This window comes from Bos mutus, chromosome 19 (assembly GCF_027580195.1).
Source record: "Bos mutus isolate GX-2022 chromosome 19, NWIPB_WYAK_1.1, whole genome shotgun sequence".
NCBI lineage: Eukaryota > Metazoa > Chordata > Mammalia > Artiodactyla > Bovidae > Bos > Bos mutus.
The window spans coordinates 27,304,894-27,446,295 of record NC_091635.1 but is presented as its reverse complement, the minus strand read 5'-3'; the positions used below and the strand labels follow the sequence as shown (position 1 = coordinate 27,446,295).

General features: G+C 48.8%; 4 protein-coding genes, 1 non-coding gene and 1 pseudogene across 11 annotated transcripts; 4 read left to right on the top strand and 2 right to left on the bottom strand.

The window, feature by feature from the left end:
* Positions 1-18,183: 18,183 nt before the first annotated feature.
* Positions 18,184-44,502, top strand: TOP2A (DNA topoisomerase II alpha). Its single transcript, XM_014478879.2, has 35 exons — positions 18,184-18,340; positions 19,199-19,354; positions 19,553-19,643; positions 19,908-19,971; positions 21,405-21,550; positions 21,738-21,835; positions 22,326-22,538; positions 22,868-23,041; positions 23,239-23,340; positions 23,448-23,585; positions 24,619-24,757; positions 25,739-25,896; positions 26,194-26,319; positions 26,579-26,689; positions 26,836-26,941; positions 27,033-27,142; positions 27,618-27,710; positions 28,101-28,215; positions 28,306-28,427; positions 29,889-30,037; positions 32,044-32,275; positions 32,453-32,587; positions 32,704-32,904; positions 33,080-33,275; positions 34,794-34,885; positions 34,989-35,153; positions 35,280-35,363; positions 36,325-36,507; positions 36,827-36,917; positions 41,329-41,481; positions 41,721-41,841; positions 41,962-42,005; positions 42,406-42,546; positions 42,988-43,187; positions 43,518-44,502. The coding sequence occupies exons 1-35, from the start codon at positions 18,320-18,322 to the stop codon at positions 43,644-43,646; spliced, it is 4,599 nt and encodes a 1,532-aa protein (XP_014334365.2). The 5' UTR covers positions 18,184-18,319; the 3' UTR covers positions 43,647-44,502.
* A 3,796-nt stretch (positions 44,503-48,298) lies between these two features.
* Positions 48,299-48,544, top strand: LOC102275809 (cytochrome c oxidase subunit NDUFA4). Its single transcript, XR_001351525.1, has one exon. It is a non-coding gene; the product is annotated as a cytochrome c oxidase subunit NDUFA4 (transcript).
* Positions 48,545-51,482: 2,938 nt separating this feature from the next.
* LOC102283872 (large ribosomal subunit protein uL15-like) lies at positions 51,483-52,311 on the top strand (annotated as a pseudogene).
* An 11,776-nt stretch (positions 52,312-64,087) lies between these two features.
* GJD3 (gap junction protein delta 3) lies at positions 64,088-69,673 on the top strand. The gene is given in 3 exon segments (XM_070389809.1): positions 64,088-64,209; positions 66,239-66,598; positions 66,600-69,673. Coding segments are annotated over 3 exon segments (912 nt in total). The 5' UTR covers positions 64,088-64,153; the 3' UTR covers positions 67,096-69,673.
* Positions 69,674-76,929: 7,256 nt separating this feature from the next.
* RARA (retinoic acid receptor alpha) lies at positions 76,930-121,091 on the bottom strand. Of its 5 annotated transcripts, XM_070389807.1 has the most exons (10): positions 112,050-112,258; positions 100,745-100,844; positions 99,972-100,499; positions 85,749-85,897; positions 84,276-84,417; positions 82,172-82,332; positions 81,676-81,852; positions 80,258-80,462; positions 79,069-79,227; positions 76,930-78,490 (listed from the first exon to the last, which is right to left on the bottom strand). In XM_070389807.1, exons 3-10 carry the CDS (start codon positions 100,147-100,149, stop codon positions 78,273-78,275), a joined length of 1,389 nt encoding a protein of 462 aa, XP_070245908.1. In that variant the 5' UTR covers positions 100,150-100,499; positions 100,745-100,844; positions 112,050-112,258; the 3' UTR covers positions 76,930-78,272. The 5 variants fall into 5 exon arrangements, with proteins under 5 accessions (XP_070245908.1, XP_005898095.1, XP_005898096.1 ...); XM_005898033.3 differs by lacking the exons at positions 100,745-100,844; positions 112,050-112,258 and adding an exon at positions 120,949-121,091; XM_005898034.2 differs by lacking the exon at positions 100,745-100,844.
* A 3,532-nt stretch (positions 121,092-124,623) lies between these two features.
* CDC6 (cell division cycle 6) lies at positions 124,624-137,544 on the bottom strand. 3 transcript variants are annotated; one of them, XM_070389805.1, is made up of 12 exons: positions 136,933-137,544; positions 135,907-136,097; positions 134,846-135,127; positions 134,522-134,721; positions 134,095-134,267; positions 133,629-133,735; positions 132,485-132,624; positions 131,322-131,422; positions 130,072-130,136; positions 127,747-127,949; positions 127,165-127,305; positions 124,624-126,850 (listed from the first exon to the last, which is right to left on the bottom strand). In XM_070389805.1, the coding sequence occupies exons 2-12, from the start codon at positions 136,082-136,084 to the stop codon at positions 126,761-126,763; spliced, it is 1,680 nt and encodes a 559-aa protein (XP_070245906.1). In that variant the 5' UTR covers positions 136,085-136,097; positions 136,933-137,544; the 3' UTR covers positions 124,624-126,760. The 3 variants fall into 3 exon arrangements, with proteins under 3 accessions (XP_070245906.1, XP_070245905.1, XP_005898094.1); XM_070389804.1 differs by having other exon boundaries at positions 124,625-126,850; positions 134,095-134,270; positions 137,045-137,541; XM_005898032.3 differs by having other exon boundaries at positions 124,626-126,850; positions 134,095-134,270; positions 136,933-137,540.
* Between the last annotated feature and the right edge of the window lie 3,858 nt (positions 137,545-141,402).

The following is a 141,402-nucleotide window of genomic DNA, read 5'->3' as shown; positions in this document are numbered from 1 at the left end:
TGGGGTCTCTTCTTCCCCATCTGTCTTGGCCCAAAGGGGGCCAGGCTCCTCCATTCCTGGGGGAAGCCTGGCCTATCCCCGATTCAGAAAACTTCCCCCAGCTCTCCCAACTCCTTCATCATCATGGGACCCAGTTCTGCCACCAACTCACTGTATGAACTTGGACACCACCCCTTAGAGCTTGAACGTCCCTAACTAGAGTGGAGGTAGATCATCTCCACCTCGCCTACCTCTTAAAGCTCCTGTGAGAATAAACCGGGACCAGGAAGAATAGTTCTGATTGCAATGCTGGACCTGTCTCCTGGATAGCAAACCTGGGAGGGATAATGGTGCTGGGACAGAAGGAAGGAGGGCAGAAGAGGCTGAGCTGAAGCCAAGAGAAGTGCCAGGGGATGAAGCATGAGTGCCGTGAGTGTCGGAAATCTGGACAGTTTTCCAGGTGAGACATGTCCACATCTCTACCCCAGCAGCTCCCCCCGCCCCAAGTCTATCCTCAGCCTTACCCCCATCGCTATCTGGGATAATTCCTAGGAGGCAGGAAAACAGATATGAGAGCTCTTCCAAGCACCTCCCCCATCATACATGCAACCCACCTTTACTGAACACCTACTGCGTGCAGGCTTTGTGCTAATACAGGGTATCCAGACACGGCTGAGACCACTGCCCACCCTCAGGGAGCTCACTGCCTAGTGAGGGGAGACAGACATATGAATAAAATAAGGGCAAGTGCCCTGGGAGTGTCTATATGGGGCATGGTGGGGACCCAGATGCACAAATGGTCACTTCTACATCCAGGTCAAGGAAAGACTTCATGGAGGAAGTGACTCTTGAACCAACGGTCTTCCATCCATGCTAGAGGGATAAACACAGGTATTAGCATCAGGGGGACTTTCCAGGTGGCGCTAGTGGTAAAGAATCCACCTACCAATGCAGGAGACACAGATTTGATCCCTGGGTCGGTAAGAGCCCCTGGAGGAGAAAATGGCAACCTACGCCATTATTCTTGCCTGGAAAAATCCCATGGACAAAGGAGCCTGGTGGGCTACAGCCCTCGGGGTCTCAGAGTCAGACACAATTGAGCACACACACATTAGCATCAGGCTGACCTGGATTCTATCCCGGTTTTGTCACCAGTAACTGAAACAAGATACTCTCTGCATTTCACAGTTTCACAGAAAGAAGGGTAGGGAGGGAAGAGATTGAAAAGTGGCCCAGCACACATATGCTCCTCACCTCCCCTGCTAGAAACTAACTTCTCCACCTGGCTGGACATTCCCTGGTGGTAGGAACTGGTTCTCCTCCCCTAGATTAGAAGTTCCCAGAGGACTGGCTTGGGTGTCCCCTTCCCCTGTAGCCTGCTGGTATCCGGGAGAGGCTGTATGTAAAAGACATGGGATTTGGAGTTACCAGACCTGGGTTTGAGTTGCAGCACAGCCAACAAAGAGCTTTGTTATACTTGAAACTAACATAACATTGTAAATTAACTATACTTCAGGTTTTACAAAAAGAGTTTTGTGACCTTGGACATACACTTAATGTCTTGAAGGGTTATTTTCATCCTCTGTTTAAAAAAAAAAAGGAGAGAGATAATAGTTGGGAATCCCCACAGTTTTGTTGTTGTTGTTTAATCACTAAGTCATGTCTGACTCTGCGATCCCATGGACTGTAGCCTGCCAGGCTCCTCTGTCCATGGGATTTCTCAGGCAAAAATACTGGAACGGGTTACCATTTCCTTCTCTAGGAAATCTTACTGACCCAGGGATGGAAACTGCATCTCCTGCATGGGCAGGAGGATTCTTTACCGCTGAGCCACCCCAAAGCAAGGTTGCAAGAAAAAGTGAGATCATGGACAAGAAAGGGCTTTGAGGAATGAAAAGCAGATGCTGTGTGTGGGTTTCCTCCACCTCACTGCTGCCTCTGAGGACTGGGAGCCCCCCAGAGACAGAAACCCAGTTCTCCTTCCCTGCAGTCTTTCCCAGCCCAGAGCTCTACCAGAAAAAAGAAAACTCCTCTTCCCCTCAGCATCCTTGTCTGTCCCTCACCTCCTGGGAGCTGGGGGGTGGGGGTCAGGAAGAGACTCCTAGTGGACAGGTGGAAAGCCTCACTCTCTTCAGCCTCTTCCATCCCACCCCCTCACCAGCTTGTTGCTTAGAAAGAATCTCACTGTGTAGCTCATTGGTCTAGGGGTGTGATTCTCACTTAGGGTACAAGAGGTCCCGGGGTCAAATCCAGGATGAGCCCCCCGCTTCTTGGGCTTCGCTGGTGGCTCAAATGGTAAAGAATCTGCCTGCAATACGGGAGACCCAAGTTCTATCCCTGGGTCAGGAAGATCCCCTGGAGAAGGGAATAGCAACCCACTCCAGTATTCTTGCCTGAAGAATTCCATGGACGGAGGAGCCTGGTGGGCTACAGTCTATGGGGTCAAAAAGAGTCGGATGTGGCTGAGCAACTAACACTTTCACAACTCCCTTGTTAGCTCAGTTTCAAATTTCTATTGTACGGCTCCAGCTAGGCTTCTTAGAGAATCAGTAAGAAAGAGAGCTCTGTTCCCAGGGGAAAGAAACAGTCCTGCCCTCAGGGAACACCCACTCTGCTGGCTTGCCCTTGGGAGCAGCTCATAGGAGTAGGGTAGAATATACATCCATATATATATATATATATATATATATATACATACATATATATATACACACACACATACACATCCTATATATAGGATGGAATATACATAAAAATGAACGTTAACATTTAATGAGCATAGACCATATGCTAGACATGTTCTAAGTGCTTTACTATGTCCCTTTCACGACAACCTCATGAAGTAGTCCCTATCATGATTCCTTTTTAAAATGGTGAAAGTGAAGTACAGAGAGGCATGTGACTTACTCAAGGTCACACAGCAAGTAAGTGGAAGATCTGGCTCCAGAGTCTATATGATTAATCCCTGTTTTACAGCCTTCCAAAACAACTGTCAGAAGCATTCTAAGCAAATTTCAAGGGCAAAAAGCTATGGTACAGAGTCCAAGCTAGGTGCACGGGATCAGAGCAGAGGTGGCATTGCCATGAGAAGGAGACTGACCCATAACTCTGGCTTCCTAGCCCCTCCCTGGCTGCCCCAGACTGTCCACTGTGCACACACTGAATAGGGAGCTCAGTCTCCCTCCATATTGGCTGATGTCTGGGTCCCAGATATGACATCCTCTGTGGTCATCCCAGGCATGGGCTGAGCAACGGTGCCCGAGTGCAGCTGCCTCCTTGACTACCAGGGCCCCACACTTGGACAGACCAGATCAGGAGAGCGAGGATCTCCAAAAAGACATTACAGTGAAGAGGGAGGTCTGGTCCAGAGGACAGAGCCTGGGTTCTTCCCACAGGACGTGCGGCTCCAGAAGTGAACACCCAGGCAGAAGGGGAAAGGAGAACCCATGTGGCCCTGGGCTGCCCAGAATCTGGTTTCATGTCTCCAGTTCATCCAGCTCTACCACCTGCCAGTTCTTCCCCTTCCTCAGCTTCAGGAAGGCACTTCCCCTTCCTCAGCTTCAGCTTTACCATCTATAAAATAGGGGAGGGGAACTCATGGAATTGTGAAGCCCCTTCCAAACTGGAGTCATCTAGGAATCTAGAACCTCTGGAGTGCTTTTACGTGGTCCTAGGCCCAAAGCTGGCGTGGCCTCCAACCCTCCAAACAGAGTGCACACTGTTTCCAGGCCAACTGGCACCAGCAGAGTCTCTCTCTCATGGCTCAAGAAGCCTGCCCAGCAGAGGAGCCAAGTGAGTGATGTTGGGCTTTAAGAGAGCACTGTCACTACCCTGAAAGGTGAGGAGGCTCACCCAAGGGCACACAGCTAGGAAGTAATCCAGCCAAGACTTAAGCCAGATATCATGACTGTCTGCTGCAGACTTACTCCCCTGCACCATGTTGCTTCTGCTGCCAGAGCATCTCTGGTAAGCCATGGGCTCAGGACTCAAGGGAGGCAGAGATGGGGGAGCAAAAGCAGGTGCTACCCGGGAGAATCTAGCAGAGGACACTTGCAGAAGTAGAGACACAGAAGAGACTCTGGGTAGAGAGAGACAGCTGCTAGGTGGGGAAATCATTTCTCCCTGCCTGTCCTGACACCTATTATGTCAAAGAGCAAGGTGTCTGCTTGCCAGGTGCCTTTTGTCCTGATGGCTTAGAAGCCCAGAACTGGAGCAGACCCCAAGTCCTTCCCCCACACTCCCTGGAAGACCTCCAAGCCCTGCCTCCTACCCTCCTGGCCTCAGAGAACAGAGTGCTACCTACCCCTTAGAAAATCCCAAAGAGATATACCAAAGCACCACGGAACCCAGAGAGATGACCCCAAAAGGGCTCTAGGATTAGAAACCTCAGATAAGAGTCCTCAGATTCAGTAAAATCCTGGAGAGAGGGTTCCAGAAAGATGCCCCAGCACACCCATTCCTGCCAGCACCGAGAATTCACAAATACCCTAGTCGTGCCTTCTGCTGAGTCCCATACCTCTCGTCTGGCCCCATCGCCCCATGCCCTGAGTCAGGATCTGTGGTCCCTCACATCAGGCTTGATGTGTCACTCTTTCTCTCCTCCCCACCCCTGCCCTCTTCATCCCAGTCTTCCTCTTCTCCCCACCCAGTAAAGCATCCTGGCCCGAGGAGCTTCCCAAGCTGACATCCCAACACCACTGGGGAACAGTAGGGAAGACCCCCCCAGGGAAAATGAGTGGATTGCAAGTGAGGAAAGGGAGTAACTATGGCCTCCATTTCTTCATCTGCAAAATAGGGATGATAACAACACCAGCCTCATAGGATTGTCATGAAAAGCTGTGCAGAGTGTTGCTTCTGATTATACCTCATTTAATAAATACATGTGGAAAACATAATGGGATACTACACATCCAGCAGATTTGGTAACAATTTTAAATGCAATACCTGAATGTGGAGTAAGGGGACTCTTAAACAAAGTTGGCAAGAAAACAAATTTGTACAACCATATGGAAGCAGCCAACAGTCCCACCCCAAGAATATACCCAATAGAAATGTCTGGGGACTTCCATCATGGTACAGTAGATAAGAATCCACCTGCCAGTGCAGGAGACATGGGTTTGATCCCTGGTCCAGAGAGATCCCACATGCTGTGCAGCAACTAAGCCCAGACACTGCAACCACTAGGTCTGTGCTCAAGAGCCTGGAAGTCACAACTGCTGAGCCTGCACGCTGCCACCACTGAAGCCCATGTGCCTAGAGCCCGTGCTCCGCAACGAGAGAAGGCACTACACTGGGAAGCCCACACATGGCAATAAGGGAACAGACCTCACTCGCTGCAACTAGAGAAAGCCCGTGCACATCAGGGAAGATCCAGCACAGCCAAAAGTAAATAAATAATTAATTAAATTTTTAAAAGAAATGGCTGTGGGGGGGGGGGCGGTGTTCCAAAACACATGTGCAAGAGTATTCACAGTGGAATTATTCAGCCAAACATTGGAATCAATAGTAAAATAGGTAAGCCTACAGTTGAATAAACTATCACTACTCCCAACAACATAGATGAATCACATATTGAACAGATTACTACAGTATGATTCTATTATTCAAAAGCAGGCAAAACGAATCTATGGTTTTAGAAATCAGGATAGAGGTTACTTTTGGGGAGAAGGGTGGGAATAATCACTGGAAGGGGTCTTATAGGGTACAGGTAATGTTTACTATTTAGCCACATAGTGTATTAACTAGGTGAATTCATTAAACTAAACATTTCTTATTTCTGCACTTTTCTGTATATATGTTACGCTTTAATTTTAAGAAAAAACACTTTTATTTTTTAAAAGAGCAACAGGCTTTCAAGTTGGCCTGCCTGAACTCAATTCCTGGCAGTAGATTTAGGATAAGTTAGCTCACCTCTGTGCCTAAGTGTCCTCGTCTTTCATCGTGAGTGACTATTAGAGAGGGTGGCTATAGTGATTAAACGAATAAATCTGTGTAACATGCTCACAGTGATGTCTGCTCCTTGTTACGCACCCCTTGAGTATTATTAGCCATAATCAGCCCAGTGCGTGAGATGAAGAGCCTGAAGCCAAAAATGCCTACACTGAATTCTGGATTTGCCATTTACTAGCCCTGTGACTTTAGCCAAATGACATCCTCCCTCTTATCCTTAAATGCCCTCTGTTGTAAAAGAGGAATAGTGCCAGCCCAGATTGACAGAGCTGTGCGAGAACCTACAGAAACTATCCGTGTAAAGCGCTCAGCACAGTGCCCCGCAGATTAACATTAGCCGTGATGATTATTGGGCACCATGGTAATCCTATAAACCCATTTTATAGATGGGGGCCCAGGTAGTCAAAAGGTTGGCTTAAGGTCACATGCAATTAAATGTGATTTAAACCCATTTGGGGGATGACAGAGTTCCAACTGGCACCCCCACCACATTTCCCATCCACATAACCACCATCCTCTTCTCTCCTGAGCCTGTATTCCTCCCACTCTCGGCCCTCCCCATTCCCAGAGGCTCGATATTTGGAGCCAGGAATCCTCAAGATCTGTGCAGTCTGTTCCTCACCCCCACCCAGTCATGATGATCTAAAGCACAGCAGAAGCTGGGCCCGAAACCAGGGGAAAACCAGGCAGCCCGTAATGGAGAAGAGCTTTGCCCTCAGGTTGGGGTGCACAGGCTGTAAAGCAGAGAGCTCCTATAGTTAAAACTAAAGATTCAAATCCCAGCTGTGCCCTGATTAACCCTGCATTGTGGGTTTGTCTCTTCACCATGGCCATCCCCAGTTTCCGCATCTGTAAATTGGGTACACCAGTCCCTACTTCACTCTGTAGGACTAACCAGAGGCTCAAACAAGGCTATCTGTGTAAGTGAAAGGACATATTTCCCAGAGAACAGGCTACAACTAGTGACTTCGTGCTCTGTCAAATCACATCAACACTCCTCCTCTACTCAGGCTCCCCTCAGCACCAACCAGGAAAACATGAATGGATGGGGGAGGGAGGGGAGAACTTGGAGCCCAAAGAGATGAGATGACCAGGGAAACAGATGGATGGGGTAGAAATGCACAGGCCCACACCCCAGCCTGCTCCTTCCTTTCATGCTTCCACCTCAATGCCTCTTGCAATTCTGACACCTATTCTGATGTGTGGGTTTTCCAACACCATCAAGCAATTCTCCAGTACTAGCTGGATGCCCTACAATTTAACCCAATTCTGACTGTCTACCTGGAGACATATCAGAGCCCCAGGTAAAAGACTCAGTCCTACAAGACTGCCGCCCCTCACCTTCAGATGCCAATTGCAAATTCAGGTTGTTGCCTGAACTTCTGACTGATCAGCTCCAGCTGTACATAAGAGATTCCAATGCCCACTTCCTTAGGTTTAATTGGTTTGCTAGGACAGCTCACAGAACTCAAACATTTTCCGTATTAGAAAAAAAGAAAGTGAAATTATTAGTCGTTCAGTCATGTCTGACTCTGCCACTCCATGCAGTGTAGCCCGCCAGGTTCCTCTGTCCATGGGATTCTCCAGGCAAGGATACTGGAGTGGCTTGCCATTCCTTTCTCCAGGGGATCTTCCCAACCCAAGGATCCAACCCAGATCTCTGCATTGCAGGCAGATTCTTTACCACCTGAGCCACCAGGGAAGTTCCTTACCTACTAGATTACCCGTTTATTATAAAAGGATGTAACTCAGGAACAGCCAGATGGAAGAGAGACATAGGGCAAGATTTGGGGAAAGGTAATGGAGCTTCCACTACCTCTTCCAGCAGCTCCACGTGTTCACTGATACACGAGCTCACCGAACCCAATCTCTTTGGGTTTTTATGGAGGCTTCATTACATGGACATGGTTGATTAAATCATTGGCCATTGGTGATTGAACTCAATCTCTGGCCATTCTCTCCTCCCTGGAAGTCAGCCAGAGGTTCTAACCCTCTCATAACTTTCTACTCCTATCAGGGCTCCTGACTGCGCCCTGCTGCTGTTCCCTACAAAAGTCCCTTACTCCAAATACACACACTTCCCTTCAGGGGTTCGCCTTTGCCCCTCCTGCCTCTCCTTCCATATATAGGATAGAATTAGACCTCCTGGTCCCCTGGCTGCCAGTGGTTTCCAGAACCTCAGGGATACGTTGGCCATGAAGGCTTCCAAGACCACCTGGATATCTAGGAACTGGGACTTCTGGGTTCCCAGGAACCCTGGGGACACTGGGCCTTCATGGCTGTCCAAGTTTGCCAGGCCCATACGGGCTTGTGTGGAGTTCAGGAACCAGTAAGGGCCCTCTGGGCAAGAGTTCCCTCCAGGCCAGACACGCCAGCCAAGTCCTCAGTCTCCTCTATCCCATGCCCTCCTGCAACCTCCCTCAGCACCCTTTTAAACTTCCTCTGGGGCCTGCTCACTTATCACTGAGCTTTTTAGCCATCCTTTTTCTAGTTGTCCCATTGCCACAACTAGAATGTGAGTTACTGGACATCAACAACTAGGCCTTTCTCCGCCGCTCTTCCCTCTGTTTTTTCCTCTCTCTTCCACCCTCCTCTTTAGCAACCCATATCCATCCTTTCCTTACACTCTTTCCCACAACAAATGCTATTCACGTGTAAGACACTGTGTCCCACGCACCCCCTCCGTGGTCTTAGACCAGCACATAATAGATGCTCAGGAATATTTACTGTTGGTTCACTGATCCTTTGTCCCACCTCTGCTGATGTCGCTCTCCCCTTGGGGGTCTTCCCCAGGACTGGGGAGCTCATCACATCCAGTGTCCTACCCTACTTCCCAGTTGTTGTCGTTCTTCAGTCGCTAAATTGTATCTAGCTCTTTGCGACCCCACGGGCTGCAGCACGCCAGACTCCCCTGTCCTTCCTATCTCCCAGTTTGCTCAGTCATGCCCACTGAGTCAATGATGCTATCTAACCATCTCATCCTCTGTCACCCTCTTCTCCTTTTGCCTTCAATCTTTCTTAGCATCAGGGGCTTTTCCAGTGAGTTGGCTCTTCACATCAGATGGCCAAAGGATTGGAACTTCAGCATCAGTCCTTCCAATGAATATTCAGGATTGATTTCCTTTAGAATTGACTGGTTTGATATCCTTGCTGTCCAAGGGACTCTCAGGAGTCTTCTCCAGCACCACCATTTGAAGGCATCAGTTCTTCAGTGCTCAACCTTCTTTACAGCCCAACTCTCACATCCACACATGACTACTGGAAAAACCATAGTTTTGACTATACAAACTTTGTTCTTGAGAACAAAGAATGGTGGTTTAGTCGCTAAGTTGTGTCCAACTCTTGCAACCCCATGGACTGTAGCCCATCAAGCTCTGTCCACAGGATTTTCCAGGCAAGAATATTGGAGTGGGTTGCCATTTCCTTCTCCAGGAGATCTTCCTGACCCAGTGATTGAACCCGGGTCTTCTGCACTGCAGGCAGTTTATTAACTGAGCTACCAGGGAAGCCCAAGGCAAGAAGACTGGAGTGGTTTGCCATTACCTCCTCCAATGGAGCACATTTTATCAGGACTTTCCACTATGGGTGGCCCTGCACAGCACGGCTCATAGTTTCATTGAGTTACTCAAGCCCCTTTGCCATGACAAGACTGTGATCCATGAAGCAGCCTCTTTTAAGTACAGGGCCAGAAAGGAAAGGAAAGTTCCATGGATGTCCTTGGTTTGTCCCCTAGGCTTAGAGGGGCCTCCTGGAGTCCCGGGGCCCATCTGGAAATGTCATCCATGGATCTTCCTGAGAGGACAGGACAGAGAACCCCTCCTTCACAGCTACTGTCTCCTCTTTCTCTTCTTCCTCTTTTTCCTCCCTGAAGCAACGTTCTCAGTTCGGCCTCTCAGATCTCACCATCCACTGTTAAAGACTAATGGGTTTTGAGGAAGCAGTGTGTGTAGCAGAACATCAATAGTCTGGGAATTGTGTGACCTTGGACATGTCACTTTGTATCTATCAGTGAAGTCTGTGCGAGTATCTTTCTTTTCTCTAAATAAATGATTCCAGATGCTTCCTTCCATCTGTCTTCTCGCATTTGTTTGCCCCAAATTTAAGTTATTTGCAGTGCCCTGCCACCCCTCATTCTTTCACCAGTTCCGCCTCTGTGTGCTCTGGCGTTAGTGGCTGGACTTGTCGTCTCTCCTCCCCATTGCCTCCAGTACCCCCACCACCATCCCCCAGCACACACCTTTCTGCATCCAGGTAGCCCTGGAAAAGAAGTAGCAGGGTGCCCACAGAGACACCCTGGGACTGCCCTATCTCTGCTTCCAGAGGATAGACTGAACCTGATTCCCACTTCTCTGCTGAGCACATGTGAGGCACCACACTTATCTGCAACCCCACCTCACCCCATCCCTAGAAGTGGTCTGGAAGGAACAGAATATCTAAGAGCAGGAGAGGTGGAGGAGGGGAGTTTGTGCATGCCGTTGCTGGGGCTGCTGACTCTTTATCCATTTTCCAGTTAGGAGCAGGATTCATCTGCCTTGGTGGAGAATTCCTTCTCCTCCTCCTTTTTACCTCATGACGGTGCAGCCTTACTCAGGAAATTCTCTCCTGAGGCTCTTGCAGCTGATCCCTTCTGTTCCTCTGGGTTTTCTTTCCTGCAGCTCCCTCACTGGATCCTTGAGTCCAAAGCATGGATGCTCCAGGACAGCCCCAGTGTCCTCAAGGCCTCCTCAGCTAGAATCAGCAATGGGTGCTGAGCTTTCCACTGAATTCCCAGAGGATGGGGCCAACTGTTGGAACAGTAGGCCGTAGCTTCCAGTGCTGGGAAAGACTGAAGGCAGGAGGAGAAACGGACGACAGAGGATGAGATGGTTGGATGGCATCACCAACTCGATGGATATGAGTCTGAGCAAACTCCGGGAGTTGGTGATGGACAGGGAGGCCTGCCGTGGGGTTGCAGAGTCAGATACAACTGAGCGACTGAACTGAACTGAACTGAGCTTCCAGTGGAGGGTGCAAGCAGAGGCATTTCCCTGCATGTTAGTGTTTGTTTGCCCAGCCATCCTTCCTGCAGAGTCCTGCCCTCCTGCACCAGGGGTTTTACCGCTGAGTATGTTGCCCCCAAGTGGACAATGATAGTACTGTCAGTACCATTTACAGAGAGCCTCCTTGGGAATCTTGGGCCCAGACAAGGTTCTGAGGGTTCCAAGGCACAGGCAACCCCTGACTGCAGAAGGGCTTGTGGTGGAGGATCTTCCCGACCCAGGGATTGAACCCAAGTCTCCTACATCTCTTGCATTGGCAGGTTCTTTACCACTAGCGCCACCTGGGAAATCCCTGAAGAGGGAGACCTGCAGGCAAACACCCCACAGTCACTGCTGTGTAAGAGAGAGAAATGCAGTCAGATGCCAAGAAAACGGAGAGGACCCAGAGTGGTTAGGAAGAACTTCAAGGGAGGAGACGCTGGATCTGAGTCTTGAAAGATATGTAGAAATTCACAATCTTGAGAAATCACCTAACCCCTCCAAGCCTCAGTTTTCTCAGTTTAAAGGGTTGTTGTAAAGATCGGGGGAAAATTATGTAAAGTGCTTATTATGGTGTCTGGTACATAACGGGCACTCAGAAATTTACATATATATATGATTTATTTTGAGGAACAGGCTCCGATTATGGGGGCTGACTAGTCTGCAATCTGCAGCAGGCTGGAGACTGTGGCAGGATTTCTATGGTACAGTCCTGAGACAGAATTCTTTCTGGGAAATCTCAGTTTTCTGCTTTGCAGGCCTTCAACCAATCAGATGAGGCCCACTGACATTAGAGAGGGTAATCTTTCTACTTAAAATAGACTGATTGTAGATTATGCTAATTACATCTACAGCAAGGAGATCAAATCAGTCAATCCTACAGGAAATCAACCCTGAATATTCATTGGAAGGGCTGATGCTGAAGCTGAAACTCCAATAATTTGGCCATCTGATGCGAAGAGCCAACTCACTAGAAAAGGCCCTGATGCTGGGAAAGATTGAGGGCAGGAGGAGAAGAGGATGACAGAGGATGAGTTGGTTGAATGGCATCACCAACTCAATGGACATGAGTTTGGGCAAGCTCAGGGAGATAGTGAAGAACAGAGAAGTCTGGCGTGCTGCAATCCCTAGGGTTGCAAAGAGTCAGACACAACTTAGCGACTGAACAACATCTACAAAATACCTTCACAGCAATAACTAGACTAGAGTTCAACCAAACAACCAGACACCAGAGCCTCACCAAGCTGACAAAGAAAATTAACTGCTACAGACATTCCAAGCAGAAGCTACTCCAGACAGGAGCTATATTACCTTTCTCCACTTGATTAGGCTTTTTGAAAAATCACTCTGTTAAACTAGTAAAATGTCAGTGTTACATGGGACTAGGTTTAGACCTGATAAATAATTTATAGCATGATTTATAGAAATGTAAACTTCTAGGTAAAATCATCATAACACCTTAAAGTTAGAAGTGATCTCGTAGCCCTTTGAGTCTAACTCTCACCCTGGAGAGATCCCTCCTGCAATAATACCTGGAAAATGGTCATCTAGACTCTTATTAAACATTCCAGTGGTGGGAGAAGTCCCTCTCTCCTAAGACTGTCCATTCTTGGACAGCTCTAATTGGAAACTTTTTCTTTACATGGTACTTTCTTATATCAGTATCTGTCTTATTAATTGTTCCTTTTAACCCATCCAAGGGCTTCCCAGGTGGTGCTAGTGGTTAAGAACCCACCTGCCAATGCAGGAGAAATAAGAAATGTGGGTTCTATCCCCGGGTCGGGAAGATCCCCTGGAGAAGGGCAAGGCAACCCACTCCAGTATTCTTGCCTGGAGAATCCCATGGACAGAGGAGCCTGGCGGGCTACAGTCCATAGAGTCGCAGAGTTGGACACGACTGAAGCGACTTAGAACAACCTATCAAAGCTAATCATATCCTGGATTTTTCCCAACCTCAAATAGAATACTTCCTTACACTTGCCCTAAATATTTATCTATCAGGTCAAAACTTCTTATACATTCAGAGGGCTCCAAACACCTTGATTCCAAAAGCCCATGGAGGTTTTCTCCTGTTGGAACCTCTGGTTCCTCTAGTTTTGTTTTTTCTTTTTGTTTTTTTTTTTTTTTAAAGACTAATATCCAGCTCCAACTGAGAGCCTTCTCTGTACTTTGTAAAATGCCTGCCTCCTGCCTGTGTCACTTCTTTCCTTTCATGATCAAGAGGGAAGAGAGAGAAACAAGGAAGCAGTATTTAGCTCTTTGGAAAAGACCATGATTTTCTTCAATTCCCCTAACAAAAGGGTATAGTTTTCTGTTCTCTTCAGGTGAATAACTTGCTCCTAATTCCACTCCATCCCTTTCAAACTTGCCTGGTCTCTCAGATCATCTGTGAATTGGGCCCTGAAGACCTAACCCTGTGGAGGACTCAGGAGGGATAGCTGTCAGGTTAAAGTCAGACAGATTAATGTCAGAAGACACCTCAGAGGGACTTCCCTAGTGGGACTTACATTCTCACACAAACATGCAGAGTCAGGTATGCCTCACCTTCAGTGAAGTGGAGAAAAGGGATGAGAGTAAGAAGGGTATAGAACATGGATGAAAACATTTGGAAAATCACATGGCAAAAAGCAATGAAACAGAGAATTGCCCAGACCTACAATTATTGAGGGAAATCTTTTAAATTCTCCTAATTTAAGCTAACTTTCCACATTAAAAAATAATAGGTTCGTAACTTAAAATTTTTCAAATAGGATAGAAGGGAAAATATGAAAAGTTTTCTCTATCTCCATGTATTTACAATTCCTTTAGATGTTTTCAAAGCATGAACATTTACCCAAATGGGATTATGCCCTACATACTATTCTTTACCTCACTTTTTTAAACTTAACACTATATCTTCATGATATTTCTATGTCAGTACACCTACATCAACTTCATTCTATATAAAAGAAATACTGCCCTTTCAAGGGGGGTGTCCAGCTGGAGGGTGGAGCCCCTCCTCCTGCTTCTGAGCAGAGAGACAGGAAATGCACATCTAGCAGAAATGCTTATGAAAGGATCTCATCCATATATGAAAATATACTCCAAAGGTCTTGAAAGAGCCTCAGTTTTATAAGCTGGCCTGAGAAGAGTCCCTGGAGACTCCTTGGAAAAGGAAATTTTGAATTGGTTTTGCAAGCATTAACTACAAATTGGCACTTGCCATGGGTGCTTGCCATCTACGTCTACAGGATTAAATCAAGTGCTGCTGCAACTGCTGACCTTCGGCACTCCCTGAAAGGAATCCAGGGCGGACAGCAGAAATGAGGCACTCTGTACTGGGGGGTGGGGAGTTGGGGGGAAGCTTGCAGAACAGGTCTTCAGACAGTTTCAGGAGTGAAAAGCATATGAAAAAGTTTCATATTTAGAAAAGCACTAAAATCCTTCATGGTGATGTCTATTCCTCGTGACTAGCAGAAAGCTTCATGAGACTAGCAGAAAACTGTTGGTAAAATATGTGGTTGAATGCATTTATTTCCCCTTCACCAAAATCACATATTTAACTATCCCTCCCCCTCTGCTTCTTTGGAACAGTTTCTCAGAGCTATCTGAGGTGTTGTCTCCCAGGCTCCAGTCCTTATTTTGCCCCAAATAAAACTTAACTCGCAATTCTCATGTTGTGCGTTTTTTTTTAAGTTAACAGAAGAGCGGACTTGGGAAAACTGGCCGGGACAAGGGAGGAGGATCTTCACAAGGAGTAGAGGTAATATCTGCTAATGTGTTTTGAGCACTTACTATTTGCCAAGGATTGTGGACAGAGGAGCCTGGTGGGCTGCAGTCCACGGGGTCGCAGAGTCAGGCACGACTGAAGCGACTTAGCAGCAGCAGCAGCAGCACTAAGTGCTTTGCATGTATTGTCTCACCCTCTGTGAAGGTACTCTCATTATCCTTTTTTTGTGTGTGGACCATTCTTTTAAAATCCACATAAAAATTTGTTACAATACTGCTTCTGTTTTATGTTTTGGTTTTTTTGGCTGCAAGGCATGTGAGGTCTTATCTTCCCAAACAGGGATCAAACCCACAACCCCTGCATTGGAAGGCAAAGTCTTAACCACTGGACCACCAGGGACATCCCACATCATCTCCATTTTAGATGAAGAAAAGGAAGTACAGTGAGCCTGAGTGACTCACCCAAGGTCATACACCCAACAAATCAGCAGTCTGACTCAGGTACTCAACTTCATCCCTATAGGTCGGGGTAGAGATGGGAACAAGGTCAGAGTATGTAGTTTGGGCCCCTGCAGAGTTGGGGGAAGGTGGGAGTTGGGGAGGACCGTGAGAATGATAGCAGCCCCCTCTCTCCTTGGAACTGACTCCCAATCCCTTCCTGCCTCCCAGGACTAGAGGCTGTCGGGCCCCCAGAACTCCCTGTTTGTGGACAATGCCTGCCAGGACACTCATCTAGACTTCCTTCCTCCCCTTCTCCCCACTCAAGTCCTGCAGGATCCTCTGTGATAGTCTCTGGAAAGGAGAAGGGGCTAAAAGAGAAACAGTTTTTGTCCAGAAGAGAAACCCACCCCCTACCACCCCACCCCACCCCAAGATCACCCTGTATTAGAGGACTGGAAGGCTGTCTTAGGTGCTTCCATATCTCATTTAGCCCTGTGTACCTTAGATAGTGGGCTTCTCTGGTGGCTCAGATGGTAAAAGCGTCTGTCTGCAACGCAGAAGACCCGGGTTCGATCCCTGGGTAGGGAAGATCCCCTGGAGAAGGAAATGGCAGCCCACTCCAGCATTCTTGCCTGGAAAATCCCATGGATGGCGGAGCCTCGTCGGCTACTGTCCATGGGGTCTCAAAGAGTCGGACATGACTGAGCAACTTCACTTCACTTCACCTTAGATAAAGGGCTTTCCAGGTGACACTAATGGTAAAGAACCCTCCCGCCAATGCAGGAGACATAAGAGATGTGGGTTTGATCCCTGGGTCAGAAAGATCCCCTGGAGGAAGGCATGGCAACCTACTCCAATATTCTTGCCTGGAGAATCCCATGGACAGAGGAGGCTGGTGGGCCACAGTCCATACAGTCACAAAGAGTTGGACGCAACTGAAGCAACTTAGCACACATGCACGCACCTTTGATAAAAGATAATGGCATGGGAAACTGAGGCTCAGGGAGATATCTGATTCAGGCATGTGTGACTCCACAGTCCTTTTGACTCCCCAGCTCTGCTTCAGGGCCATTGGAACAAAGACCCACACAGTCAGGATCAGGCTAAAATGCAAGGGGGATTTAAAACTGGATACCAGAAAATAGAACTGGAGCAGCTTATTAAGTTCCTATTGCCTCATCCTCAGATGGGTCTTGCAGGGAATTGCAGACTGGGCAAAGTGGAGGCCATGAAGCAGAGGCTGCATTGCCATTTTAAGGAAGGATGCCCACCCTCCCTTAATATATGGGGCCTTTGTGTTCCAAGAGATAGAAGGCAGCATGGCTGGTCTCTGACTTTCAAGGTAATCCTCTGTCTTGGGGAAGCTACAGGGAATGACAGGTTTGCCCTGGAGCCCAGGGCCTGGTCAGCCTTCTAGATGGACAGAAGCTACTGAACGGGCTTCCCTACAACTGCTCTGAGACCCTGGTGGTCTGGTGCATTAAGATTGCCTTTCTGTATCAATGCACATGCTTGAGCAGAGTGGAGCTGAAAACACTGGAGACCAGGAAACCAAGAGGATAGGGGCCAGAGCAATGCCAAAACCCTATTCCTTTGGCTTTTCCAATTACCCTAGCCTGGCAGGCTACAGTCCATAGGGTTACAAAGAGTCAGACACTACTGAAGTGACTTGGCACATAGCACATGGGCCACTTCCATCCTTGACTTCCTGTCACAACATACTCTCTCCTCACTGGCCTCACTGGCCTCACTGGTCTTCCCTGGGGCTTTGCCAGCAGAGTGGGCGTTGGATACCCTGCAGTGGTTGACTTGGTTTTAGAAGGAAAAAAAGGATTAAGCCCACAAATTTATGCTAACCTAAAGAAAACCCCTGCTTCCTGATTCTGTTAGTCTACTGTTCTAAACACCTTATGTTTACATTCTGTAATCCTCACACTACCCTGAGGTAATGCTGTTATTTTTATTCCCTTTTTTGAGCAGAGGAAAAGAAAGCAACTGAGAAGCTGCCTTCATCAAGACCACACAACTGGTAAAATGCCTAGTCAGGGTTGAAACTCAGGGAATAATTATTGGAAGGAGGTATTAATATTTCTGATGGAATTCGCAGTCACTCAAATTGTGCAGGTTTTTTTTCTAGCATCTTGTGAGGGCAATGACTTTTCTGTCATTTTAACATTGTGGATTGAAGACAGAAAAAAAACCACAAATTTGAACATTTAAACGTCAGAGTAGTAAACATTTCGGTCTTTGGCACTTCCTAGTCAAATATGGACTACAGGGTTCAAGGAACAACACAGAGAAGAGTAAAAGTAACAACTACGAGGACATTCTGCTGGTCGTCTGAGGAAAAAGTTACTGTCTTAGAATGGCACCTAAACCATCCTCGACTCCTGAGGCGGTGACTTTAAATTATCCCCTTTGATTGACAAGTCGCTGTCTCAAGCCGCTCTTTCGGGGGTTTTGAACGCTGGTCTGTTTTATGTGGGCTCTCTATGCCCTGCCATTATACGAAAACCCAAGCTACGTTCAGTTACGGCCAAGTATGGCTTTTGTTTCTTCAAAGTTAGGGGTGGGAGGGTCGGCTTTGAGACAGACGCCTGGTTTGCTGAACTGAACCGAATGCCCCGGCTGCTTGTCCAGAAAGCTGGCGCTCAGTTTTCCCAGGAAACGGAGCTAGGACTCCCGTTTCTTTCAAATTAAAAAAAAAAAAAAAAATCAGGATAGAGGACAGTCTTCAGATTTTAGGGATCCCGAAAGAAGACAGCAGCTCCGGGGCATACATATCTTCTCCTTTTTCTTTTCACCCCAACCTGGATCCCACTTCCGCAGCGCATTTTTCCAGAGTTACACAGAAAGAACAAACTAGCCCTCCTCATTGGCTAGATTCCCTGTCCGTGCCTCAGCTACGACTCCGAGTGGTGTCTTTTAAAACGGTCTAGTCCCGCCTCCCTCGTCTAATTGGTTCATTCAAAAGGGCCAGCTCAGCTGTTTATTGGTGAATATAAAAAGCCAGCTCTGATTGGTTTCTCTGGACGGAACTGATGAGAGCGCGTCAACGATTGGCCTATCTGGTTTGGGCGGGCTAGCGGAAGGTTCAAACCGGAGTGGAAGCTCTCTCCTAACCGACGTGCGTCTGTGGAGAAGAGGCTTGCTCAGTGATTGTCTCGAGGGTCCCACCGGTTTAGTCACTTGCAGGGTTCTCGAGCCTCTTCACGACCGTCACCATGGAGGTGTCGCCACTACAGGTACAGCTCGCGGGAGGGGCGCGTCGCGGAGCCTCAGCGCGTCCCGGCATCTCTCCGGCTGCCCGTGAGAGAGAGGCGTCTGGGTCGTAGTCCGGCCGCCGAGGGCTGGGCGTGGGTTTTCCGCGTCTACTCGGGTCCCCTGGGCTCGGCGTGATCGCGAAGAGACTGAAACCTTTTTCTGGTGCAAGTAGTGAAGTATTGTCGGCTGTACTGGCTTCTAGGGTGCGGCGTTGTGTTTCAGTTTCTAGAGATTCATTTGGTCCCGGTGTAGGTCGATGGCATCGTGGTCCGCATGTAGCTTTACGCGGCACTGAGAGATGCTTTCCTCTCCTACCTGGGGCTGAAAATGGGATTGGACGACCCTGACCTTGGACAGTGCAGAGCAAGGAACAGGGTTCTCACTATGGAGCCGGCAGGTCCGAGATGCTCAAAATACGTCCCTCCTGTGTTTAAAACGTTAACGTGTCCAAAGGATGGAATCCTTATCCTCCCGTACTGCTACTGTAGAATCTGTTAAGTGTCTGAGACCTGGTAGGCACTCAGTAGATACGTGTGGAGTATCTGAAAGAAGGGGGTGTGTGCTGTTGATGGCATCTAACGCATGAAAGTATTTCCATGTCAGATACACATGGCAAAATAATACGTCTGTTTAAACTGACACTTGGGGGAACCTGCTGCAGTTAACTTATATTGCCATGTTTGTACAAAACTATGCCAGCTCCATTGATACCTACCAAAAGGCTGTGCGATTTGTTTTGGTGTGTGTAAGCAGACCACTACGATAGGTATTTTGTTTCTGGTTTCTGATAAACCTATGATTCAAAATCCCTTTTCTTTAATTTTTTAAAAAATTGCTAGCCTGTAAATGAAAATATGCAAGTCAGCAAAACAAAGAAAAATGAAGATGCTAAGAAAAGATTGTCTATTGAAAGAATCTATCAAAAGAAAACACAACTGGAACATATCCTGCTCCGCCCAGACACCTACATTGGCTCTGTGGAATCAGTGACCCAGGTAAAATCAGGCTAATTAAGTGTAGTTAAGATGAATACTTTTCCAGGTTAATTTTCTATATTTCATGTACTTTGTCTTCTGGAACTGGCCTAAGCTATCATCTACATTGTCATACTAATTCAGAAGACTTTACAGTAACCATGATAATAAAACAAAGTAGATATATAAAGTAACCGTATTTCTTTTTCTTATTTCCAGCAAATGTGGGTTTATGATGAAGATATTGGCATTAACTATAGGGAAGTCACTTATGTTCCTGGTTTGTACAAAATCTTTGATGAGATTCTAGGTAAGTATATTCTTAATACAAAGATCTACTGGTCAGATGTGAGAAGTATTATTCATAGCAAAAAACAGTTGGCAAAGGTTAGACAGTCTGCTGGAATCTAGGAAGTTGAGTTCTTAGAAACAGTCCTATGAATAAAAATTGCTAAATGAATACCTCATCAATGTTACTCCTGCACTGCTTGAGACTTTTTTCTTTTTATATCTTAGAGGTAAAGAGTGTTTTCTAAAATACTTTAAGTTTTTACAAATGTGTATTTTCTTTCAGTCAATGCTGCAGACAACAAACAAAGGGACCCAAAAATGTCTTGTATTAGAATCACAATTGACCCGTAAGTCTCCTGCTTAGTCTTTTGTTTTTTTGTAGCACCCTGTTGCTGTTAATTGCATTTACTTGATTTATAGTAAAGTTGAGCTTTTTTTTAATGGGATTTTGCAAAAGTGCAGAAAGGTAGAGTGCTAAAATGAACAATCTAGATAGCTACCATCTAGATCCAACAGTTGTCAACACTTTGCCATATTGTGTACCATCTATATTTTTTAATCATTTCAAAATGAATTATAGACATTATAACACTTTATCTCTAAATATTTCAATAAACATCTCCAATAAGTTCTCTAAGTATTCCAGAGTCTATAGCTATAACTTTTTCTCATGATGCTATTCAAACAGTAAACCAGCAGATGGTGATAAAGAATAATTTGATCTAACATTTCTGCTTATAAATGTCCTTTTGTGGGTAGTCAGGGTGTAGCTTCCCTTTGTTATTATCCTATTCAGTTATAACATAAACTATACTTTAGATTCTTTTTGGGAAATGTGTTAATGATGTGCTTGAGTGCTCCTAAGGACTTGATGCCATAGTCTTTTAAAAAATATTAAGCTAGTTTTAAACTACGTGTCAGAGAGGGCAATGGCACCCCACTCCAGTACTCTTGCCTGGAAAATCCATGGATGGAGGAGCCTGGTAGGCTGCAGTCCATGGCGTCGCTAGGAGTCGGACACAACTGAGCGACTTCACCTTCACTTTTCTCAACTGAGCGACTTCACCTTCACTTTTCTCAACTGAGCGACTTCACCTTCACTTTTCTCTTCCATGCATTGGAGAAGGAAATGGCAACCCACTCCAGTGTTCTTGCCTGGAGAATCCCAGGGATGGCGGAGCCTGGTGGGCTGCTGTCTATGGGGTCACACAGAGTTGGACACGACTGAAGCGACTTAGCAGTAGCAGCAGCAAGCTACATGTAATAAGAACCATAGTGTGTGTCGTTAGAACTAAAATATAAGTCCGAATAAATTTTGAATATTTTATTGGTGAGCAGGGACGTTTACAATTGATAATGCGCTTTCATATTTGTTTTGCCAGTGTGCTTTGTCAGGTGGGAAAGCTAAGGGAGCTGGGACAGTGCAGATGATCCTCTTAAAAGCGGTATAATAATATTGTTTCCAAATTTTGTCCTTTTCTTTCCATTGGGCATAAGTCATTTCCCTTTGTTTATCCTAACATTTTAAAGCTTCATATTTTTTCAGTATTATCAGTGTCTGCCCAGGTGTTGGAAAAGGATTGATTTTTTTTTTTCCTTTTGGCTCCTATTTCATGAGTGTTAGGAACTACGTGTGCTGAATTTCAGAAGGTATATATATAAAGAGTCATAAAGAAATTGAGACGTGTGTTTTAGAGACAATGGAATTTAAATATGAAAAGAATTAAGCACTAGCTTAACATCTGTTTTACAAAAAAAGAATTCAATCTTCTTTTCTTAGGGAAAACAATTTAATTAGTATATGGAATAATGGAAAAGGTATTCCTGTTGTCGAACACAAAGTTGAGAAGATGTATGTCCCAGCTCTTATCTTTGGACAGCTCCTAACTTCTAGCAACTATGATGATGAAGAAAAGAAAGTAACAGGTAGAGTATTGAGGAAAATAAAAAACACATTTGTTGCTGAAAAAATACATCTTTTCAAAGATTGTGGCCTAAAGGTTAAAAATATGGGAGTAAATCTCTATAATTAAATAGCATTGCCAGTGATTAAGAAATAAAGCTGTAAATGAGATAAGAACAATTAAATCACATTTTATATTTATTTGCCCAGGTGGTCGAAATGGCTATGGAGCCAAACTGTGTAACATATTCAGTACCAAATTTACTGTGGAAACAGCAAGTAGAGAATACAAGAAAATGTTCAAACAGGTAAGTAAATGAGTATCTTGTGCCTTGATTATAAATTATGCTATAGCAATAATAATTATAAAATAGTGGCATTAATGGTTTAACATAATTTATAATCTATTAAATCATGGGAGAGGGAAAGTGAAGTTGCTCAGCCGTGTCTGACTCTTTGTGACACCACAGACTGTAGTCTACCACGCTTCTCCATCCATGGTATTTTCCAGGCAAGAGTACTGAAGTGGGTTGCCATTTCCTTCTCGAGGGGATCTTCCCCACCCAGGGATCAAACCCGGGCCTCCTGCATTGCAGGCAGACGCTTTACCCTCTACCTTGAGCCACTAGGGAAGCTCATAGAAAGTTACTCATAAACGTATATTAGGGGAGTTGGGGGGTGGGAGTTGGTTTGGTTGAGTGTGTGGTTTTCTTTTTTTAGGACTTGTAAATTTGTGTTATTTAATTCTAGTTTGTGAGATAACTTGAATTTTTTTCTCTCTATTCTTTATTTCCATAGACATGGATGGATAACATGGGGAAAGCTGGTGAGATGGAACTCAAGCCCTTTAGTGGAGAAGATTATACATGTATTACCTTCCACCCTGATTTGTCCAAGTTTAAAATGCAAAGCCTAGACAAAGATATTGTTGCACTGATGGTTAGAAGAGCATATGATATTGCTGGATCCACTAAAGATGTCAAGGTCTATCTCAATGGAAATAGGCTTCCAGTAAGTATTTTACTGAATGTAGGCAATGAGGTACTTTGTGTGACCATCATCAAAAGCAAAGTTGATTTTTTTTTCCTCCCATTTGTTTTTCTTAGCACTTCTCAGATATGTTCTGTAAAGAAAACATAATGCCACATTTTAAAAAAATCAGTTAACTTATTTTAAGTTCACTGAAGTCTTTCTCAAAGAATCTTCTAACTAAATCCTTTTGTGTCCTTTAATGACCATCCTCTTATACATATCAGTGAACACCGTTTCATTAGTTTTGAAAAATCTTTATAACCTACTTTTTCATTTACTTAAAAAAAATTAATACTATTATTTTTTAGGTGAAAGGATTCCGTAGCTATGTAGATCTGTATCTGAAGGATAAGGTAGATGAAACTGGCAATCCATTGAAAGTTATCCATGAACAAGTAAACCACAGGTGGGAAGTATGTTTAACAATGAGTGAAAAAGGCTTTCAGCAAATTAGCTTTGTCAACAGCATTGCTACTTCCAAGGTAATTTTATTTTTGAATTATCAATCATGATTTATATTTACATATTTCATATAAGTATTCTTGTTTTAAATATATAAAATGAACTTGAATATTTGGCTACCTTGGCATCAAGGGAACTAAATTAGCTTTTAAAATGTTTGATTATTATTACAATTTTGAGGGTAATGGATTTACAGTTTGGTATTTTTCCTCATTAGGGTGGCCGACATGTTGATTATGTAGCTGATCAGATTGTGACTAAACTTGTTGATGTTGTGAAGAAAAAGAACAAGGGTGGTGTTGCAGTAAAAGCACATCAGGTACAATACTTTAACACTGTTCTTTCTTGAAAGTCAAGGAAGAAGCAAAAGTCTATAAATAAAGCATGAGTAAATTTTTAGTAATTTACTGTCAATTTTTGCTGCAGGTAAAAAATCACATGTGGATTTTTGTGAATGCCTTAATTGAAAACCCAACCTTCGACTCCCAGACAAAAGAGAACATGACTTTACAAGTCAAGAGCTTTGGATCAACATGCCAGCTGAGTGAAAAATTCATCAAAGCTGTGAGTACTTGGAAGGAAATAAACGATAGAAGCATCTTCCTTTATTTTCCATTGCCCTTCTCAACTCTGCAGAAACCAAAATTCCTCCCACATGTCTTCTCTCCCTGAAAAGGAAATTAAAAAAACAACCCTTACCGCTTACCAACTCTTACCAAGCCCTTAATTATCATCTATATGACATCTCTGTTTATTTGGCCATTACATGTCACCAGTTCAGATCACTTCTGAATTTATCTCATCTAACTAGTTACCAAGCACTGAATGCCTTAAGTTGCTCTCAGCGGACACATCCAAAACTGAATCAGTTCTCTCCATACTCACTAATCGCCATTCATGGAACTTCCCCACCCTCAAAAAACAAAACTATGTCCTGTTTTAGTCAAAGGCTCCAACCAACTGTTAGGTTGCATAAACCTGAATTCCTTAATTCAGCCTACAAGACCCTGCCGTTTCCAACCTTATCTCAGTACCACTTTTCCCACATTACCTAAGTCTCACTCCTACTGGCTTTAAATTACTCAAAAACAGAGTACTCTTTCCCTCTTTAGAGCTTTTTCACATTTCGGGCAGAGGGATTACCTTGCCTGAAACGCTTTTCACTTGGCTGACTACTTTTAGGTCTTAACTGTCATTTCTTTAGGAAAACCTTTACTTTATATTCATTTCCCTAAAAATTTGTTCCCATAAGACACTGGCCATATATTATTATACATGATATGCTTTCCACTTATCTCTTCATACTGTAATCGCTCATTTTATTTCTGTCTTCCTTGTTGTACCAAACTCCTTTAGGACAAGGACTACAGCTAATTTGTTTTAACCACTAGATCTCCACATGGAGCTCAGTGCCTGGCACCATATAAGTATGTAGTCAGTAAATATTGAATGAAAACCCAAAGGAACCAGCTGCCTCAATAGTGATAATCTGAGACAGGAAAATGTGCCACATCCTGCCCATTTTTGTGGGAATTCATTTGTATTCCATATTTCTGACAGAACTCTTTTTCCCTAACATGAATCTTCTCATTTTCAGGCGATTGGCTGTGGTATTGTAGAAAGTATACTAAATTGGGTGAAATTTAAGGCCCAAATCCAGTTAAACAAGAAGTGTTCTGCTGTAAAACATAACAGAATCAAAGGAATTCCCAAACTTGATGATGCCAATGATGCAGGTACATATTTAATGTTTCCAAAGTTTAAATCTTATACTTATTTGATTTGATTCATTGACAGCATACTGTGGGTATTTTTCCCTTGACACTTAATATTCAACAGAATATTTGTACTTTGTTAAAAATCAGCCAGTTCCCTGTTACTGAACACTTGGGTCATTTATGTTTTTAACTGTTAAAAATAGTTTTGAAATGATTATTTTGGTGTATAAAACAAGAATGTTTATACAGTAGTCTTCTCAACCTTCCTAAGTCCCTGGCTATCTCTGAAAAATAAAATGACAGACATTAACAGGAAAAAAACAAGTGTATTTATTTAATATAGTTTCATGTGACCTGAAAATTTGTAAGGAAGTGAAAACCCAAAAAAATGGTTAAACTTAAGTGATTTTATGCTAGCTTTGATGAAGAATGCAAAGTTCTGGAAAGATATGATAGGACAGTGATTATTAGCTGATTATAGTAAACCTGGGGAAACTTAGCATGGCCTTTTCATTCAGATTCTTCTTGGTGACCTTTAATCTTAGATTAAAATGTTCTTTTCTTCCGGGTTTAAGGCGAGCACCTCCTTCATGAGGATCTTATGACCTGCTTCAGGAGAGAAGTTTAGGGGAGAGATCAGAGAGATATTCTTGCTTCTACTAAAGTTTTCTTTTCTCAAAACTCCCTGAGCTTAATAAGATAATGTGCCAAGGTGCCATATTTTAGAGGCATGTCCTAAACCTCATTACCCACAAAATATGTTAAATGTAATATGATCAAGCAAATGTTTGGCAACAGTATAATCATCATGAAAGATTAGTCTAGGAAACTAAGACTTTATTAACTTACAAACTTTAGTTAAACTATAAGTCCAATTACTTAACTCTATTTCACTCTCAAGCCAACTTGTTATGAATTGTAAGTTATTTGTGTTTTATCACATGTCTGAATTAGTATATTTGAGGTTGGACTAAATATGCTAATATTTATTTATTTTAGGAGGCCGAAACTCTACTGAGTGTACACTTATCCTGACAGAGGGAGACTCAGCTAAAACTTTGGCTGTTTCAGGCCTTGGTGTGGTTGGGAGAGACAAGTATGGGGTTTTCCCTCTTAGAGGAAAAATACTCAATGTTCGAGAAGCTTCTCATAAACAGGTAGAGTATATAAAAACTATCTTCAGAATCTAAGCTTATATTTCACCCCCTTATTGGGAGGATATAAGATATATATAAGATTTTAAAATATATCTTAGTTTGTCGTTATTTTAGAAAATTGTGTATAATGTAGCATATCTTAACAGATCTTTCTGACTTAGTAAAGTATAGGCTGCTGCTAATAACTCAAAAATACTGGAATTCCAAAAAATCCAAGCAACGTATACTGTTATAATTCTTTGTTCCTTTAAAGTTTGTAAATAAAATCTTACCTTTTTGTCTATATGTCCGTTTCAGATAATGGAAAATGCTGAAATTAACAATATAATTAAGATTGTGGGTCTTCAGTACAAGAAAAACTATGAAGATGAAGATTCACTGAAGACTCTACGTTATGGAAAGATAATGATTATGACAGATCAGGTCAGAATTAAACATGTCTTATTGTTGCATTGCTTTTCTGCCATGAAAGGATATTATTTATCTTTAGTCCACATCTAATAAGATATGTTTCTATTTTATGCATATTATATAATACAGGTTAAGTGAGTCTAAATTTGAATAGCTTTTTTTTTCTTTAATCCCCACAGAAAAACTTTTGAGAAATTGCCAGTATGTCAGTCACAATTTTTTTTAGTTTCTAAGCAAATCTTTTGTGTTTTGGCTTTCCAAATATTTCTAGGACCAAGACGGTTCCCATATCAAAGGCTTGCTGATTAATTTTATCCATCACAACTGGCCCTCTCTTCTGCGACATCGTTTTCTGGAGGAATTTATCACTCCCATTGTAAAGGTATACTGATTTCTAAGGTACCATAATGGATATTTGAAGGCTCTACTCCTCAACCCTGGATACACATATAACCTCAGTGATGTGTGATGGTATGCAGGGAACCCAGCAGTGTGGAAAGCCATAGCAATGTGTTTTTTTTACCTCAGGTGTCTAAAAACAAACAAGAAATGGCATTCTATAGCCTTCCTGAGTTTGAAGAATGGAAGAGTTCTACACCAAATCATAAAAAATGGAAAGTCAAATATTACAAAGGTTTGTACTGAAACTCACATAGAACTTCTCATTTTGTTATATACCATTGTACAGGTTTATATGGAGTAACTTGGTGTTCTTGCTTTTGTAGGTTTGGGTACCAGCACATCAAAGGAAGCTAAAGAATACTTTGCAGATATGAAAAGACATCGTATCCAATTTAAATATTCCGGTCCCGAAGATGATGCTGCAATCAGCCTGGTGAGTTTGAGTGTATTTCACAAATACATTCTGGTTTTAGAGGGGCTTCCCAGGTGGAGCAGTAGTAAAAAAAAAATCGCCTGCCAATGCAGGAGATGCAAGAAACATGGGTTCCATCCCTGGGTCGGGAAGATCCCCTAGAGAAAGAAATGGCAGCCCACTCCAGTATAGTTGACTGGAAAATCCCATGGACAAGGGAGCCTGGTGGGCTACAGTCCATTGGGTTGCAGAGTCAGACACAACTGAGCACATACACACACTGGTTTTAGAAATCAGTGTTTTAACTAGTCAACTGAAACATTTAATTTTTCATGTAATAAAATGTTCTATAAAATAGATGATTTTCAGTACACATATTCCAAAGAAAGGAATCAGGTATTTTAGAAACTGAGTTATGGTTTGTTAGTTTTTTCTAGAAAAAATATTTTGGTATCTGTTAGTGCCAGTAACATCTTTTTTACCTTCTAATTTGTAGGCCTTTAGCAAAAAGCAGACAGATGATCGAAAGGAATGGTTAACTCATTTCATGGAAGATAGAAGACAACGAAAGTTACTTGGCCTTCCTGATGTAAGAAAATTTTAATATATCCCACAAAATGTACTATTTACTGACCTTTTAGAATTGATAGTATAGCAAATTAAGGCTACTAAATAAATGTTTCAGTAAAAAAGTTAATAGATAACTACTTATAAATATCCTTATTTAATGATTGCTGCATAGATGTATTAGACCTGAAAGAAACTACAAAGTCAATAAACTTTTTTCCTAATTGTACAGCAAATAAATTTGCTTTGTCTTTAAAACATAAAATACTTTATAATTCTTTGTTTTTGAAAGACTTTAAGAATTAGCATAGAAATGATAATGCTTTGTTTTATTTTTGCATTAAGCATTGTTAAGACCAGTGATGTTTTTTATCTTAAACTAGATCATTTAATACTCTCTTTGGTTCCTCAGGATTATTTGTATGGGCAAGCTACCACATATCTGACATACAATGACTTCATAAACAAGGAACTTATCCTGTTTTCAAATTCTGATAATGAAAGGTCTATCCCATCTATGGTGGATGGTGAGTTCTATTTTTACCATAAGATGGAAATCAATGCCTAGAAATGATTAAATTAATGATATTAATATTTGCACGTCTTTCATTTTGAAGGTTTGAAACCAGGTCAGAGAAAGGTTTTGTTTACATGTTTCAAACGGAATGACAAGCGAGAGGTGAAGGTTGCCCAGTTAGCTGGGTCAGTAGCTGAGATGTCCTCTTATCATCATGGTGAGGTAAACACATTATCTATAATGTTTCTGGAAAGCATTATAGCAGAAATACCTGCAAAGTCATTCTCCAAACAGTTGGTGAAAGTATAAGCTGGTACATCCATAGTAGAGAATAATTTGGTGAAATATATCAAACTATAAAATTGTTTATTTTGTAACTTAATCTGATTATAAAAATAATGTGCCTATAATGGGCTTCCCTGATGGCTCAGAGGCTAAGGAATATGTCTGCAATGCAGGAGACCCACATTTGATCCCTGGTTTGGGAAGATCCCCTGGAGAAGGGAATGTCTAAAACAAGGCTACTATAATCAAAAGATATGCAAGGATCTACATTCAAAGATATTAATATTTAGTAATGTTTGCTATAACTTTGTTATGCCAAAATTTAGACATGGAAAGTGTCCATCAAATGGAAAATTATTATAAATTATGACATCTGTACATGGAATCTGTGATATAAGTGATAGGTGGGGCTTCCCTGGTGGCTTAGAGGTAAAGAATCTGCCTGCCAATGCCGGAGACACGTGTTCGATCCTTGGGTCAGGAATATCCCCTGGAGAAGGAAACGGTATTCTTCAACCCACTCCAGTATTCTTGCCTGGGAAATCCCATGGACAGAGGAGGAGCCTGGCAGGCTAGAGTCCATGGGGTCACAAAAGAGTCAGACATGACTTAGCAACAACAACATATCTATAGGTACTAACACTGAAGAACATAGTGAGGGAAAAGAAAAGAAGACCAGAATAATAATATACTCCAAACTGTTATCTTTGGTTATCCCTGGGAATGGGAAAGGGCAGTTTTCTAATTTTTCATATATGTCTGAATTGATTGCCTTTATACAAACATACATCTGTTCGTTTTTTATTTTGAAATTGGTTTTTTGCATTTATTATATAAAACATTTTTAAAGAATAAGATTTCCTGTAAGTTTCTAGATTTTTAAAGAGATGATTGTCTTGCTTGTTGCTTCAAATCAAAATATAGTAGGTACTTTGTAGATGTTCACCTAGTAAATATTTGTTTAATGCTTACTGTGTACAGAGTATACAAAATTAAATCATATATATTCTCTACCTTTAACATATAATCACAGTTAAGCCAGAGGGCTACCACACATGTGCACATACACTCACACAACTATAGAGTGAAACGTGCTAGAATAGAAAGGAGTAGTGTTTAACACAGAGGAGGAAATACTTCATTCTGCAGAGGGTGAATGGAGGAGCTGTGCCTTCAGGGTTAAGACTTGATAGAAATTGCTGGAAGGCAAGCAATTTCTGAACTAGGGGCCAGAAGTCTTAGGTTTACGTACTACGTCTGCCATGTATTTATCTTGGAAAAGCCAGTAAACATCTACACTTCATAAAACCTTACAGGATTATAGTGAAATATAGTCTTAACAATAGACATGTTATTATTGAGGCTATGGATGAGACTAATGAATCTTTTTTCCCCCAGATGTCACTAATGATGACCATTATCAATTTGGCTCAGAACTTTGTGGGCAGCAATAATCTGAACCTTTTGCAGCCCATTGGTCAGTTTGGTACCAGGTTGCATGGTGGCAAGGACTCTGCTAGTCCTCGATACATCTTCACAATGCTCAGGTGGGTATGCTTCCGATTTTTAGTAAATTGTCATTTCCAATTTTGAAGTCTTGTGAGTTAGTTGACCAAAAACAGAAAAATTCAGTTAATCAGAAAATGGATTTTTGATGCAAATGTTTGCATTCTTAATTGTTTTAAACTAGCTCATTAAAGTTTAGTCTACTCTTTGCAATGAGTAGAAAATCAAAATTCTATTTCAGTTTGATAGCTTAGCCTTTATATCCCTTAAAATGTTGTTTCCTTGCCAAACTATAAATGTTTTACTCTTGTTTCTTTTTATTTTCTTCTCTTTTCTTCCATCTAGAGCTGTGGTTATCAACCAGGGTAGATTTCACCCTTGAGGGGACATATGGCAATGTCTGGAGACATTTTTGATTGTCATGACTAGGGGAGCCATGCTATTGGCATCTAGTGAGGCCAGGGGTATTGCTGAACGCTCTGTAATGCACAGGACAGCACTTGCACAGCACAGAACTATCTGACCCAGTAGTGCCAAGATTAAGAAACTCCGATATAGAGTTTAAGCCAGAGTCAAGATAAGAACTTAATTCTTCTTAAATACCAAAGTGGAAATACTGCTTCCTTTACAAGTCTGTGGAAAGTACATTATGATTGGTCAATTTTCAACTGTCATCTTATTCATTCTTTCAACAGCATAGGGCATAATTAATAATTCCATCCCTGAGCCTCTTTTTTTCTCTATTTGTCCTCCAGGACACTAGGCTGTTGGTTCTTCTCCTTATTAGTCTTCTTCACTGGGTCCTTCTCATCTTCCCAACCTCCAAATTATGGCCGGCCCTGGGGCTTCTTCATCTGATCTCTTTCTACTAACTATACTGCCTTCCCATCCAGGGATGATATCTCATGCATCCAGTCTCAGCTCCAGCCCTGGCCTCTAAATTTCATGTCCCTCTCAGCTTTTACTACTTGGATGTCTAATAAATATCTCAAACATAAGTTCAAAACTACACTCTTAGTCCCTGTCTCAGTAAATGAAATACCATCCTCCTAATTCTCAGGCTAAAAATTTGGAGTTACCTTTGACTTGTTTTCTCTACACTTGCATCCAGTTCATCAGCAAGTCCTGGGGACTCTGAACTGGAAAAATACTTAGTCACCCCATTCAATATATAGACTAGTATAGTCTACCACCCTTCTTTCTGTTGGCAGTAGATTAACTTTTTTAATAGGTTACTCGAGTTCAAAACCTTCCAACTTTTTAAAAAATATTTATTTATTTGGCTGTATCAGGTCTTAGTTGTCACATGCAGAATCCTTGTTGCAGCACATGAGCTTCTCTTTAGTTGTGGTGCATGGACTCTAGAGTGTACGGGCTCATTAGCTGCCTCACAGCATATGGGATCTTAGTTCCCCGACCAGGGATCAAACCCATGTCCCCTGCATTGGAAGGTGGATTCTTAGCCACTGGAATAACTTCTTCATTCAGAAAAAAATTAGAGCTTTATTTTAGCAAGCCAGACCCTATATGATCTGTGCTCCCCCTCCCCATGTCTTGATTCCATCTCATACTATCTCTTCTTCAAACACACCTGGCCTCTTTGCCTATAATCAAAGAGGCCAAGCACACTCCCTCAGTGCCTCTGACTTACTGGTACCTCTGTTTGCTGTATGTACACTTTCTCTCAGTTTCTTCTGTGCTCAAATATTATCCTATCAGAAAGGGCTTAGCATTCCTTAGCAGCCCCTCAACCAATTTTAGGTACTTTATCTATTTAATATTTACCATACCACCTGACAAAATGTACATTCATTGGCTGTACTACTAGAGTATCTACCTGTACTGAGTTCCTTAAAGACTGAGACTTAATATCTGTAGTGCTTGACATATATGTAGAAAATACTCTAAATAATATTGGTAAATGAATATTAACAGGTAAAGCCAAGGTAGTTTTTATGTATATATCTGAAATAACACATGTTCTTTCCATGAAAGTTGTATCAAAGCCAATATTTTTCTAAAACAACATTCTTTGTTTTCTCTTTAGCCCTTTGGCTCGGTTGTTATTTCCAGCAAAAGATGACCATACATTAAAGTTTTTATATGATGACAACCAGCGTGTTGAGCCTGAATGGTATATTCCTATTATACCCATGGTGTTGATAAATGGCGCTGAAGGAATTGGTACTGGGTGGTCCTGCAAAATCCCCAACTTTGATGTTCGTGAAGTTGTGAATAACATCAGACGTTTGATGGATGGAGAAGAACCTTTGCCAATGGTAACTATTCTGTGGACTAAGAACCTTAGTTTTCCTCTGGTTTCAATTCAGCAGATGATGTAGCTAAAGAGCATAAAAATTTATTTATTGCTTAATGTTAGATTTACTGTTTAATGCTGTTGGGATTTGTTTTAGTATCACATTTCGAAAACATTCTTTTTTTAAATACCAATTTAGCTTCCAAGTTACAAGAACTTCAAGGGTACTGTTGAGGAGCTGGCTCCAAATCAATATGTGATTAGTGGTGAAGTGGCTATTCTTAATTCTACAACCATTGAAATCTCAGAGCTTCCCATCAGAACGTGGACCCAGGTAAGTAAGGATTTCTTTTTTGATTTCTGTGATGGGGAAACATTTTTTATACTAACGTATGTTGAATACACAGGAGCCTAAGTTTTAGAAACTTACAAAAGGATTCTTTCTTTTAGACATATAAGGAACAGGTTCTTGAGCCCATGTTGAATGGCACTGAGAAGACACCGCCTCTCATAACAGATTATAGGGAATACCACACAGACACCACTGTGAAGTTTGTTGTGAAGATGACTGAAGAAAAGCTGGCGGAGGCAGAGAGAGCTGGACTACACAAAGTCTTCAAACTCCAAACTAGTCTCACATGCAACTCTATGGTATGTCCTGTTTTATGATAAACGTGTTTCCATGTATATTACAGGTTAATATCAATTTTTAAAGGATGTCTTAGGCTACTTTTACATTTTCAAAGAATGAGGTCATTCCTTTAAAACCATTAAAGTTTAGCCAATTTATCTACTGTTGACTCTAATCTTGTTTTTTCTTTTCTAGGTCCTCTTTGACCATGTAGGCTGTTTAAAGAAATACGACACAGTTTTGGATATTCTAAGAGACTTCTTTGAACTCAGGCTTAAATATTATGGATTAAGAAAAGAATGGCTTCTAGGAATGCTTGGTGCTGAATCTGCTAAACTGAATAATCAGGCTCGCTTTATCTTAGAGAAAATAGATGGCAAAATAATCATTGGTATGTTTCTGGACCGATAACTGCCTGTACTAAAATTACAATCTTGCCTCACTTCTTTTAAACAGTTTTGGTAAGAGGAATGATAGGGAGGGAGGACAAAATCCATTTATTTCTGCTGGTTCCATGTGTGTCTTTCATATATCTAAATAAGCATTTATGGTTTAAAAGAGATAGCTTAGCTTTTCCTAGACTGAGCATCTTGAGAAATCAGAAATTAGTTAACATTCCCTGGTGGCTCAGACGGTAAAGTGCCCACAATGCGGGAGACCGGGTTCAATTCCCGGGTCGGGAAGATCTCCTGGAGAAGGAAATGGCAACCCACTCCAGTACTCTTGCCTAGAAAACTCCATGGATGGAGGGGCCTGGTGGGCTACAGTCCATGGGGTCACAAAGAGTCTGACAGAACTGAGTGACTTCACTTTCGCTTTAGACAGAAGAGAATGGAGAGCTAGAAGAGGTCCCTGTGTAAACTGATTGATAACAGCAGAGAGAAGTCTGATAGAAAAACCAAAAAGGAAGGAGGATTTTAAATGGATTATATTATAAGTAAATTGTATACCCAAGACTGAAAGTCCTGTCTAAGGGAATTTTAAGACATTCCAGAAGCAACAAAATCAAAGTTTAAGTATTAACCAGGAATAAAACAGTTTTGACTAAAGTTAGAAGCCTCAGCTCTGGCCAGGATTAACTAAAAAGCCAGGTAACTATGGGTTGTAGTAGCAAGTACCAACACATGACAACACAAGTTACATAGTGATCACAGGATAATTTTCTAATGGTACACAAAAATGTTTAGTTTAATAGTAACATATTCATGGGTCTTTTAAAATACTATAACAGTGCATCTCAGTCCCCTAATTTTACAGATACTACCGCTTAAGACAAAGCTAAATAAATAATATTGGGTATGACTCAAAAATAAAAAGTAAAGATTATATTTAGTTGACTAGAATTTAGGAAATACTAGAGACTGTCCAGGCTTCTTGAAGAGTTAATATAGAAGGCCTAAAGGTGTGACTTATGTCAAGTTAATTGGCACTTAGAACCTCACTATATCACAGCTAGTAACATTCAGTATCCCTCAAAGTCTAATAAATTGACTATAGTAGACACTGAGAAGGGGGTACTATAGAAAAAAGGGAACAAATGCATTGTAAGGGGCCATAATCAAGAGAAATCAATGTTTGGATGGTGGCACTAAGAACTTACCTGCTCGAGTGTTGAAATGAAAAGAACAGAGTATAATTGAGGTTGATATTTATCAGAAATAAAGGTTTTGATTGTCTTCTGTTATGATTAGATCACAACCTCATATATGATTTGACTGCCCCCTTGTGGTAATTTATATTTATCAGTGGTTTAGGGAGAAGACTTGGTGTCCACCAGGATGTACAAATTTATGCAAAAAGACCTTATAAGTTCCAGTTTTAATCTTTTGACTTAATATGGTAAAAACTTTATCCTTTCCTAAAATATTGCTCAAAACTACTGTCTCTGTGTTCACATTTGTTTAAATAGAAAATAAGCCTAAGAAAGAGTTAATTAAAGTTCTGATTCAGAGAGGATATGATTCGGATCCTGTGAAGGCTTGGAAAGAAGCCCAGCAAAAGGTAATTTCTTGGTTAGCATTTTCTATGTTATTAGAGATTGTGTACAATCTAATGTCTATATTTCACATTTCCTATTAAAGATACATTTTAATTTCTTGTTTAGGTTCCGGATGAAGAAGAAAATGAAGAAAGTGACAGTGAAAAGGAAACTGAAAAGAGTGACTCTGCAACAGATTCTGGACCTACCTTCAACTACCTTCTTGACATGCCTCTTTGGTATCTAACCAAGGAAAAGAAAGATGAACTGTGCAAACTAAGAAATGAAAAAGTGAGTTGTTGCTGGATAGTACATGTTGCTTGGTTGTATTCTAATGGTGAAAGAAAATTGTGGGCTTTGGGAAAATGCTGTTTATGCACATAAATTAACTCTTAATTTTCTGACTGTCTTATGAAGGAGCAAGAGCTAGAAACATTGAAGAGAAAGAGTCCATCAGATTTGTGGAAAGAAGACTTGGCTGCTTTTGTTGAAGAGCTGGAGGTGTGTAGTTTATAATGCCCATGTTAGAATTTGTATTAATGAAATAAGCTATTCTAGCAATATACCTCGTCAGGAAATTTCACAGTTGACAATAGAAAGAATATAGGGGGCATAAGTAAATGGTACCAGGAAACACACTACCTAGAAGTTTTCACAGGAAGAGGGGAAAGGACAAAAGTTGATTTTTGACCTATTGGGAGTGAGAATTTAAATGTAGAAGAACACCAACCCAGCCCCCCAAGTAAACCTGAAAGGACAAAGACAGTTTCCTTCAGGGCTGGCTAATCAGTAGTTTAAGAAGATCCTTTGTTTCCAAATCAGTAATACTGTTTTGCAACATTATCTTTAACATAAGAAAAAGTATCTTAATTCCATAAATTAAGCTAAAATCTTTAATGTGAAGATTTATGTTATTGCACTTCAGTTTGGATGTCTAGCTTGTAATTGGTGATTGGATACATTACTGGAATCACATCCTTTCTGTTTATTTGAGTTTATAAACGTATACATTTATGTGTATGTATATGTATTTTATCCTTAATTCTGATTCCCCATTTTATCCTCAAAGGTTAAGTTGTAGAATCAAACGTAGAACTCAGTCTTTTATCTCCACTTTTCAAAGTGTGCCTTAATGTTTGAACAGCTTATCACAAATTTACCTTTGAGATGTAACAAACTGAAATCAGTTTAATCATTGCCTTTTATTCTGTCCCTAGGGATAAAGTGACATCTATGCTGTAATGTCCTTGTTAGCTTATAGACTTGCTTTCTTTTTTTTTTGATGTGACCCCATTGTATATATATATTTTTTAATTGAAGGATAATTGCTTTACAGAATTTTGTTGTTTTCCGTCAAACCTCAACATGAATCAGCCATAGGTATACATATATCCCCTCTGTTTTGAACTTCCCTCCCATCTTCCTCCCCATAGCCTTGCTTTCTTATATCCACCTTTTCTAGGTTGTTGAAGCAAAGGAGAAACAAGATGAACAAATAGGACTTCCTGGGAAAGGTGGGAAAGCAAAGGGGAAAAAAACACAAATGGTAGAAATTTTGCCTTCTCCAAGTGGAAAAAGAGTCATCCCCCGAGTGACTGAAGAAATGAAAGCAGAGGCAGAAAAGAAAATTAAAAAGAAAATTAAGGTGATACTCTTGAAAGCTTATACATAAAACACTTTAAGCATTTTTCCACTTAGAACTGAACTAATCATAGAACTTCTAATCCCGTAGTTTGGAGTTTATCAACTCATCATAACTTCCCTTTCTTACGAGCCTGATTTATTTTCAATGTTTAAGTATCTTTGAAAAAGTCATACCCATACCATTATTCAGAGCTCTTAGCCAAAATAGAAAGAAAAAAAAAATCACTCTTTGACCAAATATATATTTGTATATTTGACCCTATATTATTCTGAATAATAAGTTGGCAGAATTTGACCATTTTTGTTGTGCGGTCTTTTAGAGTGAAAATACTGAAGGAAGCCCTCAAGAGGATGGAATGGAAATGGAAAGCCAAAAACTGAGACTGGAAAAGAAACAGAAAAGAGAGCCAGGTATTGAAACATCTTAAGAAAAATGATGTAGAGTTGAGATTAAATTCTGTTTGTTACCTAGTATGTTCCACATAGATATTCAGAAGTTCTTCTTGAGGTCCATGAAGGACTATATCTGAAATTCCCTATCTTTTTCCTTGGTATTTGATTTTTGTAATGAAATACTTTATTGGGCTCTGAAGAAAATGCTCAGTTTGTTAAGTTTCACTTTCTAGCTGGTTATAAGGTTTTAATATATATAACATCAGTTCAGTCGCTCAGTCGTGTCCGACTCTTTGCGACCCCATGAATTGCAGCACACCAGGCCTCCCTGTCCATCACCAACTTCCGGAGTTCACTCAGACTCACATCCATCGAGTCAGTGATGCCATCCAGCCATCTCATCCTCTGTCGTCCCCTTCTCCTCCTGCCCCCAATCCTTCCCAGCATCTGAGTCTTTTCCAATGAGTCAACTCTTCGCATGAGGTGGCCAAAGTACTGGAGTTTCAGCTTTAGCATCAGTCCTTCCAGTGAATACCCAGGACTGATATCCTTTAGAATGGACTGGTTGGATCTCCTTGCAGTCCAAGGGACTCTCAAGAGTCTTCTCCAACACCACAGTTCAAAAGCATCAATTCTTCCACTCTCAGCTTTCTTCACAGTCCAACTCTCACATCCATACATGACCACTGGAAAAATCATAGCCTTGACTAGACAGGCCTTTGTTGGCAAAGTAATGTCTCTGCTTTTGAATATGCTGTCTAGGTTGGTCATAACTTTCCTTGTCCAAGGCGTAAGCGTCTTTTAATTTCATGGCTGCAGTCACCATCTGCAGTGATTTTGGAGCCCCAAAAAATAAAGTCTGACATTGTTTCCACTGTTTCCCCATCTATTTGCCATGAAGTGATGGGACCGGATGCCGTGATCTTAGTTTTCTGAATGTTGAGCTTTAAGCCAACTTTTTCACTCTTCTCTTTCACTTTCATCAAGAGGCTTTTGAGTTCCTCTTCACTTTCTGCCATAAGGGTGGTGTCATCTGCATATCTGAGGTTATTGATATTTCTCCCGGCAATCTTGATTCCAGCTTGTGCTTCTTCCAGCTCAGCGTTTCTCATGATGTACTCTGCATAGAAGTTAAATAAGCAGGGTGACAATATACAGCCTTGACGTACTCCTTTTCCTATTTGGAACCATATTCATATATAAAGTTTCTTGAAGACAGTCACCACATCTTAGTCATGTTGTTTTATCCCCAGAGTTCAGCACTGTACCTGGGATATACTTAACACTCACTCAGTAAATTAAATAGAAATAACAACTCTAACCATTTGTTTATGCCTTTATTGAATATCTACTTATTTTTAACATCTTCATTGAGCTGTTTTAACATACTCATATGCAAGATTCACTCATTTAAAGTGTACCATTCGGTGATTTTAGTATACTCAGTTTTAGAACAGTTTCTTGCCCTGCAAAGAACACTGTACCCATTAATGGTCACTCTCCATTTTCTCCCAACTCCCCCTTCCCCCAGGCAACCACCAATCTACTTTCTGTGTCTAGATTTGTCTATTCTGGACATTTTATATGAATGGAATCATGTAATATTTTCCTTTGTGGCTGACTTCTTCACTTAACATAATGTTTTCAAGGGTCAGCCATGTAGTAACATGTATCAATACTTCATTCTGTTTTGTTGCCAAATAGTTTTTCATTGTATGAATATACCACATTATATTTATTTGGTCATCAGCTGATATTTGGATTGTTTCCACTTTCTTTGGAGAAGTGTCTGTTCAGATCCTTTGCCCATTTTTTACATTGGGTTATTTGTCTTTTTATTGTTGAGTTAGTTGGAAGAGTTCTTTATATTCTAGATGCCAGATCTTTATCAGATATATGATTCTCAAATATTTTCTGCCAGCCTGTGAAATATCTTTTCATTTTCTTGATGGTGTCCTTTGAAGCACAATTTTTAATTTTGATGAAGTCTAATTTATCTTTTTCTAATGTTGCTCATATTTTTGGTGTCATATCTAATCTTTTGCCTAAGGAATTCCCTGGCAGTCCAGTGATTAGGACTCCATGCTTTCACTGCTGAGGGCCCAGGTTTGATCCCTAGTTGGGGAACTAAGATCCTGCGAGCCCTGTGGTGTAGCCAAAAAAAGAAGAAAAGATTTATCCCTATTTTCCTCTAAGAGTTTTTAGTTTTAGCTTTTACATTTAGGTAATTTTGAAGTAAGTTGCATATGGTATAAGCAAGGGGTCCAACTTCATTCTTTTGCATGTGGATATCCAGATGACCCAGCATCATATATTGAAAAAACTTTCCCTATTGAATTGTTTTCACTTTTGCCAAAAATCTAAAGTTTATTTATGGATTCTCAACTCTATTCCATTGATTGATGTATATATCTATCCTTGAGTACCTACTTTTGATAGGTAATGTGTGCTCAGTTCTGTGGGGAGTACAAAGATGAATAAAACAAATAGAAACATTTTTTGTTGTTGTTCAGTTGACTGGTCACATCCGAGTCTTTGAGACTCCCTGGACTACAGCACTGCAGGCTTCCCTGTCCTTCACTGTCTCCCAGAGTTTGCTCAAACTCATGTCCAGATGCCATCCAACCATGTCTGTTGTCCCCTAAAGATCTTAGTGTTGAAAAAGAAGTAGTAAGAAAATGGGAGGGGGGCTCAAGAGGGAAGGGATATATATATAGTTACGGCTGATTCACATTGTTGTATGGCAGAAACCAACAACGTTGCACAGCAGTTATCCTCCAAAAAAGGAATAAAAGTATGCCGTATGTACTATGCTGTTTAAACTACCTAGCAATCAGTACTTTGGCCACTTGATGCTAGTGGCCAACTCATTAGAAAAGACCGTGATGCTGGGAAAGATTGAAGGCAAAAGGAGAAGGGGGTGGCAGAGGATGAGATGGTTAGATAGCATCACCAATTCAATGAACATGAATTTGAGCAAACTCCAGGAGATAGTGAAGGATGGGGAAGCCTGGCTGCAGTTCATGAGGTCACCAAGAGTGGGTCACAAATTAGCAACTGAACAACACAAAGCAATCAATTAGCATATAAAGCCAATGAATCAAATAAGTATTATATAATGTGCATGGGACAATGAGAAGGCCCCCTTCGCAGAGTGGGAGGGTTTATTTTGAAAAATAGTAGCAAATAGTTATATCAGATTGTGGAGAGTTAGGAAACCAGGTTGTTGGGGAGGGTGGATATGTTGGATTCAACTAGGTATATGAAGAAAGAACTAAGTAGACCAGTAGGGAGACTGTTCTTCTTATCTTTGGGCCTAAATGAGGGAAATAAATAGCAAAGGGTGGGTATGAGAGATAGTTGGGGTTAAGAATTAACAAGACTTAGTGACTTTAAACCTCCTCAACTCAGCCATTAAATGCCCCTTAAGGTTTGGGCCAAGCCATTCTTCCCTTTGCATTGTCTCCCTTGCCTTGACTTGTATAACTTATTGATCTTCCAGCTGTTCTTATGCCTTTCCCATCTCCACACTGTAGCCTACAAAACTCTTTAAAAATGCAAATCTGGTCATGTAAGTTCCCTTTTTAAAACAAAATTCTTAACAAGACCAGCCATTCTCCTCCTGACTTCTGTTTTCCAGCCATAATGGATTTCTTTCAGCTTCCTAAACGCACTGTATTTTCTCACAGAACTTTGTACGTGTTATATCCTGAACTAGAATGTTTGTCATCCATTTCCCTTCAGCTAGTTAACTCTTGTTTAAACTTCAGATCTCAGCTCAAACACCTCTTTCTTGCAAAAGCCTCATATTTATATATATATACATGCATCCATGGAAAATCCCATGAGAGGAGCCTGGTAGGCTGCAGTCCATGGGGTCGTGCAGAGTCGGACACGACTGAGTGACTTCACTTTCACTTTTCACTTTCATGCATTGGAGAAGGAAATGGCAACCCACTCCAGTGTTCCTGCCTGGAGAATCCTGGGGATGGCGGAGCTTAATGGGCTGCCGTCTCTGGGGTCGCACAGAGTCGGACATGACTGAAGCGACTTAGCAGCAGCAGCAGCACACGCATACTATTGATGCATGCCCTATGCAAACACATATACTGTGGGATTACTACTACTATGGGATTAGATGACCAAGCTATAAGCTCCTTAGCAAGGGGGACTATGTCTGTCTCCGTTCACCATTGTATTCCCAGTACTAGCACAGTTAAGTATTAGGTTGGCCAAAAAGTTCATTCAGTTAGTGACTGCTTTGTTGAATAAAGTCCTTGGTAAATAGGAAAAATATATCTTTTATTTTTACACTTTAAGCCAAATGAAGTTTTTGGGCAACCTAATATTTGAAGGATAGATGGATGATAGATGGAGAAAAGTGAGTCAGAGAATATGTAAAGATGGTTAATTCCTATCTCCTTTCCAGTTACCAAGACAAAGAAACAAACTACATTGCCATTTAAACCAATCAAGAAAGCAAAGAAAAGAAACCCCTGGTCCGATTCAGAATCAGATATGAGCAGTAACGAAAGTAATTTTGATGTCCCTCCACGAGAAAAAGAGTCACGGAGAGCAGCAGGTAAGGAAAAGTGAAGAACATGCTGCATATTCTGAAAAATTCAAACGACCTGTGTATTTCAAGATACATAATCCCAGAAATTGTTATCTTAGAGCAGTAATTAAATTTTTGAGAAATTAAGACATCTTTTCAAAGATTAAACTGAAGCTTATATCTTCAGGACATATTGTATTAATATGTGGATTAAATATTTCTCCTGTTGTCCTCTTTGATTCTTTGCATATGTATATTTTTAACAGCAAAAACCAAATTCACAATGGATTTGGATTCAGATGAAGATTTTTCAGATTTTGATGAAGACACTCAAGATGATTTTGTCCCATCAAATGCTAGTCCACCTAAGATCCAAACTTCCCCGAAGTAAGTATCCTCTCTAATAGGGATTTTAGCATGATTGTTTTTAATAGTTGATGATATATTCTTTGTTGTTTGACACATTTAGAACTGGTCGTCAGGATGTTTTGTTTTATTTTATTCTAGACATAGTAACAAAGAACTGAAGCCACTGAAGAGTGCCTCATCAGGTATGTATTTAAGTAAAAATTGTGAGATGTCTGCTTTACTGGACACTCAGGTCCACCTGGCTTCTAACCCAGACTATATTATCCAAGTCCTGTCTTTGAAAATAAATGTGGGTTCTTGTTAGTATTACATTGATATTGGTCATTAGATTTAGTTTTGCACATGAATAAGTTCTCCATTTAATATATTAAAAGTAACCATGTGCTTGCCAGGTACTGTGCTAGAGATACAAAAAATAACTTTGCTGATGAAGAACCCAGAAATTAGAACAAAGTTATAAAAGTGTGTTTGAAATATTCCAGAAAAGTCACAAACATGGTGTTTGAATAGGAATTCAGAGCAGGGACAAAGCACGGATTTTTGTGTATTGCTTATATGTACTACTTTCCTTTCCATTTGAAGTAACAGAGCTTGATGCTGATGATGCTGAGGATAATGCACCACCTCCTCCAAGCTCTCCTGCTGCAGATTTCCCAGCTGTAACTGAAACCATAAACCCTGTTCCTAAAAAGAATGTGACAGCAAAGAAGACAGCAGCAAAAAGTGAGCCTCAGTCTTTGAATTGGGTAATATTGGGATTAACTAACTGGCTTCTAGAAGTCAACTTCAAATTTTTATTCTCCAAATTTACTATAGGTATTAAAATAAAGACCTTGTCTAAATGAAAACAAATCCTTAGATCTTTATAATCAAAATTGCTAGTCAGAAGATTTTTAAAAAGTGTTTCTCAAAATGCCAGGTGTTATCCTAACTAGTCATACCTATGACAGGGATGGGACTTAGAAACAGTTACAAACACTTAACATGAAGCCTATAACTACAAAAAAAATCAGATACTTAAGAATATTTCAATTCTCTTATGCATTTTCGTCTCGATTGTTGTCTTTTCCTATGTTAAATATAAGCAGAAAACAAGTTGCTAAAGAAAGTTCACTGTGGAAACAGTTCAGCTAAGAGTGACCATGATGAATGCCTGTCTTACAGGTCAGCCTTCCGCCTCCACTACAGGCACCAAAAAAAGGGCTGCACCAAAAAAAACCAAAAAGGATCCAGACTTGGATTCTGATGTCTCTAAAAAGCCTAATGCCCCCAAAACCAAGACTCGCCGCAAAAGGAAGGCGTCCTCCTCTGATGATTCCGACTCTAATTTTGAGAAACTGATCTCCAAAGCAGTCACAAGCAAGGTACTTGTTCTAGTCGGTCCTTTCACTGTAGGTTTTTTTTTTCCCACTGAAAAAAGTTACTGTGAAACACGTAATCAAGCTTTGCTGCTAATAATTTGGCTCATTTTTAAGAAAATAAATGTAAATCCATTACCCTTGTACTCTATGTAGTTTAGCTGTAAAACAGCTAAATGTCACTAATCAGTCAATGAGAGGTTTGCCTTTGGTCTGTTTCTTACTGCTTGTTAGAAGGTGGAAAATTCCTTGAGTTGTAGTCTGTTGGTATATTTTTTGCATTGAAATTCTACTGTCCGGTTGATACTGGAAATTATTTGCACTGTTCTTTTTTAGAAACCCAAGGAGGAAAGTGATGATTTCCATCTGGACTTGGACTCAGCTGTGGGTTCTCGGGCAAAATCTGTAAGAACAAAGAAACCTATAAAGTACCTTGAAGAATCAGATGAAGATGATTTCTTTTAAAATGTGAGGTGACTATTTTAAGTAATGATCTTAAAGTTAGGTAAATGTCTCAATTTCCTCCCCTCTGAATTTAGTTTGGGGAAGGCAGTTTTAGTTCAGGACCATTAAAGTGAAGTATGTAGAGCCCAAGTGTCCTTTATCTCTGTGTAATACTGTATAATACTGTGACCATCTCGTGGACAGTGTTTTGTTTTCTTCTCTGCTTTGTATATGTATTTAGTCTGTTTTCTTGTCTTTTAAAGTATGATTTTAGGTTCTCCTGGCCTCTCGGGATAGTTGTGTGGTAACTTTAGCATAATGTAGTTTGACAGTTCATTAAGCTAAAATTGGAGCCCTTTGACATAAAAGTTTCTACTCTGCCTACTTTCAGTAAATATGAGATAGAGCATGATTAGTTCTCTGTTTTATCTTAGTTTTATAAGTAATTTTCCATCAGATAGAACTCTATGTAGTTCCAGTTCCAAATACTCACTCAGCCTTTTATATGCTGAATTTTTAAGCAGTGAAAAATTGTTCATATTCTTCATATCCTTTTGAATAACAGCAGAAACCGTCAATAAAATGAAGAAAATTAGATCCTAAGTTGTGATTATCTCAACACTTGACTTGTCCTCTCAGATTGCAAAGGAGTCAGGAACAATATTCTCAAAGAATATTGATACTATACTCAGCAGTGAGCTTTTATATCCATTTTGGGAAATCTCCATAATTTTCCATTTATAAACTTTTCAAGACCTTCCTGCATTCATTACATGTGTGTGACTTGAGTGATGTTAATGTTTTTGTAAATATTTACTATGTTTTTCTATTTAGCTTAATTCCAACTATTTTGTACTTTAATAAAATGTTGTAAACATTGCAACCCTTGATTGTTGCCCTTATTTCACCCTGCACTACACTCTTTTCCTTAGTCTGAAATATATCCTCTTCACTTTTCACTATAAAATAGCTTTGAGAACTATTCTCATCATTTTCTGATGTCCCTCATATAACTCCTGGCCACAGTGATAGTTCTAAGAGAAAGGCACCATGACTAACAGCCAAGCAGATTTTTCCCTGAGCTTTTAAACATGGGTGCTAAATTCATCTCTTCCACACTCAAAAGGTGTTGACCCTCCATCAATAAATAGCTTTAAATATAAATTTCTACTCCCTACTTTAATATTTTGATAATCCAGTCAACTGCTTGATGATGTCAGTAAATTATATTGGGGCAATTGGCTAATCATTTATGGGGGAAAAAATGTTAGAAAGGCCCAACCCCTTCTCATCTTACAGGAAAGTTAAACTCAGACCTTTTCCCCCCTCCCCCACCCCCATGGCACACATTATGCAGGATCCCAGTTCCCTAACCAGGGATCAAACCCGTGCTTCCTGCATTGGGAACTGAGAGTCACCCACTGGACCACCAGGGAAATCCTTCACATAGACTATTTATTAAGTATCAAAAACAAAACTGAAGGGACTTCCTGGTGGTCCAGTGGTTAAAAACTTACCTGCCAGCGCAGGGGACCTGAGTTCGATCCCTGGTCCAGGAAGATCCCACAAGCCACGGAGCAACTTAAGCCCGGGCACCACAGCTATGAAGCCCACCCACTTAGAGCCTGTGCTCCACAAGAGAAGCCACTGCAATGAGTAGCTCCTACTTGCCTCAACTAGAGAAAACCCAAGAGTAGCAATGACCCAGTACAGCCATAATTTTTTTTTTTTAATTAAAGAAGTACTAGAAGGAAAGTCTTGAGTTACAGAAGGATAGCCATCCTAAACACATCCCCGAGGGTGGCGTTGTCCAAAGAATGGAAAATGAGCCCTTTTATCAGAACCTGAACAAAAAAAAAAGGTCAAGCTCTTTTTGTCGCAGTTCTCACCTTAAGAAATTGGAGAAGGGGACGTGTGGAAATCGACGTAAATACAAAGGAGAGTTCAAGTAACACAAGAAATATCAGTGTCTTGGTTACAACATAATTTTACAAAATGCTTCCAAAGGGGAAAGTAGGCAAAGTGTTCAATCCCTGGGTTGGGAAGATCCCCTGGAGTAGGAAAGGGCAATCCATACCAGTATTCTTGTCTAGAAAATTCCATGGACGGAGGAGCCTGACAGGCTACAATCTGTGTGGGACAGCAAAGAGGCAGACACCACTGAGCACGTACACACATGGAGGCAAAGTGTGCAATCGCTCTATTTTTCACAACTACATGTAAATCTAATATCACAAAAAAAGTTACATACAAAGCTGCCTATTAAAGCTTCTATAATAATAAACTGAAAGTTACCTAAATGTCCAACAAGAGACATCTGGTAAAGCAAATTATGGTACAATGAGGAATACCAAGTGCTCACTAAGAACGACCATGCAGGGACTTCCCTGGAAGTCCAGTGGTTAAGACTCTGAGGACTTGCCTGGTGGCACAGTGGATGAGAATCCGCCTGCCAGTGCAGGGGATTTGGGTTCCATCCCTGGTCTGGGAAGATTCCACATGCCATGGAGTAACAAAGCCCAAGTGCCAGAACTACTGAGCCTGAGCTCTAGAGCCCTCGAACTCCAACTACCGAGCCCACACACCAACTGCTGAGGAAGCCCTTTGCTCCAAGGCCCACGTGCAGCAACTACTGAAGCCTGATACCTAGAGCTCATGCTCTGCAATAGCAGAAGCCACTGGAATGAGAAGCCCATGCAATGAAGAATAACCCCCACTCGCTGCAATTAGAGAAAGCCCGCACAGAGAAAAGACCCAGGGCAATTAAAAACAAAAAAAAACCTCATTCCGGTGCAGCAGGCGTAGGTTCAATCCCTGGTCAAGGAACAAAGATCCCACTTGGCACACAACCAAAAGATTTAAAAAAAAAAAAATCATTTAGATTATTTGACTTGATATTAAGTGAAGAAAGCAAGTTGCAAATCAAAGGTGAAATCCCTGTCTGATGTGTATGCATTTGCTTACAAAATGAATCGTGGGAAAGTGGGAGAAAAGCATATAAACCTTTGGAAAGAAAAAAATCAAAAATGTTTCCCTTCAGAAACCAAAAGTTCTCTCTTGATCATTAATGCACTTGCTAACTAAAAAGACTCCAAGTGAATTCAGTCCTTGACTCCTCATTCCTTAAGCTGCTGACATTCTAGGAGATGAAAATTCTAGTTCTAATAAACTTAGTGTTTATATACGCTTAAACCCTTTAGAGATTATAGTGATTTCCTACACATATGAAACATTGCTTAGATACATAAGCGCGTGTGTGCCAAGTTGATTCAGTCATGTCTAACTCTGCAACCCTATGGACTAGCCAACCAGGCTCCTCTGTCCATGGGACTTGCCAGGCAAGAATACTGGAGTGGGTTGCCTATGCCCTCCTCCAGGGGTCTTCCTGACCCAGGAAAACAAAATATATTTAAATAAAATTATTTAAAAAAACAATTTCTTACCAGGTCCACCCCAGAACTACTGACTTTTTAAAAAGCACTTGTTTTAACAAGCACTCCACCTAATCATGATGGAGAACCAATGCAATGTGCATTGAAAGGCCTTACTGTAAGTTGCAGCAAAATGTCAGTTGCTTTTCTCTGGATAATGAGATTTGGGTGATTTTTGTTTTCTTCTTTGTATCTTCCTATGGTTGACAAAAATAGTAAATATTACATGTTCTCTTTCAAAATGAAAGTAACTTTATATGTATTTTTCTGCTTCTGAAAATAATGTGAACTCCCAGGTTGCTCAGTGGTAAAGCATCTGCCTGTGAATGCAGATGTAAGAGATGTAGGTTCCATCCCTAGGTCAGAAAGATACCTGGGAAATTTCATGGACAGAGGAGCCTGGCAGGTACAGTCCATGGGGTCGGCTGCGACTGAGTGACTGAGCACGCATGTACAAGTAATGTATGGGTTCTGGTTCTAATATGATGCTGAACTGTTAGCGCTCCAGGAATTGCCCTCAGGGCTTTTTCTCTTTCACTCAGGGGCTGCACCCTTGCAAATCTCAGCAGGATGTCTGCAGGGTGTATTGAAAACTGTGATGGTTAACTGTGTGTGTCAACTTGACTGGGTTAAGGCATGCCCAGATAGCTAGTAAAATAGAACTTCTGAATGTGTTCTGTGAGGGTGTCTCTGGAAAAGATCAGCATCTGAATCAGTAGGCTGAGTTAAGATGATTCCCACCAATGCAGGTGGGATCAACCACTCCACTGAAAAGAACAAAAATGTCGGGGGTGTGTGAATTTGCTCTCTCTGAGCTGAGGTGTCTGTTTTCTGCCCTCGGACCTCCATACTCCTGGTTCTCCACCCATGGGACTCAAACTGAATTACACCCCAGCTTTCCCAATTCCCCAGGTTGCAAATGGCAGATTGTGGGACTTAGCCTCCATAATTATGTGAGCCAGTTCCTATAATAAATCTCTTAAATAAATATATATACATCCTATTGGTTCTGTTTTTCTGGAGAATCCTGCCTATACAAGCTCCAAAGTCCATTTAGTACCGAAAGAACCGAAAATAACCTGGGATAGTGGATGTGGCAGCCTTGGTTCTGAATGCTGCAGAGAAGATCACATGGACATGAAAAGAAATGCAAATAAAAACTACAGCGAGGGGTGACTGCTTAATCCCAGGCCTTGCAGGTTAGTTTTTTCTAGGTTTGGACCCAAGGCTTCTGTTGAAACCATGCTCCACCAGATCATTGGTCAGGCCAAGAAGTATTCTAGCTTGATCCCCCTCTTCATATTTATTGGGCCAGGATGTACTAGAACAGCATCATATGTCACGTGCCTGGCATTGTTCAATCCCGTTGTCAGCTGGGACAGAAAGAATAACCCAGACCTCTGGAACCAGCTGGGACCTAATCAGTACAAGTTCAACTCTGTGAGTGTAGATTACAGCAGACTGAAGAAAGAAGGTCCAGACTTCTAAATGAAGCATTTCACTATAAAGTTGCTTAGAAGGAAGGTCTTCCAGAAGCCATTCACACAATTCCATCTAACCAGGAAATACTTGCCCTCTAAATGCACAAAACCATGTTAGTGTATTGTGTTGGAGTTTACACTGATTAATAAGTAGTCTGAAACTTAAAAAAAAAAAAAAATACAATGAGGGGCTTCCCTGGTGGCTCAGCAGTGAAGAGTACATCTGCTAATGCAGAAGACACAGTTTCCACCCCTGATCTAGGAAGATACCTCGTGCCGAGGAGCAACTCAGCCCATGTGCTACAACCACTGAGCCTGTGCTCCAGAGCCCGGGAGCCATGACTACTGAACCCAAGTGCCACAACTACTGAAGTCCGAGTGCTCTGGAGCACATGCTCTGCAACAAGAGAAGCCACCTCAGTGAGGAGCCCACACACCATACCTAGAGAGTAGCCCCCACACCTAGAGAGTAGCCCCCACTCTCCACAACTACAGAAAATCATCACAGCAACCAAGACCCAGCACAGCCAAAAATAATTTAAAAAAAATTTTTAAGGCAATTTTCTTTTTTAAATCTACAATGCAGGGGACTTCCTTATGATCCAGTGGTTAAAACTCCATGCTCCCAATGCAAGGGACCTGATATCCATCCTTGGTCAGGGAATTAGAGTCTGCATGCCCTAAGAGCCCATTATGCCAAGACTAAAGATCCTGCATGCCACAGTGAAGACCGGGCACAGCCAAATTAAAACAAAAGCTACAATGAGGTATCACACTGGTCAGAATCAGATCAGATCAGTCACTCAGTCATGTCCGACTCTTTGCGACCCCATGAATCGCAGCACGCCAGGCCTCCCTGTCCATCACCAACTCCTGGAGTTCACTCAGACTCACGTCCATTGAGTCAGTGATGCCATCCAGCCATCTCATCCTCTGTCATCCCCTTCTCCTCCTGCCCCCAATCCCTCCCAGCATCTGAGTCTTTTCCAATGAGTCAACTCTTTGCAAGAGGTGGCCAAAGTACTGGAGTTTCAGCTTTAGCATCATTCCTTCCAAAGAAATCCCAGGGCTGATGTCCTTCAGAATGGACTGGTTGGATCTCCTTGCAGTCCAAGGGACTCTCAAGAGTCTTCTCCAACACCACAGTTCAAAAGCATCAATTCTTTGGCGCTCAGCCTTCTTCACAGTCCAACTCTCACATCCATACATGACCACAGGAAAAACCATAGCCTTGACTAGACGAACCTTTGTTGGCAAAGTAATGTCTCTGCTTTTGAAAATGCTATCTAGGTTGGTCATAACTTTTCTTCCAAGGAGTAAGCGTCTTTTAATTTCATGGCTGCAGTCATCATCTGTACTGATTTTGGAGCCCAGAAAAATAAAGTCTGACACTGTTTCCACTGTTTCCCCATCTATTTCCCATGAAGTGGTGGGACCGGATGCCATGATCTTCATTTTCTGAATGTTGAGCTTTAAGCCAACTTTTTCACTCTCCACTTTCACTTTCATTAAGAGGCTTTTGAGTTCCTCTTCACTTTCTGCCATAAGGGTGGTGTCATCTGCATATCTGAGGTTATTGAGATTTCTCCCGGCAATCTTGATTCCAGCTTGTGTTTCTTCCAGTCCAGCGTTTCTCATGATGTACTCTGCATAGAAGTTAAATAAACAGGGTGACAATATACAGCCTTGACGAACTCCTTTTCCTATTTGGAACCAGTCTGTTGTTCCATGTCCAGTTCTAACTGTTGCTTCCTGACCTGCATACAAATTTCTCAAGAGGCAGATCAGGTGTTCTGGTATTCCCATCACTTTCAGAATTTTCCACAGTTTATTGTGATCCACACAGTCAAAGGCTTTGGCATAGTCAATAAAGCAGAAATAGATGTTTTTCTGGAACTCTCTTGCTTTTTCCATGATCCAGCGGATGTTGGCAATTTGATCTCTATATAGAAGCTCTATACAGTCAGCAAAAACAAGACCAGGAGCTGACTGTGGCTCAGACCATGAACTCCTTATTGCCAAATTCAGACTTAAATTGAAGAAAGTAGGGAAAACCACTAGACCATTCAGGTATAACCTAAATCAAATCACTTATGATTATACAGTGGAAGTGAGAAATAGATTTAAGGGCCTAGATCTGATAGATAGAGTGCCTGATGAACTATGGAATGAGGTTTGTGACATTGTACAGGAGACAGGGATCAAGACCATCCCCATGGAAAAGAAATGCAAAAAAGCAAAATGGCTGTCTGGGGAGGCCTTACAAATAGCTGTGAAAAGAAGAGAAGCGAAAAGCAAAGGAGAAAAGGAAAGATATAAACATCTGAATGCAGAGTTCCAAAGAATAGCACAAAGAGATAAGAAAGCCTTCTTCAGCGATCAATGCAAAGAAATAGAGGAAAACAACAGAATGGGAAAGACTAGGGCTCTCTTCAAGAAAATCAGAGATACCAAAGGAACATTTCATGCAAAGATGAGCTCGATAAAGGACAGAAATGGTATGGACCTAACAGAAGCAGAAGATATTAAGAAGAGATGGCAAGAATACACAGAAGAACTGTACAAAAAAGATCTTCACGACCCAGATAATCACGATGGTGTGATCACTGACCTAGAGCCAGACATCCTGGAATGTGAAGTCAAGTGGGCCTTGGAAAGCATCACTACGAACAAAGTTAGTGGAGGTGATGGAATTCCAGTTGAGCTATTCCAAATCCTGAAAGATGATGCTGTGAAAGTGCTGCACTCAATATGCCAGCAAATTTGGAAAACTCAGCAGTGGCCACAGGACTGGAAAAGGTCAGTTTTCATTCCAATCCCAAAGAAAGGCAATGCCAAAGAATGCTCAAACTACCACACAATTGCACTCCTCTCACAAGCTAGTACAGTAATGCTCAAAATTCTCCAAGCCAGGCTTCAGCAATATGTGAACCGTGAACTTCCTGATGTTCAAGCTGGTTTTAGAAAAGGCAGAGGAACCAAAGATCAAATTGCCAACATCCACTGGTCAGAACAGTCATCATCAAAAAATCTACAGCCAGGACTTCCCTGGTGGGCCAGTGGCTAAGACTCGGCAGGCATACTCCCATTGCAGGAGGCCCAAGTTTGATCCCTGGTTGGGGATCTAGATCCCACATGCCACAGCTAAGACCAAGTACAGCCGAATAAATAAAATTTTTAAGAATCTACAGCCATCAGACTAAGGAAGGCCTGGAAACGTAGGGGCCACATGAGCTACAGCCTCAGCTGCATCAGCAAACACCGGGAGCACCCGGGAGGCTGGGACAATGCTGGTGGCATTCATCACCACAGGCTCAACTTCAACAAGTATCACCCAGGATACTTTGGGCAAGCTGGTATGAGGCATTACCGATTAAAGAGGAACTAGAGCAGAACTTCCCTGGAGTTGAGGGTGATCCAGTGGTTGGGACTCTGAGCATCCAGTGCAGGGAGTATGGGTTGGATCCCTGGTTGGGGAACTGAGACCCCACATACTGTGCAGCCAAAAAAAAAAAAAGAAGAAACAGAGCTTCTGCCCAGATGTCAACCTTGATAAATTGTCAGCTTTAGTCAGTGAACAGACATGGGTATAAACGCTGCCAAGAACAAGAGGAGGTGCTCCTATCGTCAATGCAGTGCATTCAGGCTACTAAATACAAACTTCTGAGCAAGGAAAAGATCCCAAAGCAGCCTGTCATGGTGAAGGTCAAATTCTTCAGCAGCAGAGCTGGGAAGGTTAAGGATGTGAGTAGGGCATGTGCCCTAGTAGCTTGAAGCCACGTGGTAGGAGATGCATTAAATGTTAACAACTGCTTTTAAAAAAAAAAAAAGAAGGTCTACAAATAATAAACTCTGGAGAGAGTATGGAGAAAAGGGAAACCCTCCTACACTGTCATTGAAAATGTAAATTGGTGCAGCCACTAAAGAGAACAGAATAAAAGTTTCTTAAAAAATTAAAAATAGAGCTGCCATATGACCCAGCTATCCCACTCCTGGGCACGTATCTGGAGAAAATCATAATTCAGAAAGATACATGCATCACTGCAGCACTATTTACAATAGCCAGGACATGGAAGCAACCTAATGTCTATCAACAGAGGGATGGATTAAGAAGATGTACATATATACACTGGAGTATTACTCAGTAGTAAGAAAAGAGCAAAATAATGCCATTTGCAGCAATATGGATGGACCTAAAGATTATCATACGGAGAAGGCGATGGCACCCACTCCAGTGCTCTTGCCTGGAAAATCCCATGGACGGAGGAGCCTGGTGGGCTGCAGTCCATGAGGTCGCTAAGAGTCGGACACGACTGAGTGACTTCACTTTCACTTTTCACTTTCATGCATTGGAGAAGGAAATGGCAATCCACTCCAGTGTTCTTTCCTGGAGAATCCCAGGGAAGGGGGAGCCTGGTGGGCTGCCGTCTATAGGTTCACACAGAGTCGGACACGACTGAAGCGACTTATCAGCAGCAGAAGCAAAGATTATCATAGTAAGTGAAGTAAGTCCAAAGAGAAAGACAAATACCATATGATATCACTTATATATGGAGTCTTTAAAAAAAAGAGAGAGAGAGAGCGCAAATGAACTTATTTGCAAAACATAAGTAGAGTCATGGATGTAGGAAACAAACTTAAAGTTATCAAAGTAGTGGGGAACTGGAATTACTTTTACTGGCACAATACACAGCAAGATTTCCAAAGACCCTGAAGCGCTTTGTCCATATATATTCCTCTTTGCTTTGCTGTGATGACTCCAACTATGAACTGGAGGAGAGTGTATGGACAGAAAATTTAGAGACCCGCTGAAAGGTATGACACAGTAGGATGAGCAGGCAAGGGTGAGCCCACTGTCTCATGCTCAGTAGTCAGGGTCCACACTGTAATTGTGTGATGACACTAAACCTCTTATAGAGTAGCTTCCCAAGGTCTGAAACAGTGGCCACAAGACAGACGAGCACATCCTTTGCCTGGGCTGCAGCTTTTAGGAATAGCATTTTGTATAGTGCACAAGACTCCATTCTGACAGAGTAGACAGGTTTTTCATAATTGTGGAAAATCACAGTGTTAATGTTAAAAGTGAATGGGAGGAATTCTCTGCTTTCAATACATGATCTATGTAACCATGGAAGTTCAGTTCAGTCGCTCAGTCATGTCCAACTCTTTGTGACCCCATAGACTGCAGCATGCCAGACTTCCCTGTCCATCACCAACTCCCGGAGCTTGCTCAAACACATGTCCATCAAGTCGATGATGCCATCCAACTATCTCATCCTCTGTCGTCCCCTTCTCCTCCTGCCTTCAATCTTTGCAAGCATCAGGGTATTTTCCAAGGAGTCAGTTCTTTGCATCGGGTGGCCAAAGTATTGAAACTTCAGCTTCAGCATCAATTCCTCCAGTGAATATTCATGATTGATTTCCTTTAGGATTCAGTGGTATGATCTCCTTGAAGTCCAAGTGACTCTCAAGAGTCTTCTCCAACACCACAGTTCAAAAGCATCAATTCTTGGTGCTCAGCTTTCTTTATCTTTATGGTCCAACTCTCACATCCATGCATGACTACTGGAAAAGCCATAGCTTTGACTAGATGGACCTTTGTTGGCAAAATAATATCTCTGCTTTTTAATACGCTGTCTAGATTGGTCATAGTTTTTCTTCCAAGGAGCAAGCATCTTTTAATTTCTTGGCTGTAGTCACCAACTGCAGTGACTTTGGCGCCCAAGAAAATAAAGTCTGCCACTGTTTCCATTGTTTACCCTTCTATTTGCCATGATCTTAGCTTTTTGAATGTTTAGTTTTAAGCCAACTTTTTCACTCTCCTCTTTCACTTTTAAGAGGCTCTTTAGTTCTTCGCTTTCTGCCATAAGGGTGGTGTCATCTGCATATCTGAGATTATTGATATTTCTCCCAGCAATCTTGAGTCCAGCTTGTGCTTCATCCAGCCCAGCATTTCACTTGATATACTCTGCATATAAGTTAAATAAGCAGAGTGACAATATACCTCCTTGACGTACTCCTTTCCCAATTTGGAACCAGTCTGTTGTTTCATGGCTGGTTCTAACTGTTGCTTCTTGACTTGCACATACAGATTTCTCAGGAGGCAGGTAAGGTGGTCTGGCATTCCCATCTCTTTCAGAATTTTCCACAGTTTGTTGTGATCCACACAGTCAAAGGCTTTAGCATAGTCAATAAAGCAAAAATAGATGGTTTTCTGGAACCCTCTTGCCTTCTCTATGATCCAATGAATGTTGGCAATTTGATCTCTGGTTCCTCTGCCTTTTCTAAATCCAGCTTGAACATCTGGAAGTTCTGGGTTCACATAGTGCGAGACCTGGCTTGGAGAATTTTGAGCATTACTTTGGTAGCATGTGAGATGAGTGGAATTATGTGGTAGTTTGAGCATTCTTTGGCATCACCTTTCTTTGGGATTGGAATGAAAACTGACCTTTTCCAGTGCCGTGGCCACTGCTAACTGTTCCAAATTTGCTGAGATGTTGAGTGCAGCACTTTCACAGCATCATCTTTCAAGATTTGAAATAGTTCAACTGGAATTTCATCACTTCTGCTAGCTTTGTTCATAGTAATGCTTCCTAAGCTCCACTTGACTTCACATTCCAGGATGTCTGGCTCTAGGTGAGTGATCACACCATCGTGGTTATCTGCGTCATGAAGATCTTTTTTTGTATAGTTCTGTGTATTCTTGCCACCTCTTCTTACTATCTTCTGCTTCTGTTTCTGTCCTTTATTGTGCCCATCTTTGCATGAAATATTCCCTTTGTATCTCTAATTTTCTTGAAGACATCTCTAGTCTTTCCCATTCTATTGTTTTCCTATATTTCTTTGTATTGATCACTGAGGAAGGCTTTCTTATCTCTCCTTACTATTCTTTGGAACTCTGCATTCAGATGGATATATCTTTCCTTTTCTCCTTTGTCTTTAGCCTCTCTTCTTTTCTCAGCTATTTGTAAGGCCTCCTCAGACAACCATTTTACCTTTTTGCATTTCTTTTTCTTGGGGATGGTCTTGATCACCACCTCTTGTACAATGTCATGAACCTCCGTCCACAGTTCTTCAGGCACTCTATCAGATCGAATTCCTTTAATCTATTTGTCACTTCCACTGTATAATCATAAGGGATTTGATTTAGGTCATACCTGAATGGTTTAGGGGTTTTCCTTACTTCAATTTACGCCTGAATTTTGCACTGAGTTCATGGTCTGAGCCATAGTCAGCTTCCTGTCTTGTTTTTGCTGACTGTATAGAGCTTCTCCATCTTTGACTGCAAAGAATATAATCAATCTGATTTCAGTATTGACCATCTGGTGATGTCCTTGTGTAGAGTCATCTCTTGTGTTGTTGGAAGAGGATGTTTGCTATGACCAGTGTGTTTTCTTGACGTAACTCTGTTAGCCTTTGCCCTGCTTCATTCTGTACTCCAAGGCCAAACTTGCCTGTTACTCCAAGTATCTCTCAGCTTTCTACTTTTGCATTCCACAACATGTGAAAGTGAAAATCGCTCAGTCATGTCCAACTTTTTGCTACCTCATGGACTATACAGTCCATGGACTTCTCTAGGCCAGAATACTGGAGTGGGTAGCCTTTTCCTTCTCCAGGGGATCTTCCCAACCCATGGTTCAAATCCAGGTCTCCTGCATTGCAGGCAGATTCTTTACTCGCTAAGCCACAAGGGAAACCCAAGTATACTGGAGTAGGTAGCCTATCCCTTCTCCAGCAGGTCTTCCCGACTCAGGAATAGAATCATGGTCTCCTGCATTGCAGGTGGATTCTTTACCAACTGAACTATCAGAGAAGCCCATTCCAGAATATACATTGCAGTTACTGGGGAGAGATTTGCAATGCACCATGGGGAAATGGCAACCTACTCCAGTATTCCTGCCTGGGAAACCCCATGGACAGAGGAGCCTGGAGGGCTACAGTTCATGGGGTTTCAAAGAATCAGACACAACTGAGAGACTAAGCACTAGCTTGATGGGGAAACTATCAATCCCGCCTTCAAGAATCTCCATGGAAACCACAATTGTATCTTCTCTTGCTGAATGGAACAGACAAGTCTGAATTGGATGGAGAAATAATTGCATTACCACCTGTATGGTTAGAGAATTCCAGGGCACATATTCAAATTATGTGCTTTGTAATGGTCTTTCTAAACAAAAAACATGAAGCAATGAACATGAAAAGGCTAAAAATGGGAACATAAACACATACCTTTAATAAATTCCAAAGCAAAAATTTGGAGAGCTACATGGTGGAGAAGAGCTCTGGCAGATGCCACATTAACTAAGAAATCAGTGTAGGAACCCTTCTACACTGTTGGTGGGATGTAAGTTGGTGCAGCCACTATGGAGAACAGTATGGAGATTAACTCAGAAAACTAAAAATAGAGCTACTATATGATCCAGCAATCCCACTCCTGGACATATATCTAGACAAAACTCTAATTCAAAAAGATACATGCACCCCTATATTCATAGCAGCAGTATTCACAATAACCAAGACATGGAAAAAAAAAACTAAATGTCCATTGACAGATGAATGGATACAGAAGATGTGGTACATACATACAATGGAATACTACTCAGCCATAAAAAGAACAAAATAATGCATTTGCAGCAACGTGGATGCAACTAAAGATTATCAGTAAGTCAGTGAAGTAAGTCAATATCATATTGACTTACTACTACTCTTTCCGGATGGGACGGACAAGTATGAATTGGATAGAGAAATAATTGCATTACCACCTGTATGGTTACAGAATTCCGGGGCACATATTCAAATTATGTGCTTTGTAATGGTCTTTGCTAAACAAAAAACATGAAGCAATGAACATGAAAAGGCATGTAAGTCAATATCATCTTCAAGAGTAGATATTGAAGTAAGACAAATATCATATGATATCACTTATATGTGGAATCTGAAAACAACCTATCCACAAAATAGAAACAGAAATAGACTCACGGACATAGAGAACAGACTTATGATTGCCAGGGGGGAAGGGGCTGGAGGAGAGACAGAGGAGGAGACTGGGGTCAGCAAATGTAAGCTATTATATATAGATTAGATAAACAACAAGGTCCTACTGTGTAGCACTGGCAGCTACATTCAATATCCTGGGATAAATGGAAAAGAATATAAAAAAATGCATATGGATGTATAACTGAATCACTTTGCTGTACAGCAGAAATTAACACAACATTATAAAAAAGAACTATACTTCAATTTTTTTAAAAAATTTCAGTCCACGTTACATGATTAAACCATTTTGAGTTGGGTAAATGACTCCATACAAACTGGAAGGTAAAGATAGAACTATAGAAACGATGAAGCAATCAAACTCACGGTATTTATGATTTTGTGTTAAATTTAGGAACATTCAGAATGTGTTTGTGTTACATATTTTTTTAAAGATTTATTTATTCATTCATTTATTTTTAGGCTGCACCACATGCGGCATGTGGGATCTTAGTTCTCCAACCTGGGATCAAAACGTGCCCCTCCCACACTGGAAGCACAGAGTCCCAACCACTGAACCACCAGGGAAGTCCCTGTGTTACATATTTTTAATGTTCCTAATGTTTAAAAGAATTTAAGTAAAGAAATCTGATAGATTAGCCCTGTAATTTCAATTTAAATATGTAACATTTTATTTATTTTTAATTTAAATTTATTTAATTGAAGGCTAATTACTTTATAATATTGTATTGGTTTTGCCATACATCAACATGAATCTACCACGGATGTACACGTGCTCCCCATCCTGAACCCCCGTCCATCCTCCCTCCCCGTACCATCCCTCTGGGTCATCCCAGTGCACCAGCCCCAAGCATCCTGTATCCTGCATCGAACCTGGACTGGCGATTCGTTTCTTATATGATATTATACATGTTTCAATGCCATTCTCCCAAATAATCCCACCCTCTCCTTCTCCCACAGAGTCCTAAAGACTGTTCTATACATCTGTGTCTCTTTTGCTGTCTCGCATATTTTTAGATGATGTTTTTTTTTTTTTTTCAGCTAAGATTTTATTGTGGGATAACATTGTTTTTGTGTTGTGTTAGTCGCTCAGTAGTGTCCAACTCTTTGCAACCCCACAGACTGTAACCTGCCAGGCTCATCTGTCCATGGAATTCTCCAAGCAAGAATAATGTAATGGGTATCCATATCCTTCTCCAAGGGATCTTCCCAACCCAGGATCAAACTTGAGTCTCCTGCATTGCAGGCAGATTATTTACCATCTGAGCCACCAGGGAAGTCTTGGGACAACATTAAATCCATCAAATCCGGTGTTGTGCTGGGTTTGGATTTTGTTGTTACTCTCATTAGCCTCAGCAAACTATAGACATCAAAATCCTCCAGCACTACATACTCTTTACTATGGGAACCTACTGAGTTTTCTTCGATGAGTGTTGCACTTTCAACTTATAGATCATATGTTCTCTTTCTACACCTGCCCTATTTCTAGCAGTAGGTTTTCTGGCCAAATATAGGGGGGAACAAGCACTCTCTATTGTCCTGTTCAATCTTGCTGCTGCTGCTAAGTCACTTCAGTCGTGTCCAACTCTGTGCGACCCCATAGATGGCAGCCCACCAGGCTCTCCCATCCCTGGGATTCTCCAGGCAAGAACACTGGAGTGGGTTGCCATTTCCTTCTCCTAGATGATGTTTTGATTTCAACTTTGGGGGAGGTATGCCGCACAACTTGTAGGATCTTAATTTCCCCAGCAGGGACTGAACCTGCACCCTTGGCGATGGAAGTGCAGAGTCCTAACCGCTGGACTGCCAGGGGATTCTCAGAGTTCAACAGATTGGATTACATTTGTAAACACTACCATAAAATTGAAAAGAACTTGAATCTGGACATTTGTACATTTGGTTTGTTTACATAAGTTATTTTAATGCATCAGAAGATAATTATCTGTTAAGAGTTTTCAGTCCCATCGGACATTGGAAGTGTTCGGAAATTCAATTAAACAGGTTTGCAATTAGTGTCCATTATGCAAATTTAACTTAAAAATTATAATTGAATATGAAACAGCAAGTGAAAATGATTCTTATTTTTATACTCAAATTATATTACCTGTATAACTAAAATAGCAAAGTGTATAAGTTGAAGACTTCAAAAGGAAAAAGAGAATTTTTTGTTTTAATTGAATAAATTCAAACCCAAGGATATTGATTTTGTGCACAAAAGCGTCCTTCAGACATCAAACTCAGATTAGTAGGAACAAGCCAATTTGCTCTATTTCATAAAGAATGGGAAAGAGGCAGTTGTTAAGGGGGGAAGGATGACCAGAGTGGATTGTGGAGGGACAAGAGGGTGAAGGGAGAGGAAGAGGAAAGAGAGTTGCCAAAAGAGTTGGAGAGAGAGGTGTAAAAATGACTTTTAATAAGTCTTAATTGCTCTCATCACTCCTGCAAACTAACACAAACTAACATTACTTTTTTCTTTTTAAATGAACTTTATTGAGGTATAATTTACATACATAAAATGCACTCACTATAAGTATACATGAAGAAGGCAATGGCACCCCACTCCAGTACTCTTGCCTGGAAAATCCCATGGACAGAGGAGCCTGGTGGGCTGCAGTCCATGGGGTCGCTAAGAGTCAGGCACGCCTGACTTCACTTTCACTTTCACTTTTCACTTTCATGCACTGGAGAAGGAAATGGCAACCCACTCCAGTATTCTTGCCTGGAGAATCCCAGGGACAGAGGAGCCTAGTGGGCTGCTGTATGGGGTCGCATAGAGTCAGACACGACTGAAGCGACTTAGCAGCAGGAGCATAAGTATACATATCGATGACTTTTGACAAATGTGTACTCCTGCATATCCACCATCACTATCAAGATACAAAACTTTTCCATCACTCCCCAAAATTCTTTAGTGTCACTTCAACCCTGACCCCCAACATGGATCTGATCCTACCATTATAGGTTAATTTTACCTATTCCAGAACTTCATATATATATGTGTGTGTGTGTGTGTGTGTGTGGCGTATGTGTGTATATATATATGCTTTTAACTTCATATACATATATTAATATACATGTATGTATGCTTTTGTGTCCGACCTTTCATTTAACATCATGTTTTTGAATTTAACCATATTTAGGTATCAAGTAGTCATTCTTTTTTTAAATTGCTGAATATTATTCCATTGTAGGACTTCTCTGGTGACTCAAATGGTAAGGAATCTGCCTGCAATGCAGGAGACCCAGGTTCTATCCCTGGATCTGGACAATCCCCTGGAGAAGGGAATGGCAACCCACTCCAGTATTCTTGCCTGGGGAATTCCATGGACAGAGGAGCCTGGTGGGCTATATAGTCCATGGGGTCGCAAAAAGTCGGCAACAACTGAGCGCCTAACACACACGCGCACACACACGCATTCCATTGTATGGATCTGTCTGTCCATTCACCTGTTGACAGACATTTGGGTTGTACCAGTTTGCACCCATTGTAAATAAAACTGTTATGAACGTGAGAATACAAATCTTGTTTATAAGCATATTTTTTCATGTCTCTTGGGTAGCTACCTAGAAGTGGGCATTTGTTTAATAAATCTTTGCCTTTCTAAGAACCTGCCGAACTTTTCAAAGCAGTTGTATCATTTTACCCTCCCCCTTATATTGTTCCTCGGTAATTTCTGGAATCAGATTTGTTTGAGTAAGACAGTATCTTCAATGGCCTCAAGGTGGCCCCAGTACATGCCGGTGAATGCAAAAGATGTTTTAACTGGAGGAAAAGAAGCCAAATCCATAAGTGACTTTGTCTTCTGCATTTAGTCTTTCTGTAATTTTCCAGGGCCTGGTGGGCAGCACTCCTTTGAACCCAGGAGTATCTCTTTCAGGGAGGGAGTTACTTTGGTCTGCCCATCAACTGAGCTGGAGTCAACCTGATCCCACTTCTGCCCCCGGGGTGATGGAGAGAAGGTCACAGGTCCACCAGCAGCGATTCTAGCAGCTTACGGATCTTGGCAGTTATAAATACCAGCTATTCAGAGCTCCGGGGCGGGAAAGGGGACTTGGAAAGACGCTTCTTGATAACAAACCTGTCCCCTTCCCCACCTCAGTCCCAAAGTAGTTTCTCCCTTCGGTCTTTCACTCTAGGCTTTCGAGGAAAGGAAGAGGAACTCCCAAGCCTCTTTGTCTCTCAGATGAGGCTGCCTGCAGGGCCCAACCACACTCAGGCCCAGTTATCGTCCTTACTGAACAAAGCTGCCCCACGTACAACCTAGAAAAGCGCGGCATGGGCAAAGAGACCAGCTGGGGCCTCCGGTTGGTAAGAGTGATTCTTCTGCCCAAGGACGCGAACAAGGGCCTGGCACAGGCACGTGAATGAAGGTGCACTGGTTTGGTAGGACCTGAGGTAACAAGGTGACAAGGTAGACTGAGGCGGCCTCCTCCTTCCTCAGGGAGCAGCTGGTGGGGGCAGACCTGGGGCAAACCTTATCTGCCCGACTCTCCATCTCAGGGCGGAAGGTGAATACCAGAAGTGGACTTCTGACAGTGAGGGCTACATTCTCGCTTCTTCCACGCAACGCCACTCAGAATAAAGATTCCATTTCCCAGGCTTCCTTGTGGAGGGAAGGCCAATGATATGCGAGCAGGTGGGTCACGTGGCAGCCTCTCGGGACTTTTTAGATGTTCTTGCGCCTGTTTCAGCCACTTCATCGCTTTCTCCCTCCGCTGCCTGGAATATGATTGATACATTCTGTGAATCCTGCAGGAGGGGGCTACACCCCAGGAGGGGTTTGGAAGGAGCCGACTGCTCCCTACTTAGGACTTTTGGGCGCAGAGCTGCTCTGCCAGTGCTGAATAGCCCCCACCGTCCTTTTATGTGAGAAACAAGGTTCCCTCTGGTTTGAGCCACTGTTCAGTATCTTTGCTCTTAGAGCCAAATCTCATCTTAAATAATTATAGAGCTAAGGGAAGAAGTAAGGCTGGACAGGGAAGCAGGTCCCAGCTGGTGATAAATCACAGAGCCTGAGGGGTCTATGGTGAACCAAAGGCTGAGGACAGAGGGGAGGAGGCAGAGAGCTGGGGCGACCAGTGACCAGAAGATCATCTGGTCTGGAGGCTTTTCAGACCAGCCTGGGGACCAGCTCAGAAACGGCACAGCTCTGCGGGGAAGGGGCTGCAGCGGATTTGAAGGGAGTAATCAAGGAGAAGCGGCCATGCCCCCTGCCTCTCACCCACTCTTCCTTCCTGCTCTGTTTGAGCTGGGGCAGATTTTCTCCATTAACCGATTTTGGAGTTTTCTTTTCTACCCAAGACTGGACATTCTGATTGCCGATCTCAGACTGGATATTCACTTAAGTGATCACAAGCCCTGGAGGAGATCAGAGGGAACAACGGAGCCGTGGGACCCAGCAGCGTCATCCTCTTGAGGCAGAGAAGATCTGCACCCTCTAAAACGCTTCCACCCCAATTCACTCATTCAGCCACCGCACAGATCTACTAAAGTGCCAGGAACTGTCTAGGCATTGAGGGCAGGACAGTATATAAAGCACCAAAAATTTCTGCCCTCCTGGAGCTTCCGTGCTAATAAAGGAGACAGATGCCACACAGAATAAATAAGAAAAATATAAAGTATGTTATGAAGTGGTCAGTGCAAAGGAAATAAAGCTCAGAAAGGAGATAGGAAGTCAGGGGTTAAATTCCAGTTAGGGCAGCTAGGAAAGGCCTTACTAAAAGGCAGCATTTATGTAAAGATTTTTTTAATGTTAGAGGGACACAGTGGAGAGAAAATATAGTTGTGGGTTGCTGATGTCATGGGTATTAATTTACCAACATGAGTGTGCCTGCCTATGTGTGTTCGTGTGTGATGGACATCATGTGTGATGGACATGGGAAGTTGTTCCACAGTCCAGCGGACCAGGGTGAGGTGTCTGGGATGGAGACCAAGTGTGAACCAGTCTGAGCCCAGCCCCAGACCGCAAGTTGGGCCAAGAATGGGGCCAAGTGCTGCCAGCTCTGGGCAGCATCAGTGACACCTCCTGCCAGGCTGGCACTATCTGAGAAGGAGGATGGGCCCCAGAGATTGCTAAGTCTCCTGTGTCTGGCCCTGCAGTATCAGGGCTGGGCACAGTGCAGGGGAACCACAGCTCCACAGCTCCCCGGCTCCCCCCTTGCCCACCCACCACCTCTGCCATTTTCCACTCTCCACAGGCAGATGCATCTGCTCTGATGAGGATTTTTCCAGGCTGGGCTGGTGGGCTAACCCGGCAGTGGCCATGAGGTCAGGGCAGGGACTATTCCAGGGGCGATGAGGTGTGTCCTTGGGCCCCCATGGCTGGGGGCAGGATTCATGGGTCAGGGAGCAGCTTTGCCAGGAGCAGATGGAGGTAGGGAATGGGGAGGTGGCCAGTGCTCCCAGCCCACATCCTGTTTTTGGAAAGGGCCCCAGCATATGCTTTCCTTTGGACTTGATCCAGGCTGATGTCTCCCCACCCAGGCCCAGTCCCTAGGGAACCCCAGCACTCCGGAGCATTAACCTAGGGTTTTTCCAGGCAGGGCTGGGCCGGAGCCAGTGTGGGTGAAGGACACGTTTCCCACCCCTTCTTGAAATCGGACCAGGGGTCCCCATCAGCACATGGAAAACCAGACAGGCCCCCATGGCCGGAGAGGAGAGAAAGTGTCACCAAAGAGGTGAGTCCTGGCATGGCTGCCACCAGCCCCACACAAAGCCCTAGGGACTGTGAGGCCCTGGGAAATCCAGGCAGGCTGAAACTGGAACAAATCTACCATGAGCTTCAGAACGTGGGCTCCAAACCAGTGAGGCTGGGTGTGAGGCCAGGACCCTCTCTTTCTTACTGCATGACTGTGCCTTAGACCCTCTGAGTCTCAGCTTCCCATCCTTGTCAGGAGGATGAAATAAGTTAATTCTTATGATGAGTGGGGCCTGGGGCCCGACCCAGAGCAACTGCACAGGCGAAGGAGGAGAATGGTGTGGGCCCAGGCTCCTGGAAAGGCAGAGAGGACAAATGAGCACTTAACCTGGGAGTGTCCCCTCCATGGCTGCTCAGGTCACCCTCGGTCATCCTAATTGCCCTTCTCTATGGGACAGCTTCTCCAGCTACCTAGAGCAGTAGAAGGTGGCTCAGTTCAAAGCCTTGTAAGGGAAAAGAAACCTTTCTTTTACTTTTCACATTATAAAATGGCATGCTCATTACAGTAAATCTGGAAGTTACAGAAAAGCAGGAAGGAAGCAAAAGCTTTTATTCAAGTCCCAAGGCCAGAACACCCTTGAAACCCTAATGTTTTTCCAAAAGAGAAATTTTTCTGGGCTTGGGCTTTTTTGGTTGGGACCTCAGCATTAAGATGCAGAGCTGGAAGGGAACTTGGGGATCAGCTGGCCCAGGCTCCTCAGCTGACAAGCCAGGAGACTCTGGCCCAGAAGAACTAAGGGACTTGTAATATCAGAGCTTGAAGAAGAGTTAGCAGGTGTCTGCTGCTGCTTAAAATACCAGTGCCACCAATACCAGCATCAAACCCCACGCCAGCCCTGAAGACCACCTTCAGGGGGGATAGTCCCTTGATCGTGGATCTAAGCCTTCCATTAGGAGAGTCTGTTGGAGATGGGCTTCCTTCAGCAGGGATGTAGCTCTGGGTAACCCGTTTCCTCATTTCCAGTGGGGGACTCAGCCCTGGGATGGGGGTGGGGGTGGGGAGATGAGGGGATGGGAAGGGAAGGCTGGCAGAGTCCAGCAAGGGGCGTGGCCCTGGCTCTGTTCCCAGGGGTGGAGCCAGTCAACAGGGTCACCCTGTCCCTTTAAGAGAAGGGGGAGCACTGGCCCCTCTCAGCCATCCTGTCTTGTCATCCATCCTGGCCAAATCCAAAAGGGAAAATGAAAGAGGGACCAGGAGGAACAGGTCCCAACCATCTCCCAAGGTTCTTCACTCGGCTTTGACATCCCAGCGCCAGCTGCAGCGTGAGTGGTTACGGGTGAGGGTCTGGGGGCCTGTGGGAGCTGTGAGGGGGGTGTTGGGGAAGCTGGAAGCAGAGGGACACCAGGGAGGAGATGGGAAGAGTGGGCCAGCATTCCCACCGCATAGATGGTAGGGGACACCTAGGACGATGGATCCTGATGGAAGTGGGGATCCTTCCCTTTGTGTCCACTCCCCAATTCTGAGAGGAGTTCACTGCAAAAAAAAAAAAAAAAAGGAGGGAGGCAAGAGAAATGGTGGGCGGAGAAAGAAGAAGGTGAATCCTTCTGGGTCTGCTGGCTCCATTTCACCCAGAAGTACCAAATTGGGTCAGAGCCTTGGGTTCAGGGCACCACTCTTGCCCACAGAAAGCATCCTGGAGCACACGAGGGCACTGCTGGGTTTCTGCTTCCACACATGTAGTCAGGGGCCGGCAGGGCTCATGTCCGAGGTCCTTTCCCTCCAACCTGGACTCGGAGGAGCGCAGGATCCAACCCAGCAGTTCCATGGGTGTCTGACCAGAGCACTGGGGCGGAGCTCCTCCTCAGCGCCCAAATTGAGACTCATCTGAGTCCCCCTAAGCTAAGCCCTTTGTTCCCTCAAAGTCCCTGCTAAAGCCAGGTCTGGCTGAGCCCCTGGCTCACCTCGAAGTTAGAGGCGGTCCAGCTGATCCCACCCCGATGGGCGGGCGCGGAGGGTTGGGACCCTGATCCTTCGGCCTTTTAACTGCCCGCGCCGCGTCTATCTCCAGCGCCATGGGGGAGTGGGCGTTCCTCGGCTCGCTGCTGGACGCCGTGCAGCTGCAGTCGCCGCTCTTGGGCCGCCTGTGGCTGGTGGTCATGCTGATCTTCCGCATCCTGGTGCTGGCCACGGTGGGCGGCGCCGTGTTCGAGGACGAGCAGGAGGAGTTTGTGTGCAACACTCTGCAGCCTGGCTGTCGCCAGACCTGCTACGACCGTGCCTTCCCCGTCTCCCACTACCGCTTCTGGCTCTTCCACATCCTGCTGCTGTCGGCCCCTCCGGTGCTCTTCGTCATCTACTCGGTGCACCGGGCCAGCAAAGAGCCGGGCGGCGCGGACGGCGGGGCGGGGCCCGGGGCGCCCGGGGGACCTCCGCGCGCGCCGCTGCTACCTGCTGAGCGTGGCGCTGCGCCTGCTGGCTGAGCTGACCTTCCTGGCGGGCCAGGCGCTGCTCTACGGCTTCCGCGTGGCCCCGCGCTTCGTGTGCGCAGGTCCCCCGTGCCCGCACACCGTGGACTGCTTCGTGAGCCGGCCCACCGAGAAGACTGTCTTCCTGGTCTTCTACTTCGCGGTGGGGCTGCTCTCGGCGCTGCTCAGCGTGGCCGAGCTGGGCCACCTGCTCTGGAAGGGCAGCTCGCGTGCCGGCAGCTATCTCCAGGCCGCCGAGCGCGACAACCGCTGCAACCGCGCGCACGAGAAGGCGCAGCAGCTGCTCCAGCCGCTGCCGGCCCTGCCCACGCGGCGACCGGGCACCGACCCCTACGCCCCACCGGCTTATGCGCACGGGGCGCCTGCCGGTGACAGCGAGGGCGGCAGCGGCCGCAGCAAGGCGTCGCTGGCCACCATCCGTCAGGACCTGGCCATCTAGAACTGCCTGGGGCAGGAGGTGAGGCCAGAGGCCGGACCCCACCATCCCGGAGCAAGAAGTGTCTCCTCACCCCCTGTTGGCAGGGTTTCCTGCCCCAGCAGATGACACGCAGGGCGCATGGCCCTCCAGGCAGCACCCACACTTCCCAGCGGAGCTAGGGACATCGAATCAACTAAGGCCTGTCCTTGGTGCCCTGATCCAGGCAGAAAGGAAGGAGGCCAGGGAGGCTGAGAGAAGGTGGACCAGAGGAGGGCAGAGTCAGTGGAGAGTGGACGTTCTGGAGGAGCCCTGGGTGTTTTACTGGAAAGGAAAACAGCTGTGATACCAGCATCCCCCGGGCCCTCTCCTTGTTCAGACTGAGGTGTAGCCTCTGCTAAGGCTCTCTGTGTACATACACAAACACGGGTACACACATTTGGTGTGAGCATAGGTGCCCTCGCATGTGTAAAACCTGTGTAAGCACTTTGTGTGTGTGTATGCATGCATATATATCCTGTGTGAGCTCTGAATGTGCACACGTGTGCATATGCACATGTCCATCTTGCGCAGGCTTTCTGCACACACGTGTGCCTACCCCTGTGTGCATTCTGCGTCTGTGCGTGTGACGGTGTGTCCTATGTGAGTTGTGTGTGTGATCTGTGACATTCCCGGTGTGGGTGGCCAGGATCCAGGGCAAGCAGCAGCCACGGTGGCTCCTCCCATTCTCAGGAAGATCTCCCCTCCTGATCGAGCCTGCGCAGGAGAGGCGCTGGAGGGGAGGCAGTCCTTCACCCTGGGCAGGCTTCAGTCCAGGTACCATCTGCACTCTTAACTTTGTGGCCTGGGCAAGGTGGCTGGGCCCTTCTTTCATGAAGACAGAGTGGGGCTGGGGCTGGGGTCAGAGGGCAGGACTCTTTTCTAGCTTCCTCCTCCTTACCCTGCTGCTGTTACCCCAGTCCATAAACATCCTCCTGGCCCTGCATTTTCTTCCTTCACTTCTTCCCTCACTCTAACCCTCTGGAAATACAAGGAACTGTCTACAGGGCTGCCTCCTGTTCATTCCTGCCTCTCCTCTGCCCCTATCAGCTTCCTCCTTCACCACACCCATGGGGATGCTGTCCATAAGCAGCCAGCACCTGAGTGAAGGGCTTCTCTGGTGGCTCATACAGTGAAGAGTCTGCCTGGAATGCAGGATACCTGGGTTCGATCCCTGGACCAGGAAGATCCCCTGGAGAAGAAAATGGCAACCCACTCCTGGCAAATCCATGGACAGAGGAGCCTTGTGGGCTACAGTCCACGGGGTTGAAAAGAGTCGGACACTGCTGAGCAATGAACACACACACACACACCCCTACATGAAAAATCCAGGGGTCACCATCTAACCACACCTCTGGACCGTCACCAGACTCTGCTGAGCAGGCTGCCAGAGCCCCACTCTGCACGATTGTCTTCTATGCCTCTGGTCATTCCCTGTCTATCCTCCATTCCTTCATGCCTCTTCCTCAGCTTTTCTGCCTGGACTGCACATAAGCAGAGGAAAGAGTCTTTCTAAACAGGTACCCCTGCTTACTCTTTGGGGCTCCCCTGTCCTCAGGTAAGTCAAGCACCTGAGCGAGGCTTCTGAATCCCCCACGTCTGGCCCTGTTGCATCAGGTCTTCTCCAGCCCCTTCACCTCAGCTCCTCCAAAGTTTCCATGCTCCAAACCGATCTAAACTTTCTGTTCCTGCCAAACTGTACCAGATTTGCTTCTAAATGTTTCAACTTGCTGTTCCTTTGCCTGGAGCAGCCTCCCTCTCTGCCGACCCCCTTCCTCTAGTTAACGCCTCCCTGCCTTTTGGTCTCATTTGGGAAGAAAATGGATGCCTTCCTGGACAGACAGACCAACCCCACAAAACCAGAGCTAAGGCCCCAAAGCAGCACTTCTGTTGGATGCATAGTTCTCTCCTCCTTGCAGGCCCATAGTAGGTGCTTAGTAAACTCGCGCTGGGGGGCTTCCCAGATGGTGCTGATGGTAAAGAACCGGCCCGCCAATGCAGGAGACATAAGAGACATGAGATCAATCCCTGGATCGGGAAGATCCCCTGGAGGAGGGCATGGCAACCTACTTCAGTATTCTTGCCTGGAAAATCCCATGTAAAGAGGAGCCTGGCGGGCTACAGTCCATAGGGTTGCACAGAGTCGGACACGACTGACGTGACTTAGCACACACACACACAAACTTGTGTTGAAAGTGTTCTCCAGGCCCAAACACTTACCCATGCTCACAGAGTGTGCCGCCATCTCTCTGCCCAGGGTGAGTTCTGTGTCTGCCTCCCAGACCCTTCCGCACAGACTCAGACATGAATGTCCAACTGTTTCCCATGTATATTCATTCAACAAATACTTGTGAGCACATACTATATGCCAGGCACTGTTCTGCAGAAAGAGGACGCGAGCCACCTATGTCATTCCAAGTTTTCCATTAGTCACATTACAAACTGAAAGGAAACAGGTGAAATTCATTTTCGTAATATATTTTGTTTAACCCAATACATCTAAAATATAATTTCAAACACATCATCAGTGTAAAAAAAATATCACGGAGATGCTTTACATGTTTCATTTTGTGCAAAGTCTGGTGTGTGTTCAGTGCTTGAAATCCTTCTCAATTTGGACCACCCACGTATCTCAGGTTCGGCTGTCGTCTGTGACAAGTGGCTGCTGTATTAGCAGATCCACTTGCAAAACTTGCCCTCTCAAAGCTCACATTCTGGTGGAGAAGGCAGACAATGAACACAGACTGTGCTACCAACCAGGGTAAGAGTCAAGGGAGAGAGTGCAGCCCCTGGGGAGTGTCGGGGAGAAGAACTGGCAACGGTCTAGCTGGACGTCTCTCCAGGGAGAGCATTCATGTTGGAGGAAATGGCAAGAGCAAAGGTCCTGAGGAGGAATAAGCTGAAAGTGTTGGAGGCCCAAGACGAGACTGGTGTGGCAGCAGTGGAATGAGGGGGCAGTGGGGGTCACCAGTAACTGAGATGGCATCTCAGCTTCCTTAGCTCTCACTTCAGTTGCTGGGGCCCAGGCACCCCGGCCATCTCCATCCACTGTTGCCATAGCCTGTCTTCTGCCCGCCTTCCGCATCCTGTCAACCATCTGATCCTCTCGTTTCTCCACCTAAGCATTTCGTCCCCTCGTCACCTGTTTAGAAGCTGCCCAGGAGCAGCCGTCACCGATGGCCCGGTGTATGCCCTCCCTCAGCCTCTGCTCCGGCCCCTGTGATTCTAACCTGAACACTTCACTCATCAGCTTCAAACCCTTCACTGCCAGGGCCCTCAGGATCCAGTCCCACTCCTGAACTAGCCTTGTCCTGATACTGTCCCAGCCTCTACACCCTCATCTCTTTAAATTTATTTTTTTTAATGGAAGGATAATCGCTTTACAGAATGGCATTGGTTTCTGCCAAACGTCAACATGAATCAGCCATAGGTATACATGTGTCCTCTCCCTCCTGAACCTCCTTCCCACCTTCGTCCCCATCCCACCCCTCTAGGTTGTTTCAGAGCCCGGTCTGAGTTCCCTGAGTCATATAGCAAACTCCCATTGGCTCTCTAGTTTACATATGGTAATTGTTTCCATGTCACTCTCTCCATGCATCCCACCCTCTCCTTCCTCTTCCCCCCAGTTGTGTCTGCAAGTCTGTCCTCTGCGTTTCCATTGCTGCCCTGTAAATAATTTCATTGGTACCACCCTCCTAGATTCCATATATATGCGTTAATACATGATATTTGTTTTTCTCTTCACTGTGCATAATAGGCTCTAGGTTCATCCACCTCATTAGAACTGATTCAAATCCATTCCTTTTTATCAGCCTCACCTCTTTTACCACTTCAACCAAAGCCCAAAATGGTTAAAACACAGAGCTGGGGATAATGGCTGAGCCCAGAAGCTTTTATTACCTCTGCATCCCACTTAGCTAACTCGTCCCCTTACAGAGTTAGGTGGGCAGCAGGGGTACCTCTTTCAGGAAGCTGTCTCAGCCCTGCTCCAGGTCTGGTTAAATGTCTGAGTTGTGGGTTCCCGTAGGCAAAGCACATGTCAGCCGTTGATAACCAAACTCCACAGCAGTGGTTCTCAACTTGGGGCGATTTTGCCCCCTAGGGGACATTCGGCAATGTCTGGAGACATTGATGGCCCCTCACGACAAATAATTCCCAGTGCAAAATGTCCCTCGTGCCATGGATGAAAACTGCTCTACGGTGATGCACTGCGAACCATCCAGAGCGTCCTCAGACCCCAAAGGTTCTCAGCAGCAAAGTTACTATCCCAGGGTGGGCGTTCTGTATGTTTGGGGGTCACTGACTTAGTCATCACAAGGAGGGGGATCCTGCTGGCATTTGGTGAGCAGGGGCTAGGAATGCCAGTGTCCCCCCACAATAAAGAATTGTGACACACCCCTATAGAATGTCCCACTGACATTTACATAGTGAAAAACCTCTTTATAATTACCTGAGCCCGAAACTTTACTCTGTTTTACATACAAAATATTGAGGGTTTAGGTTTGTTTTTTTTTTCACATGGTTGTATTATTCATTATCTGTTTTTATTTCAACATACACCCGTATTCTTTAACTTTCCTGAGCTTCCTGTACAGAATAACTTCTGACCTTCTTCTTTTAGATCCAAATATTTGTTAAAAATAGAAGCAAACATAGAACTATGTCCTATTGTCTGGTGATTGTGCCCGTGCATTGACATATTGAAATTCACAGTTCAGGTCAGTTCAATTCAGTTGCTCAGATCAGATCAGATCAGTCGCTCAGTCATGTCCAACTCTTTGCGACCCCATGAATCACAGCACGCCAGGCCTCCCTGCCCATCACCAACTCCCGGAGTTCACTGAGACTCACGTCCATCGAGTCAGTGATGCCATCCAGCCATCTCATCCTCTGTCGCCCCCTTCTCCTCCTGCCCCCAATCCCTCTCAGCATCTGAGTGTTTTCCAATGAGTCAACTCTTCTCATGAGGTGGCCAAAGTACTGGAGTTTCAGCTTTAGCATCATTCCTTCCAAAGAAATCCCAGGGCTGATGTCCTTCAGAATGGACTGGTTGGATCTCCTTACAGTCCAAGGGACTCTCAAGAGTCTTCTCCAACACCACAGTTCAAAAGCATCAATTCTTCGTGCTCAGCCTTCTTCACAGTCCAACTCTCACATCCATACATGACCACAGGAAAAACCATAGCCTTGACTAGACGAACCTTTGTTGGCAAAGTAATGTCTCTGCTTTTGAAAATGCTATCTAGGTTGGTCATAACTTTTCTTCCAAGGAGTAAGCGTCTTTTAATTTCATGGCTGCAGTCACCATCTGTACTGATTTTGGAGCCCAGAAAAATAAAGTCTGACACTGTTTCCACTGTTTCCCCATCTATTTCCCATGAAGTGGTGGGACCGGATGCCATGATCTTCATTTTCTGAATGTTGAGCTTTAAGCCAACTTTTTCACTCTCCACTTTCACTTTCATTAAGAGGCCTTTGAGTTCCTCTTCACTTTCTGCCATAAGGGTGGTGTCATCTGCATATCTGAGGTTATTGAGATTTCTCCCGGCAATCTTGATTCCAGCTTGTGTTTCTTCCAGTCCAGCGTGTCTCATGATGTACTCTGCATAGAAGTTAAATAAACAGGGTGACAATATACAGCCTTGACGAACTCCTTTTCCTATTTGGAACCAGTCTGTTGTTCCATGTCCAGTTCTAACTGTTGCTTCCTGACCTGCATACAAATTTCTCAAGAGGCAGATCAGGTAGTCTGTATTCCCATCTCTTTCAGAATTTTCCACAGTTTATTGTGATCCACAATCAAAGTCAAAAGTGCCAAAGTCAAAGGCTTTGGCATAGTCAATAAAGCAGAAATAGATGTTTTTCTGGAACTCTTGCTTTTTCCATGATCCAGCGGATGTTGGCAATTTGATCTCTGGTTCCTCTGCCTTTTCTAAAACCAGCTTGAACATCAGGAAGTTCACGGTTCACATATTGCTGAAGCCTGGCTTGGAGAATTTTGAGCATTACTTTACTAGTGTGTGAGAGGAGTGCAATTGTGTGGTAGTTTGAGCATTCTTTGACATTGCCTTTCTTTGGGATTGGAATGAAAACTGACCTTTTCCAGTCCTGTGGCCACTGCTGAGTTTTCCAAATTTGCTGGCATATTGAGTGCAGCACTTTCACAGCATCATCTTTCAGGATTTGGAATAGCTCAACTGGAATTCCATCACCTCCACTAACTTTGTTCGTAGTGATGCTTTCCAAGGCCCACTTGACTTCACATTCCAGGATGTCTGGCTCTAGGTCAGTGATCACACCATCGTGATTATCTGGGTCGTGAAGATCTTTTTTGTACAGTTCTTCTGTGTATTCTTGCCATCTCTTCTTAATATCTTCTGCTTCTGTTAGGTCCATACCATTTCTGTCCTTTATCGAGCTCATCTTTGCATGAAATGTTCCTTTGGTATCTCTGATTTTCTTGAAGAGATCCCTAGTCTTTCCCATTCTGTCGTTTTCCTCTATTTCTTTGCATTGATCACTGAAGAAGGCTTTCTTATCTCTTTGTGCTATTCTTTGGAACTCTGCATTCAGATGTTTATATCTTTCCTTTTCTCCTTTGCTTTTCGCTTCTCTTCTTTTCAAAGCTATTTGTAAGGCCTCCCCAGACAGCCATTTTGCTTTTTTGCATTTCTTTTCCATGGGGATGGTCTTGATCCCTGTCTCCTGTACAATGTCACGAACCTCATTCCATAGCTCATCAGGCACTCTATCAGATCTAGGCCCTTAAATCTATTTCTCACTTCCACTGTATAATCATAAGGGATTTGATTTAGGTCATACCTGAATGGTCTAGTGGTTTTCCCTACTTTCTTCAATTTAAGTCTGAATTTGGCAATAAGGAGTTCATGGTCTGAGCCACAGTCAGCTCCTGGTCTTGTTTTTGCTGACTGTATAGAGCTTCTCCATCTTTGGCTGCAAAGAATATAATCAATCTGATTTCGGTGTTGACCATCTGGTGATGTCCATGTGTAGAGTCTTCTCTAGTGTTGTTGGAAGAGGGTGTTTGTTATGACCAGTGCATTTTCTTGGCAAAACTCTATCAGTCTTTGCCCTGCTTCATTCCATATTCCAAGGCCAAATTTGCCTGTTACTCCAGGTGTTTCTTGACTTCCTACTTTTGCATTCCAGTCCCCTATAATGAAAAGGACATCTTTTTTGGGTGTTAGTTCTAAAAGGTCTTGTAGGTCTTCATAGAACCATTCAACTTCAGCTTCTTCAGCATTACTGGTTGGATCATAGACTTGGATTACTGTGATATTGAATGGTTTGCCTTGGAAACGAACAGAGATCATTCTGTCGTTTTTGAGATTGCATCCAAATACTGCATTTCGGACTCTTTTGTTGACCATGATGGCCACTCCATTTCTTCTGAGGGATTCCTGCCCACAGTAGTAGTCATCTGAGTTAAATTCACCCATTCCAGTCCATTTTAGTTCGCTGATTCCTAGAATGTCGACATTCAATCTTGCCATGTCTTGTTTGACCACTTCCAATTTGCCTTGATTCATGGACCTGACATTCCAGGTTCCTATGCAATATTGCTCTTTACAGCATCGGACCTTGCTTCTATCACCAGTCACATCCACAGCTGGGTATTCTTTTTGCTTTGGCTCCATCCCTTCATTCTTTCTGGAGTTATTTCTCCACTGATCTCCAGTAGCATATTGGGCCCCTATTGACCTGGGGAGTTTCTCTTTCAGTATCCTATCATTTTGCCTTGTCATACTGTTCCTGGGGTTCTCAAGGCAAGAATACTGAAGTGGTTTGCCATTCCCTTCTCCAGTGGACCACATTCTGCCAAATCTCTCCACCATGACCCGCCCGTCCTTGGTTGCCCCACGGGCATGGCTTAGTTTCATTGAGTTAGACAAGGCTGTGGTCCTAGTGTGATTAGATTGACTAGTTTTCTGTGAGTATGGTTTCAGTGTGTTTGCCCTCTGATGCCCTCTTGCAACACCTGTCTTACTTGGGTTGCTCAGTCACGTTCAACTCTGCCACCCCATGGACTGTAGCACACCAGGCTTCCCTATCCATCACCAACTCCAGGAGCTTTCCTTTACCGGACAGTGTGACAGCATGGTGATTTTTTTAAAGCATGTGTTTGGTATGTTATATTAAATTTCTGTCTAGTTCATAAAGAAACCTGATGGGAAGTGTTAGAAAATATTGGCTAGAGGAAGAGAACCTCTGTCCCACTCCAACCTAGGCCAGACTGTGACATAAGTGAGAAGCTGGCGCCACCTGATGGCTGAAGTAGAAATGGCCGGTGGTCTCCCACAGAAGAGACTTCCCACACAGGAATCGCATCCTGCAGGGGAGCCTGCTAATTGTCCCCAAACACAGCCTCTCCTGCCAATTCCCTAGACCTCCCCCAGGCCTCGGTGCTTGACACTTCTTCAAGGGCTTCAGAGATCCAGGAAAGAGCTCTGGCTGAGAGGCGGGAGCCCTACTGTTGTTCAGTTGTTAAGTCGTGTCCAACTCTGTGATCCCTTGGACTACAGCATGCCAGGCTTCCCTGTCCTTCACTATCTCCGAGTTTGCTCAGATTCATGTCCATTGAGTTGGCGATGCCATCCAACCATCTCATCCTCTGTTGCCCCCTTCTGCTTCTGTCTTCAATCTTTCCCAGCATCAGGGTTTTTTCCACTGAGTTGGCTCTTTGCATCAGGTGGTCAAAGTAGTGGAGCTTCAGCTTCAGCATCAGTCCTTCCAATGAATATTCAGGATTGATTTTCTTTAGGATTGACTGGTTTGATCTCCGAGTCCAAGGAACTCTCAAGAATCTTCTCCAGCACTACAGCAGCAGTTCTTTGGTATTCAGCCTTCTTTACAGCCCGTCTCACGTCTGTGCATGACTCCTGGAAAAACCATAGCTTTGACTACACAGACCTTTGTCCACAAAGTGATGTCTCTGCTTTTCAATACTGTGTAGGTTTGTCATACTTTTCTTCCAAGGAGCAAGTGTCTTTTAATTTCATGGCTGCAGTCACTGTCCACAGTGATTTTGGAGCCCAATAAAATCAAATCTGTCAGTTTCCATTTTTTTCCCCATCTATTTGCCATGAAGTGATAGCAGCCCTTACTACTGTTCCCTGATCGGCCACTTATTTGTTGGGTGACCCTGGGCAAGGGCACTGCCCTCTCTGGACCTTGATGCCTAGTGTGAGGGGGTTAAAACTGGTTTCTAAGGACCCTCAAGGCCTATCACACTCCACTCTCTCGATCAGGAGCATCCAGGTGCCGTCACCTGCCTGTCCCCTGTGCCTCCTGCCCACAGACGTGACGTTGGGGGCGGGACAGGGACAGTTCTTCCTGGAGGTGGAAGAACAAGTGGCCCGGCCTCCCAGGTTCCATCCCAATCCTGAGCTCTTCTTAGATTGCAATGAGCGAGCCCCTGACCCAAGTCCCCCAAGCCAACTGCCACTCTTGTTGTGGTCATCGGTGGTCACTAAAGATAGCACTCTGCCACTAAATGGCTCTGATTCAAGCTCTAGCTTCCCAAGGGCTAGGGACTCTCAGAGAGCTGAGGTGGCTTTCTCTCTCGGGCTGGGGACTCCCTGAAGGCTGAGGCGGTCTCTCCCTCTCTCCCTCCCACCTCTCTACATGGGTCCCTGACAGGCTGTGAGACCCCTAGACCAAGGGCTTCCTAAGGGCAGGCCTATCTCCTCCCAGTATCTCCAAAGCTCTGAGCACAGCAAGGCAGGTCCCGAAGGCAGCTTGGGCCCTGCCCAAGACACCGAGAGAAGGCGGCGAGGCAGCGAGGCTCTGAGGCGCATGTAGAATAAATATAACTTTATTCTTTATCCAGTAGATCTCAGTGGCAAGTCCAACAGTAACAGGTGCACCAGCGGGCTCTGGGGGGGATGAGACCCCAACCCCAGGGCAAGGAGGGCAGGGCAGAGCCAGCTCCCCCAGCCCCGGGGGAGCAGGGGTGACATGAGGGGACCCCCTGTAGGCCCGTCCTGCGGGGCAAAGAGGGGGCACGGGTGTGGGGTGGGGGGCAGGCCAGGGAAATGGAGGAACTCAGGCCATGTGTCTGTCGGCCTGTCTGTCCACTGTGTGTGTGTGTGGGTGGGTGTGTCTGTGTGTGTCCGGGGGCCCTGTGGGCGGTGCTGGTGGCCATGAGGCTGGAGGGCAGGGGAGCTCGGACCCCCTGGCCAGCCCCTTCATGGGGAGGGGAGCGCTGGAGGACTTCGATGACGTGGGCTCTGATGGGGAAGCAGAGGACACAGGGTGGAGAAACACACGCCTGGAGGTCCTGAGGCCCCGGTGCTCTGCCCCCAGCCCCATCCCGGGGGTGAGCCACTCCTTCCAGGGGTTGCCAGGAAACTGTCCTTGCCCAGTGGTTAGGCAGAGAGAGAGGAGAGGGCAGGCCTTGGAAAGTTAGTACTTCACAGTTTTAAAGAGAAAACTGAGGAGGAAATGGCTGGGGAGGGGGCCTTGGGGGGCACAGGGACTTGGAGAGACAGGGGAAGCCCCTTTCAAGCCACTCCCCTCCCCCGGGGCCCATCCCCCCCTCCAGCTCTGAATCCAGCTCCCCCCAATACACAGCACACTTCAGTATAAATGTGCTTAAAATGAAAATTCTTATTTAAAAAAATCAAAACCAGAAAAAAAAATTAAAATAAAAACAAAACCAGCGAGAATTAATACCTGGGGGTTGGTATGGCAAAGTATGTACAGGGGATTCCCCCCACCCCGGCCCACCCCCTCTGTCACCAACCGAGGCAGGGGGGGTTCCCCAACCGGGGGGCAATGGCTTGCAAGTTCTGAGGATGGGGGAGCCAGGTCCTGGCATTTGCTGGTGATGAAGATGTGGCGAGGTGGGCAGAAGGGTGTCTTGATGAACACAAAGCCCGCAGGCCCCATCCTGAGGCCCGGGACCAGGGGTCCTCACTCAGTCCACGGCCACGGCCCTGACGTCAGCCCAGGCTCCAAGAGCGGGCAGTCCATCGCAGGCCCGGGCCTCTGTCCGAAGAGTCGCCGCCACCTCCTCCCTCCAGCCCCCCGGGCAAGGGAGGGCAGGTGGGGCGCAGGGCTGGTGGGGGTTGCATGGTTGGTAGAAAGGCAGAGAAAAGCCAGGGCACGGGGTGAGGGCTGTGTCCATGGGGCAAGGGCAGTCACGGGGAGTGGGTGGCCGGGCTGCTTCTGTTTGAGCTGGGGCTGAGGCTGGGGCTACAGCTGCCGGGCGGGGGAGCCAGGCCACCCCCGTCCCGCCCCCCACTCCCCGCTTGTCCGCTCAGAGTGTCCAGGCCCTCTGAGTTCTCCAGCATTTCCTGGATGAGAGGTGGCATGGAGCCTGGAATCTCCATCTTCAGCGTGATCACCCGCTCAGCCCCTGCAGGAAAGGAGGGACAGAGGTCAGGAGTGTGGCCACCTTGCTCCTCTAGCCCTGCACACAAGCGTGGCCCCAGGAGGGAGTGTGCAAGGGGTAGGAGGATCCACAGTACCAATATCAGCTCCCGCCACACACCGACCCCTGCGCTGTTTCCTGATGTAAGCCAGCTCTCCTAAGCCCCACAGCTGAAGGGCAGCAGGGAAAAGTGGCTCCCAGCTCTGGCTCTGGGGTCACTGGGCTTGATGCCAGGCCCTTCCTACGTGCTGCTGACTCTCCTACTGACATCTCAAGACAACTCTGCAAATGTTATCCCTGCTCTGCAGATGGGTAACTGAGGCTTAGAGCCGTTGTGTGACCCACTCAAGGACACACAACAGTCTGGTTCCAGAGCCATGCCCTGAACTAGCATGCCAAGATGACACTGCCATCTTGGGGCTCACAGGCACGGAGGTCACCTGGGCACGGTGAGGTTCAGGTGAGTGGGGCATCACAAGGACACAAAGATGTGGGGTACTGGCTCAGACACAGGAGGCCTGACTCTGGACATGGATGGCAGACACACAGGGAGAGAGCCTCACCCTTAGCACTGATGCTCCGCAGGTCTGTGATCTTCATCAGCATCTTGGGGAACATGTGTGGACGGCTGGGCCTCCGTTTCCGCACATAGACCTTCAGTGCCTCAAGCAGCGGCTCCTGCAGCATGTCCACCCTATCTGGCTGCTCCAGGTCCTGCCGGTCTGAAGAAGCAGAGAAGCCCTCTGCCTGGTGAGGAACACAGCTGCGGGCCCCATCGTGACCACCAGGGGGCGCACCTGTCCAGGCCTTGGGCAGAGTATCTTTGCTCCTCAGGCCTCCCCACCTGGCCCTACTGCTGCTGCTGCTAAGTCGCTTCAGTCGTGTCCGACTCTGTGCGACCCCATAGACGGCAGCCCAACAGGCTCCCCCGTCCCTGGGATTCTCCAGGCAAGAATAGTGGACTGGGTTGCCATTTCCTTCTCCAACGCATGAAAGTGAAAAGTCAAAGTGAAGTCGCTCAGTCGTGTCCGACTCTTAGTGACCCCATGGACTGCAGCCTACCAGGCTCCTCCATCCATGGGATTTTCCAGGCAAGAGTACTGGAGTGGGGTGCCATTGCCTTAGAGGCTCTCAAATGTGAGCAAAGAAGGGCTGGGGCACAAGGGTGTCCCAAAGCTCGCCCTGAGAGCCCAGTTCATGGAGGTCACACCCCTGAACACAGGCAGTGCCATCTTAAGCAGAGCCAGGTCTCCCACTCGAGCTGGTTATTCTGGACACCAGCCCAATATGGCAGAACTCATGACAATAAAATAATAACAGCAGCCAGCATTTACTGGGTCTTCCTCTGGGCACACTGTGCCTTACTTATTACCTCCTAATCCTCCCATCAACTTTATGAGGTGGAGACATTACTGCCCCCATTTTACAGAAATGGAGGCTCAGAGAAGTTCAGCGACCTGCTGAAGGTCACATGTTGTCCAGGATTTGAACCTGGGTGGTCTGACCTCCAAGTCCTCACTCTTAAGCCCCCTGGAAGGAGTGCTGCCTAGAAATAGGGAACCAGAGCTCAGGTCTCTATCACTGTTCCCTTGCCCTGTGGCCACAGACCAGACCCTGCTCTGCTGGGACTCATTTTCCTGTCTGACAGGTGCCTTTTTGATCAAATGATCCCCCAGCTTCTCCCTGGGAGAGGCTCCGCAAGCCACACCACCACCCCTGGGCCTGGCCCCCAGACCCAGGCCCACAGCCCACCTCCACAGATGAGGCAGATGGCGCTGAGCAACCCAGTCTCAGCGTCATCCATCTCCAGGGGCAGCAGCTGGTTGGCGAAGGCGAAGACCAGGTCCGTGAGCGGGCCAAAGCCGGCGTTGTGCATCTGGGTCCGGTTCAGGGTCAGCCCATCCGAGAAGGTCATTGTGTCCTGCTCGGGCGTGTACCGCGTGCAGATCCGCAGGATCTGGGTGCAGAGGGTTCTCGAGTTCAGGAACTCACATCCGCCAGCACTTCCGGCACCAGCATCCCCCCCCAGGACCACCTGGCGGGCAGCCAGACTACTGCTGTTCTACAGAACCTTCTGTGCGACACAGTAGCCACCAGTCACACTGGTGACCAGTGGGCACTTGAAACATGCCAAGTGCAACTGAGAAACTGAATTTAATTTTAATTAATTTCAATTTAAAACAGCCATACATGGCCAGCGGCTACTGTATTAGACAGTGCAGATCTACAGCATCCTGCCTCCACACAGAGAATTAAGAGGGCAACAAAACATTTCCAGGAAGGCCAAAACCAAAGTGGATTTCAGTCTATGGTTCCCAGGACTGGGGACAGAACAAGAGCTCAGTAAATGTACCTCATCTTCAGGTCTTTCAAACCCTGACCCTGCCTCTCGCATCTCCCTTCCACCAGGAAGAGCAGCCTGGTCACACCCCAGGTTCCCGACCTTGGAGGTGGCCGAGAGGGAACAGGAGGGCTGAGGAAGACAGGGAGGACAAGCCTCCCTCCAGCCTTGGAGTTGACAATCTCATCCGCCCCCATCCTGCCTCAAGTCCAGCCCACCCTCTGGCCCCACCAAATACCCTGCAGTCCCCTGAATCCCACTGGTCCCACGCCAGCAGGCCTTTCACAGACCATTCTACACACCTCTAGAGGCCAGCTCCTCTGGGGCTCCTCCCTGGGGCCCAGTAGTGTGGCTCTCTGTCCTGCAGGGAGGGGACAGCCCTCCCCCATCTGCAGCCAGCACTTATCACAGTTTTGCAACCTCTGTTTACCTATCTGTTGCCTCCACCAATGGAAGGTTCTCGAGAGGGGACAGTGGTGTGTTCACCTCTGTTCTGACACCCAGTTCAAGGCCTGGCCACACAGGGTCCCAGGTGAACCTTTATTAGACTGAATAGATGGGAAGATGGGTGGGTGGACGGAAGCACTGAATCAAAGATGGGCTGAGGGTGGATGAATGAGACTAGAGGTGAATGGGTGCACACCCGGGTGCTGGGTGGCTAAGCAGACAGGTAGACACGCGGGGGAGAGGAAGGGTGGCTGTTCAGGTGGCTGGGCGTTTGGACAGGTCGACTCCAGATGGATTTTTAGGAAAGTGGTTATTTGAGCGGCAGGACATCCTCCAAGAACACAGGAGTCAGTGCCTAGGCGGGCAAGGTGCAGACCCTCACCAGGATATCCAGGCAGGCAGCCTTGAGGAGGGTGATCTGGTCCGCAATGGTGAGGGTGGTGAAGCCGGGCAGTTGCTTGGCGAACTCCACAGTCTTAATGATGCACTTGGTGGAGAGTTCACTGAACTTGTCCCAGAGGTCAATGTCCAGAGAGACACGCTGTTCTGAGCTGTTGTTCTGGGAGAATGGGGGAGGGGGGGAGTGGGAGGAGAGTGAGGGCCTTCCCCTGGTGGCACCCTTCTGGGCCTTCCCCTGGTGGCACCCTTCTGGGCCTGGCTCTACCTGGCCCCACCCGCAGGCCTGCCCTCTACTGGCCTTCACTTCCTGAGAGGCGGGGAAGGGGTGGACAAGGCAGCCCAAGCAGGGTTGCGGAGGGGCAGGCCTGAAGAAGCAGGGGTGCCCCTGGGGGGCTGTACCGAAGTGTATTTGCCCAGCTGGGGGGAGGGGCAGGCCTGACAGCTGAAGGGGTATGAGGTCGCGGGGGAGTGGGCCATACCGTAGTGTATTTGCCCAGTTGGCAGAGAGCAGGGAAGGTCTCCTGATGCGCTTTGCGCACCTTCTCGATGAGCTCCCCCACCTCTGGCGTCAACGTGTAGCTCTCGGAGCACTCGGGCTTGGGCACCTCCTTCTTCTTCTTGTTCCGGTCATTTCTCACAGCTGTGGAGGGCCCAGGCCGCACAGTGAGAGGGCAGGTGGGGTCAGCGGTCCATCCCCCAAGCCGTCCAACCCCAGCCCAAGCTCCTCCCACCAGACTGAGAGCTGCGGAGGCCACCGGGTGTGGTCAGGCACGCACACAAAAGTGCACACGCACGTGAGTGCACAGGCAGGCGGGACATCCACACACAGCCGGTCCCTCGGCCCCCCTCTGCGGTGCCCACCCGGCCCACACGCCGAGGCCTGCCCCAGGGCCTGTGACCACAGCACACGTGCCCCAGACCAGCTCACTCTCCAGGGTGAAAGCCTGTGCGCAGGGTGTCCCAGGTCTGTGTTCTCAGCCTCCCTGCCCCCTGCTACTCCGGCCTGCAGGGAGAACCGACCCAGCCCTCCCGGCAGTGTTTGGGATGGGCTCAGAGCAGCTCCCTGGGTGGGCAGACACGGAGGAGGGCTCCCCAGCCTGAGAGTGGGGGGCCGGGTGGCAGAATCTCTCGGCCCATTAGCCGGGGGAGCTGACAAATCACCGGGGGCGCTGAGCCGCACACACCACTCGGCTTTAAAGAAGCGATGGGGTCGTTACCAGCCGATTATCCCAGACACACAATCACTCACAGGGCCAGTGGTGGCGGCTGCTGACGCTGGAGGAAGAGAGGGTGGGGGGTGGGGGACCCAGGGAGGGGGTAGCAGGGTGGGGGGGGAGCTGGCATAATTTGGAGATCACTCATGTCGATTCTGCAAATTCAATAAAGTGCAAGGGAGAGAAGGGAGAGGGAGAGGGAGAGAGGGGGGATAATTTGGGAAGAGAAAATTGCAGCTGTGACAAGACGTTTATCATTCGGAAGCTTTAATTCTATTGAAATGGCAGCTGCTCAGCTCCGGGGCACAGAGCAGCCAGAGAGGAGAAGGAGGGAGGGGAAGGGGGAGTTGGCAGTGGGAGGGAGAGGGGGCCCCACCCTGGTCCCCCTGCCATGAAAAGCTCTGGGATCGGGAAGGTGGCAGAAGCGGAGGAGGAGGTGCTGGGCCCTGCGGGGAAGGGTCCCAGGCCTGCAGGTCCCAAGTTGTCACCTGCTCTGCAGCGTGGAGCCACCACTTCCTACGCTACAGAACAACACAGCCCTTTCCTCCTGAGGCAGGAGGTGGCCGGGTACTTCAGGGTTCCTCTACTCCTGTCGTCCCACCATGTCCCCTCCCCACTTCCTTCTTCCACTGCCCTGCCCACAAAGGGCTAGAGGGTCCTGCAGCCCCCTCCCCCACCCCATCCCCCAAGGCTCGGGCTCCATGGCAACGGCCACGCAGACAAGGAGGCGTCTGTCAGCGTCATTTATCTCTGACATCATCAATCACCGGTCACCAAGGCAACACCCATGATTCAACACAAGAGGGTCTCCCTGTCCAGCCCTCCTTCTTTCCCTCCATCGGGCCTCAGCTGAGCCCAAACTGGAAACCCCCATTCCTCTGGGACTGGAGAAGTCCCAATTCGCTCTTCCAACTCCAGGTCCCAGGCTCCACCAGACAAAGGCTCTTAGATCCGGGTGCCTGGAGCAACCCTCAACACTTGCACACAAATACCCAGCAGCACCCCTGTCCTCAGATGCACGATGGGGTGGGGGACTCAGGGATGCTTCTGAGCCCCGCCCCAGAGCCAGTCAGAGCCTGGAAGCAAGCTGGCAGGGGCAGACACGTGCGTACACGTGAGCAAGCACACACAGCCCGCCTCACACGAACAGGAAGGGCTGTCCGCCCATGGACACACAGATGGTGAGACAGACAGGTCCGGTCCGTGCAGCTATACGTGAACTGTCCTCAACCATGAGCCAGGGCACTGCATCACGGCAAGGTCCATTTGCACCCACACGATCACCCGCATGCCCCTGCTCCTCTGGCTTTAGGGGCTAGGAGCTCACACCCTGCCCAGTGCGTGGCGCGGCCCCATCGGTGGCACTCACACTCCTTGGACATGCCCACTTCGAAGCACTTCTGCAGCCGGCAGTACTGGCAACGGTTCCGGGTCACCTTGTTGATGATGCAGTTCTTGTCCCGGTGACACGTGTACACCATGTTCTTCTGGATGCTGCGGCGGAAGAAGCCCTGGGTACAGAGAGCAGGGAGTCAGGTCAGCCACACCCACAGTCGAGCGGTGCTGGCCTGTAGCCGCAGTTCGAGGGCCAAGAATCAGGCGACTGCTGTCCCCAAGCCTTTGGCCATCCCCTACCTGAGAAGGCCAGAGAAGACGGGGAGAAGGGTACGCCTATAAGGATCCCCCGGAAGAATCTGAGTATCTGCCTCCACACTGGGGTGGGGAAAGGGCTTCCCCCACCCTGCACACATAGACCTGGCTTCCCCACCCCTGGGGAAGGGGACCGCAGGCTGCTGGTGGGTCAGGAAAAGCAGCAGACGGGGCTAGATGGGAGAGAGAGACAGAGCTCTAGAACCCAAAGCCCCGGGCTCGGTGTGCAAGAAAAGGAGACAAGCAGGAGGGGCCAGAGAGATACACACACGGGCTGGCCTGGCCTGACAGGTGGAGACATGAGTGCTCACAGGCAAGGCAGCAAGACACACGTTCACTAACCAGGCAGATGAGCACAGATCACAGGGTGACTAGGTTGGTCAGAGGCTGCCCATGTGGGCTAACAGCGAGACGGACAGACGCCTGACTAGGGCAGACCACGAACAGCTGGTCTGGACAGGACAGGCAAGACACAGAGAGTCCAAGGCCTTGTGCTTTTTGCCCTTGACCTCTGCCCCACACCTGATGGCCACTCCACACTGAGGGGGAGCGTAGGGCCCCAAGCCCCGAAGCTGTGCAGCTTCTGATCCCCAATCCCTGGAGAAGAAACAGGTACAGACAGACTCAAGCCCTGGGGAGAGGAAGCGGGAAGGCCATGCCCACAGCTTCCGGAAAGGTGGCAGTCCCTTCTGCACCCTGGAGCCTAATGTGGGCACGTGGAAATCCGGCCAGAAGCTGGGGAGCCCCAGCCCAGGCACCTGAAGGAGAGGCCAAGGCAAGGCGCCTGCTCCTGACGGCCTCCTGCCAGGCTGCTATGGCGAGGTGCAGGCAGGCCACCAGGGGCAGGCCTCCTGGGTCCCCAGCCAAGAGCCAGTCGGCAGCCAGTTCACCATGGCAACACGGGCAGCGGGAGCAGAGCGGGTGTGAGCCCTGCCAGCTGGAGGATGGAGATGCTAGGGGAAAGAGTCAGGGCTGGAGGAAGACCTCCGGTTTGGGGGACCCCTGCTCATCTACGGTAAGGAGGTTCTGCTGAAGGCTTCCTCTCCTCCAAGGCTCCTGCCACCTTCCACACAGAAGTTAGAGCAGCAGCTTTAGGGACACCCCCACTGCCGGTACAGTCCCCAGACCCGGCGGTGAGAACATCCCACTTATCTAATCAGGACTGTCCTTCCCCACGACGCCCTGGACTCACCTTGCAGCCTTCACAGGCGCTGACCCCATAGTGGTAGCCGGAGGATTTGTCTTGACAGACAAAGCAAGGCTTGTAGATGCGGGGGAGGGGAGGTGGCGAGGGGGGGCTGGGCACAATCTCTTCAGAACTGCTGCTCTGGGTCTCAATGGCTAGAGAGAAGAGAAGGACCGTTAGAGACCCAGGCCACCACCCTCAGCACAGTGCCCACCTGGCCTCCAGGTCTCGCCCAGGAACCTCTCCCAGCTGCCCCAGGGCTGCCAGATGTCAAACTCTGGGGCAGGGGCAGTCTTGGGAAAGCTGGCACTCCCACAGCCAGACTGCCAATGATGCCTCCAGCACCCCATCAGTCCTGCCTACTTCCCAGGACCCCACCTTCAAAACCAGAAACATCACATAATAAACCATCAGATTGGTATGTGGATGTGGCTATACTAGGCAGGTGCCAGGTGTAGGTATCAGCCTGAGTCCACAGCCCTGGACCCTGGGCGCCAGGTCCCACCTCCCCCAAGTGAGGAAGGGGTTAAGGCCTGAAGGAGGGAGGGGCCAGGACACAAGCTGGGGGCAGAGGAAACTGGGGTCAACAGGATATTCAAAGTTGGCCACTCCCCCACCCCTTCTGCTTCCGCTCCCCTCTCCACCCCCACTACCAGCAGCGACAGCCCCTCCTCCGCCCAAGCAATCCCCTGGCCAGGGATCCAAGGCCGGGTACAGTCACAAATGCTGGGGCACAACAGGCAGGGACTCCCTCAGAGAAGCAGGGGGACCCTGTGGAGACAGGGGGAAGAGTCCCTGTGGGCCCCGGAAGCCCATGGCTCTGAGTGCACCCTGGCTGGGGGGAAAAGCATGACAAAGGGGGTCTGTTCCCATCAATGCTCTGTCTGTCTGGCCATAGAGTCCATAGTATGTCCGGGTTACTGTCCCCCTCCCCTCCTGTTATTCAGCTCCAAGAGGGCAGCCAGGAGGGTGACCCCGCCAGCAGGGGCAGCCCCCACTAGCAGAATCCTCCCCAGTGCCTGGCCCCATGCCCATCACCCAGGCAGAACAGGGCAGGGCTAGGTGGGGGCTGTCTGTGCCCCAAGCAAGGGCAGCTGTGGGTGCACTGTACTAGATGGGAACTGTGACCCGGTCACCCCCAGATTCCCAAGGGGCCAGTGGCAGCCTCCTGAGGCCTTCGCCAAGTCCACTGGTCCAAGGCCAGGGATGCCTCCCTGAGTAGATAGATCCCTGCCTCCTCCCACACCCCAGACTCCTACCTAGCCTCACCCCAAACCCCAGCACACAAGGTTCTGGAATTCAGTGGGGCCGAGTTCCTGTCCAAGCACCTCATAGCATCTCATAGTGGCTCATGTGGCCCCAAAATCCAAGCACAGAGAAAAGAAGCACTCAGATGGGGGCTGGCAAGCTGCAGGTTACCACCCTCCCCCCTTACCTGCAGACACGACCAGAGACTGCCAGGCGGCCGATGACAGGGAACCAGGCCAACAACCTTGGCAAGGCTTTCCTGGCTCTTAGTTGGGCCCGGGCACCACTTCCCTGGTCAGCCTGCTGACCAGCACTGCTATGGCCCTGCGTCCCTGTCCCTGCCCAGAGAGCAGCCTGCAGCAAAGGATCAGTGGATGCTCACACCACACCCCCAGAGATCCAGACTCTGCTGACCCTCCCCCACTACTCTGCTCCTCACCCCAAATCGAACTGTCCTGGCCTGGTTTTCCCCCACCTCACTCTCCCGGAGGCCAGACAAGCAAATCAGACAGGCGAGAGGCCTGAGAACAGCTGCTGTGGGGGGAGCAGGGTTGGGGGGCCTGGGTGAGGCCAGGAGGCAGAGGGGTGAGCGACAAAGGAGCCCTTTGTTGTGCTAACTTTTTCCAAGACGTAAAAGGAGTAACAATAGACAATCCAGACTAGTGGGGGTTGTTGTCAAGGACAAGGGGATGTGGGGGGGACCGTGGCCTAGAATCCCAGTCAGCGTTCCAACAAACAGGGGACCCAATAAGCAGGGGCTGGAGGCACTGACCTACCCCCCTCCCATCCGCTCCTATCCAGTCTTTGCCCTGGGTCCACCTCCCCCAAGTCTCAAAGCTCTCCAATGGACCAGAAGGCAGGGGGAGAAAGGACAGAGGGAGCTCTGGGTTCAGAGTGGGCTCGAGAGAGGGGAGGTGCACGGACGCACAGGGGGTGCCCGGATGAAGGACAGACAGCTCTGAGGCCAGGGACTGACTGGAGGGCCAAAGGCTTGTAGAAATTTGGAGCTAAGGCAAAGTCCAGAGGCTGTTTATGAAACTGGAAGAATGTGCTTTTCTAAACTGTGCTTTTTGGCAGGATGGGGGGTGGGGGCAAGCTGACCCAAGGTGGGGGTACAGTTTGGTTTCAGTGAGGCCTCCTTTCGGCCCACCCCATAGCAGCGGGCTGCCTCTGGGGCCGAACTCTGCTCTGCACCCTCTACCCCCAGCACAGCCCCACCTGTCACCCAGGTAACAGCTTGGAGGCTTCCCACTGTGCCCTTTGAACCCAGAGCCCCAGCCCAGTCCCCACCTCCCAGGAGTGTAGCCAGCAGCCGCAGAGGAACAGGGGACACTCTAGGACCCTCCCACCCTCTGCAAGAGTTAGCCTGAACTCTGCACACCTGGGGGAGTAAGGACTGCCACGACCTGGCCCCTCCCCAGAGGCCCCAGCACAAGATCTCTCCTCTTCCTGCAGAAAGACTGCACGGGAGAAGCACCACACCTTCTCGGGCTCAAAGTTCCAGCGCCTGGCGGAGGGCTGGCACCGGCCCAGGAAGCCAGGCGTCCCCTCCCTCCCGTGCTGCCCCACCCCCGGCGGGCAGGAGGCGCAGAGCGCTCCGGAGTCCCCAGCGGCCCAGAGCCGCTCGCAGGCGCACAAGGGGCCGGTTTCCTGGAGGAGATCAGCAGGAAATCAGCCGGGCCCCCGGCCAGCGGCTCCCCTCCCAATCCAGCTGGCGCCCGGTCCTCTGCAGCTCCCCTCGCAGCCCCCGGGGAGGGCAGAGGAGGGGGCGCCAGGCGCTGGGTCCCGCCCTGCCTCCACCCCGGAGAAGGGTGGGGGTGGCTCTGGGTGCAGTGCCGCGGCCGGGGCGGAAGAAGGCCCCTACCCAGCGGCCGCCGATAACCATCTCTCCCCCTCCCCCCACTAAGGGCATCCACGTGCTTCACATTCTTGGACGTCTGGGAGCGGGCGGAGGCAAGAGCGGCGAGATTGGTGGGGGACAGATGGAAAGCCACTTCCTCTGTACCCCTTATCCTCTGGCGCCCCAAATCGGGGGCTCTGGCGAGGAAGGCAAGGTCCCCAGGGTCCTGCAGGATCGGAAGGTCTCTTCCCACAGCCCACTTGCTGTCTCTTCCCACCCCTGGTGGAGGTGGCAGGAGGGAATGGAGAATTTGGTGGAGAGGACCCCCGAGGGCTCCTGTCATCAAAGGCCACACTGGTGGGTTGGGTAATGACCCCATGTGCTCTAGACTCGCTCGGGTCACCACCCCCAGCCTCCAGGTCCTTCCTGTGCCCCACAACCACCCCTAAAGCCCCCCTCCCAGCCTACACAGCCTTGGGGGCTGAGCCCACTGCCACACACCCACACTCCGACCACGGAGACAGGGCAGCCCAGGCCTCTGGCTCCACGCTGCCCCGTGTCCTCCACCTCCCTGTCGCCTGCTGGACTCCAGGCTCCCTGGGACCTTGTCTGGCCAGTTTGGGGCCAGGAAGAGCTGAGCTGCCCCCAAGGGCTGGAGCCCAAGGTCTCAGATCCTCGCTCCTCCCCAGACCTCTGGCAAAGGCGGCCGAGACTGTGGAGGGAGGGACCACGGCAGCCATACCCTCAGTGACCCCACTCTGGAGAGGGGACACCGTCCTCCAGTTCTGCGAGGTCAGGAAGAAGGGTCCTGGTATATGTCACATTTCTCGCATGTCCCCTTCTCCCTGAAGTCCACCCATGAACACCCCTCCCTCCCTCCCTCCCTCCCACCGTCTGCAGCCTACCAGGCAATCTGCCCCAGAGGCAAAGGTCAGGGGGCAGGACGATAGAAGCTGGGGGTGAGGTGGCTCTGAGAGGGGCAGAGATGGGCGTCGCCCCACTTCAGGTCACTCTTCCCACGGTGAAGGTGTTGGGGGCTGCCCTTCAACCTCCCGAAGCCCGCCAGGCCCCCAGAGACCCACTCCACCCCTCCTCCCCAGCAGGCTGGAGGGAGGCAGCCAGTCCGGGAGTGGGGGGAGAAGCCCCAGGGAAGAGCTGAGCCCAGAGAGGACTAAACCGGAGCCAAGTAACAATAACCCCCTGAGCGCCGTTCTGGCCCTCAGGTACACCACCTCACTGCTGGGTATAAACACGCCCAGGTGTGCACCCCAGGCACTTACGGCTCCCGCCAAAGCACAGAGCCCCTCCCTTCCAGAGAAGCCTGAACCCAGACAGGGGACAGCCAACAGAGGAGGTGCCAGGACTCCGGGATTCTCGTGGGCGGCCCTAGTAGGGACAGCCCAGCGCCTGCCCCCATCCCCAGGTGAAAACAGGGAAACAAAAGGACACGCTGGGTTGGGAGGGGACACATTCCTCACTTCCAGAGCAGCTCCAGACCCACAAAAAATCAAGCTCAGCCTCCAGAGGACAAACCGTGTTAGGATTACGGGGAGGGGGAACCCTTCCCACCAGATTAACTTCCTCTCTCCGTTCCTGGTGCAGCCAAGTATCCAGGACCAAGGCTACCCTCAGATGGACAGGTGGCCTGCCCCAAGGTCTAAGGGCCGGGTAGGGTGGCCGACGGGTATCTGATGGAGTTGCCCCTTCTTGCAGCACCCCACTGCCAACACCAAAGACACGGAGCGCTCCCCTGACTCCCACCCAGACGACACAAGGGCAAGAGCTGGGGGCAGCAGCTGCTGCCCAGGAGGGACTGTCCCCCAGGCTTTGGCAGGGGTGGGATCAGAGGAGGCAGCCCCTCCTCCGAGAAGCAGACAAGCCCACTCTACGACCTTCACCCCACCCTCCTGGATGGCAGAAAGGACCACTCAGCTGTGAAGCTATTGGATTCCAAGCAAGGAGATATAAACTGGGGACAAGGGACTTCACTTCCCCTTCAAGAAGTCGAAGGAGAGATGAACAAACGTTTCCTGAAAAGAGGAGCCCCCAAAGTTCCTCTGTCGGAACACAACAGAAATAAGCGCCCAGGATTACTTGGGGGGAGTCCAATTGTCCAACAAGGGCACCCGACTTTCAGCAAGAGAGTCAAGGGAAAGTTAAGGGTCAGAGACAAGATCACCTCACCACGTCCCCAGTCCGCACCCCCTAGTAGCAGCGGAAGCCCCACAGTCCGCCCCCACCCCCAGCTCCCACAATAGCAGGGGAAGGCCGATACCTACAGTGGTTTGAGCCATTCCAAAGCGGAGTCCGGAGCGGAGTGGAGTAGGGGCCGGGAGCAGGGAGCCCCTTCTCCGGAAGCAAACAGGCCCGGTTCTGGTTATAAAAATCCACCACCAGGAAGGGATTGGGGGTGGGGGTGAGCCCCCCCACGTCCACACTCTCGTACATCTTCCCCGCGAATACAAGAGGTCCGGGCGGGGAAGTCCTGCGCGCCGCCTCCCTCACTCAGTCGGCGGCGCCATCCAAGAGCTGCTGGGGGCGAGGGGCACGTCCCCCTCGCCCCGACTGGTGACCCGGGCCGGGGGCCACCTTCTGCCCGAAGTCCCGCGTCCAAATCGGCCGGCCGCCCTGCGAGTCCCAGGTGAAAGCAGGCAAGTTGTGTGTACTGGGGGAGGAGGGGAGTCCGCCGACTGCCCTCGGGAACGCCCGGCCGAGGCCCGGGAACTCCGCAGCTTCACCTCGAGGGGGCTCCCGTCGCGAGTCTCATGGTGTCCGAGGCAGCGTCCCGCGGCTCCCCGAGCGCGCCGGCCGGAGGCGGGATCGGCGCGGGGCGGGGGGTGACCGAGCACTTCCTCCTCCCCACCCCGGGGCTCCCGGGCTTCTCCTGGGCGAGGATTCGGGTGAGGTGGGGACCGCGCGGCTCCGCCTCCACCAGGCCCGGGGCGGGCGCCCGGCACTCGGTCTCCGGCGGTGCGCGCCGAGGTCCCCCCCACCCCGGCCTGCGCGCCCCGTCCCCTGCGGTCCCACCCCCTTTCCTCCGCCCCGTCCCGTCCAGGCGCCGCCCCTGCCTTAACCCTTTCCCAGCGCGTCCGGTTGCAGCAGACGCCAAGCCGGGAACTGAGAGGGAGAGGCGGGGTGTGGAAGGAGATTGCGGGGAGCCCGGGCAGGGGGAGGAGAGAAGAGCGGACGGAAGGGGGAAAAGGCTCAAGAGCAGGAGTGCGCGGAGTACGGACGGAGGCTGTGTACCAGGAGAGGAGGGGGCTCCACCAGGACGGAAGAGGGACGGGCATCTCCCCCATCCCAGTTCCGGCTCCCAGCCTCCCCCGTGGTTGGGTCAGTCCCCGGCCCGGTGAAGCTACGGCGAGGGAGGTGGTAGGCGGGAGGAGGGGGGTGGTCCCGGTGTCCTCCCCCAACACCCCCCCCCCCACCCAGCCCGGGCCTCATTTGCCTAATGCAATGCGGCTGAACTCTCTCTGAACTCGCCTGGCGGCGCCTCACCTCCGGGTGACCCACCCACCGCTGCCCGTGACATCACCCGCTCGCCAGCCTGCCCGCGGGGCTCGCCCACCAGCCCCCTGCCCGGTTGGGCCGCTCCCCGGGAGACACCGGGAGTGGCGGCCGGAGACGAAGGCCCAGGGTGCTTGTGGCCAAGTGTGAGCGCCTTGCAGGGTGTCCCGGGTGTGACATTGTGCGGCACCGTGTGAGAATGAGACACCCGACTTGTGTCATTGTCTGTGACATCATGTGTGACTCCGGCCACCCGCCCGACGGAACCCGAGGCGGCGGCAGCTCGGACGCTTTGGCAGAAATGCTTGTGCTGAGGGGGGCTCTCCCTCCACGCTCTGCGTGCTTCCGTCGAGCAAAGCCCCGCCCAGGGTGTCTCCCAGAGGCGGAACCACCCTGGGCCCCCCACCGCACCGCCCAGCCCTGGAGTGAGAAAAGGAGGGGCTGATGCCTTCCAGCTGACCACTTCCTCCCGGAAGCCCTCGGGAGGCCTGTTTCACTGGAAGAAAGGCCTAGGTTGGGTAGGTCCAGGGAAGTGGGGATGCCCTGGGAGAAGAGGACATCTTATTGCCCCCCTCTGGCCCTGCAGCCGAGTTCCTCATTTTAAAAAGGGATAGGAATTTACGTGCTTCCCAAGGATATTGTTCCAAAAGCCAGGTTTCTAAATTATGTGGTCAGGTAATCCTCACAGCCAATCCAAGAGATAAACACTATTATTCCTGTTTTACAAATAAAGAAACTAAGCTCTCAGCAAGGTCAGATGGGTTGTCCAAGATCACACTGCTAATATAGAGTATTTGAACTTTCTGCCATCAAAGCCCATATTCCCACCATGCCAAGCCAGTGCAAGGAAAACTATTTTCTGATCACCTCCTAGGTGGATACCATGGGGAGCATGCCTTTTTAGACCTTATGGTGAAAGAGCCATTTAGCAAATAATCACACATATATGTTTTATTATATATATATATATATATATATATATATATATAAAATTGCAAGCTAACTGGTATTATGACACAAATAAGCACATAAAAAACAAATAAGCTTGAGGGAGAATTAATGTAGGCACCTAATTTAGGTTGGAGGGTCAAAGCAGAGACCTAAAGAAAAAGTAGAAGTTTAAAAACTAGTTAGGCAAAGAGCAAGAAGGAGTGGAGTTCCAGTAAGAGCCTATGCAAGGGTCCTGGGTTATAAAAGTCGGAGAGTTTACTCAAGGAACTATCAGAGGACTAGAGTAGATGGCATATACAACTCAAGAGGAAAAGGAGCACAAGACCAGGCTGTAGAGGTGGGCTGAGACCAGACCACATGGGCTTGCTGAATTTTATCTCAAATGCAGGGAGAGACCACTGAAAGGTTCCAAGCAGAGGAGAGGCAAGATCTGATTTAGTGTTACAAATCAGCTTTAACCTTGTGAAGCTGTGTGGAGAATGGATGGTAGGAGGGCAAGAGAGACCAGTTAGAACAGTCCAGGAAGCACACAATGGTTAGCACAGCCCAGGAAAATCCCTGGTGGCTCAGAGGTTAAAGCGTCTGCCTCCAATGTGGGAGACCCAGCTTCAATCCCTGGGTCGGGAAGATCCCCTGGAGAAGGAAATGGTAACCCACTCCAGTATTCTTGCCTGGAGGATTCCATGGACGGAGAAGCCTGGTAGGCTACAGTCCACAGGGTCGCAAAGAGTTGGACACGACTGAGCGACTTCACCTTCACCTTCAGGAAACTGCCAGTGGTGATAAGTGAGTGAAAGTTGCCCAGTCGTGTCTGACTCTGTGGGACCCCATGGACTATACAGTTCAGGCCAGAATACTGGAGCGGGTCGCCTTTCCCTTCTCCAGGGTATCTTCCCAACCCAAGGATCAAACCCAAGTCGCCCGCCAGTGGTAATAAAGGAAACTAATCAGTGTGTGGCTTGTGCTACAGCAAAGTTCCAAGACTGCAAAATAGCAAAGTCTACTGGGCTGGGGGACAGGTGGGTGTGGGACTCCAAAATGAGGTCTCACCTAAGTGAGGTGTCTGGGCTGCAGAAGCAATGCTGGGACCTGGAGCACAGATGCAAGCCTTGGCTGGGGATGAGACTGCTGGGGAAGAGGGCAGATTGCTTCCAAGGCCCTTGGTATCTTTCCTCCCAGTGACAGATCCAAGGCACCAGTTATGTGCCAGGCCTTGCGTTCGCAGCTTTGAGGTGCTCAAGGATCAGGGACTGTCCCTGCCACCAAAGACCTGGTGATGGGGAAGAGATCTCCCAGATGATTACAGCTCACGGTGGGTATCAGGTGGAGAGGAGTCCCTTCGTGGGAGAGAGATGAGTTTTATAGAAGAAAAAATAAGGACCTGCGGGCATTCAAAGGAGGTAGGGGGTGGGGTGGAGAGTGAGCGAGGAAGAGTGAACTTCTGTGAAGGTTTCTGGGAAGAGGCGGTATTCAAGATGTTCCTTGAAGGATGGATAGGATTTCCGGAGCTGGAGAAGGGGAGAAGTCGGGGTGAGATGCCTGTTCTGGGCAATAGCAAGGTCACGGGGCAGGTCAGAGTAGAACACAGTGTCCTGGGGCAATGGGAGAAGAGGGAAAAAGGAAGGTTCCGGCAGGTTCTGGCTGGCCGCTAGGGGTAGCAGGGGAGGTGGGAGGGCCTAGTGGCAGGTCTGGGGCCTCTGTCCTCCTCTGCCACATCCCCCGTAACTCCTCCAGCACTGTGTGCTTAGCAGGCCCTCAGCAGGTGTGGGCTGAAATGAACTGGCCCCCAATTACCCTCCAAGCACGGCTCCCTCTGGTCCCCGACCCCATCTAGAGGGGATAACAAACAGGAAATAATGAGGCTCAGGGGCCAGACAGACATCAGGTCCCAGTACAGGGTGCCATCCCCCAAGACAATACCAGCTCTACCCCCTGACCCTGTCATCACTCATCTTATAGGGTACTTGAAGCTCGCCCAGGCCCTCACCAGCAAGCAGGTCAGCATGGCCTCCTAGCAGCCTGCCCAGCAAGGAACGGATTAGGAGTCTTGATTTAAAGAGGAAACAGACCCAAGAGAGGTTGAGTGACCTGCCCCCCGCCGCACAGAAAGAGCTGTCCTTTAAGACTTCTGCCAAAGGGGCCTTGGTCCGTGGGCTGAGGTTCTCTGCAACTCAGAAGTAAGAATGGGGAGGGGAGGACCTCTATTTCTGATCTAGCCAGGGCTGAGGGCCTCTGGTCTACCCTGGGAGGTCCGGCTCCATGGGCTATGCCCCACCTTTGAAAAGGGAGAGGAGGAAGAAGGCGTTGTGGGCACCACCCCAAAGTGATTTGGAGAAGGGAAACATTTCCTCTTTCCACAGACACTACCCCTCAAAGGGTGGTCAGGCCTGCACTGGCACATCCCCATGGGCACAGGGCTTTGGCATGGGCACACACTGTGTCTCAGGTCTGGGCCAGCCTAGAGGACAGGCTTCCTTCCCGGAGTCCCCTCCCCCAGCCCATGCTGGGATCCGGCCCTGAGGGGGTCTGTGCACTACCAGTGCCTTGAGATAAAAGGTGAGGGGGGCCCCATTTTAATTCAAAACCCCATCCAACAGTCTTTCAGCTGATTCTGCATTTTGGACCCCAGGAAGGGCACTGCTAGCAGTTCCCCCGCCCCCTGGGCTGTCTCTCCTATTGTCCAGGGAAAGAGTGGGCAGAAGAGGGAGTGGCAGAGGAGAGGAAGTCTCCCCAGGCTCCCCCAGACCCTAGAGCCACTCCCCCGTTTCTAGGCATACATAGCAAATGTGTGGATGGAAACGAAAAGTCTGGACCCGGTCTTTCGGGGCTCCCATCCCCAGCTCCCCTCCCCGTGGCTTCCAACTTCCCTGCCCCCACTCCACAAACGGAAACAAAATAAGAATAAGAATGTGGCTTTTACACTCCGTTCCTCCAGTGTCCGTCTGGAGGTGGGGGGAGGGTGCCCGCTGAGCTCTGCAAACTCCCGGGGCTGCAGTGGGCTGATTGGGGGCGGGGATGGGTGTGAACAGATTGTATCCGCAGCTTCCAGGACAGGATGGAGATCTGGCCCGGGCCTCTTATCGCTCTTTCCCTCCAGCCTTCAGGATCAAAAACAGAAGAGGGGGCGTGGCTAGGGGGAGGCCTTCCCTACGCCCCCTGCTGGGTAAAGGCGGGAGGTCCAGAAGCAGAAGCGGGGCTTCCTCCTACCTTCAGCCAGGGAAGAGGGGGTTTCACCATGGCCCAGATCCGCCGCCTAGACTCCTCATACCCAGGGCTCCCCACCATACCCTCCCAGGGCTGCCTATCTGGATGGCAGACAACAGCCCAGCTGTAGGGTCACTCAGCTCAGCCACATAACCACCAGCGCTGTTTCCCCATGTGTAAATGGAGATAATGTCCCTCTCCCGGATTGTCGGGATTAAGATTTGTAAAACAGAGATAAAGTCCCAGGCACACAGTAGGTGCTCCACAGATGTCAGCATCCCATTCTCTCCAGCTCCCACCCAGAAAAGGGTCACGATCCCTTTCCCCTGTCATAAAACCCAGGTACCACGGCCACGAGACAGCGATGAGCGCACGCACGGCGAGGAGCAGAGTGCATTACGTCGGCGATCTTGCCTAACCTCAGCCGTCTGAGGGAGCTTCTGCTTAGATCCCTGTTTTACAGACGAGGAAACACGCTCGGAGAGGTTGTCACACTTAGTAAATGGCAAAGCCAGAACTCAAGCTACACAGCCTACTCCACAGCAACCCCTCCCACCCCATGGAATTCCCAGGGCAAGCAATAAAAAAAGGCAGGTGCGTTTCCTCTCCAGCCTAGACTAGCGATAAGAAATAGAGACCCTTCCCCCTCCAAACACACAATCACAGACCCCTCCCCCTTACACATTCGGTGCCCTACGTCACCTCCCCCTCCAGCACACAAACACATTGACACCCCTCCCGGCTCTGGATCTGATTTTCCTCAAACACACTCTGACCCTCTCACCCAGTACTTTTAAGCCATTGACCCCCTCCCCAGCACAAACCCAACCTTGACCTCCCCACCCCTAAAACACACCCAACCCTCACCTCCCTCCCCAAGCACACACAACCCTGACCCTCCCCACAAGGCACACAGAATCCCAAGCCTCCACAGTAAATACCAGTCCTCAAGAGACCAAGCCCCCAGGGCTGGTTTGGAGGAGGAGATCTTGTACCATCCCTGGAACTTCCCACTCTGGCTTCCCGGGAGAGGGAGAGGACAGCAGGACAAACACCCACCCCTCGCCACTGACCTAGAGAACAGTTCTGTCCTTCCACAGGCCACTGAGTCTCTGAAGCGCACCCAGGGTCCGGCCTCCCCCCGCCCCAACTTGGTGAGAGGGATGGAAGTTGTGGAGGGGGCATTATCCAAACACCTTTGTTGGCGCCAAGTGGGAGGAGGGGGCCTCCTGTGCCAGGCTGCCTGCAGGAAGGGTGGCAGGGGACCAGAGCATATAATCGCTCCTGGTGGGATGGGGGCCACAGCTGTCCACCATCCTGGGAAATGCCTGGCCCCCAGCACCAGCCCTCAGGTGGGGGGAGCGAGGCTGCCTCCAGGTCTGAACTTTGATCTGTCATGCTGCACTACCCAGAGCTGAAAGCCAGGGTTACCAGGTCCCACAGCCTTCCACGACAAAGAGGGAGATGCCTGGCTCTCTTGGGGTGGATGGACAGGTTTCTGACCTAAGGGGAAGGAAGGTCAGGGAGAAGCTCAGAAGCTGGGGGTCTGGGTAAGCAGAGGTGTTGTTGTTTACTAGGAAGAGGCAGGGAAACCCACTGGCTCACAGAGGGAGGAGGGCAGGAAGGGGCATTGCTTAACTAGAAATGTGGGCACCCCACCCTGGGGGAAGAAGGTTACCAGGGTGGGAGGTGGGGTACCCGGAAACCCTCCCCACCCACCTCGAAGAAAGAGGAAGAAGCTTGCAACATTCAAAAAGGAGAGCAAAACACTCGCTTGTCCGGCACAAGATAAGGGTCAGGCCAGCCCACCGTGAGCCAGGCCCCAGGGGGACAGTGTCCAAGGCCCTGTTCCCAATCACCTGGGGAAGAGCAAGTGGTCCACCAGCACCAGGCTGAGCGCCCTCGGTTTCTCCCTCCCTAAAAACCCCACCCTGGCGGGAAGCAGACACTCCAGTTCCTGGAACTGGGATGTGAACTCCAGTTCCCACACAGATCTCAGGCACCACAGACCCACCCGCCCCTTCTCCAGCATCCCCTAACTCAGAGACTGGCCCAGCATCTCCAAACTCAGAGACTGGCCTCTCCCATCACCAAACACAGACTAAAGACCAGGCCAGAATCGTTCTGACTCCCAGGTCACAATGTGCCTGCTGTGCCCCCTCCATGGGAGGAAACAGAAGGTGGAGGTTTGAGGAGGCAGCATCCGCCTGCCCCCTGCCCCGGGGCCCAGAGGGTAGGGACCTAAAGGAGCACAGACTTACAGCCCCTGCTCTCAGTGGCTGGTGGGGCTGGAGAGGGAGGAGGCCACCGTGCAAGCCAGAGGAGGCGAGCCAGGAAGCAGTGGTGGCGGTGGGCAGCCGGCCAGTGCGGGCAGTGAGGCGCCCAGCCAGGTCCTGCCCCAGGGACAAAGAGACTCCCTGGCTCCGGGGAGAGTGTGCTGCCCCCACGCTGGGAAGGGGGCACTGACCCAGCCCAGCCAGGCGCACAGGGCAGCAGTGCCAGGCAGCTTGCCAGTGGCGTGGGAGAGGCGGTGGGTGCCCGGGGCAGGGTGTTCAGTCCCTGCCCGCCAGGAGAGGTGGGACACGTTTCCCAGGTCAACAGCTGACCGGCCAGGCCAGCCTGCCGTCCATGGTCCCCTTCTAGGGCTTCCACCCCCTCCCGCCCCAGGCCAGGCCCCGGCTCCCTCCTCCCCCAAACCCTGGCCTGGCGCCCAGCTGGGCCCTGGGGGCCAGAGTTACTGTAAGCGGCCTGGCAGGACCGAGGCCTGGACTCTGCCAGCTGGCCTCAGTGCCGCCACCTCCCACTACCTGGCTCGGCCAGCCAGGGAAGGGTACTGAGACCCCCACCCAGCCAACAGGCGACCCCCCGTGGCAGACGGCGGAGGCGGAGAGAAAACACAGGCCCTGCCAAGAGCAGGCCTGCGCGCAGAGCCAGAGTCCAGGCCTGTGTCCCCTCCCCGGACTCTCCCCCCATCACCAGGCTGCCTGTGGGGCCCTCCCCTGCCCCGGCCCCTCCCCACAAGGGAAGCACCATGCAGCCTGGCCAGCGGTGAGGGGAGGGGGTGCTCCTCCCAGTCCCTTCTCTCAGAGGCACTGGATGGGGTGGGCTGGAGGTGGGGTCCTGTTCTCAGTAGACCAGCCATCCCCACCAAATGTTGAGAGGTTTGTTTACCCGCCTCCAGCCTCCTTGTCCAGTGCTTGGAGCTATTTATAAGGCCCTCAAAGGCAGAGCACAGGAGGGGGCGTGAGGGGCCAGAGGACAGCATTGTCTCAGCTCTCCACACTCCAGGCCACCCCCCAACACAAAACACAACCACGGTGATTAGCCTACTGGCCTTTCATCCTCAAGCCCCCTTGTCCAGCAGGTCCCCCTTGTCTGGAGGAAACCTGGCTGCTGAGGAAGAGATGTGCCCAGAGGCCCAGCCTCGGGCCTGCCGCCCTCCACGGCCCCCTCCCACGGCGCTCCCCGACCCCACTTACTGGCTGGGGATGGCGTGCTATAGCCGCTCACTGGAAGCTGGTGCTGGAGAGTGGTCAGAGCGCCTGGCGGGGAGAGTCCACCCAGCATGGGGGGGAAGAAGAAGGCGTAGGGGGGCACCGGGTACCCATTGAGGTGCCCTCCCCCAGGTGTTGGGCAGGAGCTGCTGTTGCTGGCCATGCCAGGCGGCCACAGTCAGAAGCGCAGGCAGACAGTCTGGCGGGCTTCAGGCCGCCTCTCCTCGGGGCATGGGGCCTGGGCCCAGAGGGGGCTTGGGCAGTCAGCCCACCCCCCCTTCCGTCCCGGAGCTGCAGTCCAAGGCCAGCAGGCTAATCTCAGGCTCCTGGCACCCCCACTCTAGGGGGGGCCGGTGGGCTGGGGGACGTCCCAAGAGCCAGTCCTTTGGTCAAGCGGTTCTGCGAGCTGGCACTTTCCCGGGAAGGTCCAGAGCGGGCCCTCAGGATGCCGAAAAGGAAGCCTCTCCTGGGTGGGCCCCAGCTAGGCGGCTGTGGGGGCCATGTCCCGTGATGCTGCAGAGAGAGAAAAGACAGGTGAGTGGGCACCGAGGAGCGGGCTCACGGGCATTCCCCGTGGAGCTCCCCAACCTGGGCAGCCGGAGATTTTCCCGTGGCACCCGGCTGAGCAGACAGCTGGCACCATGCCTGGCTGGCAGAGACAGCCTGGGAGTAAGGCCCAGACACTGCTGGGGGTGGCAGGACAGCACAGCCAGGCTGGGGAGACGGGGACAGAGCCCAGAGCGAGGAGGGCCTCTCACCCACAGTCCTGAGAGCAAAGCGTCCACGCTGCCATGCCACCCTGGAGGATTCCTGCAGCAGAGAAAGGCAGCTGGCCCTCCTTCCCCCAAAGCAGGTTACCTGAGGTCAAGACACAGAGAACGTGTGCTTGAGAGGAGGAGGGAGGGGGAGGAAAAGCCGCTTCCCTAAAGCATTGGCACTTCTCAGAAAAATGACTCCTAAGCCAGGGGGCCTTGCTTACACCACTTCCCCCCCAAATCCAAGCCCAAGCACCCCAGATGGGTTTGTCCCACAGACCCGTTTACATACCTACAAATAGGGAAATGGGAGCTGAGACTCCTGAGTGTCACCTCCATTGCCTAACAGCATGATGGGCTGGGGGTGAAGAGTGTGCCAGGGACTACCTAGCATGGAAGCCCCCTACTCTCCTCGCCCACCATGAAGGAGCAAGGGAAACTGAGCTCAGACTTCACCCACATCCTCTGCCTGCAGAAGCAACCTCCCTGGAGGGAGTGGGAGGTGAGCAGAAGATGAGAGCCCAGATGCCCCCACCACCATCAGTGTATACACAGATCCACACCCTGTTTGAACAGCTGGGGCCTGAGGATACACAAAGATAACACCACAGGTAGCAAGAGACAGAGGTGAACCCAGAAATTCCACGACACAGTGAGACAGGCAGCAACAAGAGCAAAGAAAGAGACAGGAAGAGAAGCATCCACGAGAGGCCTAGGAGGATATGTATAAACAGTATCAATAACCATGCATGTATTTATATATGACTGTGTGTGTGTGTGTACACACACACACACACACACACACACCTGTGACACATATGAAAAAGCAAAGAGAAACACGGCTAATCAAAGCCACAATGAGATACCATTTTGCATCCACCAAGATGGCTATAATCAAAAAGACTGATACTAACAAGCAGGTGAGGATGTGGAGAAATTGAACCTTCATACATAGTAGGCAGGAATGTAAAATGGTACAGCTGCTTTGGAAAACAGGCTGGCAGTTCTTCAGGAGGTTAAACACAGAGTAATATGACCCAGCAATTCCACTTCTAGGTATCTACCCAAGAGAAGGTAAAACATTAAGTCCACACAAAAACCTGTACATGGATACAAACCTTCATACCAACACTCCTTATAGCCAAAAGAGTAGAACCCACCCAAAGGTCCATCAACAGATGAACGGATAAATAAAATGCTGTACATCCATACAGTGGAATAGTATTCTGCCATAAAAGGAACAAGACACTGTGACTTCCCTTGTGGTCCGTGCTCCCAATGCAGGCAGCCTGGGCTTGATCCCTGGTCAGGGAACTAGATCCCACATGCTGCAACTAAGAGCTCCCATGCCACAGCTGAAGATCCCACACAAGGCGACGAAGATTAAGGATCTCGAGTGCTGCAACCGAGACCTGGCGCAGCCAAATAAATAAATGAATGAATATATTTTAAAAAGGGACAAAGTCCTGATATATACATCATGGATAAACCGTGAAAACATCCTGCTAGTTGTAAAAGACCACCTGTTGTATGATTCCCTTTATATGAAATGTCCAAAACAGGCAAATCTAAAAAGGCAGAAAGTAGCTTGTGGTTAGTTACGGGGTGGGGGGGGTGTGGGTGTGGGTTTGAGGGAAATGGGAAGTGACTGCTGAATGGTACGGGGGCTCTTTCTAGAGTGATGAAAAATTTCTACAAGTGAAGGTGGTGATGGTTGCACAACTCTGTGACTATAGTAAAGCCACTCACTTATACACTTTAATAGGTGAATTTCATGGTATACGAATTACATCTCCATAAAGCTGTTAAGGGGAGGAAGGGAAGAGAAAAGAGAAGAAAAGAAAACAGGGCCAGAGAGACTCAAAATAAGGATGGCCTCCAACCCCTTCCTCTCCAAGCTCAGGCCATAATACCATATTCCAAGCTCCAGGCTCCAGGCTCAGACCTGGAGTCCAGGGGACACGCATTGACCAGCATTTGGCCAAGAACGATGCCTGAGATGGAGGAGTTCTGCCAAGGCCACTGTGGACGAGGCCAGGACTTCTGGGCCCAGCTGGGCGAGCCACCCAGCCTGTGACTGTGTGGGGCTGAGGGGGGAGGTGGGGACAGGTACTTGCAAGGGAGGGGGCAGCTCCCCAGGAGTGAAATCTGGACCTTGTTAATGACCATGATTTTTATTTTTACTAATTATGACCTCCTTAGGGCCTCTCTTACTCCTGAATGAGGTGCCCCCTTCCTTCCCCAGGCCCCCGCCGATTCCCTCCCAGGCAGAGAGGCTGACGTCAGAGGAACAGGGGCCCCACCCATTGGGCCAGCTGCCACCCTGGCCCCCCTACACACCCCTGAGGGGCCCCGCACAAGGGGAACTCGAGCCAGCACGAGAAGGAGGGACTGGCTGAGCCTCAGTAGTGTTGACAGTCAGACCTCACACACACACACACACACACACACACACACACACTTGCAGGCACTTACACGCAGAGTTCTAGGGAAAGCGTCCGGTGGGCAAGGGCACGTTTGCACACCCAGCCTGTGTGCGTGCAGACATGCATGTGGCACATGAGGAGGGGGAACCCAGACACATGATCCCCCACACCTAGGCTCCACACACAATGAAGCTGGCTCCAGATCTGCATGCCTGGCCCAGGACACAGCTCCTCACAGACACACAACCACAGCCCCACGGTCTCCCAAACTGTACTTTCCCTGGTCCTCACCCAGCCAGGCTGGCCTCTGCACCTGCCTCCCTGTGGGCCAGCCCCCCAACAGCAGCAGGGTCCACACACACAGAGAAACACTCCAGTAGATTCAGGTCCATAGGGGGGCCTACCTCCTGAGGTGAAGCCCAGGAAGCCATTCACTCCAGACTCCAGGCCTCCTGACCGAGCTTTTGAAGGGTGGGGGCGGATTCAGTCTGGACCCTCTGGAGCCCACCCTTGACCCCAAAAGAGACTAACAGCTACCTTAATATGCCTCAACTCTGCCCCTGAGAAGTTTGAAACTGGACCATACTTCAAACCTCACTCACAGATACACACCCCAGGGAGAGGCTGGAAGGCGTCCCCCACCCCCATCAGAGCTTCACCAAAGGAGCTCAGCCTGCAAACTTCAATGCAAAGTTACTCAACTCCCTGGGGAAGGCCTTGAGTCAAGGGAGGGGGTAAAGGTCACAGAAATGGGCCAAGGGCCAGGCTGGCCAGGGAACAGGGATGGGCAAGGGCAGGGATGAGGGGGGGTGGGGCCAAAGAGCACAGGCTTGGCCTCAATAGGTTTCTCTGGAACCATGACCACCCTCGGGCAGATGCCTGGGCCCTGGCCCCAGGCACCCAGGGGTGGAGAAGACACTGTCAGAGAATTGAAACCAGCACCAAAGAAAGGGAAAACAAATTACCCACATCCAACCTCCACCCTGTGCCTGCCACCTCCACTGCCCACGGGCACCCTCCCTCGAGGGAGGGAAAAACCACAGGCCCTCACCTCCCATACACCTAGCTCAGCCTCAGCACAGCACAAAGAGGGTGGGGGGAGGGCTGGAGCACTGACCACCAGCCAGGCACCCCTGACCGCTGGGGACTCCCCCGCCCTCAAAGGTGCCAGGATCCCTTCCCCAGCGTCAGGAGTCCCAGCCCCCCGTTCCTTAGGTCCCCAGAGTCTCACATCTAGAGAGAGACAAAAGTTGGCCAAGCCGTGAAGACAGCAGAAAGAACCAAAGGTTTTGAAGGGTCAAATCTCAGCTCTGCCACTCTGGGTGACCTTAGACAAGTCACTTAACCTCTCTAAGCATCTGTTTACTTGCCTGTGAACTGCCTACCTCAACAACTGGCTGTGTGATTTCAGAGATAAAAGTCCTGGAAAGTACCTAGCACAGTGCCTGGCACACAGGAGGTGCTGGGCAACGGGGTCCCCTGCTTCCCCATCTGCCAGCGCCTCCTCAGCGCCTCCCTGGCCCATGTGTCTGCACTCCCCTCCTTCTCCCCAACCAGGGCTAGTATCTGCTGACAGGGCTGGGTGGGAAAATTACCCATTTTCCAGGGTCTGTTTCCCCCCTAGACCAAGGAGCGGAATGTAGGGAGAGGAATACTTGGGGTGTGGGTGGAGGCCTGACCACAATCCTTTCCCAAATTCCCTTCTTTCGTTTCACAAACCAAAAAAGGGAAACCTTTGGATTTGGGGAGCGGAGGAGGGGAAGAGAAATAGTCGATTTATTTCCCTGCCCTCAGGGAAGGGCAGCCAGGGGTCCCCAAACCCAGCCGGCCTTGTCCTCCTCTTCATCTGCTTCTCCTCTCTGTTCCCAAGTTCCCCCACAACTAAGGCTCCTAAGGAACAGAGGCCAGGCAGTTCTGGATAGGCTGAGAGAGAAGGGGATAAGGATTGAGGAGCTTAAAAGAAGGGGCGACAGGGGCTTTCCTAAGCATTCTAGACAGTCAATGAATCATATGCAAATGACACCCAAAGCTCAAGCTCAACTTGGGGGTGGGGGGCAGGGAGTCCAGCCCTGGCAGAAGCAAAGACCCAGTCTCTCTGGACCCCCTTCCCCTGCCAGGAGCTGGCAGGGCAGGGCAGGGCGGGACAGGGCAGATTTCAAACCAGAACAGTGGGCTGGAACTATTTATAAACTTTCCAGGAAAACACACACACACACATACACACACAAAGCCACAACCTCTCCCCCTCCCCCATACTTCTCAGATCAGCAAAGTAATGAACATTACTTCTTTTTCGCCCTTTTCCAGGGGCCCCTCTCTCTTCCCGGCCATGCGCGTCCTCTGTTTACCTTTTGCTCACCCGGCTCTAGGCTGCAGGAAGCCGGCAAGACCAGCCTCATTTTGAAAGAGACCACCCCAGGCAGGGCAGAGGAGGATCGGCTGGGTGAGGCTGGGATAAGTGGAGGGCATCTCTTTCCCCACCAGTCCTCAGAAGCCCAGGCCTGCCTCGCCAGAGCTAGGAACTGTTTGAAAACCTGCCCCAAGCGCTTGCAGGGCACATCACTGGAGACAGTTAGGGGAGACCTGAAGTCCAGAGGCTGGCCTCAGGATGCTACCACTGCCCGACCCCACCCCTGTCTCAAGTTGCAGTACTTACTCCCAAAAAGTGGGTCTCATGTCTCCCCAACTTGTACCCCCCGGCCCAAGCTTCTGCCCCAGCCTCACTGGGCTGCCTGATGTCCACAGGCCATGCTCCCCATGTGACTGAATCCCAGGCAGAAGGCAATTGGATAACTCAAGCCCAGGACAGGCCAGGTCTGCAAGAAGGAAGTGGGGGGGCATCTCTGCCAGTCAGGGCAGTGTCCCAACTCTTGCACCTCCAGGGACTGCACCCCAGAGGCCCCTGGGAGATGTGACTGGGGCCTCCAAAGCCCAAGGTGACTGGGGGACCCGTTCAGAATCAGAGCTGAAGCCTCCCACCCAGTCTTCTCTCGGAGCAGAGAGCAGGTGAAAGGGCAGGGGGCAGCTCAGGCCTCAAGGAGAGGGACTGGCCCACGGGGAAGGAAGAAAACAGGAAGAGGAAGAGATGAGGCTGCTGAGGCCACAGCCAGACCACAGGAGTGTGTGGACCACACAGAGGCAGCTCTGTCCGGGTGGAGGACCAAAGGGGCACAGACAAAAGGGGACCCCCCCCAGCTTGGAAACCACCGTCTTGTCTTCACAACCAGCCTGGCATGGGGCTTTCCCCACCCCCACCTTGGCAGCTGCCCCCTCACCACTGTCTCCCCTCTCCGCAGGGCAGGAAGTACAACTATCACAATGCGGGGGGCAGGGGGAGGTGGGGGTGAACACAGAGAGCAGAAGGTGTGTAGGTGGTGTGTGTGTGTGTGTGTGTGTGCGCAGGTATAGGTGTTGCGTAGATGTAAGGCTATAGCAATCTACCCTGCTAACTCCTCAGCCCTGCCCCAGCCCTGGGAGTGCCAATTCTGAATCTGAGGGCAGAAAGACTGTCAGCAGCACACAGTGCTACGAGCCCCCCTCTCAGCATCCCTCCCTAGGGACCGCACTGCAGGGAAGCTGGGAACGCCCCCCCTCCTGCCTCAGGATATCCTTTTGGCTCTGACCCCAGACCAGGCCTGAGTCAGACTGTGCCCCGCCCCATACCCCTCTATCCAGCAACCCCCCAGGAACTTCCTACTCCACACTCGCCTACTCAGTTGGGGTTGGAACTAGAGGGAATCTCTTCCCCTACTTTAGCCCCCTCCGAACAGAGAAGCCCACCAGGGGGTGGGGCAGATGGTCACAAAGTCCCACGACCTGCCCCTTCAGCTGAGGGCCCGTGGGATCAGGGAGAAGTGGATGCAGGCTGTGTGCAGAGGCGAGAGGAGGCGCTACAGAGCACCACCTCCCCACCTCCAAATCACACAAAACCGGGGATCCTGCCGGGGCCCTCCCTACTCCAGCCTGGACCCCAAGAAGCCGCAGGAACTCCCTGGGGAAAGCAGTTTCCATGAGAACACAGGATGGGAGAAGGTTCCGAAGGGAAAGAGGACAGGAGCAGACGTTCCTAGAACGGGAGTCTTTCTAGGCCAGCGGGACCCCCAGGTGGAGGTCTGCACAACTAGTCAGACTCAGTCAGCTACAGCCAAGCGCAGCCAGACGTGGTCACAGTCTCCTCGACACTCAGTCTGACTGGGTGGCTGCGACTCCTTCCCACAGACAGAAGTCTGGGGGGCCCTGGGGGATCTGGGGCATCAGAGACCACACACACTCAGCCTGAAACAGCCCCCTGGGCAGGCCCCCTCCAACCCTCCCGCAACTGTGGGCCTAGAGGGAGGGGCAGTGTGCTCCCCACAAGAGCCAGGGTAGTGCCCAAGGCGGCCATCTCCATGGCAACCAACAACAAACATCCCGGGAACCACAGTGGGACAGGAAGTGACAGTCACGTGACGGGAAGACAGTTTTTTTTTTTCAGTGGGGGGTGATGAAGCTTGTTAGCAGTCCCCCGCCCCGGGGGAATCAGCGGTCCCCTAAGTTTACCCCACTTGGAACTGGAGGGAAGGGGGCAGCTGGGAAGGTGCACCCCACACTGCAGTGTGCGCAGTTGGCCGCAGGGCTGATGGGCCCTCCCTCCCTGCCTGCCACTCATGGTTCTCCCCGCTGGGTCCCCCTCCCTTCCACTTCCTGCCGTGACTGGAGATCAGAGAACTCCCCACCACAGCTTCCCCTTCTCAAGTCTCGATTCCTGGGCTGAAGGTTTCACTGTGGGGCGAGGGACACAAGGAAGGAGGGCTGGGGACCTGCGGTAGGACCCGGGGGACAGGAGCTCCAGGGGAGGGGCTGGGAGGGAGCTACTCCAAGGGAGGTGTGTACACACAGGCGCACCAAGAGTGGGTCACCGTGACATACCACCAGGCGCAGTGACACAGACTGCCTGACCTCAGGCAGCTCTGGGTGGAGGGGAGCAGAGCCACTGGATCTGGCACGCCCCACTCCACCCTGGTCCTGAGCCTCCAGGTTCATCTCAGGCGTCTACTGGCCTCCAGGCAAGCAAGGTCCCAACGGTGCCCAGCCCACACCACCTCTCCCCTGCATTCTGTGCTGAGGAATCCCCCTCCCAGCTCCAAGGTGCCCGCCCAGACGAGGGCACCTTGGCCGGAGGTGGGGGGAATGGAACCTCCCGCCACCCCCCTCCCCTTCTCTGCAGATGTCCCAGACTATATTTAGCCCAAACCGGGCGGCCAGCCAGACCCAGACTCCCCACTGGCCCGGAGCTGAGCTCCCAGTTTTTATGCAATTAAAACATTAACAGAGAACCACCCCCATCCACACACCCCACCACCACCCCCCCCAGTCCAGCCAGAGCAGCAGAGCTCAGAAAATTTGAACATGGGCAGCCCAGCTCTGCAGGCAGGGAAGGGGGTGGGGGTCATCGGGCAAATAGCAATAAATTCATCCCCTTGCCCATCTCCCAGGCCCTACCCCCACATGCAGGACAGGCACATCATCCATGAGATCAGGTTGACACTTGGGAGGGGAGGGGAGGCTTTCCTGGTTCCGGGGCCCGGCCCGGAAGGGAAAGGCATACCCAGTGGGTGGGGGGGTTGCCTGGCTGCAGAAATTCCACCTGTCATTTTGCAGCCCCCCTCCCCGGCCAGCTCCAGTTACAGGGCTGGGGGTTGGCAACAGGTGCTGGCCAGGCTGGCAGCAGACTAATCCCCACTCGTTCCCCAGGCTGACAGTGGTGCCTGGAGGTCCAGGCAGGGGCCCTGGCCAACAGGATGCTGGGTAGAAGAAGGAGACATTGCTGCCTGGGGGCGGGGTGGGGGGAGCCCAGACCCCTCCTGTAAGACCTGGCCCCCTGGACTCTGCGTGCTGGAAGGTCTGGCGAAGGCAAGGAAACCTTAGTTCCATAGCACCTATTTCATTTCCCCAAGATGCCAGGCGGGCGGGCTAGAGTGTGGGAGGTCTGTCTGCCTGCCTCTTCCTCCTCCTCCTCTCCAAATTCCAGGAACAGGCAAGGGAGGCTCCAGTTGCGGAGAGAGCGAGCAGGCGGTCCCAGCTGAGAGGGAGGAGGGGCTGGGACTGGAGCGGGAGGCAAGATCCAGACGAAGCAAGAGACACCCACACCCAAGCCAGACGGGACAGGCACACCGACACTGACACGTTCTCACACTCTGGGCCCACTCCTCGTGCGCCGCCCACTGCGCAGGGACACCCAGACTCCCGCAGCCAGTCCTGCCAATCTCCAGAACACTCCCTGGACACACACAGAGATCCGGGACTTCGCCCCCACCCCACATCCCCCACAGACTCTGTGGGCTCCACACAGCAGCCAGAGGGTGGAGAGGGGAACAGAGGGAGGAAAGACAGCAGGCGTCAGAGAGGACGTGTGGCCAAAACCCTGGGAATTGGGGTATCAGTTGCCACACTCCGTTTCCAAAACCCAGTAAGTCAAGACAACCCTGGCCATCTTGCCAGGGGCCCTGCCAGCTTCCCACACTCCCCAAACCACCACCACCGGGAAGGGTGTGGGGTGCTGGGTGAGAGGAGATTTACTCATCGCACTGGGGTGGGGGGGAGGATAGGATTACCTTCCCCAGACTCCCATCACCCCTGAACCCAGACAGTGCTCCTAAATGGAAGCAGAGTCCCAAACTCACCCACTCATACAGCCCAGTCAGGGTCCTGCCCTGTCCATGCTACCCAGAGAATAGGGAACAGGGCACGAAGGTTTTATCTGGGGGCAGGCCCCACCCTGTCACAGAATTCTGAGGACCATCCACCTAAGACCCTCTAGTCTGATCAAGGAGTGGGGAGGGGGTTGGGGGGCGCTCCCTGAGGGCAGACAGAGCCAGGTTCCAAGGACCAAATGATTTAGAGGAAGGGGAGCTTAATTAACTGGGGTCTGGGTCAATACCCCCAAAACAGATCCCAAGGGCCACTCAGACGATGCCCTTTCCCCCCACAATAGACAGGGTGGCAGGAACCACGTCATGGCACATGTGGGTGACTGTGCCCAGCGGGGGAGGCATGGGGGTGATTAGGATGGGGCTGCCCACAGCTAGCTTCCTGCCAGGCGGCCACATGGTTAGGAGTAGGAGGGGGACCAGGGAGGTTTCCCAGAGTGGTAGTGGGGCATTTAGGGCCAACCTGAAGGGCGGAGATATGGGGGCTATAAAAGGAGGCAGCCAGGATCAAGTTGCTCCAAGCCCAGGGTCTTCTCAGAACTGCCCCTGCATCTGCACTGCCCTTATCAGTCTGGCGAGGAAAGTCCTGAGGTGCCCACCTCATGTACACTCATTCACACACTCCAAAGCCAAGATCCTCCACTCCCACAGACCTACTCAAGTCTGATACCAGTGACCCCTCTGGCTCAGGACCGGCATGGCCCAGACTCCAGGCAGAACTAACGTCTGAGTCCCTCCCAGTGCACCAACATCTTTCATAGTCACAAACTCCCTGACTCCACAATCACCCCCCTCCCCGCCCCCTCCAGCTCCAAAGACTCTTTTATCCCCTCCCCCAGACTCATCTCCACCCCTCACAGGGGAAGCCCCAAGGCTCCAAGCCACCCCCACTGCAACCTGGGGCTTCCCCTGCCCAGCCTCCCCATCAAGCACAAGGCCCCGGAGGAGAGTTTGGGGCTTGAGCCCATTTCCTAGCAAGACCTGACAACCTTACTGAACCACTTCCCCAGAACAACCCTGCCCTGTGACCACTGCAGCCAGCGAAGGGAATGAGAGACATCTCTGAATCTCCTAACTGGGCAACTGGAGGAGGGATGGCAATCAGGAGTAGAAATGAGTGTTGGGGGTGAGCCCGCAGTGGGTGGAGGTGGCGGGGGGAGTCTCCATCTGAGAACATACACACACATACATGTGCACACATCTTGCAAGTAGAAGGCAATCTGGTTACAGAAGAGGGAGCTGACATTAGGTGGGGGCCAAGGGTACCCCCCTCCATGCCAGCATATGGGCAACCTATCCAAGGTAGGATGAATGGTAGAGACATGACTCCCAGACTGGGGGGCTTTTCTTATCTGATTTTCACATGAGTTAGTCCCCATCCCCAGCCTGGCACAATGGAGGCATGGCCCCCTTCTCAGGGAGTAGCCTGACAATAAGGCAATGCCCAGAGAGAAGGGGCACTGCCAAGCAGACTTTCCAGCGCCCCCCACATACACATCTGGCTCGCAGCTTCCTCGCTTTCTGGGTGGCACCAGGTCCCAGACACCCTCAGCAGAGCAAAGACGACCAATCTGTGCCTTCCTCCCTACGCCCCCAAATGCTTCCACAGCCCCACAGTGCCACCAGATTCAGAGACATCCCTCCCCTGGCTGCACTGGCTCCTGTCCCCAGTTCTGACGGCTCCCCGCACTCCACGGGGGACACCAGCTGAATGGGCCCCGCCCCCCAACCGGCTGCCTCTGGTGGGGGTGGGCCCCAGGGCTGATTTTCCCCAAACCACAGGGCGGCTCAGATAACAGGAGAAAAAGGAGGGGGCTAGTCCGTTGGGCATCCGATCTCTCCCCAAACAGGTTTCAAAGTCTTTTTGTTTTAGTTGTTTGTGAAAAGAAAAGCGAGAGAGGGCAGGAGTTCCCAGCGTGGGTTCTGCCACAGCTCGGCCGCCGGAGACACGCGCGGCAGACGGCCCCAGACATCTCCCGGCTGCGCGCGAAGACACCGGAGCAGACAGACGCACAGACGGGGCTCTCCCACCCTGAGCACGGCGGCGGGTTGGGAAGCCCAGGAAACCCCAGGTTCCCGTCGGAACTCGCCCGGCACCGGGTCCCCGCCCGCGGGTGCTATCAGGAACAGGCCAAGGGGCCCCGATGTCTGCGCGAGGCGGAGGCTCTCCAAAATCCCCAGGGGAGAGGTTACCTCGCAGTAGGGGGAAGCAATCCGTCCGGGTCACCCGCGGGCACAGCGTATGCCCTGACCCTGAGCCTTGGAGCCGCTCGGCGTCAGGGGTTGCGGGGTCCAGGGAGAGGAGCGGTTTGGGGGGCCGTGGCTCAGGGGCGCGGGGCTAAAGCAGCGGCCATGGCGAGTCACGTGCGGAGGCTGAAACTTTACCCCGAGCCCCAGACTGGGGGGGCGGAGGGTACCGAGCAGCGGGGAGGCCCTCACCCTCGGGCCCGCCCCCGCCCGCCCACCGACCAATCACGAGCCAGGGGCGGGCACACAGGATCACGCCCCCCCCCCATAGACCCAGGGAACGGGCGAGTCTTAAAGGAGCCGCGCCTAGCAGAAAGCTCGACCGTGGGAATCTGGGAGAAGCCCTCCCTCTGCCCCAAAAGAAGAGATTGAGAGCCAGAACTGGAGTTCTGCGCAAAGAATGGAATGAGGATTCAGTGGAGAAAGGACTGCCGTGTGCGGTATCACACTCCTTTCCCCCCAACCACACACACCCACACTCAGGAGCGAGGATCACGAGCACACACCCTTCACACCTAAACCTGGGTTAGACAGGCGACGACGTAATTTGGAAACACATGCAGAGATTCTGGCCCTAGCGGTCAAGGCTCTGACCCCTTTCATTATAATCTTTCTCCTGGAGCCCCCTGAAAATGAGAGCTGTGTGATCTTGAGCGAGTCGCTTCCTTTCTCTAAATCTCAATTTTCTCACTGGCAAAAAAGGAGTGCAAAGGCATGTAGACCACCTCCAAGCACGGCCCCCTCCTCTTCCCTAAACACCTTTCCAACTTGGGTGGGTCGGAGGAACTCTGGCCCAACCCAACCTTTCAGCAACCCCCAGAACCCTTCCCCCAAAAGAACAGCGATTCTCAGGGGTATTCCAAGACCCGAGCTGGGGGCGCCCAGGAGCACCCCTACGTTCTCAGACTCAAGCTTCTCTCTCCTGGTCCAGGCTGGAGGAGACAGGAAAACTCGCATTATTGGGGCAGAATCTGAGTCACTCTCCCTCTGCAGAGACCCCAGTCCCCGACACGGCCACAAGCCCCCTCCTAGCCTGCTGCTCCGTTTGAGAGGACCATCTGCCCACTCTAGCCGTCTATGGCGGGAGGGAGGGGCGGGGGGCGGACAGAAAGAGGAATCAGTAAGTGAACACCTCCCTCCAGGTCCTCGGTCAGAGAAGTGGCCACAAGTGCCCCCACAGGACTTCCCACTGTAAGGGGAAGTGCCTATTCCCAGGCCTCCTGTGAGGAGACAGCATGACCCGGCTGGCAGAGCTCTCAAACCCACCGGCCCGACGGTCCCCGCTTTTTAGACGAGGAACCCCAGTCTGCGACGAGTGGACACTAGGTTTAATCCCCGATCGCCCGGCACAGGTAGCACAGCTGGGTCTAGGACTGAGGGATCTCATTGTCTCTCTCCAGCTTTGGGCCCCCAGCCTGTTCGAGGTAGGACAAGCAGGGTCGGCAGGACACTGTGCCCTGAGGTCCGGCGGCGCGGGGAGAGAGCGTCCGGGTGACGCTTCCCCAGGCCCCTTCCCGCCCGCTGGGCCGGGCTGTCTCCCGCTCCCGTCTGGATTTCCGTCCGCCGGTGCGAACCAGCCCCTCCCGCCCTGTCCCGGCCAGATCCATCCGCAAACATGCGCTCAGCGGGCAGGAATGCGCCAATGGCTCCCAGATGTGCACGCCGACGCTTAACCCCTTGTCCCCCAACTCCCCCCCTCAAAAAAAGGCCTTCTAGCTAGAGTCCAGCCAGCAGCAGGGGGCGCCGCTCAGGGAGGGGACTCAGTGCCAACAGCCCCCCAGCTCGCACAGTCTCCTCCTAGATTCCACTAGTCTAGATTCTGCCAGGTTTCCTTCCCGCGTTGGCCAGAGGGGAAAGATCAAGGACACTAAAATGTATCGTGCACTTTGCGCACAGGCATACTGCCTCCCACGAAGGGGGGCCTTCACGTACACCTGCCAGCACATGGGGTGAGGTTCACTCGCGCACATGGGGATGCAGGTGTGCAAATGCACACTCAGGACATCCAAATATGCACAAGCATGTGCACATTAGCACACACACATATGCACACATATGTATACACACAGAATTTGCACATACAAGACAGGCATTTGTGTACCCACAAGGTCATGAAGCAGAGGGGAGGCACACTCCTGAAAAGACAGAGCAGGAGACCCACATGCAGATGAGGGTAGAAATTCATGCACCCACAAACCTGCTCCCCACAGAGGGCAGACACTCACGCACAGAAAATTGACATCCATGTGTACAAGCACACAGCTGCACACTTTAGGGCACTGCCTCACTGCTGAGTTGAACTCCAGCTCTGCAGGACCCACTCCAGGGTCTCCACCCCCACCCTCCAGGGACTCTCACGCAAGAAGGAGAAGCGCTCAGGGGCCAAAGGAGGGACACAGTCCCAGGGACTCCTCACTCTAAAAAAGACGCCCCTTCTTGGGGCCTAGGCTTCCCCTCTGGCAGGCAGAGGAGATGGGCTGCGAGAGGAGCCTGAGCAGCTGATTTCCCAAGACAGGCATCCCTCTCCCAACTGGAGGAAATCTGAGAAAATCCAGATAGGTGTGGGGCCAGTGACAGCCTCAGTCAGACAAAGGAGATACAAAATAGCTGTGAAACACCCTGAGAGAGCCTACACTTCCAGCAAAACAAGGCCTCCCTTTCTCTGCCTGTGGGGAACTCTTGAAGAATAGCATCACTAGTAATCTGAACAGAGGATGGGAAATACTGCCCCCGCAAGACCACCTGGATGCAAGTGGGGTGGAGATGTCTGCTGGAACCTGAACCTACCCCACCAGACTCCTCTCCCCCTCACTAGCTGCTCAGCTTATCCCCCTCAACCCCCCTCATGGCCCCACCCATCTCACTTTCACAGTCCTGGAGAGTCATCCAGGGCAAGGCTCCTGCTTACATTGTATAGATGAGGAAACTGAGGCTCAGAAAGGGAATGGCCCTGCTCAAGGTCATACAGCTTGTCAGTGGCAGAGTTAAGAGCTGAGATTTAAACTCACAACCCCTCCTCAACCCCCCATTTATCCTGAATATATTTCCATGCAGCACCCTGCTCCCTCTTCCTTCATCCCCCAACAGAGCACAGGGCAGAAACACCAGCCTTGCCTGGCTCTGCAGATTTGTGGGTGGGGACAGGACATGCTAGAGAGAGATCAGAGAAGATGCTGGGGGCTACATACATAGCCCCCCAACCTCACCCCCAAGCTCAGTGCCCACCTGCCCAGCAGGCACGGCCAGTGACTCAGCTGCATCCGGGGGAGATGCCAGGGCAGTGACTCACCTACCGAGAAGAGCTGAGCCTGGCACCTTGCCAGCCCCAGGACAGAAGTGACTTAGTCACCGAGACTGTGATACCCAGCAGGCACAGCCCAGGGATTGGGGACAGGGGCAGGCCATGTCCTCCACGGTTATCTGCATCCCTGATGAAGAACAGGCATCCTGGGGCAAGCCGTGGCGCTACCCACCCCTGAACCCTTACTACTGCCCACACCCACCATGACAGGCCCTGCTTCCATGCAGACAAGTTTTCTGAGACCCCTGGGCTGCCCTGCCCCACCCCTGAATGAAGCCTGCCCCTTGCCCATCACTCACCACCCACTCTTTCCCCGGCCCCACCTCCTCCTGCCACCCAAGTTGTACCCAGGCTGTGAGTCTCCTTTAACGTGTCTTGGCAGCACCTCCTGCCCCCACAGCCCCTCTTCCCCCCGCCATACACACATGCACTCATACACATTTCTGCCAGCCCTGCTTCTGCCAGCAGCTGCTGAAGTTGTTCAGCGGGAGGGGAATCGGGGTGCAGGGATTGAGTTACCAGAGGCTATGGGGTGGGCTGTCACCCAATCCCTTCCCCAGCTCATCCTTCCCGCTGGATACAGCCTCCCTCACCCACCTGCTCCCCTCCCACCTCTGGCTAGCAGCCTACTGCCCTTTAAGCCCCTCCACCCCCACTCCACCCAAGCTAGAAAATAAATGTTCAAGGGTATTTGTCATGCAAAGACCAGCCCAGGATATGAGAGAGACAGAACAAGAGAGAAGACAGAGACAGACAGACAGAATCATTCCTGTGCCCAGGCTACAGGCACTAGGTGTGTGGATCTCTGTGTATGTTGAGCCAGAAACGGACTGAGTAACTCCCCAAGTCTTGGGAGAGTTGATGGGGCCCAAGGGGAGCCGACAGGCTGAACAACCTCAATCCATTTGCACTATTGATTTCTCATACACTGCAGCCGGCCTGATGAGGGGGGATGATAAATCAGCCCCCCAGAGACATAGAAACTGAGTGGAGAGAGGGGGAGGGGCCCCTGCACCACAGTTGGTGGCCCACTGAGACCTGCTTGGTGGGCAGGAGGCAGGGTGGGGAGTGTGTGTTGGATTAAAGCCTGTCTGGGACACCTCCTTCCAGCTGGATCTGAAGCTGATTGGAAGAAAGAAGGTGATGGACAGAAGCACCTTTAGCTCCCCAAGCAGGGCTCTGAACAACCCCAGAGGGTGCCCTTCACCCTCTGGTCTACGGAATGGCGCCCCCTGCAGCTTTGCAACATGCTGGCCCCTGGGATGAGGCTCAACTCAGGGACCACGTATCTCTGCTGAACTTTCTCCCCCACCTCTGGGCCTCAGAGGGCTCACTTCTGACTGTGATCAGAAGCCAGTGGCAATCTCCCTGCTCCCACCCCCTTCCTTTGTTGGGTGGATTGGCAAACAACCCCTGTGGCCTAGGCGTGGCAGGACGGGGGCTCACAACGGGCTCTGTATCCTAGTCCTTGGTCGGTCCCCAACTCCTCCTGGGACTGTGGGCACAATCCCCCACCCTCGCTGGGTCCCTAAAATAGGGTTAGGCCGGATGCCCCTTTTCGAAGGTGTCTCCAAGCTCCCGGTGAGCCAGCCTGTGAGACTGTTGGAACCAGCCCAGCACCTCGATTCACACCAGTGGCCACAGGCCACGTAAACAAACCCCAACCCTGACCTCCTTCCAGCCTGGACACAGACTCTCTCCACACACGGTGGAGACTTATAAACAAACCAAGCTGGGGTTTACCAAAGACCCTGCATAAACAAGCAGAGAGGGAAAGAGACCAGGAGCCTGGCCAGGCCCTACTTGCTGCCGGACGGACAGACAGACAGACAAGGTAGCACAGCCCAGTTGGGGGAGGGGCTGTGACGAGAAAAACAAAGGGCGCAAGGGGCCTGGATTGGGGTTCCAAAGCCCCCAGTGACGGGCTGTATGTCCACGGGCAAATCACATCCCCTCTTTCCCGCTCTGTAGGGCAAACGGATGGGCCAGGTGCCTCCAAAGCCCCTTCTGGTTCTCTTGGGATAGAGAGAGCCCTGGGGGTCCCCAGGACTCCCCGCCCAGTCCAGCCCATCCTCTGGTCAGGACCCTCTTCTCAAGGCCCTTCCCCTGCCCGCCACACCTCCTCCTTACTCTGTCTACTGCCCCCCTGGCCCTTCCTCACTCCTCCGCCCGCCGGCTTGCCCTCACCTTGGCCAAGCCCCTCTGCCTGCCCCGTGCTTTTCTGCACGTCCCTCCTGCCAGGGGACAGACCAACTAAAAATAGTCCCTGCAGCCTTTCTCGCCCACAGCTGCCCAAAGAGCAGGAAATGAGGGGGGCAGGGAGGCCCATGTCCTGCTCTCCCCACAAACTCCCAGCCCCAAATCAGGTCCAGCCCTCCAGCCTGGGATGTGTGCCAACTTGGCCATCTCGGGGGCACCCCACACCCCTTCCCTAGGGGGAGGCCTGCCCATAAGTGCCTACAATCTGAGAGCTATCCTCACCCCACGGGAGGGGGAGAGGAGGCCAGCGGTCTGGAGGGAAACCTTCCCAATTTCTGACAAATCAGTGCCAACCACACTGTGGGCACCGAGAGGGCAGGGCCTGGCTCCACGGACTGGTCTTTTGAGGGCAGAGGGAATCGGTGTGGGGAAGTCTGGGCTGGTTCTCTTCATCCTGGCCCAGCTGGAAGGAAGACAAAATAGTGCCCCAGCCTCAATTATGCCAATCCCCCATTCCCCTAAATGTGTGGGTGCAGACAGAGGGGTTTCGGTAGCCACCCCCAGATGCCATGGGGTAAGAAGCTTTAGAGGAGAGGTCTTGGCTCCCACACATAAAGATGGAAGCCTAGAGGCAAGAACAGGTCATGCCTGCCAGGCTGGGCATATGCTGCCCCCAAGCTGAGTCAGAGGCTGGGAGGGAGGAGCCGGACGCTGGGTGCCAGGGGCTACAGAGCCTCCACCCCTATCCCACCTGGGACTCCTGACACCTCCAAGCCCTGGAAGAAGGCCCTCCCTGCGCAGGAGGAAGGAAACCAGCTTAGCGACTCTCTGGAGGCCTGCAGGGCAGCTCTGCACCAGGAGGCAGGCGGGAAACCCAGGAGCCTTGGCTCCCGGCCCAGGGAGGGAGTGAGAGAAATACCTCGGAGGGGAGGAAACAGCCTGGAGAAAGGCAGACGCAAGTGCCCCCAGCAGCTCCCAGAGGTGACCCTCCAGGAGAAACTGGCCAGAGGGGCTGCAGGGGGAAAGTGAACACATTTCTGAACAAGAAGGGAGAAGAAGGCAGAGCCCCAGGGATGCAGGAAGCAGGGCAGGCCAGCCAGGCTCTCACCTGCTCTCCTCTCCTCCCATCAAAGCCTGTCAGAGTCTGAAGTGCTTATTAAGGGCATGAAATATCAGGGAGGTCCTAGGGGCCTACGTGTGTTCCCCCCTCCCCTTATCTCCAGACCCCAGCCTGTTTGTTCCTGAGCTTCCCCTGGCACCCCTCCCCTGGGGCCCAGCCAAGTCAGGAGTCAGCAGGCCCAAGGTGGTGCCTGGGAGGCCTGGGCAGTGCCAGGGGCAGCCCTCATACCATCCTCCCACTGGCTTCCCTCCCGCCTGCTCTCGGCCGCCACACATATCTCAGCTGTCGAATCCGATTAGGGCTCCTGCCCAGTGAGCCGGACAAGGAGGCCACTGGGCAGGGAGAGACAGGGACAAGGACGCTGAGCAGGAACGGCAGGAGGAAGGTGGAGACGGGGCTCAGGGGAGAAGGTGTGGAGCCCCAGAGGACCAGAGAGCTGGTAGCCAGCTATGACCCGCATTAGGGGAACTCTGCAGCCCCTAGGGCAACAACCTGGTTCCTCCATCCCAGAGATGGGCAAGGATGGGGGAAGGAAACTGAAGGCAGAGAGATGACCTAGATTAGAAAAAGAATCCCATCCTGGAACTCTATCCCCGCCCTCCCACCCTGCCACACCCCCACCCACTACCATTTGCAGTGGGCTGTAGGATACATCTTCTAATGAGGTCTTTATGGCTGCATCCCTATCAGGCAAGCCGGGCTTGTTACTAATAGCCATTTTTATAAATTAAGAAACTAGAGGCTTAGAGACCTGTATAAATGCACGTAGTCAAATGAGCGAGCTGAGTCTCAAATTCAGGCCTGATTCTCAGTCCACTGCTCACAAGCAGAATTTACTTTCCTTCCTGGGTCAAGAGCAGAACTGAGTCTGAAGTCACTCCATTATCCACATTTTCCTCCAAAACCACCCCGTAGGGGATCTGGGGGATCATGGAGGAATACAGAACATACCCTACACCTAGATAGAGTGACCAGATAGAGGTGCGCCACCCACCCCCCACACAGAGAGCTAGAGGGGTTCCCTCAAAGTGTGACCTGTCTCTTCCATGGCTTCCCAGCCCAGTCTGCTACACCCAGAGGTAATACACACACTTACACACACGGTTACTCAGACAAGTCATACACCCCTCCCGCCAACCCACCAAACCAGAATGAGATGCCCTAGATCTTCAGAGAACAAGGCCTGTCAGCCCCCCAGAAGAGGGACAAACAAGTCACCCTAAATACTAGGTATCATCCACCTCTCTCCCAGAGAGCCTGCAGGAAGGCAGAAGCCTCAGGGCAACACCAGGAGCTCGAGCTCTGAAAACCAAGGAGCCCAGGGAGCTGGCATGGCTGGGTGGCCTCCCTGATTTGGTCCACACCCCCTTCCCCAGCCATCTGGGCTGATTCTGTTCTGGCCTGGGCCACACTCTGGGATCTCTCCCCTTCCATGCATATAGCCACCTCTATCCCAAGCTTATAGATCTTACAACCATATGGTCTACACACACACACACACACACACACACACACACACACAGTGGGGTGTGTGTGTGGGGGGGGGCGCTTTTCCATAGGTGTTGAGGTGTTGGCAAGGATGGGAAGGGCTCTAACCTGAAAGAACGTCCCCCCACCCCAGGGAAAGGTCACCCCCAAACCCCTAAAAAGCTCACAATCTCCACTACCCTCCCGCACAGCCTTTGGCCACTCCAACGTGCCATGAGCCTGGAAGCGGGCACTGGGTCTACAAGGAGAGTAGGGATTCGGGGGCAAAGTCCTGGGCTCTTAGGGCTGGAGGGGCGGGGAGGGTAGGCAGGGAGGAAGCAAGAGAGAAATCCCCAGGGAGTCTTGGCTTCCCCAGCGGTCTCCCGGTCCGGCTCCCGGTCACCTTAGCGTGCCAGTTCTCCCCTCGAGGTGAGGTGGGGGAAGGGGGATTAGGAAACACTGCAAAGAAGGGAGCGGGGTCTGGCGCCCGGGCAGACCTTACCCCCACTTTCCATTCTTAGCTGGAGAACGGGAATGCCTGAGGGGCGTGCAGCAAGGGCGCCGGAGGGCGCAGGGGCTCCGAGCTCCCAGGCACCCCTGTGTTCCCAGGCCCCCACCTCCCTGGACTACAGCGAGCCGTGGGGGAGGAGAGACGGGGAAAGCCTGAACTGCCGAGAGGGAAACGGCCGGATGAGAAGCGGAGAGGCCAGGCGGAAGGCGGCCGAGGCAGAATGGGGAAGGGGTGTTCGAGGTCCTACCTGCTCAGGTGCGTGCCGGCGGGGGGCGATGGGGTTCCCAGGAGAACCGGGGAAGCCCTCTCAGCTCGATTCAGGATTCCCCCCTGCTTCTGGGTTAGGCTGCTGCAAAAGGCACAGGTTCCCGTTGGGTCCTAAAGCCCATTCTCCAAACTCTCCCCGCCCTCTTCCACCAGCCGTGACTGGGTCAGCGGGTGCAGAGCTGAACCGATGGGGCAGAAAGAACTCACTGGTGAAAGAGGTCTGAGTCATGGGCTGGGGACAGCCACAGTCCCCGGTGTCAAATACACAGCACATGGGAGATTTTAGTTGAGGATATTATGGGACAGAATTAAAGAAAACATTGCTTCTGCCTGGCCTGAACGGATGGATTTGAGCTTTGGGACTGAAGGTGGGGTTAAGATGGCTTTTCTCACCATTCCCAACTAGCCTGGGGTCTGGGGAAGGGGGTTGTTCACTTTGGACAGGAGCTCACTTCTACCCTCCCCCTCCTAGACAGAGCACAGTCTCCCCTAAATTATTCCTAAATGCCTAGGAGAAAGAGGTCATGCCAAGGGGAAAGAAGGCACTGATTTCTAGCAAGTGGAAAGGGCAGTATGACTTAGGTAGCAATTGGAAATTGGCATTTTTATATCCTTAGACTGAGGCCTGTGTGTCTGGAAGTGTGTTGGGCTCTGCAGATACACGTAGCCAGGTGAGAGGGTAAGCCGGTGGGGCTGGGAGTCTTTGGGTTACATCCTTTGGCAGAAATGGCAACTGTCAGTGAAGGAAGGGGATGCAGAACCTAGGGGTCGACTCGGGCTCCCTACCCGGCCCTCAACTGGATCCTGAAGCTTTACCAGAATGAATATGTTAAAGGAGAGTATTTTCCCAGGTACTATTTAGGATAAATAGGGGGCAGGAGGGCCTCAGCATTAGATCAACTTCAAGGGTTTTGTTGTCTAGTCGCTCAGTCATGTCCGACTCTTTGTGACCCCATGGACTGTAGCCCACCAGGCTCCTCTCTCCCTGGGCTTCTCCAAGCAAGAGCACTGGAGTGGGTTGCCATTTCCTTCTCCAGGGAATCTTCCTGACCCAGGGATCAAATCCTATATTTTGGCAGGTGGATTCTTTACCGCTGAGCCACCAGGGAAGCCCGCAACTTCAAGGTTACAGACCCAGTTTAGGATAGCCCAATTTCTCAAAGGGAGAACTCAGAGTTGGGGGCCAAGGTGGGCCAGGGAATGTGGAGGGAAGGCTGCAGAGGGCCTGGTAAACGTTTTGCAAGGGGAGTTGCACACACCTCCAGCAGCAAAGCAGGGGAAACGTCACAGGGTGAAGGGCCAGGGGAAGTCAGGGACAGAGTCATGGAAGGGAGAGGGCACGGCCTCTTCCTAGAAGGGGGACAGGGTGGCAGCACTGCTTCCGCCCCTGTGTCAGTCTGGCAGGAACTGGGGAGAGGAGCTGGATAGCAGGTTGGGAGGGCCCCAGGGTGGAGCCGGTGGGGTGAGCTCAGGTCAAGCCTTTCACCCTGATGTGCCTCAGTTCTCTCCCAGCTGTTAACCAGGGCTCTGGGTTCTTCCCAGGCAGTTAATGAGTGTTTACAGAGGAGCTTGGAGATCTTCAGATCTCAGCTGGGCCACCACTACAGTTATAAAGCTCAATAAGGGCTGAGTGTCATTGGGGAGGGGAAGGAGCAGAAGAGGGAAACAGACGACTCTCTTACAACCTAAGGATAAAGCCACGCTCAGAGAGCAGAGCCAGCCTCAGCTGCCACAGGATATCCTTGTGCCCAGGGATGGAGGTCACGTACCCGCATCCTTCTCACCACCACCAAAGGCTGGCCCGCAGCTAAGTGTGGGCAGAACCCAGACTACAGCTGGTCTTCATTAACTCCAGCTCTTTTTCACCCCCCACTGTGAACCCACAGCTTCTACAGGCCCAGGCTGGAGGGGCTGCCCTAGCCCGACCTCACTGCTGACTCTGGGGTAGGGGGCACCTACTGTAGGCCAAGCTACCAGCTGAAAATAAGGTCGAAGCAAGACTCACTTTTCCTACTGGGAGAGAGCAGAGAGGAAAGAAAGGAGTGTGGGGGTGAGGGTGGAGGTGGGGGAATTTAGGGCAAACAGCAGGCAGTGAAGTCAACTGGATCTAGGCCCAGAAACCCCCACACCCTGGGGCCAAGTCTTACTCTAGCTCTGCTTTCAGCCCAGTCTTGGCTGGGCCCCAAACTAGGGAAGGCCCTGGCTGCCCCTTTCCGCCTCCCTACCCCCACCCTTATTAAATACACATTTTATCTCTCAGCATCTTCATTATCTTAACTGAAGGAGACAAGCAGTGGATGGCGGCGGCAGAGAGCGTCAGGAGAGGGGGGGCGGGTGTGGGGAGCAGGCGCACCCTTGTTGTAAAGTGCTGATGAAGCTCTTTCAGGCAGTGTGGGAAACAGAGGCGGGATCAAAGGCAGCGAGGCTGATTCAGAACTCAATTAGAGCTTTTTAAAAAAGGAGCTGGCTCCCTCCTTTTGCCAGGCTTCAGACAGCCTTTACCCAGGCCCCTCGCACCCAATTAGCTTCTACTGCCAGCACCCTGGGGCCGGGGTTGAAAACCAAGGGGAGGCCAAAGGGCACAGCTTCTCCCCCTGCAGACCCACCCCTTCTGAGAAGGCGGAGACCTACTGCTGTGCGTAACTTAAAAGGTCTCCGAGGGCACCTGATCTTTTCAGGAGGAACCTGAGATCACACCTTTTCCTCAAAAGTTAAAACAGCAGGACTCCAAAGGTGGGCTCCTCCCTAACCCCTTGCCAACTAGAGGCCACGCAGCTTCTGGCCCATCTCTGGGGACACTAGGTAACATCCAGACAGACACCCCCTCCTCCCAGCCAGTGGGTGGGACTCTTTCCCTCAAAGCCAGGGGCTCCTGGGAGCAACATGGAAGTTGCCTCAAGCAAAATATCACATCAGAGGGAGCCATTGGGACGCATCTGTGAGGCTGAGAAGCCTCATGACACCTGCCGCAGGATGGAGCGCCCCCTCTCCCTGCTCCACCTCCGTGCAGAAGCACCAGCCCGGGCTGCCTCCAGATCAGAACTGTCCTCAAGATGAAGGGGAGGCGGCGTCTTACTCCATCATGGATCTGTTCACTCAACAACTGTTAATGGAATACGCCCCTGGCCCCCGCAGGTCTCAGGCACTGAACTAGGTGCTGGGGACAGATACAAATGTTAAAAAAGCTCTCCACCTCGGCTCTGTTTTGGCCTCTCTCTCAGTAGTCAAGGTAACCTCTCCACAGATATTTTTAAAAAGCCCCAAGTCGTATCTCCTTCCTACTTCTCAGTTTTTATTGGTGTATCTTAAAAGGGCGCAATGAGGGGGAAGAAGGAGAGAGCTCTGCCAACTTTGGATCTCTGGGCAGCTTGGACCTCACACCCTCTTGCCAGTCATCCAGACACAGGCAGGTCTTCACTGAGCCAGAATTGTCAGTTGCAGCTCCGGGGTTGAAACTCAAACCAGTTTTATTGTGTCTGAGTGTGTTCCATGGCAATACCCACCGACACTCTATGGCAGCTTCCTCTGCCTCTGTGAAGAAATAAATAAACCAGGAGACAGACACACACACCCCACCACCTTCGAGAGGAAGAATGTAGGTCAGCATCTCTGCCACTACTCCATGTGAAGCGGCCTATGCTCCTGGCAGAAACCAGTAACCACAAGCCCAGCCCAGCCTCCTAAAAATCCCACCGCCTTCCCAGAGCTCTCAGCTTCAGCGAGAAAAGGACTTTCTTCCTGCTCTCAGTCTGCTCCCCGGCTGTCTGAATTACATTTAAGACTCCGCTGTCAAACATACATCAGCCTGTGCTCCCATAAGGGCAGCGGAAGCCAAGCAGGGACTCGAAGTCAGCTTCACGCATCGTTGACGGAACCAACCCTGTTCCAATTGCTGAAGTCTTAAGAGCAGCAATGACCTAGAAATTGACAGTGGGGGGAGAACCGAAGGGAAGGAAAACTAACCAGTACACAGAAAACCCGATTTCCTAATTCCAGGGGAAAGGGAGAGAGAGGAGGTAGATGGGGGAAGAAATTTGGCCTCTTTGAATCTGCAAATGCGACCTTGGCTCAGTGCCATAGAGGATACACAGCAGCCCCAATGCGAGTCAAGCCATGTTCCTGACTCCAGCCCTACAGTTAAGAGGAAGGCGCCAAGCCTCAAACACAGCGAGGTGGGCAGGTCGCTCCTCTTTGGGCAGGATCCTACTGTGGACACAGAACAGACAGCAGCTGCCCACAGTGTGGAAACAGACTGTAAAGCAGTCACGTCTCTTAAGGCTGCAGCATCCAATAAAGCGTAATTTAAATCAAGCCTCGCATCTGTTCTCAATCCCATTCAGTCTCTGCTTTCCATCAGCCTTCGGACAATCTCTGCAATTATGCTCGTTAACCCTTATAGCCCCGGACACTTTCCAAGCTGCGAGGTATAGACCTGTGTTCTCCCCCCGCAAACTGACCGCAGAGGGAACAAATGCTCTAGTGAAGGAGAGTGTGAGACATTCAGACTCCTGTCTACAGACCACGCTCTGCTACACACACCAGCAGGTAGTGTTCATTTCAGAGGGCTCTCTCTGTGTGCCCTCCTTCTATCCTGTACCACCTGCCGCAGCCCAGATCACATTGCAAGGAGACAGTGGGCAGCATGAATGAAACAGTGGCCAACTGATCATTTGTACACATATCAAATTCTCAAACCCAAGCCATGTCAGGAAGGCAGGAGGCAGAACTCAGGGAGCAGCACAGACTTGGTCACTGGCTGTCAGACCATTCCTATCACACACGGTTTGCATTCCAAGCATATGCTTGAGTTATAAAAGTACAGCAGTCTCCCAGAGGAATCAAACTTCAGTTTTTTTTCCCCCTTCCCTCAACTACCCCAGTCCCACACCTGCACTCCTAAGGCAGTCAGTGTTATCATGGTGCCCTCTGGTGTCCCCATCACAAATTGCCATTTAATGCCACTGGAAGCCAAACCCAGAAAAGCGGGGACTTGAGTAACTATGTGGATTAATTTATCTAAGGAGACTGGGAAAATGAGGTTCCAATGACAATCCAAACCCAAACGAGGGCATCTTGAAACAAGTAAGTGGCTTCAGCTGAGGACCGTGGGACAGTTTGGGGAGGAATTTTCACATTGCCTTCTGAAAAGTTTGAGCTCTCTTGAAATGTGATAGCTGAAGAAAACAAAGACTGCAACTTGAAAATAAATATATTCACAATCTGTAGTCACATTCTCCTGACCACCCCCACAACCTTGGGAGTGCCCAGGAAATTCAACGAGTCTTTAAAATGTCGCAGTGCGGAAGTCTCTGCAACATAACACGAACACAGCACACTCCAAAAAAAAGATATCCTTTGATCAAAGTGTCCTCCAATCTCCACGTCAGCTGGCTTATTTGTCTGGAGTCTCCTTTTTCGTTCTGCTTCCTCTGATCCAAACGTTCTTGAAAATATACCAATGTTTGAGGAGACTAAGAAATCAATATATGAACTTTCTGCAGCACCCATCTGTATACCTGTAAGCATGTTGGTTAGGGGCACACTCAGGGTAGAGGCGATGAGTGTAATTAAAAAGGGTTTCCTTGGTAGTTTGTAATTCATAAATATAATAAAACTCAAAGATATAATTCTGTGCTAATAGTCACAAATCTATAGATTATTTTTTATCAGGTTTAAGTAAAAAAAAGGTCACCTGCTTTCAGACCTGAGTGTATAAAGTACTAAAATGAAGACTCCATCGGTCTCTAAATGCCAGCTGGATACTTTCGGGTGGGGTATTAGTAGAAAAGAATTTAAGGCAATCCAGTAGCTAAGATATTTCCAACTAAAGCTTTGTCTTTCAGAGCATGCTCTATTTCCGTCTCTTCAATCTTCAGAGACACCTGCAAGGAAGAGAAAAGGACTTTTTGTGGTGGAGAACTCACAAAAGCCAAGTTTTTATTACAGAAACCTTTACTATGTTAAACTTTTCTCACAAGAGTCAAGCAAGCTAAACACTTCTTTTCCAATAACATGGGGGGAAAAAATCTGATTCATTCTATAGCCATATCTTCACACACCTTAAATCCTACCTAACAAACAACAAAAAAGTGTTTATCTAATTGTGATCATTTTTAAATCTTTACTTTAGCAAAAATCTAAGCTCTTCAAAGCAAGACAATTAAAAGCAATGTCCCAAAGAAGCAGGACATTGTACCTTTGTGAAGCGGGTTTCCTTGTTTTTCTTTAATCCAAAAATGCCTCTGGCCTCCAAGAGACCGGAAAGTGACAAACACTCCGACTGGGCCACAGCTGCCACCTGCTGTTTGCGACAGACGTTACTGTAGGCTTCATGTAACTGGAAGGGAACAAGGGGAAACAAACGTCGTTTAACAGCCCTCTCTCTTCTAACTTTGTCATCTTTTAAAATAATGTAAATCTGGGTTTGCAAAAGAGTTATCTGAACATCCTAATGCTCTCCATTTTCAATAAAATCCTTGAAAATGCTTTCTGGAGGTACCGCCAAAAACCTACACTGTAATGCAAGGAGGGGGCTTTATTGTGTTTCATAGGGAGAGGCAGAAATAAAGGGGAGAAGATTAATGGTAAAGGCTCAACCATAGCCCAAGGGAAATAAAAGTCAGCTGCCTTTTACATGATACCAGTACTTATTCTCACTGTTAAAATCCATTTTTAATTCACATCAGCTGCAGCATCATAGGCCTTTAGGAAAATATCTGCTCTGCAAAGCAGATTCTCCTCTCTACCCCAGCTCCATCTGCTGAGATTCCTGACTAACCTTCCCCAGGGTGACCTCTTTGATTTTCAACCGCCTGGTCAAGAGCAGCAAAGAGCAGACCAAGATCTTCTGCTGGAGGGGAAAGGAATCTTGTGCTCCTTCTTGGCTCAATGTCATTCTGTTTCCATCAACTTCCGAGATGACTTGTGATATGTGAATAACACCAACCCGCTTGGGAACCAATGACTCAGAGGGTGATTTACCTATCAAGTAAATAAATCAGGATTAACTCGATTTGAGACAGATGATACTAAGTTTTAGTGGAAGGAGAGGTTACAGTTCTGTAATGAGAAGTCAAAGGATGAGACACAGCACGATCCTCAGGAAGATGCCAAAATGTGACACGACTTGGAAAGTAAGGTTATCCTCTTTCTGGGCAGAACGGTGAGCTATTTCATCCTGTATGATGCAATTTAATGTCAAAAAGATGAAATCTACCTCACGAAAGAATAAGGACTAGACAGAGAACTAATGTAAGGTTCCTGATATCTCAAAGGCAAAGAAGGACAGAACCTTGAATCAAAGATGACTGGGCCTGGTCATTGATAAAGGCTGGAAAAATTACCTAATATTTCAAATCAAGTGAGTGGCTAAACGTGGACAGTCCTAAGTCCTCTTGATAGCCTCCCCAAATGACCTTCGAGGTTTGGTTCATTTGCCCAAGCCAATCTCCAGGAGAGCAACACTTGAGAAAATGTCATCGGATAGTTCAGCAGATAGCACCATCTCAGAAGCCGGAGGTTGGGAAACTGCCAAGGAGCCACAGAGGACTGTGGCCTCATTGTCTGGATGCAGGAATGGCAAGACAGAGAAGGATCTGCTCTGTAATAAACTTTGCCTCATGTTGCCTCATGTTACTTCCTGAGACCAAGTCAGTTGTCCCAGAAGAGTTTGCTTCGATTGTTGTTGTTCAGCCGCTAACTCTTTGCAACCCCATGGACTGAAGCACGCCAGGCTTCCCTGTCCTTCACCGCTTCAATTCCATGATCACAGACAGGATGCTACCGAGGACTAAGCGTACTGGAGAAACTGGAGTTCAGTGGTCAAGAAGCAGAATCTCACAATGCTGAGAAGAATTCAGGTCTAGTCTTACTCCCTATCCAATGGCTGAGTCTCTTCATAACAGTTCCAAGAAGAGGTCACCTACCCAGCTAGTGTCTGAGTCTCTTCAATACTGGGACACCCCCACTGTGTCAAAAGAAGACCAGTTAGTGCTCTTTGCTGGAAAGTGCCTTCTTTTTTTCTTTTTTTTTTTGGCTGCACCACAAGGCATGTGGGGTTTTAGTTCCCCAACCAAGGATCAAACCCACACCACCTGTGCTGGAAGTGTGGAGTCTTAACCACTTCCCTGGAGCCACCAGGGAAGTCCAGGAAAGTATCTTCTTATATTTAAAGTCATTCTCCCTGTAGCCTTCTAAAGCCATTAAAGCTAACCACATCTACCAGAGGTTAAAAGACAGGAATTAGATTAGTTTCATAATTTATGACAAGAAAACACAAATTCTTTTAGTTCTGTGTGTGTGAGCGGTGCTCAGCGGGTCCACTGACAAGCCTAAATGTTCCTGGTAGGGGAAAAAAGGGAATGATGTGAAAAGTTGAAGAGAAACCAGCATCTAATCTGTGCACTGGCAAATATTACCTACTATCAGTCAAAGCACTGTTCAGCTACTTCTGAAATATTTTTATTAATCTTCTTTCAACAAGTTGATGATAAGGAAGAAACAATCAAATCAGACTGTTCTGTTTCTAAAGATTAACACGATATTAACCACAAGATATGCAGTTCATGGCCATTTTACATCCTCTATAGCTAAGAGGACAAGGCTGAGGGAAAGGAAAACTAATTTTGTCGTTTCTGTGAAAGCGTGCAGTTTACTGTACCGATGCTATCTTTGTATCGCCACCCTCTGAGGCTTGTTGAAAGTCTAGCGATATCCCAAGCTGAACTAATTCTTTCCCTGTCTGACTCTTATTTCCTGGGCTTTGCTTTCACCTATATCAAGACCTAAAGTGCACTCGATACAAGTACCCAGAGAGACGCTGATCCAATCTTAGTGTCTAGTTTTCATTCCTAGGACTTGGAAAGAAAACCGACTCTGTCCCAACTATTCATGTAACACCCTGGAGAACCCATTTCCAGTAATGTGTGGATTACAGCACTGGCAGGCAAGACTGAAATAAAGTAGATGAAACTGATGAAAAACACAGACACCCATACAGAAATGGATAACAGGATTTAACTATGCTCATCTCATTTTTCTATCTCTTTCAGAAAAGTAAAGCTTCTAATTATAAAGGAAGAGGGAACAGAGATAAACTACTCACATTCAGAGAGTGGTTTGAGGATAGTCTGACTTTTGACATCTGACTCTACAACTTCAATAGCCCTCCTATTAAAAAAAAAAAAAAAAAAAAGTATTTCTAGAGTTAATTTAGGCTGAGCCAAACCAAACACCACACCAAACCACCAAGCCCAAAAATAGGCACATTAACACAAAGCAACATGTTTTATAATTTTAAAACCCAAGAAAATTGGATTATGCCTCAACTCCAGGGGACTTAATTGCCTCGAAATAAATCATGGACCAGGGAATCCAAGAAACTTCAACACTACTCAATTTCCTCTTATAGAGGCCGAGTAAGTCATCATACATTGAGCCAATGATAATATTTTGGACAAGGAAAACATGTCATGGATAGAAGAGAGGACATGCAGTGTGGGTGACTGACTAAAGAGAGACAGCACCACCTATACACACCAGCCCTAAAAGAGGAGCCCGCAGTTATCTATACATAGGCTATGTGCAGGCTAAAACCACACCGGCCTACGTGACTCTTGCTCATAGCTGCAGTCTTTATCCAAGTAGTTTGCTGACTAGGAAGAACTTTCAAATCCAGGATCACATCATCTAGCAAGAGGAAGAGCTTACTCTCCCACTGCTCTCTCCAAAGTACTTTGCCCACAGGAAGCCACAAGCCAGACCTGGATCTTCTGCGTGGCAGTAGGGGGAGGTTGGACCAGCGGGCCAACACAGCAAGTGTCATTTTAATGGCCCCAGTGTCCTACTGGGAAAGAAGAAATTTCATCAGTCAGCACAGAGGCTTTCCCCAGCAGGAGGGGCCAGGGGATGGGAAGGGGGAGAGAGAGCGGTCTGGAACACAACTATGGGGGACCACCAGCTGGAGGAAGGGGTGCTCACAAAAGCAAAGGAAGGGGCAAAAGAAGTCTCAAGGCAAGGATGGTTCAGGTCCATAAATAAACCTGCTTGAGACCAGCTAATGGAAAAGTAAACTGGAGTCTTTTTTAATACAAATGTAATTAACCAATCTATAATCACCACAGGGAGTGCCAGCAACATCTCATTTGTTTCTCCCTCTGTAGGTAATGGACTGATAATGTTTCAGACATTAACACGGTGGAAATGCAGAGCTCCCCACTGAGAAACAAGTCCTCCTTTCTGAACGTAAAAAGTGGCAGAACGGAGCCTCTTAAGCCACATTCATTTGAGTTACACGAGACAATTAACAGCATTTCTTCTTTTTTAATAAAAGCAGCCAACAGTGCCATAACTCACCTGCAAATATCAAGCGCTTTGCGAACATCTCCCGAAACAGCAGAGACTTTGCGGGCGCAGAACTGAATGGCAGCATTGTCTAGGACCTGGTCATTAGATGCCTTTGGACAAGACACAGAAGTTTACAGTTGAAAGTACACAGCTCCTCTTCTGCAATTTAGGTCTCAGACATGAGTACTTTCACACTTAATTCTAAACTTGATTGACCAAACTTTAGGGTCTAAGAGATGCCTTTTCTGCTTAGGAATGGGAATTTCATACATTGAAGCATTTTGTAGGAATGTGGTGGAGGTTCACAAAGGGGAAAAAAGCAACTGAAACTTAAATTAGCAAAACTACACTATACTAAAATCTACTTGGTCAAGAGAAAGTGTTTTCTTGGTCCTATTTTTTTTTAAAAATTTTTTGGCCAGACCATGAGACATATGGGATCTTAGTTCCCCGACCAGGGATAGGAGCTGTGCCCCCCTGCATTGAAGTGCAAAGTCTTAGCCACTGGACCGCCAGGGAAGTCCCAGGTCCTATTTTTTTTTTTCTATTTCTTTTCGGCTGTGCTGGGTCTTCACTGCTGCGTGGGCTTTTCTGTGGTTGTGGCAAGCAGCAGCTACGCTCTACTGTGGTGCACGGGCTTCTCCTGTTGTGAAGCCCAGACTCCAGTAGTTGCGGTTGCCAGGCTCAATTGCTCCAAGGCTTGTGGGATCCTCCCGGATCAGGGATGGAACCCGTGTCTCCTGCACTGGCAGGCAGATTCTTTACCACTGAGCCACCAGGGAAGCCCCCTCAGGTCCTATTTTAAGACTATTGTGTGTGTGTTCGTCGCTCAGTCATGTCCGACTGTTTGCAACCCCATAGACTGCAGCCTGCCAGGCTCCTCTGTCCATGAAATTCTCCAGGCAAGAATACTGGAGTGGGTTGCCATTTCCTGCTCCATGAGACTATTAGAGAAGCATTTGAGTGACTCCTCTCTTATGTTTATTCCAATACTGAAGCACCTAATAAATGGAGCCATGGGTGGAAATTCACACAAAATGTTCTCACTATGGCCCAAAGGAATGCCTTGTTTAGCCATGCAGTCAAAGCAAAATATTTTAGAACTATTGTTAGGCTTCCCTTTCACAGGTGATACAAGGAACAGACACCTGGGTACGGTGCTTGGCACTCACCTGATTCAGTCGATCCTGCAAGATGGTGGCTATCTGATTTTTGGTATAAGGTGGGAAGTTCAACAGCTGTGGCTTGCATTTTTCTCTAGCTTGAAGCCTCGGCAGAATTCTGTCTGTGAGATCCAGAGTATTAGCAATACCTGAGGAGGAGATATGTAACACTTATCATCAGTGGTCAAATCATCCTAAAAGGAGAAATAAACCTTCTGAAAGCTGAATAAAATTTCTAGTCATAATCCAGCATTCCAATTGTTGCTTCCCACTCATCCCCCACTCTCAATACTCATTAGGTAGGATGTACACAATCACTGAAGAATGCTTTTTTTTAAAGTGTTCTTTATTTTTTGGCTGTGCTGGGCCTTCGTCATGGCATGTGGGAAGAATGCTGTATTCAAATTAGGTTTAAAATTCTGACTAATAAGCAGGACCAGACACTCCCAAAATTGACTGTTGCTGAAATGCAGTATTTTGTCATTTCTATTCAGAGTTAACAAAAATGATTTGATTAGTGAAAGTTAAAGTCGCTCAGTCGTGTGTCTGACTCTTTGCAACCCCATGGACTATATAGTCCATGAAATTCTCCAGGCCAGAACACTGGAGTAGGTAGCCATTCCCTTTTCCAGGGGATCTTCCCAACCCAGATCTCCTGCATTGCAGGCAGATTCTTTACCGGCTGAGCCACAAGGGAAGCCCTGATTTGATTAAGTTCCCTATTATTTTATAATAACTTTCCTTTAAAAAAAAAATTCTTATTTTATTTATTTTTATTCTTTTTTGATTGAGCTGCACAGTATGTGGGATCTCAGTTCCCTGACCAACTTATGCCCCTACCGTGGAAGTGTGGAACCACTGGACCACCAGGGAAGTCCCTATAGTAACTTTCTTATTATGGTAAGAAAGCAGAAAGCTCGTGTAAGATAAAGTAATAGGTGATCATTTCCTAGCAGTCCGGTGGATAGGACTACTCGCTTTCACAGCCAAGGTTCAATCCCTGGTTTGGGGAACTAAGATCCCACAAGCTATGTGGCACAGTGAAACTTTTTTTCAAAAAAATTTGCTTTTACAAAACAAAACTGATAAGCCGAAGAGATTTAAAAAAGAAGTCTTTAGAACCACCATGTAACATGAACAACAGAGCACTAACCAATCAGCACCAACCGAGAATTGCTTAGCCACGGCCATTCAAAGAGTGTGTACAAGACATCCTGCCCTCTGCTGTCCAGCTGATCCATCTCGTCCAACACCAACACACTACAAAGAAGCAATGAGGATCCATGTTCACCTTCTTAAGTCTCCAATCTGTTTGATGTGGGCTAACTCTAGGTCACATTCCTACAGCTCAAACTAGTTTGAAGGTAGTCATCTACCCCATTTGGTAACATACAGCAATGAGCTTAAAAACATTTTCCCCCAATTTGAAATTAGAAGGTTTTTTTTCTTTCTTCTTTTCTTCTTTCGCTTTAAGCTTATGTAACTACCTCTCAGAGAGAAAATATAGGAAATGTTCTTTTGAGGAGTAAACCGATAAATTCAAGAGACAAGACTGTGAGTTTGTGGGCAACAGATCTCGGAGACTTTCACAAAGCAACATGCAACAGAGCAATGCTTACATCATGGGGCCCTTCTCTGCAGTCATATGGTTTTCCAGTCTCCTCATCATGTCCTTCCCAGCTGGCCTGGATACTTCTTCCTGACAAATCTCCTGAGCAATGGCTGGGAATACAGCCTGGGCACTCCTCAAGGACATGCAATTCAGCACGATAGTTTTAAAGCCTTTTAGTTCCTTCTAGAAAAAATGCAAACAGGCAAATTAGTTTGGCCTCAGATAAACTTCTGATGGAACGTGAAGTGTCTTTGAGGGGTTAAACAGCATAAGAAAATAAGCTCCATTTTCATTTGGAAAGATTTTGACAATGAAATTAAAAATGTCTTATTTGGGGGAAAACTGCAATCCCTGAAGTACTTCCACTTTTTCTTAACCCTTAATAACCAGATGTCATTTTAGTAAGAGCATCATAATTCAGACTCTCAATGTACCTTGAGGTCTTGTAGAATTCGGCTTAAGCAGGCAGTTTTTCCAGTTCCAGGAGCACCAGAAAGATAAAGACTTCCAGCTTTTTTCCCATAGATGTGCTCCCTTAGGAAATTCCTGATGACATCCATCTCCTTTTCCCTGGCAGGCAGCTGATCCGGGACAGCTGTAGTCAGGACCTGTTTCGCTTGCTGGTAGCAAGTGCCTGTGCCAGACATGAAAGGACAATTAGACACCACAGAGGGGACTGAGAAGACCCACCGGCTTTCACTTGGAATCATCAGCCTTGGTTACGAGGCTGCACTAACAGCTGCCGTGAAAGAACCAACCTTCTTGCTTGAACAGTCTCAGACATGCAGATTCTTTCTCCGGCGGACACCTCTGTTCAGAATTGGTTGTGATGTCCTGACCTTTTGGAAGTGAGGGATGTATTTTGTTTTGGTGAACTCTGGTGTGTTCTCTTTTGCTAGGAGACTTAGTTGTCAGCTGACTGTCAAATACCAATCTGCGTCCCTTTGACGTCTGTGAGCGAGGGGGACCATTCTCTTTCTTGCCTTGCTTTGGTGGAGAACAGGGAGATAAACGGGGAGTGTTGCACAGGTTGTCGTCACCTGAAACATATTAAAATCAGAATGGGTCACTCATAGCAGTGGACAGTAAAAGGACTTGGAAAGATCTCTGCATCCACCCCTCAAAAGGGGGATGAATTTCTACCAGGGTCAGAATCACCAAAATAAAATGCCTCTCAGACAGAAGCAAACATTGGCCACCAGATGGCACCACTGAGTCTTCCTAGTTGGAGGTTTTAATGAGAGGAAATTCTAGGACTGCTCTAAAACAGGGCTTTCCAACCTTGGCATCATTGATATCTTGGACCAAATAATTTTTTACTGTGGGGGACTGTCCTGTGCACTGCATCACAGTGAGCAGCATCCACCGTCAGTGGCATCCCCTCAGTTATGACAACTAAAATGTCTCCAGGTACTACCAGATCACCCTTCATTAAAAATAGATGCGCTAAAACAAGAAAGGGGAAAAAAGAAAACAAAACTTAAAGAAACAAGAAAGGATTATCAACCACAAGAACTGTCACCTGTTTCTCATAATTTCACAACCACTGAGGCAAGTTTCAAAATACTATATAACGAACAGTGACACTGACAGAATCAAGTTCAGTATTAGGAACTGAAGGTCGGCCCTATCGAGTAGTTCAGAAAGCGATTTCAAAAGCAGCTTAACTCTGAAGTTCAGTAAGCAACCATTCTGAAAATAACCAAAGGGAATAGAATTGTTTTACTTGTACTCAGAAAGCTGTTTCAAAGTCATCTTATTATTAAGAAAGAGGTTGAGAGCTACGGGTTAAAAAGTACTCAAACAATGGCTGTCTTACCCAGACGTTTTCTGGGGCTAAGAGGCAGAATTTTTGCACAAGGAGAACGCAGGATAGCCTGGGCATTTGTCAATTCTAGTTTGGTGTCACTGGAGCTTTTAGCTTTGTCCACTGTCCGAGACGGTTTCTTTTTTGGAAAACTGATTGTAGCCTGTGACTGGGAGCGGGTTCGAGGCATGATGGCAGCACAGCTGGGTACAAAAAAGGAACAGGACATCCAGTCAATATGTAAAAGTGAAGGAAAAATAATTAACATGGAACTTAAACCAAATGATCAACACTCATTTCATAATCAGATTATGTTGTGACAATATTTTAGCATTTAATTCGGCTTCATATCCAAATCTATGCAACAAGAAATACCTTGTCTACCTACTACACATAACAGGCTGCCATAAGTTTTTTAGGTATTTACTCAGCGTCTCTTGTAGCTCAGCTGGTAAAGAATCCACCTGCAATGAGGGAGACCTGCATTTGATCCCTGGGTTGGGAAGATCCCCTGAAGAAGGGAAAGGCTACCCACTCAGGTATTCTGGTCTGGAGAATTCCATGGACTGTATAGTCCATGGGGTCGCAAAAAGTCGGACACGACTGAGCGACTTTTACTTTTATTTAAGTTTTACAACCATTTTAGAGGTAGGTACTATTATCCTTTTCTTACTGATAAGTAAACTGAGAGGCAGTGAGGTCCAACATCATAGCAAAGTAAGATATAAGACCAGGTATTCTGGCTCCAGAACCCAAATTTTTAACCACTCAAGCCATGCAATAAGAAGTTGATCTTAATTGGCGCCTACAGCACTTCTAATTCTCTAGCTCCAGGCCCGGAGTAGACCATTATCACCACCTTAGCGCAGCAGCCTCCCATACTTACAGGCTTCCCCAAGCCCTCAGTCCCTACTCCGCCCAACCTCGGCCCCACATAATCCCAGATGTTCGGGGAACATCGCCCTCCTATCGCACTCAGCACAACTGTCAGACCATTCCGAGGGTGCATTCCTCCCTATCCGACCCCGACCTCATCACCTTCTGGCGATCTGAGCTCTCCTCCCGCGGTCCTTGCCCCAGGCTCTCACAAACTCCGCCGTCCCCAAGGACCCGGGCCTCCTCTCCTTTCCACCATACAGGGCTGCGTCACCTCGGTGCCGGCTCTTCCTCACGTCTCCGGCAGACAACTTCAGGGACTGTCCACGACAAGCTGCTGGATAAACCCCACACCGACAGCAGCAAAGCCCAGCCACGCTCGCGCCAAATCTGCACAGCCGCAGCTTTCCCGCCTCCCGCCAAAGCCCGGCCACGCTTCTGATTGGGTGTCGCCAGAGCGCCGCGCGCGCCTTGGAGGCAGCCCCCTCCTTCACAGCCAATCAAGCCGGAAGGTATACAACCAATAAGAGAGCCCCAGGTCTTAGCGCCACCGTGAGGCCACGCCCACAGATCCGTTTACATCCGGGGCCTCTCCAGAAAGACGCGCGGTTGCGCCGGGGCCGTGTGAGTCCGGCTGGCCCCGCCGCAAAGCCCGGCGGGAGATGTAGTCTTTGCAGCTCGCGACTGTATTCCCACTCCCTTTTTTGGTTCTCGATGCCCTTTCTCAGTGTTGCACGTACCCCTTTTCATTATCCTAATGGGCTAGACCCTGATGCTGGGAGGGATTGAGGGCAGGAGGAGAAGGGGACGACAGAGGATGAGATGGGTGGATGGCATCACCGACTTCATGGACATGAGTTTGAGTGAACTCCGGCAGTTGGTGATGGACAGAGAGGCCTGGCGTGCTGTGATTCATGGGGTCACAGAGTCGGCCACAACTGAGCGACTGAACTGAACTGAACTGAACTGAATGGGCTAGACTTTCAGAGAGATACTACATAATCAGTTAATCAGTTCAGTCGCTCAGGCGGTCCGACTCTTTGCAACCCCCTGGACTGCTGCACTCCAGGCTTCCCTGTCCATCACCAGCTCCCAGAGTTTGCTCAAACTCATGTCCATTGAGTAGGTGATGCCATTCAACCATCTGATCCTCTGTCATCCCCTTCTCCTCCTGCCTTCAATCTTTCCCAGCATTAGGGTCTTTTCCAATGAATCTGTTCGCAACAGCTCCAAAGTATTGGAGCTTCAGCATCAATCCTTCCAGTGAATATTCAAGATTGATTTAAGATTGACAGGTTTGATCTAACTGCAGTCCAAAGGGATTCTCAAGAGTCTTCTCCAACACCACAGTTCAAAAGCATCAATTCTTCAGCACTCAGCTTTATGGGCCAACTCTCACATCCATACATGACTACTGGAAAAACCACAGCTTTGACTAGATAGACCTTTGTCGGCAAAGTAATGTCTCAATACCTACCATTATTTGGGCAATTCTGGGTGCCAGGTTTGATGCCAAGTGCTTTACTAATGCTCAACACTGCAAGGCACAAAGCAAATCAATCCGCTGAGGGTTAGAGGTCACAAAATTTTTGGTGGCCTTGAAGGGCCTAGGATCATTATTTGATACCAGTTTCTTTGTAAAGTTCTGCATAAATAACACTGCACTTCATCACATTAGCCCCCTTATTTGTGTTTCAAAGATGAGAAATAGGGCCAGGCCTTTGCTTTTATTTTGTTACAGATAAGAATATGATACTCTGTGTACCTTCCCATCACTAGTCCCATTGATCCACACAATGTGGGGAGTGGAGAGAATTATGGCCCCTTAATTTAAAAATATTTTTTAATGGCTAAACACAAGGGTTTCAGGACCAGAGAAGATCTCTATAGAAGAGGCAAGCTGAGCTTTTAATGAAAAAATATAAATTAGAGCAGTAATTTACAGGCCAGCTTCCAAAGCTAATAACCCAGTTAAGCCTCAGGCGCCATTAAAAACCAGAACCCAATTCTAGGTGATGGTAAGCATTTATCTCTCATCCTTCTATATCAAATGAAATAGAGCAATAAAACCAGGTAATAGGAAAACAACAATATTACAATCAAGTTAGTTGTAGTTGATTCATATAGGGTATAAAAGCTAATACTTATGTGTACGCCAGGCTTTGAGCTCTGGTATTTTACCTATATCACCCTATTAATTCTCACAGGAACCCCATGAAGTTGGAATTATCTCCATTTCACTAATATGGAGACAGAAATAGAGAGGTTGGAGATGTGCCCAAGATCACACAACTAGTGAGTGGAAGAATTGGAATTTGAACCCAGGAAGTCTGAAAGGAGATCAAACTCCTAACCAGTAAAAACATCCAAGGAGTAATAGAAAAGTCAAAGTTTCTCAGTCATGGCCAACTCTTTGAGACCTCATGGACTATACAGTCCATAGAATTCTCCAGCCCAGAATACTGGAGTGGGTAGACGTTCTAATCGAACTCAGGTCTCCCACATTGCGGGCGGATTCTTTAGCAGCTGAGCCACCAGGGAAGCCCAATAGACAGATGCAGGTTCTATAGCAGAGAGAGGGCAAGGGAACACATTTGAGGAAGGCTTTCTAGGAGATGAAAACTGTAAGAATGAAGGGCATAGGCTGCCACAAATGGAGAAAGTGTTACCATAGAATTGAGGCTTTTTTACCAGCTGGTATTTCTTATCTCTTAATAGGGCAATAGAACCTAGGAAGCAACTTCCACTGTTGATATTTATTTCTATAACCTGGGCACCTAAAAATTGTCCTTCATAACCAATGGTAACAAGTGCCCAGCGAGCTTTTAAGGGATGGTGGTGAACAACCTACCTATCTTAATTACAGAGGGAGCAGAAGCAGCCATGAGTACTTAATGTGCATACTGGAGCCTATGGAAGCATCCACCAAGAAATACAGCACTGGTCCAAGAAAAGCCTACAAGAGTCAGGGACTATGGGGAAGCAGGCAGAGAACTGCAGAATGTCCAGATTGAAAGGTCTCTGAAAGGGTACCTACTTGAAGCTTTCCCTCTCCAGTACTCCAGTAGTTATGAGATACCATCATAATGTTTCTTGCTTCTGTGCCTCGTCTGGAATACTGCTCACCATCCTTCCCTGGCTAATTACCATGAAGACTTTTAGTATCCCTCATAGGTTTCTCCTGGTGGCTGTCCTGCTCTCCTGCTAGACTGTGAGCTCCTTGGAGGCAAAGACCATGTCCTATTCATCTTCATACTGTCACTGTCTGACACAGAGCTAAAATATGCAATCAGTGCTTGCTGAATGAATGGAAAAGACATTCCTGCCAAGCGGCTATCCATCTTTGCGTGAACATTTTTTTGTGGTCAGACAGTACACAGTCCTTTAAATCTCACACCCCCCTAAACCTAGGAGGGGAGAATGAATTATGTGTAAAATGATCCAGACTGGGCTCCGGCGATGTCAGAGACAAAGCATCTCTCCATCGTTATCCTCCAGGGTGATGAGGATCCTGAGGTTGACATTTTAGTCCTTTTAACTCTGTCTGCAGAGTAATAGGGAGTCAGAAGCAGGCAGCCTCCTTACAGTAACCTGCAGTTTGTGGCTGGGCTGGGTCAGGAAACACTGAAGCGACACTTTCGCCATAGCAGCTATGCCTCGGTAATAATTAAAGTGGGACAGACTAGCGTCCTTATCACCTGCTAATCCACACACAGTATCATGGGGGAAGGAATGAAATCACACAGGAAGAACCTGTCTGGCATCCTTTTGTGAGTCTGTGCACATGTCTTTGTGTGCACTGGTGGGTGTGACTAGCAATACCATCCCAAAAGGACAGAGAAAGCTGATAGGAAGTTAGGAAGTTAAGGGTCATTTAGGCAACCTCCATTTGAGAGCTATTCAAAGGCACAGGAGGAACAATTACATCAATAAATAGGTAGTTTATTAATCATATTAATAACAATGATGAATCAAAGAATCAAGAATTCGGCCTATCTGGCAAATATGGATGAAAATGAAAGGAGGCCCTTTTTCCCCCCTCACTCCCTCCCCCCATAGGTTTTTATATCAAAACTGCGAGTGACTCATCCACACACCCGTTATGAATCAGTCAAGGAAATAATTCCAAGACCTCTGCTAGTGATGAAAGTACAGGTTAAGCTCATTAAATCTATGGTGATTATGTCAGCTGACCACAGTAAGCCGAGACTGTCTGGTTCAATTTCGACACCTGAAGTCAAAGTTCAAGGAAGTCAGCTAAGATTTCAACTTGAAAAGGAGTGAAGGAGAAACGCCAACATCCACATAAAAAACCGACGCACACAGTCTGTGTTCTGTCCTCACCTTTTCTTCACACCTCACTGTGAGAATCTACCATTCGTACAGGCGGAAGAACCATCAGGGATAGAGACAAGGCCTGGGGGATCTCCTTGGGCTCCCTGAAACCATGGGCCAAGGGGAGTTAGGTGGCAAATACAAATAATGACCAACTCTCAGAATCACCCGGTAAGCTTGGCGAAGTAGAACTGTGAGTTTCCAAACACAGCAGGAGGGGAGGAGAGAAAATTCTCAGGAAGCTGCAGATGCTTTATGTCCAAGTGAGTGTTTCTACTGCTCAAGGGGACCTGGAGT

Coding starts and splice junctions, on each gene's coding strand:
- TOP2A (XM_014478879.2), top strand. CDS start 18,320: ATGGAGGTGTCGCCACTACAG. Junction 26,320..26,578: donor TAATGATTATGACAGATCAG/GTCAGAATTAAA, acceptor AAATATTTCTAG/GACCAAGACGGTTCCCATAT. Junction 35,364..36,324: donor CTTTTGTTGAAGAGCTGGAG/GTGTGTAGTTTA, acceptor CACCTTTTCTAG/GTTGTTGAAGCAAAGGAGAA.
- RARA (XM_005898033.3), bottom strand. CDS start 100,149: ATGGCCAGCAACAGCAGCTCCTGCCCAACACCTGGGGGAGGGCACCTC. Junction 85,898..99,971: donor TAGCACGCCATCCCCAGCCA/GTAAGTGGGGTC, acceptor TCTTCTCTCTAG/CCATTGAGACCCAGAGCAGC. Junction 80,463..81,675: donor CTGCCTGCCTGGATATCCTG/GTGAGGGTCTGC, acceptor CTCTGCACCCAG/ATCCTGCGGATCTGCACGCG.
- CDC6 (XM_070389804.1), bottom strand. CDS start 136,084: ATGCCTCGAACCCGCTCCCAGTCACAGGCTACAATCAGTTTTCCAAAA. Junction 133,736..134,094: donor GCAGAGAAGGGCCCCATGAT/GTAAGCATTGCT, acceptor GCTTCTTTGTAG/TGTGTTGGTGTTGGACGAGA. Junction 126,851..127,164: donor AGGAAACCCGCTTCACAAAG/GTACAATGTCCT, acceptor TCTTCCTTGCAG/GTGTCTCTGAAGATTGAAGA.